General features: G+C 38.0%; 3 protein-coding genes across 5 annotated transcripts; 1 reads left to right on the top strand and 2 right to left on the bottom strand.

Moving 5' to 3' along the window:
* Window positions 1–44,399: 44,399 nt before the first annotated feature.
* igsf9a (immunoglobulin superfamily, member 9a) lies at window positions 44,400–97,589 on the bottom strand. 2 transcript variants are annotated; one of them, XM_031738977.2, is made up of 21 exons: window positions 97,296–97,589; window positions 87,472–87,566; window positions 87,138–87,338; window positions 79,180–79,326; window positions 75,476–75,624; window positions 74,750–74,861; window positions 70,644–70,785; window positions 63,557–63,702; window positions 60,750–60,892; window positions 59,107–59,247; window positions 58,500–58,616; window positions 56,395–56,545; window positions 56,031–56,142; window positions 54,315–54,505; window positions 51,802–52,019; window positions 51,361–51,445; window positions 50,425–50,595; window positions 49,999–50,035; window positions 47,445–49,676; window positions 46,660–46,733; window positions 44,400–45,923 (listed from the first exon to the last, which is right to left on the bottom strand). In XM_031738977.2, exons 2-21 carry the CDS (start codon window positions 87,530–87,532, stop codon window positions 45,760–45,762), a joined length of 4,794 nt encoding a protein of 1,597 aa, XP_031594837.1. In that variant the 5' UTR covers window positions 87,533–87,566; window positions 97,296–97,589; the 3' UTR covers window positions 44,400–45,759. The 2 variants fall into 2 exon arrangements, with proteins under 2 accessions (XP_031594837.1, XP_039471739.1); XM_039615805.1 differs by having other exon boundaries at window positions 97,516–97,584.
* A 1,050-nt stretch (window positions 97,590–98,639) lies between these two features.
* LOC116319639 (transmembrane protein 230-like) lies at window positions 98,640–107,338 on the bottom strand. 2 transcript variants are annotated; one of them, XM_039615380.1, is made up of 4 exons: window positions 107,214–107,338; window positions 105,698–105,812; window positions 104,927–105,058; window positions 98,640–99,421 (listed from the first exon to the last, which is right to left on the bottom strand). In XM_039615380.1, the coding sequence occupies exons 2-4, from the start codon at window positions 105,794–105,796 to the stop codon at window positions 99,272–99,274; spliced, it is 381 nt and encodes a 126-aa protein (XP_039471314.1). In that variant the 5' UTR covers window positions 105,797–105,812; window positions 107,214–107,338; the 3' UTR covers window positions 98,640–99,271. The 2 variants fall into 2 exon arrangements, with proteins under 2 accessions (XP_039471314.1, XP_031594893.1); XM_031739033.2 differs by having other exon boundaries at window positions 104,936–105,058.
* Window positions 107,339–130,759: 23,421 nt separating this feature from the next.
* Window positions 130,760–137,200, top strand: adra1ab (adrenoceptor alpha 1Ab). Its single transcript, XM_031738976.1, has 2 exons — window positions 130,760–131,657; window positions 136,749–137,200. The coding sequence occupies exons 1-2, from the start codon at window positions 130,760–130,762 to the stop codon at window positions 137,198–137,200; spliced, it is 1,350 nt and encodes a 449-aa protein (XP_031594836.1).
* Window positions 137,201–144,179: the final 6,979 nt, after the last annotated feature.

The raw sequence follows: 144,179 nt of genomic DNA, 5'->3' as shown, positions 1-144,179 counted from the left end.
CACTGACCAGTTGCAAACTGTCTTTAAAGTATTTCCATTTTAGCAGAGGTGGCAAATAAACAGACTTTCTTTACTCAGACAACATTTAGGTGGGGAACCCTGACATCTATGTAGTGGCTCAGCATAGAGAAAAGAATCACAATTCACAAGCTCAGCCATACTGAGGTGGACCTGCAGAATCAGTAGGTTATCTTTGTGTAATTAAATTTTAAAATAATGACATCACATGTAAGCTTTAAATCTGCATTTTATCAAGTGTCACTGAGCAATCGTTACATTTAAATCTAGCCTTTCTTCTTCCTCTCCTGTCCTGTCTGGTCTCCCACATCTTTCTCCATCTCTGAGTGAAGCTCTCACTCTTTTCTCTATATACAGCAGCTGGACCTTTAGCTATTGAATTTGAATTTGAAGTTACCTGCCACTTAACAAAACGTCACTGTCTACTTGCTTGCTCATTTTCTGTAGCGCTAGCTAGGTTCTAAAGCACAGCAAACACAACGTACAGACACCAGCACTCCTTCCAGCCCACGAGTATAAACGCTATAAATGATACCGTTGAACCAAGAGTAACAAGTCTGCTTTTAAAGATGTAAGAAGCAAAATATTTGTTTCTATATGTAAGGAGTAAAAGTAAAAAGTTGTCAGAAAATTAAATACAGTTACCTAGAAATTCTACTTCAGTACAGTAGTGTTTGTATTTTGTTACTTCCCACCTCCTCATTTAAGGTATCAGATAAAAATATAGGAAGCTATCATTGAATCAGTGTTGTGATTTCCACATTTTAGTTTTCTGCTCTGCAATAGCAGAGCTTTACAGTCTAAAGGCAGCTCGAGAATTTTCTTAAGTGCACTGATTATTATTACTAGTTCAAAAAGCAGCTAATGAAACATGGGATGTATATCTTGTAAAACTACTGATTGAGTCCACATACCACAGTTTGTCTTTTTTGTTTGTTTGTTTGTTTGTTTTTTGTTTTTTGTTTTTTAAAAAAAGTTGAAGCATAACTTTAGAAAATGCATCACTATCTCTCCTGTACTTTGGCTCTGTGTGAGAGAGCAGGATGTTACAGCTTCTCAAAAAGTAATGAAGCTTGAGTGCATTGTCCTGTCGTGCTTTGATAAATCAGTGCTTTTAAACCTTCATTTGGAATAACTTTGCTCCCTTGTTTATTTCCCTCAAGCATCATCATCAACAACAACAATCACATGTTGACAGAATATACAACTACTTTTGTTTAATGTATGCACCTAATCCCCATACAAAGATTTATCATTCATACTTCCTCTTCTCTCATGCTCCCTGTTGCACTACCTTTTAAATCAAAGCCATAACCATAATCAAGCAGTGAATAGTATATTACAGTTATACAAGTTAGTGTGTCATTAAAAGCTGGTGTCGAGTATTGTACATTTAGGTAATGTCAATACAAAAGGAGAAAACCTTTACAGCAAAACACACTCATTGTATGATTGTTTCTCAGTCTTGATAATAAATGGCAAAGCACAATGAGCCACAGTTCAACAACAACCTGAAGTAAGCCTCCTGATTTGGATTCCTTGAGATTGATATATCTAATTAGGTAACGAGAAAACCCTGTTTTTGATTATGTATTAGTTTTTTCAGTGGGAAGTGGCCTGTTCCATAACATGATACAAGTAATTCAGTTACATACAGCGCTATCAAAAATGCCTCTTTCATAATTTAGTTTTTGCATCTTTGTCAGACTTAACATTTCAGATTATCAATCAACTTTAATATAAAAGACAAAGGACAAAGGTAACCCAAGTAAATACAAAATGCAGTTTTTAAATGATGATTTTGTTTATTAATGAAAAAAAAAAAACATTTAAACATACCTTGGCGGCAGGAACTGCAGTTGTGATAACTGGCCATGAGTCTTTTACATCACTGTGGAGGAATTTTTACCCACTCGTCTTTGCAGAATTGTTTTACGTCAGCGACACTGGAGGGGTGCTAATCATGAATGACCTGTTTAAGGATATGGCAAAACATCTCAACTGGATTTAATGGATTTAAGTCCAGACTTTGACTAGACTGCTTCAAGCCCTTTCCTTTTTTTTTTCTTTTTTTAAAATTTGAGCCATGCTGAGGTGGACTTGCAGATATGTGTCGGATCATTGTCCTGCTACATAACTTAAGTGAGCCTGAGCTTTAGGACATGAAATGATAGCCACACATTCCACTTTGTTTTTTGTTTGTGTGTTTCTTTTCAGAGAGCAGATTTCCAGGTTTTTCTCCAGGTCCTGAAGTACCAAAGTAGCTCCAGACCACCATATTTGTATTGTCAGTCCACAGAATATTTTCCCAAAAATCTCAGGGATCATTAAGATGTTTTTTGTCAAATGTGAGACAAGCATTTATGTTCTTTTTGGTCAGCAGTTGTTTTTGCATTAGAACTCTCTCAGTGTCATTTTTGCTTTATTATTTTTGAATCATAAACACTGAACTTAAACCCCTTTCCAGACTGACAGATGACTTCATTTCACATCTGTTCTTTAGTTTCTTTTGATCGTGGCATCATGTATTGATTTTTAAGATCCTTTAGTCTGCTTCGTATTGTCAGACAGGTTCTATTTAAATGATTTCTTGTTTCACCAGGTCTGGTAGCAATCAGGTCTGGGTGTGGCTCGTGAAATTGTACTCAGCTTTCCAGAAAAATTGAAATCACATAATTCATGATTTAACAGGGGAGGCAATTACTTTTTTTTCAAAAAGGACCAGTGAGGTTTGGACAGCTGTTTTCCCTTAATAAATTAAGTTATCATTTAAAAACTGCATTTTGTATTTACTTGAGATATTGTTGTGTAATATAATTTTTTTATGATCTGAAACATATAAGTGTGATGATAAATATGCAGCAAGAAATGTGTATAAGAAAAAGACCAATACTAATGAGAGAGAGAATCCTGATGACCTGAATATCCCCTATGAACAGCGAGGGGCCACTATCTACTGTGATCGCATTAGGATGTGAGGGAGAAGAAAAAGAAATGAGGTGCACAGAGAGGTAAACAGAATGTAGGGAAAAACAGAAAAGTGTACATAGTGTCGCAATAGTGGCATTAAAAAGGATCACTAGTTTAAATAATCTTTTTAGTGTCTTTTTAGTGTATTTGTTTTTGTTTGCATGAATATCCTAGCTTTTTACATTCAGAGTTTTACATGTCTATACAGTACATACACCTACACGCATACAATGAAAATCAGAATTCTCCGTGGAAAAATAATGCTTACTTTTGTGGGCCACAAAACGCATTGAACTGGTTTCTGGCTGTCATCTCTGATTGGCCAGGAAACAGACAGCAGCCTCCAGGAGTGCTTTGTTCTTTTGGATTTTGTTGCTGTATAAACATTAGGCTTACTAACCTGCACTTCAGAGGGTCCTGCCAGCGCTAGAAACAAAACAAAGGCAAGAGCCTTTTGGCATTCAGGAATCATATCTGTACAAAGCCCACAAATTATAAATATTGCCAGAAAGATAGAGGCACACAACAACATTTGTGATGACACATAGGCAAATACTTCGTCAAAACAAAGCACATGCCCATGCACTTACTGTGTTTTTCTTTTTTCTTTTTTCAGTAAAACTAACAAGGGACAGAGAAACTCCTGGGAGTCTGAAGGAGATGGTGGGCACGGCTTAACACAGTGGATTTCTTGGCTGAGGATGACTGCTTTCTGCCAAAATAGCAGTGTATTTCAAGCTAAGCGACACGGCAGGAAGCATTTCATGTTTTGATCTCTCTTTTTTTGTAACCGGCTTGAAAAGCTGAAGCTGACATGTGTCATAAATAAACCGCTCATTTTAGGATGAATTACACTGGAGCATAATTTTATCCTTGAAGAAAAGATTGCATCAGTCTTTAGGAAAGTTTAAGAGACTTTCCTGTAATGTGTGACTACCTCTGTAGGTCCAGCACTAATGTAATTCAGTGATTAAAGCTCTTCTTATTAACAGCATTTTTGGATGTGGGGAAAACACTGGAACAGACTGGAAACTGATTTAGATTTAGATTTGTGTTCGGTTCATTTAAAAATAGTAATTGTGTAGATTTACCTGCCAGGTTAGATAAAAGCAATAAACAAGATGCTTTGCTTTGATATTAGAAAAGTTCAAAGACACTAAAAATCCATGCAAAGCTTGTTGAGCAGAGTGTTGTGCACCCTGCTTTAACTTCTGAGTGCAAGACGGGAAAAAAAACATTTTCATTTAAAAAAAAATATTTGTTATAAAGAGCTCTACCATGAACTCTGCCATGAATAGTTCTCCTGATTCTGCATTGTGTATTTTCAGAGTGGCCAGAAGGTTTCTTTTGACTGGTCCTTTAGAAGTCAGAGCACTTCTAGCACCCTGTTGTGAAGTAGTAATAATAAAAACTATTGACCCATAATGAACTGCTTTTGCTTATTATAGAGGTGCTAAATTGAAACACAACCTTCCCGGTGGATAACTAATGTTGTCCTAGGCCAAGTCAGAAAAGCCTACACAAAATAGCTGAACTTGTCATATTCCAGGTGCGCATGTCATAAAGGAGGCATGGCATGTTTGGAGAGCCACTCTACACTGAGAATGTGAAGAAAAAAAACGAAAAAAGAAAACTTTGCTGACATTGGCCTTTGCAAAAATCCCCAATGCTAATGGTAGAGGGGTTAATACAAATGCTAACCCCTCCACCCCTTCCAAAACCCACCTATCATGACCCAGCTCATTTCTCCCATACTTCCAATTACAAATGCACAAATGAAGCAGAAAGCAGTCTCCAGTTCCACTGCCTGTTACCCACGCTGCCTCCCTTCCGTCTCTCTAATTCGACATCTTGCCCTCAGGAGAAGCCTAGCAGATGGAAAAAAAAAAAAAACCTCTGCTCAAGCTCATAAGAACTAAAGTCACAGTGTAATGCCCGGAGGGTCTCTGTCTCTCTACAAGCACTCCTTCATTTGGTATGGACCCATGTCACAACACAACTGCTGTGTGGGTTCCAAGAACAGTTGTATTCTAAAGACAGTCATTAAGACTAACATAGGGGACATTTCTCCTCAAGCTACTTCTCTGCCATCTCAACACTTTACAACTGCATTATTAAACACCAGATTGCTTACAAATAAGATCTTTTTTTATATATAAATTGTGGGAGCCAAAATTAGGTACCCATTTATTTTGTGTGGGAGGTTTGATACTGAGAAGTTGAATCTCTGAAAAAGGAACATGATTTTATGAATATCTTAGTCTGCTTGCCCCGCTTTTTCCTTTAATGACAGCTGCATTTAAGCTGCAAGGACTCCCAAGTTTTGTGGGAAATCAGATAAAACATCTTATACCAGCATGATCTAACAATGTTTCAAAGAGTTTCTTGTGATGTGAAGATATTAAAAAAGACTGTTTTTTATATAGTGCATTTCTTTTCGTACTGTGCAAAGTGCTTTTTAGATGACAGATAGCATTCATCTGTTCACACATATATTTGTACAGCATTACATTGGTACAATGTATACCTTTGTATACTTCTTTTTTAAACCTATCATACGTATCTTCATACCATGAGGCAATTTGGGGTTCAGAATCTTGCCTACGTATACTTCAACATGCAAATTGGAGGTGCCACTGACTTTCCTCCTCTACCTCTTAAGCCACTACAACCTGCAATACGATTGCATTTAATTAGCTCTTAATTGAATGAAATATACTACAGATACAAATGTTGTGGGACACAAACAATATACAATTAAAGAAAAACTATAAAAAGAAAAAATGCAAATTAAACAGTTCAAATCACTGAAACACTTTAACACAATTTTTTAAAAAAATCTGTTTTACATATTATTTTAGGTTTCCACAACTGAAATAACCAGTCAGCCTAAATGTGGTCAGATGTTTACATACACTCATCGTGGTTGTGAATGTCATGGTAATTTAAAATATGTTTGTACTGTACTCACCTACTTACTTGGAGCACAAACATACAATTAAGTGAATGCTGTAACTCTATAAAGGAAAATAAACAGCCTAAATCACTTGAACAATTTTAACAAACTCTAGTTAGCATTTTACTTTAGGTTTTTTATGATTTAAATAACAAACCAACCTAAAGATAAAGATGTGGTCAGAAGTTTACATACTCTCGTCATGGGTGTGCGTCGTGGTCCTGCGTCTGTCACCCAGCGTTTTTGTGTTTGGATTTTGATTATGTGTTTTTTTAATAGAGGTTAAGATTCTGTTCCTCGTTTTGGTTATTTTAGTTGTGATCCCTCTATTTATATTTGTATTCTTAGATCTTATTAGTTCGGTGATCAGGTTTGTAAACTTCGACTGTAGAGGAACACTTCATTTATTACTCAGATAAACACTTTGGTGTTCTTTGAGTTATGAATCCATCTGTAAGATGAATCCACAAAATAAAACTGAGGGTGAACAATGTCACATAGCATGTCAAAAAAAAAAAAAAAAATGGAGTGCCTCTTCATGGTCAGGGAGGAATTGATGTGTCCGGTTCCAATGGCCAAATACCCCAAGGCTTGAATATTTCTCCACTATGTTTCACTGTGAGTTTAATTCACTGCTGTATTAGAGGCTTTATCCTGCCACCCATTGTGAAACACTGCCTTTGTTCTTGTTTATTATCCTGGAAACTGGGCTACTATTTGGTGTAGGAAACTACACCTTCTGCACACTTTTGCCAATTTGAGTCGTGCTTTCTTTAGTAAGCATTTTTAGTAAATCTATTTGCTTTTTTGTTGTTGTTTTTTTTTTTTTTGCCTTTTTTAGTAAACAAAGCTTAATGTGTCGATCTTCTCATGGATCTTGTATTCCTTGTCATGTTTTTGATTGACCCAGTTTTTTCAAAAGCTTAAACTTTCTGATTTATGTGGCCATATGACTTTTCTACCTTGCTGTTAATTGGAAAGATCACAGTTGTTCTTACAATCTGCAGCTGAATCCTACAAAAAGTTCTTGGAAATTACAAAGTTACAATGATGATGTCTTGGACCAGATCTGGAACCACGAGGCCCACATTCAAGAAACTATATTTGTACAGAGACTTCTTAAATAATTACTTTACAGCTTGAATGAATCAATCAAATGAATAAATCAAAGGAGATGAGTTACATAAATATACTAAGTCAGGTTTTAGTGCCTACCAAACTGTCACTTCCAATTTGTTTTACACCCCTGGGCACATTTTGTAGTTGGATGATTTCTGAAAAGGCACTGACAAAAAAAAAAAAAAAAAAAAAAAAAGAAAGAAAGAAAAATCTTTGTACTACTTCATAATCGTTCCTGTTCTGGAAATCATTTATTTGCAGTTCGAGTGTTTCAACTCTTGATATTGATGATTTGGCCCACACCTCCCTGCATATTACAATTATTTTCAGGCTGCACACCATGCTGAAGGTCTACGAACAGATTTTCACTGATGTTCAACGTGCAGAAGTTCTATATCAAACGCATGCAATTTGGAACAAGAATTTGTACAATTTTATTGGAATCCACAGCATTTCTCGTTTTTATCTTCGACTGTAAACAGCTCTTTTATCTGAAATTACAAGCCATATCCAGTTGTTGCTCTGCATATTTCAGCTTTGGAGTATGTGACGAGGTGACTTGTTTCCTTCTGATTATTTTTCCACGTAGACCCTGTTTGTGAAGTAAGTCTGCGTTGGTGACTGGTGCCCCACTAGAACGCTCAGTAGATGTGCTGGGCAGAAACACGGAGCAACAGATGTTTTTATTTCATTAACTGGATCAAATGATTTATCAAATACAGTGTACAATTGTCATTAAGAAATGTATTATTCTAGGTACAGTATAACTTCTGAAAGTCAAAGATTTGTCAAAGCTCATTTTTACTCCTGGGCCATAAATCAAAAAAGAACAGTTCGGCTGCAAAATAGAGAATTCAGGCTTGCAAGAGAGATTATTAGACCCTGATCTGACTTTCAACCTCCAACTACAGAAGCAGGGGCGGATCTAGAGAAAATTTCTTAGGGTGGCATGAGGGTGGCAAAGAAATTAAATGGGGTGGCAAAATCAAAGCCTTTTTTTCCCCCCAAACACACATGCAGGTGGTTACATATGGTTAAAATGATTCAGTTGCAGTAAGTATACACGTTTTTCATATAAACATAGTCTATAACTTAATTATTGTCTGTAGCCCACATAATTACACACTTTAGTTACATAAAACATGTCAGTTTTGATGTTATGTACTGTATAGCCTGTATAATAAATAAATATGTAGCCCAATAAGTATAAAATCCAGAAAGCTACACAACATGGGGCGGTTCATTTACAAACACAAGTCTAACTTAAGTTTCACATTGTTTTTTGTTAGAAAACAATCACACTGTTACAGCTTAAATTACACAAAATGTCAGAAATCTGCACTGTCATGAACAAAAATTTAAACCTAATTTTTCATGATTTGTTGGATTAACCCACTGAGGTCTGAAATACAACCGGCCATTTTGACTCCTTTTGAGTTTACGTTTGTATTTCACCCTCAGATTGTTTCATTTTTTTTTTCCCTCTTGCCTTGTTTGGTATCATTCTTTTCAGCTCAACTGAATTTAGTTGTTTTTTCACTGACATACTGCATTAGTATTACTGATCTGAAATCACACAAAGAACTTAAAATCCTAGTAGTATGTTTTACTGTAAAAAAAAAACCCCACAGACATGTTGACTAAATTTTTATAACTTGAAATGCAAATATAAATTGTACATTTTGTAAACATATACAACTATTTATCTAAAAATGCAGCCAATACACCTGCCACTTTTTTTTTTCATTTTGTACAACCATTTAAAAATATTACTAAAACTAAAATGAGAGAACAAAATCAGGTTTCATAATAAGATGCCCCACAAATGATGTGTGCCAGTAAAAAAAAAAAAGTTGTCCACCAAAAGACAGAGGAGAACAGCACAGGGATAAACCTGCAGGCCTGACAACAGGAGGTGTATCACTCCGCTGGTTTTCTACTTAGTGACAGTGTTTACACTGCAATGTGCCTTAGTGACATTCATTAGTGCCCTCACTGACACACAAAACAAAACGACTACACAACAGAACAACTACACAAGACAACACAACACACTAAGTATACACTCCACACTAAACGTCACAAATCTCCCACATCTAAAAACTCTCTCTCTCTCTCTCTCTCACTCGCTCGCTCTGTCTCGCTGCTGCGTTACCGTCACTCCCAAAACTCTCCCTCTTCCTAAACAACCAAATAACCAAATCCCGTGTTGACTTTTTTTTTTTATAATTGGTCGACATGGTACATTTTTCCACCGATAGGAAAGAGGTGGCTTTTTTTCCCCTTTCTTTACTGTTTTCAGGCTGTCCTTAGAAAACGCTTAAAACACACACACAGACAAAAAAAACGATGACAGTATTTAGAAAAAGCATGGCTTATATATATTATGATAACTCTGGATTTACTGGCCTGTAATTAAAATTTTAAAACTTTGAAGCCCGAACTTTTAATGTGGGCTGAAATAGAGACTCAGCGTGGCTGCAGCTTTTTGCTATGTCAGCTTAAAATAGTCATGTGATTTGGAGGTGCAGCGTGTCCGTGGACCACAGAGGGTTAATAACACTCACCTTCCTTCCATTTCCAGAGTGTAACATCCAACCACCTGTGTAAAATCCGAAATTCCCATGGTGTTGTTCAAAGTGTGCTCTGGCACAATCATAAGCATGGCTTGCTACTGAAAACAAGAAAAAAGCCGCTCCTGCTATGGGCTGAACCATTTGTTAATAGTGGAGGGGGGGGAACACTATGCAATATATTCAGTTTTAGCATTTATATTCACTGTTGACTGTAACTACGCTCAAACTGTTAATGCTATCTTATTTTAACAAACAACACTGTCATATGCAAAACTGGGGTGGCACTTGGGGTGGCAAGGGATCATTTTAGGGTGGCACTTGCCACCCCATGCCACCCTTCTAGATCCGCCCCTGTACAGAAGGTGAACAAAACCGATTTTTATCATCTTAAGTGCAAAGGTGCACCCCCTTTTTATTTCAATATGTCAAGCAAAATTCAAACTTGCTTTTATAACTTTTTGACTTGACTACTGTAAGGCCCTTTTGGTAACCCTTCCTAACACCTTAATTAACATGTTACACATGAACTCAGAACTCTGCTGCTAGACTTTTGAGCTGAAATAAAGAGAGAGCACGTCTGGTTGTGTCTTTTAAAATAAACATTTTGGAATAAGCTTTGTTTTTGTTGGTTTGCAATTATTCAAATTGCTTAAACCTTTAACTCGCGATACTCAAGCAGAAGGTCTTAAGTCCTGAAATATCAAGACCCTCTCTTATGACAATATTGAAGATGCAGCTAGCCTGTGTCTATGTCTGCCTACCAGCAGATATCAAACAGACCACGAGCATTTTTTTGTGCCCTGACTATAAATCATTTATTGAATTAATTTGTAATGAATGGGTCAATTTTTCAAGTCTTTTTAAAGCTATTTGTTGATTAAAATTTCAATGCTTGATTTAGTGTACTGTCTGATTTTAAATTATTTTATGTATTAGTCTTTGTTTTAATCTAAACCAATTTGTAATACATGAACTTTGCTCTTAAGATATTTTTTACTCCCTATACTGTCTACAGTAGTGTATGTTTCTGACATAACATTGTTTTTATGCAAAAAAAAAACCCTCCCAAAGTTGATTACTTTAAGATTAGGCAAATTGAACAATGTTTTCTTAACGAATTTTAAGGTAATTTGTCACCTATTCTTGCATCTGGAGCCACAACGTTGTTCCTATGTGAACTATGACTAAACCCTGTGACATCTGCCTTCCTCAGTTGCAATGTGGTAAACGAAGCCACAGCACAACCCTGTCTCACGGCAAAATGTGTAATTGTCCACTGTGTCCATTTCATGCTTTGCCCCTCCAAATGGACATGCATGCTGAAGTTGCATTACCAACAGGGGGAGATAATACATTTAAATCCAAGAAATCAGTGGGGGAAAAAAAACGTATAAAGTACATTTCAGGGTTCTTAATCATCAGAATCACTCTTTTGTATTTACATAGAAATGTGTTAATAATGTCTTTCCCGTGATTTTTTTTTATGTTGGCTTGAAATAAAGCCAGCATCTCCCTCTGCTGTTACTGCAGATTACTGCAACTTCTGCATGTGTGGCTTTTTCATGCTTTGGAGAGGCAAAGCGTGAATTGGACACGTTGGACTGGTATGGCTATTACACGTTAACACATATAACAATGTCCTTTCCAGTCATCCTGTTATCTCAGCCATGAGTGAATAGCTAATACTGTAGGTGTTAATCAATGCTCATTGAATCAAAATGAGAACACCTATTCTGTTGTTTCTCTGAAGGCAATAGACACATATAAAAATACCTATGAATGGAAACCTGCCATGTGGTTGGTTCATCTCACTGCACAGCTTCTGAGAAAAGGCAGATGCTAAAAAACTGAAGTTGTGGGTGTTTTTTTTGACACATTATTATAAATACATGAAGCTGACATCTAAGGCATCACTGCTTCCACTCTAATAATCAACTACATTTGGTGAATTAGGACAGCATGTCGCCTTTGTACACTAAAATATTTTCAGCTGGTGGCGAGACGCTTCTTGCTAAGTAGGTGCACAGAAGTGCTTCTTCCATTAAAAAAGACTTAGTCGTACTTTATGACAGACCAGTTCAACAAAAACACTATAATAAGACATTTGTGCATTAACTTGTAAAAAATGTTTTCCTATATTATATTATATTCTAATATTTCAGGTATACTGGAAATGAGACAAAAGACAATCAAAGGTCATCAGCTGCAGCTCTGTGTAAACATGTACACAAAGGCTAATATAAAGAGCTAAACAAAGGGATCCATCTTAAAAAAGCATCCAACTGTGAACTGATGTCTGTGTAGGTTCTCAGTCATTGGGATCATGGTAATCTAAGACCGTGGTTCTAAGATGTCCCAAAAGGGGTCTCTCCACTCTTTGGTCTTAGAATTGAAGAGGAGGTGAAACATCTTCAAGAAACCTAAAGAAGTCCAGTCACTTAAGTGACTCAGTGTAAGAGATCCAGTATAATATTTGTATAGAGGTTCTTCTACAGTGCTTTACATCTTTTCAGAAAAAAATTCATATACACATATGCACAGACGATATCTTTTCAGATTAAGCTCTCTGCAAGATTGCTACTGCTTTCCTGAGCTGCCTGTGGTACCTATAATTTTCTCTAAAATAACTGATGCTTTTTGTTGACTGCTCTATCTTGGCCCTCTCAGAATGATGTGCTCTGGAAATATAATTAATATGGACCACTATAACATTATAATACAATGCTATGACCATTTGTTCAGAATCAACAGCATATGAATCATCATAGGACGGAAAAAAATATTTTGAAAAGAAAAGTAAGCGGAAATTTTGAATCTCACAATGGAGGTAGAATCTATCAACAAAATCAATTTCTGTGTCTCTTTCTAATTTCATAATTAGAGTTAAGGTAATGACGGCAGTTATGGATAAAGAAGTCCTTGTTTTGCTATGCTTTGTTAACATCATTTGAATGGAGGTGTTACGGCCCTAGCTGGGCCTCCTGAAACTGCCCTTGTGTGGGCGTGGTGTTTTTCTCCACCTCCTCCTTTCTTGCTCCACCCCTCTGTCTCTCTCTCGCGTCTTCTCTCTCCCCAGGACACAGCTGCTGCTCATTGGCCTCGTTTACCACCTGGGCCCAGTCAGCAATCACCTCTCTGAGGTTATATAAGCTGGGGATGGACTGGATGTGGGAGGGTGGCTTTCTCTGGTGTCTCCGCATTGTGTGTTATGTGTGTGATTGTCCTGCCTACGGTGTGGAGTGGTAGGCGCAGTGGGAGAGGTTTCTGGTGGTTTTCCTCTGTGCTGGTCAGTGTGTGTTTCCAGCCTAGGTGTGGAAAGGCCTGCTGTGTGTGAGTGTGACCAGCCCCACCGTGCGTGGTTCTTTGTGAGTAGCTCAACTGGGCAGTGTTTTTGCTTGAGTGACGGCGGCCTCCATTACTTTGTTTGGCCTGCCTGGTTATCATTAATAGCAGCGTTGCTGTCTTTTTCTGTTGAAGCCTTATAGTTGTTCTGTTTGTTGAAGTGGTCACCATTCTCTTTGTGTTGATCTGTTTGAGTTATCATTAAAGCAGCGGTGCTGTCTCTTTCTGTTGTTACTATTTAAACGATTATTGAGGTATTTGACTATAATAAAGATTTATTTTGTGCTAAATACCTCTGCCTGGCGTTCTTTTCATTTCACCCGGATCCAACTGTTACTGCCCCCCACCCTCATCGCCTAGCTTTCACGGGGGGACGTAACAGGAGGTCTTTGTTACTTAAAGGTCGGCATATGTTGGTTCAGGTTGTAGGCAAAAACAAACAAAGAAAAAAGAGGATTCTTGTTTTTCTTGAGTACACCCTTGATAGTCTTGTACCAATGCCTTACACACACTAGATAGAAGCAACAGCAATAGAATTTCAAGAATAGATTTAACAAAAGAAGATATGAGTCAGGGACACACTTCTAAGTCATCCTAACCTGAAGACAAATCTGGCCAGAAGAGAAGAAAGAATACAATTCACTTTTCATTTTTCTGTTGTAAGATATAATGAACTGCACTTTCTGAGCAGATGCTGTGGGGATGTGAATGTATACATTTACACGTAAAAAGATCAACTCTTAGCTTTGCAAAAATTAAATCTAATTATATTAGAAATGCAATTTTCTTGCAACGCTAAATGTAAAAATTATGCACAACGTGTGGAGTAAGAGGTAAAATAAAAAAAAAAAACAAAACAAGAAAAACATCTGGTACATTGAATCAAACTGCTACATTGTCTGAAATATTTTGAATGGCTCACTACACATAAATAAACCAACCATCCATCCCTCCACCCATTCATCCAGCCATCCATTCTGATTTCAGTTTTGCCGAGTCTCAGTAGTGACACCCACCCTGGCCACCTCCTCCAGGTCATCTGAGGACACTCCAAAGCATTCCCAAGCCAGCAGAGAGGCATAACTCTTCTAGCATGCCCTGGGCCTCCCCCAGGACCTTGTCCCCATGGGACATTCCTGAAATACCTCACCTAAGGAGGCATCCTTTCGATGTGGAGTAGCAGCAGCTGTACTCTGAGTCCGTCCCGAATGACTGAGCTCCTCACCCCATCTCTAACAGACAGCCCAGTCACCCTTTGGGCGTAGCTCATTTCCCTTCACTTGAATTTGAGATCTCATTCTTTCGGTCACTACCCAGGGCTTGTGGCTCATAGATCAACCAATAAAAGCCCCACTATACCAACCGTAATGGTTGCTTAGCTCGCTGCCACAACATCGTCTCATAGTCACTTCTATTTATATATAATTAAGGAGCAGGAAGCAGCTGCAGTATTCTGAATGATAGGAGTCAACACTCAGAAATTACCAGGACAGAAGTACTAATATAAGAGTAGAAGAAGTTACAACCGGAAGCCTGGCTTCACTGTGCTTAGCCTCTTGGTAACTGTCAGCTGCTTCCAGAGTCCCACAACCAACAAACCTCAAACTGACTCATTTTTCAGTGTGATGGCACGAAATTTTGAGTTACAGCCACAACAGACACCAAGGAGGAAATCCGATACATAAAGACACATATACATACATTTGCTATGATCATTATAGTAAGACTAACAAGGCACAAATCCTCTACTGTGTCTACAGAACACTCTTAAAGAGTCATGTTATTTTCATTGAAGGCTTCTTTAAAAAGTCTGCCATAATATGGGTAAAAAAACTACCAATAAAAGGCTACCCAAAACTGCAAAGTTTACATATGCTATGTCTTCCATGTTCTTAATCTTCTGTTAGAATAGAGAAAGACTGAGTTCCCTCCAGTCCTCTGTACCTGAAGAAAACACACACACACACACAAAAGAAGCTGAGCCAACACATCTTGAAGTGGGTGACAGCGAGCTAAGCTCAAGGCTTTGCTTTGACTGCCATTAGCAAAAATCTGTACACTTATTCATGGACTAATGATATGCTGCAAGATATATCTCCATACTCTTGGTTTCAGCAGAGTGAGCTGAGCAGAAAAAAATTAGAATACATTTCACATTTTTACCAAAGTTAATAGTTCATTGTCAACATAGGTGTCATGGCTGTCTGTAAAAGCCTGCATCCCAAGTCAAATGTAATGACTGTGTCATCTTATCTTCCTGAGGTAAAGAAAGGGACTCTAGAGGGCATTTCAAAGACATCAATCTGTGTAGTTGAAGGGCTGGAGCAGAGTTGCAGTTGAGCTATGAATCCCTCTGAGGGAAGCACACAATAATCTCATAGTGATTTCATTGCTTTCCTCACAAAGTGGACATGGTCATATGCAAATGAAACAAGCATTACATAAATGTTTCTATAATTGAAAGCATTTCCCTTAGAAAAAACAATTTTACAGTTTCCCAACAACACAGTGCCTGACAGCTTGCAATAATAAGCTTCGGGAGAATGTGGGAGCTGTTGTTTTAGCTTGTGCTGTCTGAGGGCATACTAATTTAATTTTAATGCATCCATCTGTGCATTAAATGGAAATAATGATGCAAACAAAGGACAAACAAATAAGGTGTGGACAATTGCAGACCTTATTATCACATGTTTATGTAAATGAGTTTGTGAAACTTTAAGACAGTGCACAAAAGCAGTGGAGTAATAGGAGTTTGTATACTGAAATGTATAACCTGAGGTAGGAAAGAAAACAGAAACAAAGCATTTTCCCTACACAGTAATTAGAAATCCTTGCTTTTCCATTCTATTTGATCCAATATGCAGTAAGCACTTTAGTGTGTGAAGTCCTGCTATTTATTCGTCGTACTTTAGAAACACAAAAACAAGGGATTTGTAAAAAGAAAAACACTTTGATAAAAAGCTTGTCAGGCTTGCATGTTTTAAAGGAAACAAACAAGAGAACACGTAGCAGAGTACAGAAAATCACATTAGAAAAGTGACATAAAAGCTGCCAAAAAATAACAGAGGAACAGTGACACCAAATTAAAAGTGAAAAAATGAAAACGTTTTTATCGCAAAGAGGCTTTTTTTGTAATATTCTGAATATTAAATCTGATAAAGATAAAAGTTTTTGTATAGTCTGGGTCATTTAAAAACAGGAAATACCTATTTATCATCTTGTTTTTCAGATTTATTTATTTTTTTTAGAGAACAATTAGAAGACAAGGGACAGCTATTGCTGAATCATTTTTTTCCCACTGCTTTTGATTATATTTCAGTGAACTGTACTATCATTCAAAAACCTCAAAAACAACTCCCTATCATAGTGTGTCAGAGGAGAAAGAACCCAAATGCATAATGCTGAAGATTTATTGCAAAAAAAAGGGAACTTTATTACAAGACAAGACAAGAGATGGAGATAGAATAGAGTCCTCCAAAAAATATGAAAGACTGAACTAAAACACAAAGAAACAAACTGGAGAAAAACACAGGGCATGAGCTAGAAAAACAGTTAGCTAAACCAAGGATTATAACCAGACCATGTGACAGGGACAAAGAGGGAAGTGATTACAAGACAAGGAAAATCTGGGAGCAGAGGGCAGGGGTAGACGTTCAGGGTAGGGATAGGGCAATCACAAAAGAAGGAAAGGCAACCAACACGACATTAAAGAAATCTAACCTTTAAATAAGCAAAACACAACTAAAGGCATTTATACATACCAGACACATAAAATCTGCGCAAATCTTTTGTCCGTTAAAAAGATTTTTCTAACTCACCCGTTCTTCATTCGGCTATTCACATCAACCACTTATTTTGCTGAACGTTTTTCCGTATTTACTTTTTCAGATCAAATTCTATTTATTTGATTTTCACATGCAAATAAGCAGATCTAACCAATGAGACCGGTGGATTTGGCAAAAAGTGCACATGTAGCTCAAAACACCCACTGAATATATGGAAATAGTAAAATTATACTATTTTACACACACAGTTAGACGCTGCTCTGGGTCAGTCGGCTCTCGGAAACGATTTCTTCGCCTCCTCAGATATGGTCCCAACTCTGCCAACAAGAGCTCAAACTGCCCGACTCCCATCGTGTAATATGAGCGAAAGCAGCGTGATACAGTTCCTGGATCAAACCATGACTTGAGAATTGGATGAACCCAGAACTCTGTTTCCTCCATTTTTCTTTAGAAACATCAGGACAAGCTCATCATTGTTTGATACTGACTTCAGTTTAACATGTTTTTGTGTGTGTACAAACTATATAAAGGCGTAACACTTTTGGTTTAAACGTCTTGATCTGAAAAATTTGATGTAAAGGCCTTAACACTTAGAGACAAAATATAATAAAAGAGAGGATACAAACATGTAGCTGGCAGGGAAATGCTGAAGGAATCAAAAGAAGAAAAATTAAAATGGGAACCAAAGGTCACACTTAAACATTGGAGCATTAACTTAATCCAAGCAGGGATGAAAACATCAAAACTTCAATAATAATTAAAAAATAAAAAAAACAGGAGCATGAACAGAAAGAATATAGCAAGTACTGAAACTCAACAAAGATAAGGACACTGATAGCTCCGTGATTAAAATTGTCCGTTAGACAGAACACACTACATTTTAAAGTCATCCAGATGAACTTGTTTGGACATACTAAAGTTTTTCTTTATTTCTTATTTTTTTTAATCAACATCTAGTTTCCAGTGTTTTAATACGTAGCAGTAAACAGATACTGTTTTAAAAAAATATGATTACCATATTCATACTTTCAGCTTTCACAAATATCAAAAAGAAACTGAATGGAAATGGCACTGAACTCAGTAAATGCAAAACAGCTCCACATTCCGTATATGTCTTTATTTGTTTGGAAAAGGAATACTTGGACAAGATGTTATTGATGCTTTTACAATGACGGGTAAGTAAATTTGAAAAAATGTAATTGTAATGACAGTAAATTATTTACAGTGGAAAAGCAGTGTCCTCTATTTTTCAAGCTCAGTATGCCATTTCCACCCTGACAATAACATTTTGTTATTCACACAGTGATACACTCTGCTGTGCCTGGCAGGAAAAAATGAAAAACAAAAGAGAAAAAAAAAAAATGGTGTTATGTCGAGGCAGGAGCATCATGCTCAAAGGGCCATAAACAAAACTGGATCTACCCATCATTGCTCAGATTTTCTTAAATCAACTGCTTGCTTGCCAAGCACAGCTGTTGCCAACTTTGCAACTTTTTCTCCAGATTTGGCAACTTTCTGGGAACCTTTTAGTGACTGAACATCAAACAAGGGCCAAGCAACAAATCTAGTGACAATTTCAGTAGGCATCAGCTACTTTCTCGCACCTACTCAAAGCTCTCCTGATCACATATCATGCCGGCTATGAAGCTGACTGAAACATGAAACGTGAACTGCCTCTGCAAAATCAACTCGTACTGATCTTGAGGAATATTTTGGTGTGTTATCTTTGAGCTCTTTTCATGAGAAATTACACAGAGAAATTACAGCTCAGTACACGGCAAACACAGTGTAAGTAATATACGACACACTCTTACCTTGATGGACACTTGATTACACACTATAGTTCTGCCCTCTGAAAACAGGATTCAATCTAAACACAATCCAAACGTCTTTTAATAACAAAATTTACCTTTTATCTCATGCACATCGATACTGTTTGCAGACTTATCTAGCAATGTAGACATTCTTTTTAATCTTCTATGTAATCCTTTGGGTAATTACCTTATGATAGAGTAAATACTAGAAATCAGCCCCCTCCTACACAGTAGTACTTGTGGTCTTTTTATTGCAGTCTAAAGGACAGTGCATAAATATTTTAAAAACTGATTTTATTTATATTTTATTCATATTGTCACCACTTATGGTTAACAAAATCATGTTGAAATGGCCTTACATGTATCAAAGATTTTCCCTTTTTAGGTGAATTCAACCCAGTTCTAAGCTCAGTGCCTACACGTCAGAGCAGCTAGTAACCATCAGATCAGTGCTTCTGATTAATATTGTACACTTTATGGCATACTTCTAGCAAAACAACAGTTTATCAAAATTTTCTGTTAAGCCTTATTAATACTAAATTGAATAAGTGAGTTATAACAAATACATCAAACAGTGGTTGATGCAGCAGTTAGACTGTCACCTCACAGCAAGAAGGTTCCTAGTTCCTAGTGCTGAGCAGCTGGAGCCTTTCTACAGTTTGGATGTTCCCCATCTAAGGACTCTGGCTTCCTCCCACAGTATGAAGACATGCTTGCTAGATTAATCTAAGGTTAATCAAAACTGGCTATACTGTAAGTGTGAACGATTACCCCCACATGTTACAGTCTTGTGATGAAGTGGCAACTTGTGTATTACCTGACTTTTGTATCATGATGGCTGGGATAGGCTCCAGCCCCTTCTGCAACCCTTAAATGCTTGAGCAGTTAAGAAAATGGAGGGAAAACTCCTACATGATGTATCTTAATTTAGCAAACAATACTGTGTTTTGCATTAAACTGATCCAGAACTTCAGGGATTAGGAAAAAATAGTACAATTTTACACTCTTTCCACTTTTCACCAGGTGAGTAAACTGTGTTACATCAGTAGACTGAAAGAGCTGCATTTGAGCATGAAACCTTATCAGAACTGTCTTAGGATGATGTGATCCTCTGTTGAGCTCTAGAAATCCTTTTATCGCTTGCCCCTCCACGGATGGGTCAGTACTGCCAGAATCTGTTGGAGTTCAGGGACTCTTCAAAGTTTTCATTCTGCCTGTTAATACAAAAAAGTAAATTAAATATGTGGTGACATTCAGTAGTACATTTTTTTTGTTTTTTTTGCTTTTGCCAACCTCGAGGCACTGAGCAGAAGCTGTGAACACAACACTAATATAAACTTTTAAGCTGATATAACAAACCTATTGGCAAAATTTAAACATTGAGCAGATACCAAGCAAATTAACACCCATTTGGAGTGTTTTTGACCATCTGGCAAATATGAATCCAACATTCATTCCCTTTTTAGCTTCAGTTTAGTCTGCAGTGAAGGACATCCTCTGGTCATTAGCTGCTAAATGTTCCGCTGTGCTTGTCAGCTAGTGCCATACCTAACCCATGCTGCTGTATACTTTTCTATTTAAAAAACAGCTAGTGAGAATGGCGAGAAAAAGGTCTTAAAATACATTTTACTTAAAACTATTTATGTCATTGACTTTATGAGAATGCATCTGCTTGTGTTCAGAGGCGCCCAAGTGTAAATTGTGTTTTGAGAGGGCAAAGTTTTTACAAACACAATCTGGAAATTGTGAAATGTTTCAGACACAAAGCCTGGAAAGTTCCACAAATGTAATCAACACTTTGAATTTCTTTTTGCTTTTTTCTTTTATAAGCACAAAGACTTAAACATGCCACCAACAGGTGGTAATTCCTCCGTCTACAAACTATCCTATTGCTCATTTTCTCTCCTAACGCTATTTTTAACCATTCTTTAATCCACACTGATTTGTTCATTTTTCAAACTTCAGTCCCACATAGAGACTTCTTTATGACTGACATATTTCCTTTCCACAGATCCGCATCTAGATTTGGAGATCTGTTTTGAAAAAGCCAAATTGGTAATGGCCAGAAGTTGTGCAGTTGGTGCATACTTTTAGCTTTCCCTAGCTTTAATCATTAAATTATTGAAATGTAACAGTTAAAAAAATGTAACCAGATGTTTTACGCAGCAGATCAAATAGTTCAGTTAGATTTGTTACTTCCTAAACAAGGAGAGGATCAATATAAATGTTGATTTCACATCATTTCAGAACATGCTGCTAACCTTTTTAAATTATTCCCTTAACATCAAACATAAATGGGCACACATGCAAAAAAGGTACAGCTGCTGGGGCATCTTAAAAAATAATCTTCAAAATAACTTTTTGCTTTCCCTCGTTTTAGATTTAATTGGCAGTGGTGCTTTAAGGTGGCAGCTTGATTGGCAGCCATTGGCATGGCATCTTTAGATTTGAAACAGAAAGCAACAGAGTTGGGGGTTTTGATACACTAATTAAGAAAATAAAAAAATAATAGTAGTGTTTTGAGACATAACATCTGCACAGCAAATATCTGTCTACTGTAGATACAACACAAGCATAGGTATAACTTATATTTCTCTTTGACATGCACACTTATGACCAGAAGAGAGAGCCCTTATTAACAAATGAGGGTTGAGTGTCTTGCTCAAAGACACTTTAACAAGGATCTATAGGCAGATTGATTATTGTGTGGATCACACCTGTGACTTGCCAGGAAACAGCTTCTCACCACTAATTGTTTTGGCTACAAGGTAAATTGAGTCTTACGATAACACTTCTATTACTGCTAGTTTCCTGCATAATTAACACTATTGACCCCTACAGTGGAGCTAATTCAAATTCATCTTGCCCTCATTTGTTTTGATGAACACTTTCCTAATGCAGACTGCTGTGTGGATGATGTAACTGCAAGGGAGAGGTGTGATAAAGACAGAAAATTATAGCTGCCAGCATACATTGGATGTCAGCTTGTACATCAAAGTTTGCCTCTCTGCAGTACATAGGCACACACTGCCTGTCAATATACAAGCCTACAGGCGGTATAAAGTCACTGTATACAGTTCATGTAATGACTGGGGAAGATAGTAACATCGGGGACCAAGCCTGGAGAGCAAAATAACTTGGACTTACACAAAAGGATACAAAATATAATTTACACTTTGTTGTTGTGACCTTCCATCTCCAGGGTATATATAGTATTGGTAGCAAGGAAGAAAGAGAGGCAGAAACAGTCTCTAGTTATATAACACTGACTGCACTATAGCTGCAGAACTGTACTGGAAATCGTTCTCCTGGTTCATTTTTGAATTAACCTTAACTATAGTATCAACATAACCTATGAAAAATAATCAGTTTGTTGCAAAAGTCTTGGAAATTTGAATCCTGCAACTAAATTGTATTTATAATGTTTTTTTTTCTTTTATAAAGCAGTAACATAAAACCATTCAGATCTTCTAATTTTATAGGACTCCCTGTAAAAGCATTTTCAAAGTAAGGCAAACCAGGATGTTTTATGGGTAATGCAAAGGCTAATACACCTACTGTTATCTTCCGCTGAAAGCTTTTCTCGCTAAGATTTCCTTGGACTGCAATGTGCTTGGTCTGCATTTTTCTTGATTTAGGCCCAGCTTATCTTAAGCTTATAGAGATGTCAGCAAAACCCCCCTTTAATAGCAGAAGGCTCTTAATTCATTACCAAATGTAAACTTTCCTGCAGAGGAGTGCAGGATGGGCTGGGGGAAAATTAGAGGGTACATTCTACTCAACTAATTACTCCGTAAATTCAAGACCCCCTTGAGAGAATAAAAAAAAAAAAAATCAAAACACCCAGACATTTTTGTCTCCATTTAATAAAATCTATGTACCCAAAGGTAATTTTCACCATGTCTTATTAGTTGCTTATGTTGTTCAATACAGTGACAAATTGGTTCTTTTGTTAAAATAATAACAAAAATATTAACCATCCACGTATAACAGCATTGCTTCTGCATTAAACTTGGTCATAAACCAGCTACGTCAGACAGAAGAAGAGGTTAGTGTGGATAACATTATTCAAGTAGCATTATGAATATGCCTCCAGACATGAGCTATCAAAATATGTTTATTGCTCAAGGGTTTTCTGCTTAATGATGCTGCCAGGGTCACAAAGGGGAAATATCAAGCTACCTGTCTGCGATGACTGTGATGATTAAAACCTTTGATGCAGAGCTGTCACCCTGTCTGGCTAAAGGCTGATGTAGGCGAGGGCACAAATCCCTGCAAACTGGTCATTAAACAGCAGACATCACAGAGCAGAGGATAAGCCAGACCAAGTGCTCCTCTTCTCTGTGGCTCCCATCCACACTCTTATCTTGTCGGAAGAGACAGATTTCAAGGTCAGCCAGTGACCTCTCAAATGTCCAAGCTGTCATGCTGCCCACTTCACACACACACACACACACACATACACAAGTGCACACTCACACATACACTCAGAAACCACCTAAGGACACATTTTGGTCTGTGTCACTGTTTGTTTAAAGGCAGGCTTTTGGGTGGCCTTTAAAGACTGCATGAAATAGAGTTTTTGACCTCCTGAAGTCAGAAAATGTTATAAAGGAAACTCCACTGAAGAATCTATATGTAAGTAACAAACACTCGCCCTTATAGGCTTAAAAACTGCCTCTAAAAAGGTCAGACTGAATTCACACTTGGGTAGAGAGAGGAGTGTTTGATTCCCGGGGCATGGGTTGTGGTGCACTATTCCTTGGTAGTGTCACAAGCAGGCTTGAACATATTACCTGTGATAAAGCTTTAGGGATTGCATGGTTTATTTGTTGGTCAGGCCACTTAATTTGTGTGGGATTGATAGAAATTGGCAGGTATCATATTATTGACAATGGCACTTTTATAAGATATGAAGAGCTTATATGCCCTGACTTTTTTCCACTGTTGAAACCAATAAGTTCTTAATAATGAAATATACTGAATAAACTGTCATAAAGTTGACAAAAAGCAAATACACTGTAACTGCAACATCTTGACTTGATTGTTTAGCACAACAGGTCTTACATTCATCAGAGACAAACCGCCACAGTTTGGAACATTTTAACCTTGATGGATCATTTGCCACAATTCAAAATGCAGAATAAAGAAAAAGGAAAATGTTTTAATTCCATGGGGTTATATATAATTATTACTGCTGTTCATGTGGCAATTAAATATGATAAAAATTAAACATGATTAACAGAGTTACACTCTTCAAAAAACACACACACACACACACACGATATGAGAGCATGAGTGCATGTTATCACCTCACTCTGCTCAGCTGTAGGTTAGAATCATCGCAGGGACCCTGTGGTAATTCTGTGGTATATTTTTGGACTGCTTGCTGTGGGTGGCACGAGGAGCTTTTGCACACTGTATTTTTTCAAATATATAACATACCAGGAAGGTTAAAAAATGAGTACAGCTGTTATAATAGTAATGATAAGAAGAAGAAGGTAGAAAAAAAGGGGGTAGAAAAATAATTTCAAATGTATAAAGCAGTTTAAAAAGATGAGTTTACAAAGAAACAAACAAAATGAAGAAAAACTGGAAGTTAAAAAAAGGAAAACTTATTTTAAGCAATAATGAGAATAATAACAATTAAAAGTGGGGGAGAGAAATAATAAACAAGACAATTGAATGATCATAACCAGACAATAAAAGGCTATAAAAAATACATAAAATTTGACATCAAATATAATGACACCACATTATTGTAAAATCTCTGAATCAAGGGATTTCTGAAGGGAGAAATACACTCATCTTTCATCTGAATCTTGAGCTTTGGAGCTGGAGTGACCATTAGAGTACCACCTGAGTATGCAAGGCTGCATAATGGCAAATGTGGGATCACCATTTCTTGTTTGGGGGTATTTTTAAAGTGATCAGTAGAATCTAAACATCAATACTAAACCACACAGTGAGTCAATGGAAGGAAGCCAGCATCTGGCTTGATGTAATGCCATCTGCAGTAAGTTATAGCATGACGAAGGCTTCCTAATGGATCATCATTGTCAAATCTGTTCAGCTGAAGTCAGTGTATGTTTTCATCAGTGCTCATTTACTGTGGCACAGGTGGTAGAGTGGGTTGTACACTTGTCACAAGGTTGATGAGTCAGTATTTTGCTCCTCCTCTCCAAGTGTCTATGGGTTAGACTGAACCCAAAGTTGTTCCAGATGGCAGGTGAGCACCTTACATGGCAGCGGGCAGGCTATGGTGCAGAATCTAGGAAATCTGTTGTCTGAATAATCAAAAGAGCTCAACTTATGCTCAACTTCACTTGCCTGCAGCTTTGAATGTCCTTTGCAAGATCTTTAACCCCAAATGTCCACCAATGCATGCATCAGCATATGTATGCATTGGATAACTATGGCTTAAATAGAGGAACTTGGCTTTTAGTAAAAAACACAGCAAGAGGTAAAAAATCTAAAACATATTATGTCCATGTTTACTAATGGCTTTGCATGTCAACAGGTTCTGCACATGGATACAATGGATCCTTGAGCTTTTCTAGATATTACATTAGAGTTGAATGAGACCACATTTCATCTCTACCTCCTAGTAGAAGGTTCCAGTGATGTCTGATTATGCAGATGTGAAAACAGTGCAGGCAACTGCCTGGCAAATACAGAGCTAGTGAGTGATCATCTTCTGTCTCGCTTCCTGTACACTGTACTTAGGCAGCATCCTCGCTGTATCACAAAGTATGTTCAGTAGTGAGGAGACAGCTGACTACAGCACTCTTTTGATGTGTTCTCAATGGAAGAAAGGACATCCTGATTCTCTCATTTTCGCCAAGTTAATATGTGAAAAAAAGATTAGAACTACTCGTTATTTTCAGAAAGTATGACTTTCAGGAAGTATTCTGCAGTCCATTACTTTATTGGTCACACTTGGTACACCCAGTAACTATATAAATGAAATGCATTTTACTGTATCATGCAGTTTTCCTTTGGAGGTCAGTGAAATTGTTAATCAGTCTTTGTTCAGTCAACAAGAATTATTTCAGGCTTAAATTAAACAAAAAGAGGTATTAATGAGAATGTAATTGGGCTTTTAGATAATTGACATTTTTGGCCTTGATGTAACGCATTGTCCTAGAAGCACTGTTTAGATGAGAGGGAGGTTTTTGCGTCAGTGATCCACCTGAAATAACACAAAGTGAGAGTTTAATCATGCGGTGGAACTATAAGTAACCTTGATACAATTAGCATGCACAGCCATTAGGATTGGGCTTCTCCCCCTTGAATAATAAAGACCCCAGTGCTTTACCGTGACAGCTTGAGGAATATTTTTAATTGCTTTCCTTGTGGAAATATTTCTAAAAGACTGATGACAGCGAAGAATATACAGTACATGGATGACAAAATACATTATAAATCATGTGTGGTGACAGTGAAGACTTGAAATGAATCCCTGTATGGCTGTGTCCACTTAGAAAGAAGGGAAGTCAGGAGCCCGTTAAAGTTTAAAAGTTATTTTTTCCTCCGGCAACAGTTATGAAGTTTATATGTAAGTACCTCCCATAGAAACTATGATTTTTTTTTTATACTTTTAAACATAAAAATCACTTATTTGACACAATGATTAATCAGTAGATGTATTATTCCTCTGTGAAAAAGCAAGTACAATATTGGCATCAGAAGCTAGTGTTTACCCATCAACAGGGAACAAATAACATCTTATTTTACTTGCATGCAAGTTTCATTTACATCAGTTGAAATTCAATTTCTGAGCTTAACTTTTTATTTCTTTCTAAGATATTTTTTTTATCTAAACCATCATTGGTGGTTGTGTTAATGTGCTTTTATTATCACAGTGCTATAGAAAGGGCCACTTGTGAACTACATGTTGATTGGCAAAGATTTTTTGTGTTCATTTTTGAAAAAAAAAAGGCCTTTGAATTTAGTGAAGAACCTGATACTGTAGTAAAAAAAATAGAGCTGTGTACTAAAAGATGGACTCAGACATCTGGTATAGACATGAATTCAAATAGTCCTGAAAAGTTTTCTAAAGGTTACCTAAAGGACACCGTTTGCACGTGTGATTTGTTTGCATATTTCAGTAAAGATTTAATTCATGAGAAGATACCTGCAAAACAAATCACACTGGCTTCAGCTTTCCATTGGTGTTGTCATCCAAATATTAGCATGATGACATGGTGGACTAAGATCACGGTGATCATAGTAAATACCGCAATTTCCCAGCACTGGCATTTAGCTTGAGAAAAAAAAAATCCTCTGCTACAGGTTTTGTTGGAAAATGTGAGAAAACCTCTGAAAATAAATAAAATAAATTACAAATAAATTACAAAATTGCGGGTATCTAGCTTATTTTAAAAGGTACATTGATCCTTTAAAGAATATGATGTTCCTAAAGACAAGCTAGAAATAAAAGGTTTGATAAGATGGTAATTTGAAAGTTCAAAAGCAAGTTAGTAGAAGGGGAACTGTGGAGGAGAAAGGCTGAGGTAACAACAGAGAAAGAAAAAGGATGAAGGAGAGTGAGAATTGAGCTCTTTTTTTCATCAGAGCATGTCAGTGTGAAAACACATGTTTATTTTCTATTTGCCCTTTTTTCAACTGTTACATTGGCATGAAACCAAAGTCTTGACTTGAATCCATGTGTTCTGTCATCATCTTTATAAAAGTTTGATATAGTGGTAGGGAAGCACACTATTCCTGATGTTGACTTTTAATTACAATCTGCTTGTAAAGTGTAAATAGATGCCTTTATTTGCTGCAGTATTATCACTGAAAGCACCTTGTGCGGTGAGTCATACTGCATGCAGAGCATGTGGAGCTGTTGAAAAGAAGGGAAAGGGAGTGAGAAGAAGGAAGGGTGGGGGGTGAGAAAAAGGAATAAAGAGTTATCTCACTGATGGGAGCAGAGATGCCTTGTCTGGAGCAAATTACCAGCTGCTAGGAGGGGAAGTTGCTTGTGCACACGGGTCTTGTGATGTGAAATCTCTCCAGTGGTTTGTTGCCTGCAGGGAGCCATATGTGGACAGGAGCAAGGCAGTGAGCAATGAGTGGCAAACAAATAGTTCACTGAGTGACACACAGTGTACGCAGCATGGACAACCCAGGCTGGAGGTTAAAACAGCAAGAGCAGTGAACTCTCCAGGGTGGCAGGAAAACCAGCGAGACAGAGAGAAGTGGGAGTGTGTATATGTGACAGGTGTGTGTGTGTGTGTGTGTGTGTGTGTGTGTGTGTGTGTGTGTGTGTGAGAGAGAGAGAGTGTGTGTGTGTGTGTGTTTGTAAAATCTCTTGCAGATTTAATCTCTAATTACATTTGCTATTTCTTCTGATTAGGTATATTTTTTTTATTTGTTAGACTTCTTAGTGTTTATGCAAAATAAGATTAATTATAATTACACATAATTATACATAATCACAGAGAAAAAAAACAATTTGGAGAAATTTAATATTGATTTGAAATTTGTACTGTGGTTGTGTGTGTGCAGTTTGATGGTCTTTAATTTTTTCTACTGTAAAGAAGCAAAACTGTTTGGGCACTCTGCATCAGCAAATGTTTACATATCTAAGATGGTGAACCAGATAAATAGTGTGAACTTTCTTAACATCGCATAACTTTTTAGTTCAAAGTACAGCTGGAGCTCATGGAAGTGTAATTAGTTAAGGTCCTGGGTCTTTGACCAGTGTTTTGAGTTGTTGACAGCTAAATTCATGTTTGTTTAATATTTTGAGTCAGACTTAATAGTTCTAGTTTTTTATTATAGTTTGAGATTTATTGTTTTCCTTATTCCTTTGGATTTCCTTATTCCTTATTGCCTTGTTTTTAGTTTACTTGCTCATGTCTCATTAACAGATTTAGTTTAGCTGTGTGTAGTTCCCAGGTGTCTCCACTCTGCCCCCATCATCTCTTATGTATTTAATCACTTAGACTGCTTGTGATCTTTGTTGTGTCACATTGTTTTGTCAGCCTGTGAGTTTTTCCCCTTGTGTTCATCCTATTTGGATGTATCAAATTGTTGAACATCAGCTAGACAAGATAAAGGTTCATTTTTTTGTTTTTTAAACTCTGCATTTGGGTCCAGAAACTGACACACTCCACACATGACACTTAATAGTGCAATATAAACACCAAAAAGGAACCATCCATGTTTTTAGATTTCAACCTCAAAGGAACAAAACTGTGTACACCAAATGTCATATTTAATCCAACATATATAAGTTGAGACATTTTAGTCAAAGCCAAATGTCAAGCTCACAGTTGCACTACATTTAAAAAGTCCCAGTGATAGCAGTTTCATTTTCTGGCTACTTTAAAAAGAAATTTTGACAGATGCTGACTTGCCTCTAGCATGGCAAAAACATTAAGAAAAATTTAGCAAGGTACTGGACCACCACATGCTGCCAAAACAGCTTTAGTGCACCATTATCATGGATTCGACGACTATATGAATGTAAAGAAGCACCATTCTTCCTAATGAGGCTCATGCGTAAGTTCATTAAGGAAGATCTGTAATCACTCATCTGCCTGCTTTTACGGATGTTCGACTGCTAGCCTCTTCTTTGCATCACGTCCACTTTCCCACACTGTCAAACTCAATACTGACATCATTATAACAGTTCAGTCATCCTCTTGCCTGCCTTCTTTGAGCCAATCAGCCTCCACTCTGTATGCTTTAAATCTCAGTGCTCTTCTGTCATTCTCCCTTTCAGATTCTTATTCATGCAAACCATCTCATCCCCATCTCAGCCTCACCTGAGACACTGAGAGTTCCACCGAAGCCTCCATCTTCATCCCCACCACCATCACCATCTAGACTCTGGGGGGATTCTGTCCTAAATCTTAATACTTCTGCTAAGATGAGTAATTGGAGTCTAATCACTGAGTTGATTAAAAAAAAATTTCTATCCCCGTAAATCATTTTCAGTTCCTCCAAATGATCTCTCCTTATTGACATCATATGCCTTTATTCAACCCAGTATCCAACGCCAGCACACCGTGTTCGTTTCACACTTTGCCTCTCCAAAGCGTGAAAAGGACACACATGCCGAAGTTACAGTAAGATGGTAGAACAGCTGTTCTACTGTGATGCAGAAGCTGTGCTGTTAGATGAATAAAGTCATTGTTAAAATTATTTTTCTCCACCCAACCAGGCCAAAAGACAGGTGAGCAGGAGCCAGCCCATCGAGAAACCACATGACTCTCCACCCAATAAGTCACACTGTGCCTGTTTATGATTTTAGTCGAAAACGGTCCAACCAGAGACACTGCACAAGGAGTAGAGATGGCATTCAAAAAATGCTTAAATCAAGCACCGCTGGTGACTCTATACATGCAATCATTATGTCCCAATGACCAGTGAAATTAAAGCTAATTTAGATAATGCTCCCCAAGTGGGATACTTGATTCTAGTCCTGCAGGCCAGAAAGGTTTCATCAGCGGATTGAAGTGATCACTCACAACAAATTTGCATTGATTTTCAATGATCTAGTGTCAGAAAAATAGCCACTGGATTTCCTCATTTTAGGATAAAACATTTAAGGATTTTTTTTCTTTAATTTATCAACTGTCTAAAAGTCACTTTCTATATTTCAGACATTTCATTTTGAAACAATGTTCTTCTATAAGGCTGCACATTTCTCTGATTATCCATTAAAAACCCTGAAAATCATTTCTCCAACTCAAAAGGTAAATGGAGCAGTTTGTGAGGCAGTTTAGCTCAGCCAGTGTTTGTGTTTAAAAAGGTTCCTTGATGTGAGCTGATCAATGCTGAAAGTAAAAGTGCATTATGTGTGCACCTTTTAACAAATACCTGCCAAACTTCACTCTTTAGGTGTTTTGACATTCAGTTAAACTAAAGAGCTCGAAAGTGAAGTAATGGAGTCACTAGAAATACTGGACTGAAAATCAGGTATTGAAGCAGTGTCAGGGGTCAGAATATAGACAGCTAAATAAAAACACTTAAAGCTAAAAGCTTGACATTTGACCAGCCGATCAGATTTTAAGATCTTTATTCAAAACAGACACAGGCCAATTTTAATACTGGGTGAAAATGGTGTTCTATACAGTTGCATTTAAAGATAGCTAGCACTGGAGGATTTAATGTAACACTGTTTTTTAAGGAAGCAAATTGCAGCTCATTTGCAAGTAATTAAATTGTGAAAAAGACCAATGACTAAAATATAATTATTACTGCAGCTCTTTGTCATCCATGTTATTACCACTGTTTGTTTTTGCTGCTCATGCCTATAGCTGTGACTTAGTGTAGTCTAGTAAAAGTAAAATAAATACTCCCTTTGTCAAATTCTTCTGTGCTAAGTTATCCTTGTTTCTTGCATTTTGAAACAACTCAAATGTGAGACTGAACTCAAATATTCATGTGATGGTTACAAGCTGTCACACAGAGCAAACTAAGCGAGTGCACTTCTGCTCTGCACACTGGATTGAGTGTGCGGTGGGGAGGTGCTGATAGGTGTGATACAAACTAGTTGATGTGAGATGCGGGAATGGTGGCTTTCCTTCCAGCCTAGTTGTCAGATATTTGGAGTTGTTCTTGGAGGGAGTTAATTGGTGGGGGTTTACGGTCCTTCTCTATAGCAGCGTGGGGAAAAGACAGCAAGAAAAAGAAGCGTGAACTGTCACCAAAGGAGTTTTTCTGGATCTGCAAAGTGCACTGTGGTGGTACAAATTTAACTCGGTCTGTCTCTCTTTTAGTAATTCATTTTAACCTAATTTATTGCTTTGAAATGTTTCAGTAGGTGGGCCGTCTATTTTTATCAATGCAAAGTTCAGTAACTACTGAGTGCTCTTGACAATATTTTTTTTCCTTCTTTATTTATATATTTTGTCTCTTTATCATTCAAATCCATACACAGCCACTACCAAGATGCACCCGAAGGCTCAGTTTCCCTTGAAGCAAGGCCTCTAAAACTGTTTTAAGTTTTAAAATCACAATTTATTTTTTTTTAAATTTCACCTTGAAAAGGGAAATTTGGAATTGCACTTCTATCTCTGTATGCACTCGCATGAGACAGATTTGAGGTCAAACTAAAAGTGGCTGAGGTGGATATATTCAAACTTTTCCGTACCAAAAACTCTAAATGCCACAATTTAAATACTGCAACACAGTGCCACTCTTTCAAATTCTTTGCTTCCATCATAGACTGTATTTAAAAGATGGATGTAGCCTCATGACATGAAAAGGGAAGCCAGTATAAAAGGACCTTAACACTAGAACTGCAACATGAGGGTCATTTTGACTCCTTGGCATTTTTACATTAGTGCAACTCTTAAAATAAAAACCATCATGTCATATTTCCTGACATTTGCTGAAATTGATTTATTCCTCATAAAGTGAATTTTGGGGCGACCATTTATAACAAGAAGCCCCAAGGACACCATACTGACCCCATAGAACTGACCGTAAAGTGGTGCGCTCAGCCTTTGGGTCTTGCCTGGTTGCCTAGGAACACATTTTGAAGGCTGCTATCATATGAGCCAGAGCTAGCAAGATCAGTTTGATAGAGTTACATATATAGGGGACAGCAATTGATGAATAATGAAGATGAATAATTACTGCAGACTGAACAGATCATGAAGTGCCGAATGAGTTGCTGGCTTTGCAGGTCAGCAGAGGGATTGTGGCTGACCTGAGCAGAGGGCCCAGAGTGTGGACGAGTAATCTGAGTAAATATAGAGGGAAATCTGGAGCAGAGCAGCCTAATGAGAAGAGTTTTAGATCTGAGGAGCAGAGCTGAGGGGGGCTACAGACTGAAGTGAAGCAGAGTAGACTGAATGAGAAAGGCTGTGAGGCTGGTGAAGCAGATGCAGCTGTGGACAAGATGATAAACGTTCTTTGTTCTACCTTTATAATTAATCTTATGACTACTTTTATTATGATTAATTTATTAAAATGCATTCCTTGTTTTGTTGTAGCCAGCTGTGATGTCAATTTTAAAATGCAGGCAATGCAGGCAGTTCAGTCTGTGTCACAGTGAGCGCTCTGTTTTTTTGTTTTTTCTGGGGTTTTTTTTTTATACCATCTTTTAGTTTAGCTTAACTAATACCACTCATTTTCCACAACGATTTATTATTTTCAAAAGTTCTTCTTCCAGAACAATTAAATTCTAATTAAATTCTAAATCATTTGCAAAACTAAGATAATCCTAAAGTTTAATCACAATGCTACTGTTGCAGGATGGGCTCAAAATGCCCTCCCACCTACCAACTATTACAAAGGTGCTGTCATACAACTTTCAAGGTCAGCTTAAAAGTAACACATAGAGCCTTTTGTTGTTATCTACTCACTGAATGTAGAGGTACTGTGACAAGCCAGTGATTCATAGCATATGCTACTTTTTTTCTTGCACAAGCAAAGGAAAAGAAGTCACCTCTGCACCAAGGAAGGCCACAAGTGTATGAGTGTTCTTGCTGCTACTGCTGCCTTGAAGTATCACTAAAAGCTCCATCTAGGAAAGAAAAAGCAGGACATCAGGACATGCTGCAGCTTGAAATGGATACCTCATTCACTGAAGGTCCCCTGAGCCTAGGCAGTACTATTCAACCTTTCGCACTCTAAAACTATGTTGGCACAGAAGGAAAAAAAATGTCTCAAGAGTCAGCTTAGGCCTGTCATAACCTCAGAGAGCCATCCACAAGCTCTAAAGCGCCTGATTTCTTTACCTCCGGAGATCTGAGTTTAGTGCACTGAGATTTTAAGGATCTCTATGACGTAAATAAGTCTGTCCACTCACAGCTGACAACAGCAGACGTCCCTGTCTTCCTTCTCCGGAGGGCCATCACAAGCCCTCTCAAACACAGCAGCTGTGCCCAAGACCTTCCTGCTGAATAATAACAGTGCCACACAGTAGAAGAACAGGTGTTTATGTTCTGCTTTATATCTCCTTATACTTCTTATAGAAGCCGAAAAATAATAAATACATACATTTTTAAAAATGCTGGCGAAATTCCCAAAGAGGCTCTTGGTACATTGTGCTTGACAGAAATAACTGCATAAAAAAGGAAAGTTATTTCTAGACTTTATTTAATGACTGTGAAGGCTAAAAGGCCAAGTTAGAAACTAAAGGCCAAGTTTTAATGGAGTCAGATCTTGAAGGCTTTTAGCTGGTCCTTGGATGCTTTTATTATGACATGCTAACCAACTTTAAAACAAAATGTTATTTCATAAGAACAAAAAGTATGTTTTGACTTACTACTTATTTGGACCCAGAAATCCAAAATTTTATATATTTACTACATTGAGTAATGTCATAAATCACAAAGTATATGAAGCACTGATATCAAATAACTATGAATAAAAACCACATCAAAACCTCTATGAGATTACATTTATGTCCTGCTGTTTGAATAGGCCTAGTACTGCCAATACTGTGCTGCAATCCCCTGAAATGGAGGGGGTGGGATTTATAACGACATTTATCTTCATCACAAATGACCACAACAAGCCTCTATTAAATTTTAAGCAGCTGAAATGCTCTAGAGGTTCTGCTTAACAGCGTGTCAAAGCTTGTGGTGACACGGGCGCTGCATCTGGGATGCTTGGGACACTTTGGTTCTAGAGTTGCTAAGGTAACACATTACAGTTAATGACACAGTGTAGAGGTGAGGAAAGATGACAGCATCGAAGCATGATGAGTCGTAACAAGAGGATTGTAATTTTATCAGCCACATTAGCATGAGCTGACTTACTTGTCCAATACGAAAGACTTTTTTTTTTTTAGTTTGTTACAGTCTGTACGATATCAAGAAATCAAATATGTGGATGTTTTGGGGTTTTGTTTTGGGTTTTTTAGATTTTACTGTTAACAACAGGGGTGTAAAACAAACTAGAGTTGGTCCACCAGAGGATCCAGTCTGGCTTTGAAGAGTCGAAAAGTCGAAAAGTGACAGAGCAGAAATTTGTGACTTTTCACTGTATTTCACACAAAGAAGAACTGTGCTGGAAGTCTTTAGGATTCATGAGTGGGTGTCTGAACTGTTAATTAGAGCCAAGATATAGGATTGGCCTTTACTGACAGAAAAATGGAGTGGTCTGTTGAGATCAGCTGGATGTGTACAGTATGTGACCCGTGAAAAAAAGACAACCCAACCCTATAATTTTCCACTTTTTTGCATGAAAATTTAAATGAACAAATTGATGATGGCACACTGAATCTAAAAGGAAATTGGAAGGTTGTTGACTTCCTCGTTTCCTGTTACCTGTTATCCAATGTGCCGTATACTTGCAAACTCTCATAAAATGAATGTTGAATTGTTAAGCGTGGCATTGGTCTCTGTTTTACAATACACTGAAAGTTTAAAGGATGTAGAAAGCAGTAATAAAAACATTTAATGTTTCCACAAACTGAGCTTTCCCTCCATCACATCATAATCGTGACTGTGATTGCTCAAGGACATTTTGAAAATAGCCTTGAAGAAGCCTTGTGCTCAATTTCATTAGTGGTTCCTGGTTTAATCCTGTAGCACTGCACCATATGAATTATCTGCCAGTGGTGCCAAATTGCTTTTGTCCCTGTTTCAGCCAGCAGAGCACTGCCAGCTACAGTGCAGATAAGGACAACCATTGGAAACTTTTACTAGAAGAGATTTTACAAACTATGTCATACTGTTGCATCTACATCAGCATTTTTGTTTCCTTACATCACTATAGTTTAATTTTAAAAATTTTCTGATTTGAGAATAAATTGGATACACTCCTATCAACATCTGTCTGATGCCCTTTCTTGGTGGATTGAAGTTATGGAAGGGCAAATGTTAAAAATGATGACATAAATCTTGAAAAAGCCAAAAGGCAAGAAAATAAGAAACACATTCAAACATAAGAAGTTATATAAAGACTTGAAAGGCAAACTCAAACAGCTGGTACGATAAACACCTGGGAACATTATAGGATGTGCAAACCACAGGTGTCAGTTATCATTAAACCACTATGCAATAACACCTAAACAAATGTTAAAGAAGAAACTGGAAAATAAATACAGCAATTTTTTGAAATATGTAAAAATATAAACAGAAATAGAGAATATAAGTCTGTAAAATTAAACTCTCTTAGATGATTTCTTTAAGAATTTCTGTAAACAGTTTCAGGAATAGCTCTCTGTGCTTCTTGGAGGACATTGCAAAGCTCTTTGTCAAGAGGAACACAACATGCTTAAATGACCACCACAGCAGTTTCTCTTTGCATCCCTTTATTAAGAATGGCTTCTTGACAGACAACCTTCTGCCATTTTTGACAAAGCTTCAGTAAATAGTAGATGGATCAACTGAAAGGACAGATTCTTCTCTCAGGTCTTGTGTCAGGTCTTTGCTGGAATATTTCTTTATGATTTTTAAGGACTTGACTTTGTTTGCTTATATACTGGTCAGTGTTAAGTGGTGTAACAAAGAATAAAAATGTTCTTCTGAAAATTAATGACTGGACTGAACATGAGTGAAAAAGCAGTCAAGAAACAAAAACAACAAAAAAAGTGAAAGACCTTCAGAATTCCTGCAGAACTATTGCTCAAGACCAAAAAACAAAGGGGGAAATGTTCCCACCATGTTGTGTCACAATGTTTTTTACTTTTTTTCTTTTTTTTTTTACCAGCATTAAGCATTTAAGAACTGAGGAGGAAAAAAATGGTGGTTTTGAAATCACCATATAAAACTGACAGCCTGACTACATATCAATGCATAGTTCATTAGTGATGATATACGACTGCATAGGTGAGTAGCATGGGTAACATTGCACATTTGTGAAGTCACCATATTTTTGGCATGGCTGTGCTGTGCATTTCACAAAATTGTTCTACACAATATTACATCAGTGATCTTTCATAAGTCCAGTCACTAAACTCATCTACCTGCAGCCCAGAGCTGCCATCCACTGAATTCATTTGCAGCATTAAGAAAGAATAACTTAAAACAAAAACAGGGCCTGAATTGTTGAGCAGCTGAAATCTTATAACAAGCAAGAAAACTCCATTGACCTTAGCATACCAGACTGATTCCATGCACTTTTATCTCATTTGCTTTTTTGGCCAACACATTTGGCCCCACTAACCTGTTTCTAATCAATTAGACTAATGGAATAATCTATTTGTCTGAAACAGTAAACATTCATTGTGTAAGCCTATTGATGGCCTGCATTTAGAGGTGAAAAGAGACCATTCACGGTGTAATCACTGCACTTCATACCTCAAGCCATGGGCTATGCATTAAAAAAAAATAGAAAACGTTTGGTTTTATCACATTCTCATCCTTGACTAGCGATTATGAAGTATGAGGCAACAACCAAGCTGTGCCTTTGTGCATTCCTGCAGGACATTTTGCTTGTCGTCAGTGTATGACAGCTCACACTGACACCAGTGCACTGCTATTTTTCTGTCACATTGGCATCACTTAGTTTGCATCAGGCATTCTAGTCTTTGAAGAGGTTTGTCTGTTGTGCGAAGCTGCTAGCAATCAACAGATTCCATTTCATCATACTGTATACACATCACAGGCAAAGTCAAAAAACATGTCAAGGACAATCTTTTCACTGGTGGTTCCTGTCTGCTATTTGGGACGTTTTGAGGGGATCAAGAAGACAGAACAAATCAACAGGTGCAATATGGAGATTGTGGGGACATGTGATGTGCAGCTGCTCCGATCAAAATGAACAGCTGCAGGCAGCATCCATCTTATTTGATTGAGGGCAAACCATCACGGCAGTGACAAATCATAAAATATCACAGTAACACCTTAAACAGGAAACAGACCTGAGAATTTCTGAAACACTGTGTACTCATATACATGTTTTTTTTTTTCCATTGCACTTTTTTCATTCTTGACAGTCAGAATTGAGAAAGGTTAAATGTCAAAATGCAATGGACAAACGTGTTATGTAGCTGCACTGCCAGAGTGCACACAACAGGAAATATATCACAATTTGCCTCCAACGTTTTTTTCTAAAGTACAGTTATCTACTAGCGTGGGAATCAGTCCGTACGGGGATTCAGGAAGTGTATTTTATCATATCTAGTTTAAATATGCAAAAGAGAGAGAGAGACTAATTAATAACCAATTTTCAGTTCATGGAAAACCATGGTCATCAACAAAATGATTGGGACCATGTGTAATGATCATGTTGCCTTTGAAATGGTTGCTTTGAAAACAGGGAACACTTTACAACAGATTACCATCTTTTATTTATTTTTTTTAACCTTTACCTGTAGAAACCATAAAACATGATAGGGTGGTCTCAGTACAGAGTCATACCAATAAATATAAATGACTGTAGATGAAAATAACAATATTTCTTAAATTATAACTGAAACGAAGTTCAGTCGATAGGTATCTGCAAATTTTATATGTGCTTTATTTATAGATACAGTAAGATATGTATAGGTATTTTGACTTTAGATCATCTTCATTAGTGATCTATGATGATCAAACTCCAGATGAGATGGAAAGAAGCAGATGAAAACATGAGTCATGTCATCTGAGGCTTACAAAACTGAAAGCTCTAAACTTTAAACACACAAATTCCAAAAGTTAAACTGAAAAGCTCAACTTTCTCAACAAGTACTTGCACTTGTTTTATAGTTTGGGAATTTACTTTGGGTTTAATTTCTATGCCAGTCATAGTTCTCCCAGAAAGCCCAACTCTTCAAAGGGTTTGGATCAACAAAGTTCAATTGATTTTGAAAGCATTTATGTATGCAAATCATTCAAAATGAGCAAAAGAGAATGCAAATCAGTTTAAGAATTCACTTTTACTTCCCTGCTGTGGGAGAGTCAATTCAATGTGTGTGAACACCTTTTGTCCAGTAAATGGCAAACAGTGAAATGCAAAGAATGTGTAAAGTGGAAAAATCTAACGATGTACAAGAAAAAAAGATTCAGGATTGTTTGTTAAAATATGACTGATGACGCAAAGACCTCAACATAGTAATCATTTGCACACAAATGGCTATAACATTTAAAAAAAAGTGGACAAACAAAATCACAATATGATAACACATTATTATAATCAAATATTTACACAGAAATCTGAATGTCTGACATAAAATACAACTTTCAAAACTGAGCAAATAACTATAGATCATATTTTTTCATGACAAAATAAACAAGAAATCTCCAACTATTATTTAAACATCAAGATGAACTCTGTTAAGTAGTTACAGTCACTTTTGTAAACATTATTGCAACTTTGACAACATGTTTAATAAGGTTCATGTCACATATCACAAGGTTCATATCAGTCATAATTGTTGAAAAGAAAAGAAATTCAACCATATAAATCTATATAATGTCCTTTTAATGATATAGATGCATATATTTTCCTCATAATAAAAAAATAAGTCTCCATTTTTCGAGTCTTAGCTTCAGACGTCTCGCATACAGTTAATTCAGTTAATGAAAAGAAATCCATTAAATATCAGTCAAATATAACGGTCATATTTCAAAGCCCTAAAAAGTGCTATATCACATCAATAGTGGCTGTGGAAAATTAGGCTTACTTATCTTTATGGTAAATGTTTCTTCTCAAGGACACAATAAACCACCCCATATAATAAGGTCATCAATTCTGGATGAACACGCTTTGTAATCAATGAAAGAATAAGAAACACCCACTGCAAGGTTATTGCCCTTGGGATAACAAGAACACAGATGTTTTTCAAAACCTCTGTCTCTTGGGTAAATGCCTAATTAAAGTGAAATAGGGGTTAAGAAAGATTGTGCTGTACAATAAAAGCAATACAACAGAAGAAAAGTCATTCTCTCCCCTGATGCTATTATTCCACTCTCTGCTGGGAGGCATTCAGAGAGGTAATTAACTTTGCTGACATGTTGTGAATTCTTGCCTCTTAGGCTGAATGCTGGATGTGTAGATAGACTGATTGAAAAAGTCCCATTTAGGTTTCCATCTTTAAATTATCCACGTCCAACCATATTTCCATGGTAATATTGCTGATAATCGCACTAATTTTACACTTGGCAGGAGATAATAGCCACGGCTTATCCTCAACAACAAGCATTAATTGCCATCCTCATTCTTTCTGCCATGCAAAATAAAATACCTGCTGTAGTTTGCTTAAGGATGAAAAAGCACAAAAAAATAATTATGAATGTCTGCACATCTAAAAACCTGGATGTCGTAGCATGAAAATGCCAGAACACTGAAGCTAGAAAGTATTAACCTGCATTTTACGTGGGATGTTTGTTTTATTTTGTAGCTCTATAACATAATATCTAATTATAGTTATCTTCATTACTATTATCTATTAAGTGTTTTGTTTTTTTCCCCAGTGGCATGTTAAATATAGAATACATACACACATGCACAATATATATGGATATTATATATGCTTGTTTTATCCAGCTTGCTTAAGCCCAGATTTACAGCAGTGTAACACTACAAGATAAACACATCAACACTTGAAAAGGAGAAACCAGTCAATTTTTTGGCTTTTCTGCTTGTTAAATGACTTGTTAACTGACAGGAGTCGTGATATAATGAACTTTAATCTCAGGGTGACCCGTTTGTCTATTTTAATTATATATCTAATCATAGTTGTAAACCCATGTTTCATCTAGCCAAAAGTACACACTGTCAACTTTTAATTGAGCCTCCAGGTAAAACAACTGAAGATCACTCTCAGGTCCCTTCAGTAATTGCGCTTTGAGATGGGCATGAGTGAGCAACTTAAGATAATGGAGAAAAAAATAGATTCTACATGAAATTAGTCTTTTTGAAAAGTTGCTGCAATCAAAAACTTTGCAATGAAATTATATTAAGTGAAATGACTGACACCTGTGTGGCAAAGTAAGAGGGGCTACTCATAGCTAGTTGTATTATTTGCTTTATGCGTCTACGTTTCCAAAAATACTGTCATAACAAGGTTAAGATGGCTACGAAATCAGACATGATTTTTCATAAATTCTCGACAGCTGCCACTACTACACAACAAAAGTATTAAACTAGTGAAACTAAATAAAGAATTACCATTATTAAAGGTAGATCTGTTTAAATATTGCAGGGAATAATAAAACAAGAAGGCCAACTACTGCTAAAATAAATCAGAGATTTTGCTAAATCAACATGTTTTGCTGCTTCAATTAGTAGTTGCTACTATGATCCAGCACAGTGGCTGGCCTTGGAATTGTAGTATAATACAACAAGTGCAATACAACACTTGCTGTTATCACCTAAAATGACAGTTACTGCCAAAATCAACCAGGAAATTCTGTTTCTAATCAAGTCAGAAGTCAATTTAAGAATAGAGAACTCTGTAATGATACTATAGGGTTATTAATTAAAAGATAATTAATAGCTTGTGTTAATTACAAGGACCTGTAACTAATCAGCCCAACAGAGGAGGTTAATTTATACAAAAAATTTTAAGTTATGACGCACATTTAGTATTCAATCAATAGGCCAGTTTTTACATTGTCAAACAATTCGTTTCTTACCTAAAGTCAGAGACTGTGCAAATGATTAATTCACACCACTCTGGCAAAATGATGTCAAGTTTTTGTCATTTGAATGCTACACGTGTTTTCTTTTAGAAGAAGTTGTTGAACTACCTGTGCACAGTCTGCACTTGTACGCACTCATTAATGCTTTCAGTGTTTGCTCTTTGCATTGTGAAATCTTTTTTCCACAGCCAGAGACAAGAAATACGTGTTTGTCCAACCCCATAATCTCTGATGTCAAAGCGATATAAAAGTCTAAATAAATGGAATTGCCGAGGATTAAAAAAGATGACTGTGACATTACCTCAGATCGTTTCCTCAGGATGGAGGTTGTCTGGTGCTGCGGTACTAATACCATTAGTATAATTGAAAGCTGGTTCATATGTAATACAAGTACTTTATCAGTCAGTGAAGTCAGTTGCCCACTCAGTGTCAAACGAGCAGAATGGAACTCAATATTTGTACGCCATCACAGATTGCTTCTGCAGTTTACATTGTGCAAATGAAGTGGAGTGAGAAGACAGTTTTACTCCTTAGTCTCTGTGAAAAGCAATTTATATACAAAAATTTAAGGTGTACTTAGTATAGCTGATTTATGCTGTTGTCCAGTAACAAAATCCATCATCATTATCATAACTGATTATGCTAATGATAAAGGTAAGATATTATGTTGTCAGCTTGCCTGGTAGTTTTTAACCAACCTTAAGGCAGGGACCTTAGAAGGGATTAACTTTACCATGGCAAGAAAGGGCAACAGTGAACACTTCACATATACTCACAAATGCATGTAAAAAATTTAGTAACAGAATTGGAAATCATTATGTTGATTTTCTCAGGAAAATTAAAACTGCAAACTAGATCAGATATCCTTTTTCCATCTAAGGACTTGGTTCATAGATTTATGAAGAGGGGTTTTGGGGGGGCTTGCCGGTGGTATGCAGTCTCACATGGCTTTTGCTATTCAGTCTTATTCTTTTTATAGAAAAATATCTAGGATTTGATGCCACATTTTCAGGGGCTATGTAAAACCTGAAGCATTGATTAATTCAGAGTTTTTGCAAACTTTTTTCTTCTTTAAGAGTTTGAGGTGTTTCTGATCATTAGAAGGACACTGGTTCATAATCAGGAGCTTATTTGCATTTTCTCTCCATTTTTATCTGGGCTTTGCATAATGTATATTTTAAGCTGTCAGTGCTGTACAAAAGACTATTTTCTACGACTTGTTACAGCAAAAAAGATGACAAATGTGTTTTGGCAAACTTGAATCTAAATGGAACTCCATTAAACATGTGAAAATGTTACGACAATATCCCTTAAAGCCATAAATATATGTAGTGTTTCTTAGACTACAAGCCAAAATGCAATACTCGCTGAACTTAACTCATTTTTCTACAAATCTTTGCCATTTCAGTATTCATTCATTGTATAATCACACAGTTGCTTTAAATGCAGAGCATCCCATGATGGAAAGTTTAACTTTGATATTCAATAAACAAAGTCTCCAGTTACTTTCTAGTTATCTCAAGCTTAAAACTTTACAGAGGTAATGTAAGCACCTTTTTCTGGTTTGTGTATGACAACTCCTTTCAGTGAGACCTTGATTAGTTTCTAGCTTGGAGAGTCACTTCCTGGAAATAATTCATTCAGTTCTTAATGGCCATAATAAACGAGAGCTCGCATTGAAGCTAATCCTCCTAAGTACACACAATAACTGAAAAAGGTAGCAGTATAACAATCAGCTTTATGAGCCTTTGCTATTATCCACAACTCTTTGTGAACAGGTTTCTTTAAAAGTGTATTATTATGCTTCATTACCACTTTTCAGTGTTGTGTTTTCCATTTTCGTGTGTGTGTGTGTGTGTGTGTGTGTGTGTGTGTGTGTGTGTGTGTGTGTGTGTGTGTGTGTGTGTATATATATATATATATATATATATATATCTATATAGATATATATATACCTACATATATATATATATATATATATATATATCTATATCTATAGAGATATATATACCTATATATATATATATATATATATATATATATATATATATATATATATATATATATATATATATATATATATATATATATATATATATATATATATATATATATATATATTACATATTACCACCTATTTTGCACTAGTTATGCTTGTAAAGGTAGGGCAAAAAAACCCAAACAAACAGACAAACCTGGTGCTGAATACAAATTGTCTGCAGAGCACTTGGGATTTTGTCATTTCCCGACTTGAGGTACAATACGCACACCAGAAAATGAAAATGTTCTACAGAAGTGAAACATTGATTTGCGGTAAATGTAGCTGTTATGAGTGAATTTCAATTATAGGATGGATACCCCACAATGCTTTGGTACACTGCAGAGTTCTGAGTTAATTATTTGCTTGACTAATGTGCAGGCCTTAAGATAGAGGTTCAGCAACCAAAACCATTTTTTTCTTTTCCTTTCCTCCATTGTTCGTGAAGAAAAGAGCGTGAGGCATGGGTGCATTTCTTTTTCTCAGTAGGTTTAGGGAAACAGTGAAACATTTGTGCTTGGTTTGATCCTCCAGGAAAAAAATAATCTGCAGTAGGAAAAGGAGGTTGGAAAAAAATCTGTTTTTACAATTTGATATGGGAATTATTCCACACATTAATTAAAACTGATGTTTTATGTTATGAATTTGTTCCACTATTATGCATTAAAACAAAGCAAACTCTTCAAACATCTTAGTACCTAATCACACCAGCAGGTCGAAAGTTGTACTGGGATTGCTTCTTTTTCGGCAAAACAGGGTTCCATTGAAAGGCATATTAAAAGATAAAAGCAAACATTAACCTTGCATTGCTCACAACCACTGGCTTTCATAACATTTTGTTATTTTTGTTAATCAAAATAATATCTGTTAGTCATGTTACTGAAGCCTGGTACAAGTCTGTCATTCTTCCTGGGCTAAATAAATGACTACCATAGAAGTCATCGATATAAAAGTGCACATCAGTCCTTAGTTGAGTGTCCTTCTACAGATTCAGCCTGCAAATTTATTTCAGTATCAGGATTTCAGTGTTGTTCTTTTTCTCCATGCTCTGCAGCATCCTTTAGCTTACCCACCATATGGCTAAAAATGTCTCTGGGCACAATGGTCACCAGTGGTGCAAATGTGTGAGTCAGTGTAGAAGAGAGTCTAAACTTAAACAAAATGCAACATGCAGTGGGAACAGGGAAAAGACCTTCATACAACAGAATTTGCAGTCCTACAGCTCAGACAGAAGTATGAACAGTGTCCACTGATAATTGCACAGTATCCAAAAAGAGTTTGGCTTAAATAATAAAACTTTGGCTTGAATAAAACTTTATGTGTTTTAGTGCTTTTCAGACTCACATTACACCAGTCTGATTTCTTGCAGCTTTTTAGAAAAATACAACTTTCTCACGAGTTTCTACTCTTAATTGAACCTTCTTTTCTTACTTATTAAAAACTACAATCACTGTTTAATAACAATGTCATAAAGCACTGCACAATTTTAGTTTCCCCCTCTAAAGGTAACTTATAATGATCTCTGAGTTTTTGTTTTGGATTTTGGTTTTTCGACATTGAAAACATATTCATAGAAGTGCGTTTTGCACCATGGTATTAATATATTATTTGACTGGATGTGTGAAAATACACTCTGACAAGTAAAGCATTTAACTGGTGCCACTTTTCAGCAGCACTCTTATCTCCCAAGTGTTTTTTACGCACGTGTTGCTGGGAGGAAAAAAATCATTGATTAGTCAGAGCTGACCCTTGCCAAATTAGGCAACACAATTTAATAAGGCTAATTTTCCTTTATGACCATAAAAAAATAAACAAGAAGAAATATGATCTTAGCTAACATGACCCTCTTCAATTACTGAACATAATTAATGGTCTTGCTGCACTGAACAAGGAGACAGCATGGTGAGGAAGCCTTTCATTACACTGAGTAGATGTTGGGATTCTAAAAAAAATGTTTTCCTTTTTTTTGTTTTTACAGCAAAAAAGTAGATAACAATCTCTGCTGGGAAATTATACTTCTAGAAAGATGGTTACACAAATTGTGCAACAGTGCAGCTGAATAACCTTCTGTATTTTAGTAATCTTCATTACTGGATGACATTTCATTAACATATCTGCTGTTAAACTCAAAGGTGATAGATAATATCGAAAGCTCCATCCCAGCATAGACCAGTAAGTTGATAATGACTGTGATTATTTTGTCTTTTGTTTGGCTACTGTGTCATCCCTGGATGATGAATGCATATCAAAGTGCACAAGAAATAACCGTGACCAGATTTGATATTGGCAGATTGGCAGACAGTCTCAAAAGAAAATGTCGAAAGGATGATAGTTATGGGTCACAAAGGGAAACAAAGTTTAAAAGCATTGCATAAAGATAGCGATGGTTTTATGCCTCTACTACTTTTATTGAGACCTACATGTGTTGAAAATGATTATTTTCACTTGAGCTTAGCGAAGAGAATAGTCTAGTAAAAAAGGCAGTTCTGTACTGGCCTCTCTCTTTTTTTTTTCTTCTTCTTTTTTTTGATTGAAAGGGGGATTAAAATTGATCACACAAAGGCTCATATTCTGCCACATGCACTTTTTTGTCGACATTGATGCGAGTCAGTAAGTGAAAGGACACACCAGGTGAGACGAGCCAAAGGCTGGCACTGTCAGAACAGCACAGTGTCTGGTTCTGGCTCAGCAGAGCAGCTGCTTTGATGCCCTGGGAGCCGAGAAACCTGACTGCAATTTTTCAGTGCCTTAGTGGAGCGCTGCATGCTGGGTAGGCTGCGGTACGGATCAGGCTTCAGCAGATTCAACGAAGGAAACAGGCCTGTAGGTAAAAAGAAACTTGTGAAATTGTGGTATCTGTGAGTTTCCTGATATTTTACCACAGATTTCACTTCATTAAACTTGTGCACCCTGTAGGCTTTTGTCCCTTATATCTTAAACACCCAGAGATGTGAAAACCTCATAGGCTACAGGCTGGAAATTAAATATTGGCTTCTGACAGCAGGTTAACTTTCAAGTCAATTCACTGGAGCTAAATAGTGAAAACATCTGAAGTTTCTCTTAATTTGTGCTTGCAATATATAGTCACAAACATCCCCAGATCAAATACGAGTTTGCGAAGTATTCCATAAAAAGAAGTAATTAATTTAAGCTAAAATACATGCATCTTGTTAGCATCCTGAACCTGCATGTGCTGGATCAGAGATATATGCACATTCAAGAGTCATTAGAACAAGTGATTGTCATTTGTTTTTAGTTCAGTTATACAACTCACAGTCTGAAATGCTGGAGAGCTAATGTTCTATTGTCGTTACACATTTAAACAGAAACAATTTGCATAATGTCTCTGCCCTTATTGAGTGTCCCCATCCATCCAGGAGTATTACATTCCCACAGGTTAAATGGTGTGGATTTTTCTATTGATTTGAGGATCATAAACCACACAACAATCACATAAATTGCTCAGTGATTTTCAACAGATTTATACAGTTTTCCACCTTGTCTGTACTCAAACATGAGCCATATAAGAATATAACAAGAAATGCAAAAATGCATACCGTGTTGGTCAGCAGGTTGTGAGCAGAAATCAGTAGCATCCCACTCATAGTTCTCATCAACAGAGACCTTTCTCCTAGAGAGGCCATAAAACAAGGCATGTTTAATGCATGCTCACACACACTCATGACTGTCTACAAATGGAAAAGTACTATGAGCCACACTTCGAGTTCTCCCAGCAAAGAATAAACTGTTTTGCTTCACAGTTTGTCAGACGGAGCAGAATGCTGAAGGTGTGCTTGCAAATATTCAGAAATCTTTAATATTATAATCTTTTTTTAAACAGCTATTAAACGCTTTCCTGTAGAACAAAGAAACTCTATAATCCCCTTCTCACTCTCAGTTATGAAATATATGTTGCTTTATGCAATATATCAGTGTTTGATGTTGATTTTGATTCAAATGGATTAAATTATTTTGATGTTGTTCACACTGTATTCCAAAAAATAACACACAAACATAATCAGATGCTCTTGAACCTTGATAGAGTTTATACAAAAATACAGGATTAAATTACTTTTTTTTAAACTTCTTTTTAACTTTTTGATATGTTTTAAAGAATAACCTTGCTCTAAAGTTTGGTTTTCTAAAAGTGGGTACACAGCATATTACTGTAATCTGAAAACACAATGTACAATGTTTCTTTCTATAAATTACATTAAATTGTATATTAGGCTAACCTTGAAAGCCTTGTATTTACCACACAGGGTTTATTCAAGTTGCAAATGTAATCCGGCACATTTTGTTTTATACAACATAATGTCCTTTATTCATTATGGCTTAATACCTTTGGCTTGGTTCCATTTTGTTATTTTGTATGTCCTCTGTGTTCCCCTGGGTGTCCTCTATAGTCTCAGGTGAGCTTATGAGTGTTGGAGAAAGGTGACACATGGAAAGGCGCCCATTACTGGGCTCCATGCTTCCTAGGCCACTGCTGGCATAACTGCTGTAGCTGCTGCCAGACTCTGGCACTCCATCGTAGCCTCCTGCCTCCAATTCCAGTACCTCTTGAGCATCAGTGTTGGGCAGTAAGCATACATCGTCTCCTTTCACGGCCTCCAAATAACCTCCCTCCTGTTCCATGGCCTCCTGGTAGTCCCCTGGCATTGTGGCAGCACTGGGTACAAGACAGGCCTCTCTTCTTGGTTCGTAATGATAAGGCACATTAGGATTTGTTGTGGGCCTTTCTGGACGGCTCACTGAAAATAGAGGGTCAGCAGCAGCAGAAGTTAAATAGGTGGCATATTTGGTATCTGCATGATCATTTGGAGGAGATCTGGAAATCTTCCTAGGAGGAGCACTTTGAGGTTTGCAGAACAGCGAGTCTGGAGGACAAGATGATGGAGCAGAGCAGTTTTCTTGGCTAAGAGAGTCTATCCATGCATCAGGAGTCAGGAAATTGCTTTCCTTCCGTCTTCTCAAGTCTAGACTCTGACTTCGCTGCTTAGAGAGTGATATTTTAGAGCCTTGGCTCGCAGCTTTCCACATGTGTGGTTCTAAAGGTTGCGAAGAATGTGGGACCCTGAATATATCATCCACAGAAACAGGGCCACGGCAGTTCAAGCTTGTGCTCCTCCTCATATCATGATGCCGGCCTCTGCGGGTCAGTGTGTGCGCTTGTACATGAGATGCAATTCGTTGGTGCAGCATTGGCTTTGTAGGCTGCACACCACACATCTCAAACTGTGGCTCATCTACACTCATCTCAACACACAAATCTTCATCAGTGGGCTTGGGGAGCACTACCTCCACATTTGAAGAGCCTGGCAACGCATCAAGAGCTGAATTAGATCTTTCAGTGTATTTATTGCTGTAGAAAGACAATGTTGAAAGGCTGCCATGACTAAGATTGTTCTGTCTCTGTGCCTCAGAACATGAATCATTTGTTTGCATATCTAGGCCTGTGGATTGTGGTGAATCATTATAGCTTTCTGGTGCTGCCCCTGCTCTTTCATGTCTCTGGTGCTCTAGGGAAAGATGTGGGAGAGTTAATCTGGCTTTCGAAAAATTGCTTGCCTCCTCAGATTGAAAGGAAGTCTGTTTGGGCAAAAACGGAGAAGAATGACGATTGCCGGACTTTAAATATGAGGGAGCTGCAGCTGATGATGCGTTGAGATGGGTCCTGGATTGGATCAGAGTGGGTGGAGAAACAAGAGGTTGCGTTTCCCAGTAGGAAGAAGATGATGATGATAAAAAGCTTGGTGAGAAACAACGGTTCTCCTTGCTGGCTAGGGAGTATCTGTGTGGCAAGGTGCTGCTCTTGTATTCCCATACAAGCTCATTGCCACCATCCTCCCTCCTCTTTAGGTCTGACTGCTCGTGCTTTGTGGAGTTTCTTTCTAGCGTGTACCACTGCAGCTCCCTCTCTAGTTCCTCCCTCTCCTGAGCCAGCTTCAGGCAGCGGTGCAGGTTCCCCCTTTCCCTCTCATGTTCCATTTGGAGCACCAGAGCGCTTGCAGTTGTAGATGGCTGACCAAGGCCAGCTCGGATATGTGGAAGCACTGGAAATACGGGAGTTATTTCTCTGTTGTGATGATGAATAGTGGCCAAACTACTGTCAGAGCACAAGCTGCTGAGTTCAGGAAAGCCATCATAACTTGACTTTTTGCAAGGCGGGAGATCAACAGAAAGCACAAATGGCAGCTCTTTCCTGTCTTCCTTCTCCGAGTGCAGTGACACAGACCTTCGAACTTTAGCGTGTTGGTCATACCTTACACTTTTCTTGCTGTGAACACTCAGAGTCTCAGTGTCATACGGTGGGAGTGTGAATCGCCCATCTGGACCTCTAGAGATCATCTCAATTGAAGGAGAAATTAGAGATGTTGTTTTAGTGAGGCTGTCTCTGCTGTACTTGGACATAAGATGCTTCCTCCGATTATTATTCTCGGTGCTAAATGAGGAACAGTCTGTCTGCAAAGAGGAGGAGGTGGTGGTAGAGGAAGATGTGGGATAGTGGGAGCTGGCTGGAAGTAGGCTTTTCTTCAGCACACTGTCTGGAGTGCCGGTGCCTGAAGTCTTTCTGTGAGGGAGAGAGAGGAAAAGAGGGGGAGGGAGGGGTGACAGAAGAAAATTGTAAGAAAAACTGGAGGTGTGAGGGGAAGAGAAATAGAGGCTGAGAAAATAAGACTGAGCGAAAGTGAAAGAGGGGGCGGGAGAAATATAGAGAGAGAGACCAAAACAGCAGCAGCAGCAGCAGCAGCAGCAATGGATGAGGATGAGGAAGGAAACAAAGATATGCAATAGAAAATAACTGAAGTGCTGGCATTTTCAGCACACTTAAAGGAAGGCAGAGGGAAAGGTCAATGGGAGGTATTATAATGAAATGATAAAGGGGTACTTACATTGATGGGGAGCATTTATAGATGGCAGTTGGGGGCTCTGAAAGGAAGGGAGAGGGGCAAGATGGTATCTGACTCAGTAGGATACAACCACACTGACCAAGAAGTAAAAACATAATCAACCGTAATAAGAGCCCATTATAGGTCCCGAGGCACCCAGGCTTGTCCAAAAAGTTAATTACACTTACATTTATCAGCCACTAATGAGAAATTACCCTAATTAGCAAGTAATGTAAATGACATCAATAACTTTTACAAGTGAATGGACGAAGGGGGTGGACAAGAGGAGCGCCAAATCCATGCAGTGGGCCATGATTTATATAATGGATTGAAAGTGCTTTCAATATTTTATTGAATAAATGATGATATTCATGATGCAGTTCATCAAAGTGAGTGTCTGCTGAGTCTCTGGAGTGAGGAGCATTTTACCATCTCTCTTCTTTTCGCGGCGCTGGTTCCTCTTGCGGTTGATGATGCAGGCGGACCCCAGCAGCAAGACCAGGGCCAACAACATGAAGCCGACCCCACCCAGGACACCGGCCAGTAACGACTCTGGGACGAACTCCAGGAGCCGGGATGTGGACGGGTAGATCTCCATACCTGTGACATGATTTCAACAGTAGTACATGTTGCTAAACAAAGGCTGGTCTGGTCATAACTATTTCAAAAAAAATAAAAAGGAACATAACATTTTAAGTATATATATAAACATATATTTAGAGAGAGAGAGGGGGAGGGATAGATGGATAGAACTACAGGATAACATAAATATATAGTTGATTAAAGGGGAAAGCACAAACTTGAGAACAGCAGCAACAACAGAATAATACTAAAACAATGAATTTACATTCTACATGATTAAATGTTTTTAGGTAGATTTAATCTCCAGTCTACATCCCTGATAATAATGTTCATCAAATCAGCAACTTAATTATTTGGCATAACTTAATCTGTCAGATGTAAAACTGAGATTATCAGCAGAGCTGTGTTAATCAGCAGGATATTTTTTTGGTCCTGATGGTCCTACACCATTAGAGGTTGCAGATCTCTCTGTTTAATGTCTCTGTACTCTAGCTAATGTAACATTCATGCCATATTCACATAATAATAAGAAAAGTGCAAATTCAATCACTAACTCTTTTGAGAAGTTATTAGTGGAGCCATTTCAATCATTCAGGCTTCTAATGGACAGCTTTCCCTGAGGCCTGCTCTAAATTTAGTCTAACGCTGGGAACAGAGGGATGGGATAAGAAATATAGAAAGAGGGGGGAAAGAGTTAGGACAAGGAGACTGAGGAAGTAGAATGGGTTCAAACACAAGGTAGGGAAGCAATGTGAAGCAAGCAAGGTTGCTCACAAAACCTACCTGCAGTGGAGACATTGACTGATGGACTGGGCTCGCTCAGCAAGTCCCCACGTCGAGATAGCAGTCGCAGCTCGTACACACAGTCCTGAGACCAGCATCCGCACACACACAAACACACACACAGTGGGGAGGACAGAGGATGAAACCACACTTTGTCAACACCGGATTGTGCTTGCAATGCTAATGACGTTCATTTGAATTCATGTAGGCCTATACAGGAGAGAAAGAGGAAGGATGAAACAGACTGGATGAAAAAAAAAAAAAGGCAACGCATGCAGATTGAAATATGACAGAAAAGTGATGACTGCCATGAAGTGTGCATAATTGAGAGTCTGAAAAAGTAAAACCACGGAAGGAAAGCTTAGATAAAAATCTCAAAGGCATTCAACAGGCAGCATGGACTGATTAGTCTCGCAGGGAGCAGCGCGTCTGGCTTGTTACCTTGTGCAGACCCGGAACCACTATCTCGCTACTGTTGGCACCGATGTCCTCGTCCAAATTAAACCACTCCCCTTGCTCGGTGCGGGATTGGAGAACAAAGCCAGTGACGGCAGGGTGCTGAGCTTCAGGAAGGGACCATTGCAGAACAACACCTGCTGAACCCCGATTAGCTGACAGCGATGCAGGGGGCTTTAGTTTATTTTTCCTTGGTGGAGGATCTGATGCAGAGAGAATAATAAAGAGCTTCAGTCGATCAGCTTGATATGTTCTGGCGGAAAAATTAAATTACACCAGAGGAAATTGCTACAGCCACTGATGCTCAATCTTCAGAATGTGAGGGGAATAAGAGAGAGGTTGACATTAGTCTTTTGCAGCGTACCAAACAAGAAATACATACTCATCTTTATGTAGTTTGGTAAATTCAAGACTTTTTGATAAAACATATCCACTCATTCAATTTTATCTATCCAGTTCCTAACTGAAACCACTGATATAGCATGTTTACGCCTTATTTTCAAGATTATCATATTATTATAATTAACTCCTGCCATGAATGTTCAACAAAGACAAACTGACATGATCAGGTTGTTTGTTTCCCCTGAGTCCAGCCTTTATTTTTTTTGGCTCCCAACATAAATATCTTAAAAAATAAAAATCTAAATGTTATTTTTTTTACTTCTTATCCAATGGATTTCACCTTCAAAGGAATTTCCATGATCTCTCAGATGTCTCACAGATATATTTTCTCTGACTGGAATGAAAAAAATGTTTCTAGCAAGGAAAAAAAAAAAATCTGCATTTAACAGCATTTCTACAGACTGCAACATCCACTACCCCGGCCATTACGAATCTAAGGCAGAGGACTAAACGGATTTTAATGTACTATCCATTCATCTATGACGAAAAGAGTAGTGCCATTGGGTGTATAAACATGGCATTTTAATGTTGGTTTTTGCCCTAAGCTAAATTTTGATAATTTTTTGATGACACCGGAGAGCTGTAAATCGCACAAAATACCTTTGAACATACGGGCCCAATGCTGGAAAAAAAAAAAAGGTTAAACATGACAAAGAGTGACAGGCATGCTGGCAGCTCTTTCTATTTAGACACAGCAGTGCTTTGCGATGAATACTAACATGCTCTGACAGTGCATACATGATAAGCTTTATATAATATGCTTTTACCTCCATTTAGTGTCTTACCATTAGTTAGCACCAGGTAATGGGGATATTGCTAGTTTAAAGTAAAAAAAGAAAGAAGAAAAAACAGCACAGTGCTGTGAAAAATAGTATCTACCCCCTTTCTGATTTCTTAGTTTTGTGCATATTTGTCACACTTACATGTTTTAGATCATCAGACAACACTTAATATTAGACAAAGATCACTTGACTGAATAAAAAATGTAATTAAAAAAAAAAAAAAGCTATCCAAACCTATGTGAAAAGGTAACCTATGAACAATGATCTGAAACACACCAGCAAGTCCACCTCTGAATTGTTCAAACAGACAAAACAAAGTTGAGCTAGTCAAAGTTTGGAATTAAATTCAAATGAGATGCTTTGGCATGACCTAAATCGGGCCTTTAATGGTTGAAAACACTCTAACGTGACTGAATTAAAACAATTCTACAAAGAAGAGTGGGCCAGAATTGCTCCCCAGCGATAAGAAGGTTATTAGATTTAGGGCCAACTTTTTTTTTTTCCCACACACAGGCACAGGTAGGTTTGCTTTTTTTCCCCCTTAATAAATTATACCATCATTTAAAAACTGCATATATTATTCATTTAGGTGGCCTTGTCTAACATTAAAATTTGTTTCATTTGAAACGTGTAGCAAATATGCAAAAGAAAAATAAGAAATCGTGAAAAGAGGAAATCCTGTTTCACTGCACTGTATTTTGTTTCCAGTTTGTGTCACTACAGGACTGCTTAAATGGGATCAAAGAATGCTATAAGAGTTGCAATGAGTGTGCAAACCTTTTGTTTTATGTGTTTATTTGGCATTTTAAGTCTGTATTTAAAAGTAGCAATAGTGAGATAAGAAACAACACATGTATGCAAACCGGTTAATCAATTTTTGGACCGAGCCTGAAATGTGAAAGATGTGAAAGATGAGATGAACCCATTAGGTTTCATCTTCTAGGGATTGAAAATCATGACTGAAAATGATGTTTAGGTTTGTGCTGGGGATTAGACCAACTGATGGAATAACTTACAGACTCCTTCAATCACAAAGTTAGTTGTACTGCAAGAACATTATTATTGTCACTGAGAGCTGATTCGCATATTTATCACACAACAGCTAAAGTTTGCTTTTGGCCTTTGGGCAGAATTAACCTTAATTAGCTGCAGCTGAGAGTGAGGAGAAATACAAACATCTGATAATAGATTTGTTAGCTTTGGAGCTTTGGAGTGAATCAGACAGCAAATCTCCATTTTGTGCCAAAATAAGATCATCCTTTGAAATTGCAGCTCCGTAGACAGATTTAGATAAAACCAGGGGATGATACTGACCCAAAGTCCGTGCAGTGGCGATGTCACTGAATGGGCCAGTTCCCATTTTATTCTGAGACAGGATACTGAACTGGTAGTCAGTGGAAGGAGACAGGCCTGTCACCTGCAGCCTAGGGCCAGAGGAGGGGGGCACAGGCACAGAGAACCAGTCCTGCTTCCCGTCATCATCACTTGCTGAAATCTTTTTCACCCTGCAGAGGCGGCGAGACAGAGAGAAAAGGAGTGAGAACAAAAGAGGAGCAGGGAATTCTGGGAGTCTGATTTTATGAAACATGACAGAAAAGTAGGTTTCATTAAACATTCATATTCGTCATCAGCTCCAGAATGTGTGGCAGAGACGGCACTGATGTATCCTGTGCTATTGCACAGAGAGCTTGCAACTCCAATTATAGTGATTTTCGTGTTTCTACCTAGCTGAGGTTCTACACGTCTTTTCTCTACAGAGAAAATTACCTGACCCTAAGGCTAAAAAATACCCTATTCACCTATTCAAAAACAGCAGAAGAAATATTAATACCAGTCTCAGAAAAGGAGTTTCTTTTTTGAAGATGATGACTTGGACTCCAGTGAAGTGGCATCAGTGCTACTGGTAACATTAACATGGTTATGCTGACTTTCTCTTTTGATATTCAAGTGCACAAAGAATTCAGCACAGATACCTTATTTTACTGTGTTCTGCAATAAGCAAATCACTTTTATTAGGCAAATTACAAGAGCAGAGACTTGTTTCATTTTCAAGAGGAATAAAAAGCTGCCCAAAGAGCTATAACACATATGCATGATTTTTAAAATTTCATCTGCTGGACGCGACAAAGTGCAAACAAGAACATGTTTTTTTTAAATGGTGATTAAAGTTACCATACGTTTCAATAGGTATAACTTTCACACTATACCCAAATATCCTTATATGCTGAACTTCTTAAAGTAAGACGATCATCCTCTTGCTTTTCTCACTGTAGCGTTTTCATTTAACCTGTGGTCACGGCAACACATGCTGTGACCACAGGCTGTCAAAGGAAGCTGCAGCCAAGACTCGGGAGGTTGTTTACCCTTGATGGCTGATCTATTTTTGTATTTTTGAAGTCGTTTAGATTTATTTATGTGCTCCTTACTGTAGCACTGACCCAGTTCCCTCTCAAGGATTAAGACAGCTCATCTCATGTTCATCTGATGTAGCACTCTCAGGTTACAGTGTGGTCTTTGAAGAACTTTTGTGTATATCTTTACTAGTATCCTCTGACATAAAAAATACATGGTGATCTAAATACAGTTTATTATTTATTTCTTGGAGTTTATTAGAAAATATACACTTCGTGTTCGTGCTAAACTTTTTTTTTTTTAACAGTGAGCTCATAATTCTGGTTGTTTTTGACCAAGTTCCACCAATTTAAGGTTCCTTTTATTCTCTCCATCACACCACAAGCATATCTAAAACAAAATCCATTCATCTATGATTCATCAGAACAAAAGTGCTGATTCACAGGAAAAGAAAGTAGGCAGATTATCCTCTCTTTTGTCAGTAACCTTGTATTGTAGCTAGCATGGCCACTGCATTATAAAGTTATGCTCTGTAGCAGCGTTTTTTTTATTGAAGCTGCCAACAAGTGATAACAGATAAATGAACTCCTCATTCGGGAGATCAATAGAGTGATACCACTGCTGTCGATGGCTGCCATGGTTACTGCCCGAAAAGAAAGTGGGTGGCTTTACACCCACCAAACTGAAAATGTCTGTGCTGATCCTCCATCAAAGCCTGCCTCCCAGGATATGTTGGCCTGCTTCACCCCTGGAGACACGGACAGAGAGGTAGCCGCATGGGGACTGGTTCCTGTAATGGAGGGAATGGAGAGGTGTTGATGGAAATCGGCCAGCACTTCAACTACCTGGAGTTTAGAGGCCATCTCTCTCTGTACCACATTTATCCATCGGAGGCGGAGTGGAGGCACAGGCATCTGGCCTGTGCTGAGTGTAATAAAGGTTTACACAGGTATACAGAAAATAATTTGGGAAAGTAAAAACTAAAAATGTGCACAGCTCATGTAATCACTGTGTGGTTATGGTATTGTTAGACAGGACTCACCCAGAACAAATACATGTGTACTGGTCTTTACTGAGGCTACACGATTAGAAGCGCTGCACTCCCACACCCCCTGGTGGTCCTTGGTCAGAGGCTGCAGCAGCAAAGAACCGTCGGGTTCTACGGAGTAGGAAACGCTACGAGCCAGGCCAACCTATCAAAAACACCAAAACCATTCACACGTGGAAGAAAACTCTCTGCGTTGGTATAATCAGATGTACATATAGCATGAATGAAACATCTTATAACTTTCACAAATAGCTGGGACATATTAGGACAAACAAATTACAAATCACAAGTCAAGGAATTAATTTAACTTATGCACTTCATAAGCAATTTAATATGCATTGCTGACCAGATATATTGGGACATATATTTGTTGATAAGCTTATTGATTGATTGATTGATTGATTGATTGATTGATTGATTTTGTTTGGGCTCCATTAAAAAATTGAATGTAGTCCTCTAGGTTTGAAAAGCTAATGCAGAGCTGCCCTAAACCTGCAATTCCTCTAATAGCCACTGGGGGCCCTGTTTGTGAAAAGAGGTCTGATTGTACACCAATGACTGTAGAAACATCACATGATTCATTTATGATACTCTTGTTGTGTCCATTGAAGAGGTATTGGAGAGCCTTCAAACCCTGCAAACATGTTGCACCCCAACTCAACATGGACGATGCTGTGCATGCTGATTGTTTGATAAGTGGGCTAGAATAGGAAACAGAGCCACAACAGAGACCAGGAATGGAATGAACCCCCCCCACCCACCCCAAAAAACCAAACAGCTGCCCTCGGACTGCCAACAATCTACCGCTGCTGGACAGTCATTTCCCAAAAAGCAGATGATAATACAGGGTATGATGTAGGGCATTGCTATACTTTTTAACTGATTAGCATATAAGCACGCATTATCCACTGAGATTAATGTCCAATTCACAGTGTCTGGTTTTCAAAAATGATGGCAGTAGCCAAAATGGTTAAGTGAAAACTTCAAATATCTGCTGGGTGAGTGTACTAAGGTTATACCCACATTATATACAGTCTACTGTCCATACTCCAAGTGACTGGATTTGAGAAGTAATAACAAAGGAGGTTAAACAGCAGATTTCTGCTAAATTTGAGTCGTAAAGTTTACAGCATGCATAGCAATTTTGTTATACAACCATCCGATTTTTGTCCTTATTTCTGTGAGTGTGGATATGAAGTCCTTTTTTTTTTTATTTAAGAAGTAGGCAATTTCATAATAAAAAGTGGTGATAAAGTTGCTCTTTCAAGTGCTGACTGGTCTCAATCTCTCACAAGGAAAAACACTGATGCGCTGATTTTGCTTCTGGCTGCACTCATCATCATTTGGTCTAGTTACTTCTTAGACTAGTCAAATGGCAGCAAGAGCATCTCTTATTTCTGTAATGCGACTTATTTTTAAGTGAACTGGAAAATCTGCGTAGGATATTATTATACAAGAGATGAGCTCAAATCCTTTAGATAACTAAGAAGATGGCATGTTAAGTGCCTACAGCGCAACACACCATAGAGCTGTACAGGACTGTTTGCATTCATCCACACCTCCTTTATCCATGTTCTTAGATGAGGAGGAGGAGGATCAACTAGAAATGAATAAATTAGACCTCTGTCCTTTGGAAGCCTAAACAAAATTTTTGCCAACTGCAATCAAAACACAAGCCTCCTACATGATACAGCTCCACCAGCTACTACTACCCACAAGCTAAGGTCAAGTGCAGATTTATACGATGGGAGGGGTTAGGCAGTCACCCCTCAACGTTTTTTACTGGATAAATTTATGTATACATCCCTAAGTGCAAGATGAGTCATCATGAGTCAAATGGATGCAGGGTGGAAGAGTGAAAAATATTGTCTTTACTCATTTAGAAAAGTACATCAGGAAAACAATAACTGGAAATGTATCTGTTTATATACACCCAGACTGCATCATATGTACTCTATGTCCTGTGCAAGCACTGACTCATGTGTCTGATTCTGATTTCTGAGTAAACAATATAAATTGAGGTTCCGTGTAAGCATTTGCACTGACATGAATAAAACAGGACAGCTCGCTTTTTAAATAAACCACAGTGGGTAATTTACCTTGCTCCAGGTCACTTTAATTGTTGGGTCCACATTTCCTTGACAGGGGATAAGCAGGGTTCTACCAGCCTCCACTTTATACTGTTTCTCCGGAGTGATGCTGAATGAAGGGGGGTCCTGCGAATTGCCAAAACAATATAGCTGAATTAAGGAGACCGCAGCAATCCCAACAATGGATTTTAAGACTGGATTACTGCCGCTTTGGACAAGATTATCTTAATAACAAAAGGATTAGCCACACAATTAACTCCCCAATAGTGCCACCATTGTAGTTACTCTGAGTTGACTTCTATTAATGTCAGAGGGCTCACGTCAGAGTAAAAAGGTCAATAAAATGTCGTTTCTCTTAAAGTTTTTAATTCGCTGTGACAGATGCAGTTGTGGTTAATTAAAATTATCTCACAGTACTGCAATTGACAGCTCAGTCATAAGAAAAGGACAGATTTGGAGGCAGATTCAATGAGCTTTTAGGTCACATCTAAACCACAAAGCCGGTATTTGTGGTGCGTGAAATGTAATCTGTCTTATGTACATCATTACAGTGGCTTCATGGGATACATGGTATCCCTGTGGTGAGAGACCCAGGTGGCCTGGACTGCACACTAACCTGTAGAATTACACTAGTTGGTCCAGATGTGCCCATAGTGCCATAGCTGTTGTACGGAGTACACCTGTACATGCCCGCTGCATCATCGTTGACAGTCGCCATGAACAAAGAACCATCTGGTGCCATGGTCCATCCAGGATACTGAGAGAAATGCACACATTTACACACCTCTCACAGTAAGAGATTAAAAGGAACTAGCACACACATTCTTGAATAATACATAACATAAATGTTAAAAAAAAACAACATATTTTAAACAAGAAGTAGGCAGAATGCTCAAAGAGCTGAATGGCAGGAAATCTGTAACCAAGCAAAATATGTGCCTGTCAGATATGTATGAATGATTCACTGTAAAGTAAGTGAAGTTTTTGATATTTGTAGTCCCTGCTACACAGATTGCATCCAAATGGCACAGTTTTTGCAAGAAGATATTTACAATAAATGTGAAAAGATAGGGTGATGATCAGTTTGTCTGATTAGAAAAGATTATTTCTTTTTTATTTTTCTCTGTCAGGTCAGTCCAAACACACATAAAAGAAATGGCCTGCAAAGCTTTCAAGCATTTGCTTTTAAAGCGGTAAATTTTCAGTCATTTTTTGTTCCATTAAGTCACAGTTGGAAGGCTTGTGTTTAGCTTTGACTGTGCAAAAGGTTGCCACTCAGTCTAATGAAGTCAAAATTGCTATCATGCCCCCCCTCCCAGAATGAGGCAGTAAGAAAGTATTACTGCGGGTATGAGAGCTTGTGACATCCATGGTAGAATTGGAATAATTGGCAGAATAACAGCCTGACTCTAGCGCCTGTGTCCCACACTGCAGGAATCTATCGCATGTCCTGTGGTGCATCTCATCTGCTGACATGTCCACAGCTCAGACATAAAGCACTGAGGAGGGGGTCAGCTCAATGTGTGAAGATGAGGGGAAAGGAAGTGTGTGGCTCTTTTGCATGCAAAACTAAGGGAATGATTTAATTTTAAAAGCTGCTTCCCAAGGTCTTACATTATAAAAAAAAAAAAAAAAAATACATAAATATATAGATATAGATAGATATAGACATATATCTATATATATGTGCAACTATGATTTTTTTTTTTAAAGAAAGGACAAAGGTTTAGAAAAAAAATGCTACTCCCCTCCCCATCTATAATGGTTCCTACACCCATTTATCCAATGAGATGAGATGAGCAGTAGATTGAAGTGAAAGTAGAAAAAAATAGAAAAAGATGGGAGCACATGGGGCAGTAAGGAATGCCTTAAGGATGGCTTTCAAAGCTTTTAAGACTGAAAAAATTATGCCACTCTATTAAAATGTATGTAATTGAATGGCCTTAGACCTAAGAAATAGAGCATATTTTGATGAGTCAGCACAGGAAGTGTGCTTTTATAATGTTTAAATAACTACATAAATAGTAAATAAATATAGTAAATGCTCACAGCTATTGATTCATAAAGCTCACAGCAGTGTTGGACAAATTGTGCATTCTGTACTAATAGAAAACAGCCAGTGATTCCTTGTGAGTATCACAAATCAATAGTCTAGTGTTGGGTGCACAGAACAGGGGATAGAATTTTTTTTTAAGGACACAGCAAAGGCTGATTATTAAGGAAAATGTATGGTTATGTGGAAATTATTATTCTTATTACCAAAGACAGGTCGACTGGTTCTCCGTCCTTCATCCAATCCACACGGAGCAGCGGGGGCTGAGCTATCACTGGGCAGGAAACCACACCATCCATACCTGTGGGGAGGTAGGTTTCCTGGGGCATTTTTAGTGCCTGGGCAGGGTCTGAGAATAGTTAAATAGATAACTATTACAAAAATAAATAACATTTTAGGCACTCAAATACTTTACTGTGTCAACACAGAGGAAAACCGCACATACCACTGCAGAGGAACTGTGCCATGATCCATAACTTATTTTGAAAAACAATTGTTTTGTTGTATTGCATTTTCTGCAAGTCTGTGTATTCAGTATAGGAAGTTGCAGACTGTTATTTGCAGTTGACTGAGTACCTGACAGAATAATATATTTCACAGGCAAGAGCAAAATGTTAATAGAGAACTGTTTACAAAACCTTAAAGAAGCCTCACCAATAAAAAATACAAGAAGTGGAAGAAACAAGACAAAAATTTAAAGGTTTAAAGGGAATGTATGGTCTAGTTTTTTACATCAGTTCTAGAAACTGTGCATCTTTTCATTACAGTTTAGTTCAGAACCAATTCTACTGCTGACAGCAGAGCAATAAAACACTGTATCTAATGTGTCCGTAATCTTATTTTCATCTTTTTGATTTAATTTATATAGATTTCCTTAATAAACACTGGTTATCAGTCTCATCCAGGAACTTTGTTATTTCCACTGTACCTCTGCTGAAAGAAGGTATGGATATCCTTTGCCTCTTTGCATTAAAGGTATCAGTTGCTTTCACTTTCCCACTGTCTGTTATGTTATTTTCTGATATCACTGTTTCAATATATAAAATATGACTGGGGCTTTCCTATTGGTAATTAAACTAATCAGGACATGTTTTTTATGACTTGGTTAAAATGAAGCTCAAAAATAATGTTTGTGACTTTTCATCACAGTGTTTGTCTACAATCTGTCTAAAGTGAAGACTCCTACTCCACATGAAAGAAATATATGGAACATATGAAAGAAAGCTCAGACTAATTGACCCTTTGTCATCAGCAACCCACAGTAAGCAAAACATGTCAAATATGTAGTAAATCCTAACTGGTATTGGCAGATAAATGCATCATATTACAGCCCAAAAATACCTACTCACACTAATCATGTTATGGTTTCCTAAATATTTTATTCTCTAGTTTAGTTATGATTTTGTTTTTATCTTTGTCAGAGACCATGGACTAAACATCTCTTGCCCCTGGGCAAGTAAAACCTAATTTCAATACATATTTGTATTTTAAAGCCTATCAAACATACTAGATACAAATAGAAATATGTTTTCAAAAATACATACATCATCTCCACTCCCCCCAACAGAAATATACACACTGTAAAACCTCTATATGTACATGTACCCATCATTCAATAAGGAGACCACCCCTTCAATATATAAGCAATATAAAATATATGACACAGGCTGGTTTCTTAGAATCCACTTTCTTTTTGCCTCTAAAGAAAAAAGAATAATCTAGACATTTTCAAGCCATAGGGGAGCTTGTTCCTTGCCTTAATGGACTTAGATGAAAAGGAGGATTGTGCAAAGGCTGCGTTTCTTTACTCTATATTCACACAGCACAGTTGATCCTAAAGCTTTGGTTATCTGTGCCGAGGAAAGTTGTTCAGAAGTTATCAGTGCTGAAAGCGCAGCATAGTGAACTAAAACAAGATGAACAAGTCAAAGTTTATTTGTACTGTGATGCAAATGGACTCTGTTTCTTTCTGGATGACCAAGCTACTCAATGCCTGACTTACATGCAGGTGTGTCAGCTTCCCCTACTATCTGTGTTAGCCTCCTGCCATCTGTGATGCCAACGCTTGATCGATTTCTATCAGCACCATCCACTGAAACACTATCTAATGTTTCATGCTCAGACCCCACAGAAGTACATCTTTGATAATATTTCTTGCATCTTTGTGTGTTTTAATGGTTTGAGGGTTACTGGGAATGACTAGATTATTCTAGGTGACAAAGGTTTTAAAATCCAGAAATGTTACACAGGCAGTCCTTCTATGTGTACTCTTACCTTGCCATTGAAGCAGTTTCTAAAAATAATTAACGCCAAATTACTGCCAAATTTCACAAGTTTTCAAGGAAATTTAGGCCCTCAAAAGGGCAATTAATTTGTCGAAATAATATTAAACTGAGCAGATACAATGGGGCCTTTACACTGTGAGTGCTCAGGCCTTAATGATAATAATATTCATAATAATAGAGGCAATAATGAAAAGAAATGAAATTTGAAGGAAATTACAAATAGTCTTTTAAGGACTCATACTGGCTCTGTGATTGGATGAAAACTGGACAACCTTTATTCTGTACTGCAGAGGTTACTAAGCAAACATTGAAGCGCTTTCTCTAACAGACTGATTCAGCTCCACTGCCACAAGGACAGACATGGAAAATTGTTCCATACTTGATACAATATCTCTATAATGCAACACATCTGTCTAGCAGACAGTTGTACCCTGATGTTTAACAGTTAATTTCAGCTTACTTAAAACAGACACTTCTGAGCCAATTAATGCTTTACTATTAACTGCTTTACTACTTTTGTAGCCATTTGAAATGTTGTTTCTGCTTTTGTTACTGAAATATTGTACTTGCTATATAGTACATTAATTAGTGTATGTTTAACTTATTTAAGATGTTGTGTGTTGTAGTTTAAAAAGAATTGACCAATCTGGGATAAATGAAGTACACAGTAAATATTTCTTCTTATGACATCTTATTATATATTAGCCACAGAGCACACACAAACGTACGCATCACTGTGAGGATGGCAGAGGCAGTTGGCGGCATCAGCAGGCCATTGGTTGGCACACAGGTGTAGTTGCCAGAGTCCTCTGGGATGAGCCTGGAGATAAGTAGAGTCCCATCTACCATGATCTTCACTCGTGACTTTAGAGACCTTGAGAAAAACATCAGTATGAGAGCAAACCAGCTATTATAGAATAAGAGAGAAATATTCTCTAGCACATTGTCAGAACATCAAAAGTGTAGGAGGTTTTTTTATTTTTATTATTTTTATTATTGTTATTCACTGCTGTGTGCAGATGGAGGTTAAGGACATTTCATTTTATTTCAGTTAGAGTGAGAGGCAGCGTGCCCACTCATTTTATACATCCTTACTTTTTAAGAGAAAGAAAAAAAGATGATTAAAAACAAACAAACAAACAAACAAACAAATCCATCTAACAGGCTCTGTGACTTTGGTGTTATGTTTAGGGGACCACCTTCAGCCACATTCACATTCATGTACTATAAGAAACTTGGATATTTCTTAGCACTACTGTTTTCCTCTTGCATTTAAGAAAAATAGGCTGTGCCACTGAATATTTTAGTTGTTTCAGTTTCATGTTAACAGAGTATCAAATGAAAAATGTGATATAGGTCACTCTCAGGCCTACAGAGCTTTTCAGGCTCTTTTAACTCAATTATGAGGCTTTACGGCACATTTACTGTGTCAGTCAGTCGCAGCAGCGGCCAGCTTCTTTAGCAAACAAATCTCCATCAAACCCTCGGTATGTTACCTGCCTCAGGAACAAATGGCAGACACACAGAGGACAACCTGCAGATTAAAACTGGAGATGGTAAGAAGTTGTTTTTTACCATCTTACAGGACAAAATAAAACAAGAGGTCAAAGGGCGATTATTGGACGTACTTTTCTTTATCCTCAATTTTATTCAGCAGCACTAGTGTCATGAGTGTGTTGTGATGTCATGTCAAAACTAAAATATGTCATCAACTATGGAATGAATTGCTATGGAAAATAGACATATAGAGAATGTAGCCACATATTTACATTTCCTTACATACTTTTTTCCCCCAGGTTAAAAGTGTCAGCTTTAGTTTATCCAGTACATTATAATTAAATACCTGTAATCACCTAATAAAATTACCATTTGCTTCAGCTCTACTTTTTTAAGCAGTAATTAGCAACTAATTGCAAGCTAACATGCTGAACTAATAAGGCAACCATAATACCTGCAACAGCATGTTGGCATTATTGGTGTAGACACAAAGCCATGCATGTGTTAGGGTATAGCACAAAAGTGCTACTGTGCCCAAGGCTTCAGCACTAAACGGCCTTCTCACTGTTTAGGTGAAAAATGTAATATGCAGATCATATTTGTATTTGTATCATATTTCGCTAGCATGGGTATCATTTTTCAGGGAGTTACTGATTCCCCTTGTGGTAAAATAAATAAATAAATAAAAAAATAGGAAAAAAGAAAAAAAGAAAAGGTTTTCTTAAGGTGATTTACTTATGATAAATGATAGATGTACACGGCTCATTCAAAAAAATAAATTGTTTGCTTTTTGTTTGTTTGTTTTTTCATACATGGAATAATTAGCATTTTTAATTAGCAGTTTCTATTCTAATAACTCAGCAAAAACACTTAATATTCACGTTACTCTTGCTCTCTGAAGCTAATACTGCCCTGTTTGGCATCGATAACTTGTAGGTATTTTTGCACAATTATCCACCAGGCTGTTGTAAAATGTTCTACCACTCCTCCATGTAGAGTTCAGTCAACTGTATTATGATAGAGGGCTTTTTTTCATGTACAGCCCATTTAAGTCCTCCTACAACATTCCTCACTAGGACTTTCCATAACTCTTCATCACTCCTCTTGCAGCCATTCTTTGGCTGATTTGCTAATTTGATGAGAATCATTATACCATCAAAGGGGACCCTTCAGGTTCAACTATTTATTTAATAAATTCATAATATCTTACACAGCAAAGATAATAACTGCTCATGACTGGGACTCAGAGACTGCCAGCTAACCAGTCTACAGTCATGACACTACACATAAAGCATGTCAAAAATGTGACGGTCACAGCATTTGTGACTCCACAAATCGACATTTGAGTTATCAGTCTGGAACACAGCAACCCAAAAAGCCAGGCATATAGAGTCTTTAGTTTTGGCCTAATGTTACTTTTAGGCAGCCAAGTCTTTTCCTTGCACATCTCATCTGCAGGTCAGCACATGTACTTTGAGACCAACAGTAGCAAGAGTTTCCTGTAGGTCCTGGAATAAACTCTAGGAGGTTCTTGGAGACTTCTTTTTCCATCAAACACTTTACTCTTGGGCTAAATTTGCTGGGGCAGCCATTCTTGTACAAAATCTTTTTAAGTCCCTTGCCAGACACATAGGCACCCAAAACTTTTTTTTTTTTGAATCCCTTACAGAGTTCTTTAGATCTTGACATGAGAGGACACACTTCAATAGCAAAGAAAACACCAGACTCTTGATGTCATACTTTTTAAATAAGACAGGTTCCAGCTCTCACTTCTAAAGAGTGTCCAATCATTGGCACCCAATCTGGAACACCTGATCCGAAATTTATGGATCTGAAGGTGTTACAACTGTAGGACTTTACTTACTGTTTCCACATGAATGACTTTACTTTTTGTAATTAATGCTGTGAACATGAAATAATTAGTTTGAGAATAGTGTCTTTCTTAAAGGTACAAAGGTCAAAATACATTGAAAATATGACAAATTCAAAGGGATGTGTTGATTCTTTTTTTTTTTTTTTTTTTTTTTGCCATGATTGCATCTTCAACCCAAACAACAGCATGAAATCGAAGTGTAAATGGAGAAATGAATACAGGAAATCTATTTTGGCACTGTCAAAGAGCACCTCACTATTTTTAACAAAGAAATTAAAAAAAGGCTTATTTCCCAGCATTAGTCATAGATAATCAGAATAATCCTCATATGCTCTACTCAGCTGTTAACAGCAATATATATCAGGTCCAAAAAGCCTCTCTGAATCCCCCCCCCCCCCCATCGAAATCCGGTTGAGTATTAACCCGAGTATAATGAACAGTAATACCTGTGATAGAGAAATGCTCAAGGGGAGAAGTAATGCAAATTAAGCCCCCAACCTGCTCAACTGACCCTATCCCAGCCACTGTTTTTTAAGAGACCGTTCAATTGTCTGGTGCATGATACGCTGGCAATCATGAACCATTCCCTGCTCACTCCATCTTCTCTCTGGCACAAAACAGAGCTTTTATGAAACCTCTCATACAGAAAAGCTCATTCGGTGCTTTACAGTTTTCAGGGCAATATCTTTTTTCTTCTTTTAAAGTGACATGACTGATGCTTCTGCAACATCAGCGTTTCTTCTCTTTTTTATTTTTATTTTATTTCTGTATTTTTCTTTGTGTTTGGAGACTACAATATAATGTTATCTTTTATTGCCCTTTACGTAATTTGGGGGTAAAAAAATAAGTTAAAAACCATGAGATAAATGAAGTATTTTGGCCTGTTTATTGTCTTATAACATTGTGGTGAAACTGCACATTTACAAATCCAAGAGACACAAAATAGATGCTGTCTCCAGTATTTACAAACTAATAACCTTCTTCATCTAACACCTGCCGAGATACATTTCTGATTCCTCTGTTTCATTATCTATCAGTGAACTTTTGACTTGATACCTTTTGACCAGCTGATACTAGAGTATCTAGAGTATAGAGTATTGCAGTGCAATATATGTTTTTTCCCTATTTTTAATCACTGTGCTCATTAATATTTAATTTCCCGTATATTTGCTGAATGAGCCAAGCCCAGTGCATATGAGGCATTAATTCATAAGAAAATAGACACTGATTTAGAAAACTGCAATGTGATACAATGTTGTTTTTCATATCAGCTAATGGGTGTTACCCTGTTGTTTACACCTGGACAAACAGAGACGAGCCACACTAGTTAAGAACAACTGCAGGTAAAATATGAAAACAGAGGCTTGTCTGTGACTTAAAATCCTTAGCACAAAATGTCAAGCCCCAAACAAGTAATCTCAGTGTTTGTGTGTGTGTGTTTCTTTTTTTCCTTATTTAAATTTCACATCTGAAGTAGCAAAAAAAAAAATTCACCTTCTATCATCTCAGGAATATTTCTGGTGTACAGCTCACCCTCTCTCCTAGGCATATACCGAAGGAATAAAGCATTCTTTCATCACTAGCAGACTTGATTACTGCGAAGCGCTTTCAATTCTGGGCCAGCAAAGAAACCTTTTAGTTGTGAGTTCTTTAACGTGGCCCTTAGATCACCACTGGACTGTAAAAACAGTTTGTGCAGTCAATGTTACCTCAGAGTGAAAAGAAATCACTCTGTGCTCATTTTCGTTAATTCAGGTCTGTCTAGATCAGGGGTGTCAAACTCAAATACACAGTGGGCCAACATTCAAAACTGGAACAAGGTCGCGGGCTAACATTAATATTTATTGAAAAAAAATTCTTCCTCCAGATTTAAGAATGAATCTCTTCTTATGGACTCAAACAAGTTTTGCTGAAAAACTGAATATGGAACAAGCAAAGCTTAATACTAAACAATATATATATTAGCTGTATAATAGCAGTAGGCCAGCTCTAATAATAATTTGGTATGGCTTCGCGGGCCAAATGTAATTAGGCTGCGGGCCAAATTTGGCCCACGGGCCAGAGTTTGACACCTATGGTCTAGATGTTTTACTTGTATATAGAAAACAACAAGTCAAGTCAGGTGCTTATATACTTATTCAACAGTATGCGGGGACATGTGTGTTTGGTCCATGATGAATTCTGAAGCATGACAACAACTGCAAATGCATAGCCTGAAAGACTATCGCCAGGTCCAAGTAACATGACAAATAAAAGCAATTCATGGTGTTATTTTTAAAAGCATTTCTTATTTTTGGCACTAAAAGGCTTGAGCACAGTGATGTGCATATTCTGGCAGACAAACCACAGATCACCTTAGACACTCCCATGGGACACTAAACACTCAGTTTTTATGAATAACAAAAAACATACAGCCTGCATTGGGTGTATTTTTCCTTGGTACTGTTGCAGTTTTATAACAATTTTACATTTGCCTGGTACGTTTGTTGCTATTTTAGTGCATGCAAACATTAGCTATTAAACTCAAAGAAACCATACTATGCATTGCATTTACCATGCATTATATGCAGCATCAATGAGGGTTTCATAATAAAGTGATCTTTGCATGAATGTATCCATGTTTCCAGATCAACAGAACGTATGGATCCACGTTTACCTGACATTTTTGAATGTGAGTGACAGGGGGTTTGAGTGCCTTATAAATAATTGAATGATAAAACATATAAAATTGATGACTTCTGGCTCAAATTGCTGTAAATTTCATGAGTACATTTTGTGATCTCATGTATCCCTTTATTTAATGCAGAGTAGGCTCTGAAGACTCGCCCTCATTCACCAAAACGTAATCAAAACCAAACCAAAACGTAATCAGTATATACCAACATGTCTGTGCAAAGAGGACCAGTACCTCCTCTTTGACTCCCATCACCCTCTGGAACACAAACTTGGAGTAATTAGGACCCTACACCACCGGGCAGAACATGTTCCCTCTAAGCCTGAAGGGAAAAAGAAGGAACACACACATGTAAAGGAAGCACTTAAAACATGTGGTTATCCTAATTGGGCGTTTATAAAGTCAGCAAAGATGCACAGAAAAGAAGATCAGACACCAGCGAGGGAGGATAAGAAAGACAGACGCAACAACGTTGTCATCCCCTATGTAGCCGGTGTATCAGAGAAACTCAGGAGAGTTTTCTCCAAGCACGACATCCCAGTGTACTTCAGACCCAGCAACACACTCAGACAGAAACTGGTTCACCCGAAAGACAAAACGCCTAAACGCAAACTTAACAACGTGGTGTATGCTGTACAGTCCAGCGAGGAATGCCCAGACCTCTACATTGGAGAGACCAAACAGCCACTTCACAAGCACATGGCACAACATAGAAGAGCCACCTCCACAGGACAAGACTCAGCAGTTCATCTGCATCTAAAGGACAAAGGTCACTCTTTCGAGGATGCCAATGTTCACATTTTGGACAGAGAGGACAGATGGTTTGAAAGAGGAGTGAAAGAGGCCATCTATGTCCACTGTGAGCGACCATCTTTGAACAGAGGCGGTGGTTTACGACACCAACTGTCTGCCATCTATAATCCAGTTTTGAGTTCCCTTCCCAGACGCCTTAACGCCCACTCACATCCTGGGCCACCTGACCTCAGGAAATCACATGATAGGGTGGGGCCAGGTTTCACAATGAGCTCACCCGAAACCCTGGCTGATTAGGACCCCCACCCGCTTTCACACCTTGGCTCATGTGATTAGGTAGAGGATCATCAGGGGGTCCTTTGTCCCTCTTTGGGGGAGAAACTCCCACTGGGTTTAAATCTGGGACTCACCACCAATTGACCCTAGAACTGAAGTAGCTTCTCGGATGAGAGGTGAAACGTCTTCAAGCAACTCAAAGAAGTCCAGACGCTTTTCTTTCCAAGCTCCTTAGACAGTATATACCAACACGTACAAGATCTGCGCCTGTTTAATAAAGACACTGTGCAGGCTGCATGTTAGTTATTGTCATGAAAGTATTCAATGAACTGACACAAGTACATGTCAGACAGACTTTTAAGGAATGTTCTGGATTTGTTAAACCCACTGAATTGGGCTTTTGGGTGCTATAATGCTAGGCACTAAGACATACTGTAGGAGGAGGTGAGGTTATGCTTCTGGTAAATTTTCAATACAGTCACTATAAAGTAAATCTCATCACTTGTACAGCCTGCCCAACATGTTGGGTTCTTTTTTTTTTAATTTAAATTGAAGAGTTAATGTGACAAATCTCAGTAATTGTCCACTTTTTGTGATTTTCCTTTTTTTATGATACAAAAGATAATGAAGGCAATCTTGAACAAAAAGCACAAAATTAGATTTATGTAACAACCACTAAGCTTTTAAAACATTCCCGGAAAAAAAAAAAAAAAGATAATAATCAAAATGGCAGTTCACTCACTCTATGTGATAGACATTTTCTCCACCTTTTTCCCACACGTATGTCATGTTGGGGGGATCTGCCACTGCCTGGCACTGGAGACGTGCATCTTGGGACATGTTCAGAGAGGTGTTTTTGGGAGGTATGACAATGACAGGTGGACCTGGAGATGCAGGATACAAAAAGGCTGAGTGCAGGGTTTAATAATAAAGATTTCCTTTTTTTTGTCTCTATAGTTATTAAATAAATAACCTAAAAATCTAAGAAACTGTTTCAGTTTGGCAGAGGACACAAAAAATTAATAAATAAGTACAATTCCTTTGTATCTAGATGAATAAATTCACCTCATACAAATAACAGTTTTAACAGATTTCTCTTTCTCAATATTCACCCTCACAATATGTCCCTTATCTACACTAGGTGTCGTATTCTCCTTTAACTTTAATGACTGTTTTGCCAAAAAGAAAACTGAATTGGAAGGACCTCTTAGGAAAGAGCTGTAATTTAATCAAATAATGATAAAAGACTCTCAAATAGATGTTGCATCTATTCTAGTATATTGCATTCTCTTTTAATTAAATTATACTTACTGTAACCTTCACTATCTTACACCTTTTTTATGATGCAACCAAAGACAGTATATTGCTCAAGTATTAAAAAAATACTTAAGCGTGATATAAAAGATGCCTTATATGTTTCAGTACAACATAAATACATCAGTAGCTCGGTATTATTCTTTAACATTACGTTGGACTACAGTGTTCCTCTTGTAGAGGAGTATAGTATGTTGTCTTCCTTTTGTTTTGGCTGGTCTCAGAGGAAACCTGTTTTACCCTCCATGAGAAATCTACTAATTTCTTACATTCCCTTAAAAATCTTATTATTCATAGGAGAGAAAAAAATGAAATCATCTGTGATACAAAATATCCATCTAATAAATATCAGAATGAATTATTCATGAAATGCATGGTAGCGAAAGACACAACCACAGATAAAGTGGGAAACAACTGGATATTTAATGGTAGGTTAAATAGGCTGTAGATTGGTGAAACGTAATAACAACAAAAATAAATGCTAAAACCTAATAAAAGAAACAAAATACAACACAACAAAAGTTGAATTATAAGAAGTAGATGTTTACTGAGAAATGAAAATAAAATCCCACTTAATACCCCATTGGCTTTTCAAACATTTCTTTTAACCCTAACATTAAATAATCAAAACATTGTGCCATGTTGCAGCGGTCCCCATCACGTCTTTGCTTGACCAGACACGTCACATACACTGTATTTTTACATCTTTTACATTCTTTATGAGCAGCCCTTTGTCCCTCTCCAAGGTCTGCTGGGTCCTTGTTCAGAAACCAAAGTATGTACTTACTTAAAAATTAATATTCTCAATATGTGCCGTACAGGTGTTAAGCTGGAGCATAGACTTCTCCTGTTATTAGTAACTGATTTGTCAAGACACTATTTTGTAGAAATCGTAAACACAGCTCAGATTGTGCGTATGTGAGGCCGGTGCTTAAACATTTTTAGTGAAGTAAAAAATTATTAACATATCTGACAAAAATCCATACATATATATACAGTATATAGAGTACAAGGTTGCTCTATAGATGTACAAATGCCCTAAACTAAGAGTATAGGCAATTACTGGAATATTTTCTTTGATGGTTAATGTATCAGTATGCATAAGCACTTTATATTTTAGCATTAAAAATATCATTTTAATTAATTACTGTTGTTATCTCTTAATTTTCAAATTTACTGTTTTACAAAAAAAGCAGAAAAAATTGTTAATGACATTATTTTTTTGATTAAGATGGCAAACTACAAATATTTACTTGCATTCCTGAACAGATAAATTAGTTTTAGTGGTTGAATGATATCCTTGTCAGAGAAGTCCAGTGTGCTGACTCAAATTTGGGTTTAAGAACATGATTTAATTGGTTTGTTATTTGTATAGTAAATGAGCTTTTTACAGCTTTCTGAAACATTTGCATTTTTTTTGTTTTTAATGATAGGTAGTGTTAGTCACTGTATGTAAGTGCAGTACATTAAAATTTAACTGACAAAAGACAATTAAGGTATCATTGCTTTACTATTTAGAAATGAATCAGAGCCGCTCTACTAGACAAACTATGTAAAAACATCTTTGCAGAGTTACCCCAAGCATCTTTTAATGTATATGTAATATGTTTTTTTCCGTTTTCATGCCATTGCACACTGGAAACTATACACAAAGTTTCTGGTTCTGAAAAGTGAAGCCAATGCATAATTGCCTTAAACAGTGTTCTTTCTAAGGAGGAAGTGACTCCTCTGTCTGGAGAAAGAATTTATATATAGGATGTCATATATATCTCATATGCAATTCATATATGACAAAATTAGCCAACATTTGACTAAATCTGTAACTTCACTGCTGAGTGAATGGTGTTTATTATATAAAGTATGGTTCCACTTGTGGTAAAAGAAAGATAAGATTTGGTATACTTTAGAGCAGGTTTATGTTTTGATTGACAAGTATGAGCATAGAGTGCCCTCAGTTTGTCAGTCACATCTACCCATGAGATCTGTTTTCAAAAATCTGAGCTGTCTTATGTCTTAAATGTTTAACTCTTGGCTTCAAAAGTGACTTTCCAAACTAATGGGAGATCTCACAGAGGCTGCATTCATCACTTATCTATAGTCTATGACCTGACACCATATACACCAATAAATCAGTCAGTCTCTAGCTTCCTAAGGTTATAATGGTTGACTGAATCTTTTAACACATGAGAGTTTCTACAATGACTCTTTTGAAGCCTTTAGTCGTGGTGACAAATGTGCTAATACAAACCAAGCCAAAAGTCAAAGAGAAAAACAGTGTGTGAATACACCAAAGCAACTGAAAGGAATTTGTCAAACGCAGCTATTTTAGAGTGCCATTACAATGTCACATTTATCTCTTCCCTGACCCACTCCAAACTTGTATTAACATGTGTGCTCTTTGCAGAGAGCTAATAAAAGAGATCTAACACCACACGTCTTATATACATATATAAACAAGATCGTAATCGTTACAGCGCTCATTACTGAACAAGTTTATAATCATAAATGCATGACATATATATGCAAGAGTGAGTGTTTAGAGGTTACTTAAGGCTTTTAGTTTGATTCCATCCAGATCAGCCATTAGTCAGTAATCCATCTATGTGGCAGTGCTTCAGAGAAATGCAGCCAAAGCTCAGATAATGTGACTTAGAGTCGTACGTGCTCATGATTATTATTTCAAATGTGGCCACTGCATCTGTGAGATTCCAAAATTAAGTGAAGCCTCAACAAGACTTTGTGCCAAAACAAAAATTATTTCCCTATACACCATGCTACAGATGAATCCTGGTCCTCCAGAGGAAAATCAGCAGTAGGAGTTGGAGTAGGAGTACAGAAGAAGTCAGAAATATATCCCACAGTGTATTACGCAGTGGTGTGTTGGTGTAATCCAATGATATACAGTAACCTATTTGCATATTTTACATGCATTTCTCCCTAAACTGGACTGTAGATCTATAATTGGAAAACATCTGTGTAATTTTCACATGTGTGTGAACACCTGCATGTATTGAAAGCAATTAGAAACAATTATTATCAAAAGAAAAGCTTATTTTTCAAAATAAGAACCAATTATGTGTTTTATTCATCAAAGAAAGAAATTAAAATACATATTTCTCTTTTGATAATATTTATATTCTTCATTAATGTACTAACAATTTCAGAAAAAAAATTATATATCTATATTCATGACCACAGACAATACACTTTTCACTAAGTTACATCAACTTCTCTAAAATGAAGCCTTCACACTGAGCAAAACACAAAGCTTTATCACGATAAAGCAACATCGGCAAGTCCCAGATGATATCTTGTCTCATATCATGATATTGACTCGTATTTAGTCAATGCGTGGCTAAATACCAGTCAAGTTCAGTTTGAACTTCTTTTACCGCTCTGTTGCATGATGCAAGGGCAAGAAACAGAAATGTAAATTATGGTGGCTTCAAGCCAGTTGGGCACATAGACATCGCAGAAACTGAAGGAATTGGCAGGCAGAAAGAAAGACAGACACACTGTTAGGCAACAACTGACCTTTGATCTTCACTTTTGTCACGCAAGTCACGTTTCCCTCAGAGTTGGAGGCGTGGCAAGTGTACTGTCCTGCTGATTGTATACTCACTGCTCGCAGAGATAAAACTCCATCCTGAGAAATATGACATAGTAGACAAACTGAGAGGTGGCTGAATGCAACAGGCAGGTAAACACACAGAAAGTACAACAGGTAGCAGCAATTGTAGCCTGTGCAAAAGCATTGGCACCCTACAGTATAATGTCAGCATTGTATGACAGCATTGTACTGTATGACATTTGCATCCAGCTGATAGCAGAATAGCAATATAGTAGAATCTTCACTTCCTACGTGCATACTTCACATGTATCTACACAATGTTTCCTGTGCCACAATATTTCAACAGGTAGGAGGGTGTTTATCCCCTCTTCTTAATGATAGATTTGGTGCTTGTGTCCAAAGCGCCTTTGTTTTCCTTCCAAGGACTCTTCTAGAACCTATTTGTGTGCCACTTTTGCATCAACACTGCTGTGCCAACTTGGATGGATGGATGGATGGATGGATGGATGGATGGATGGATGGATGGATGGATGGATGGATGGATGGATGGGCATTTGAACTAAGGTTGATTTTAAATCGTCTTGTATTATTTTTGAGGAAAATATTGTTTATTTATTTCATCCCATGTATGTAACAACTATAGCTCTATACTTGTATTGCAGGTTTAAAACCCCTTAAAAAATACATACCTTAGAAATATTTTTTTGAATGGCAATGCCATCTTTAAACCAAGTGATGGCTGGAGTAGGGTTGCCATTAGCCATGCAGGAAAGAGAAATGTGACTTCCAACAAAAGCCTCGAGGACAGGAGGTGGGGGTTCAGTGAAGGTGGGTGGGGCTATAGATAGAAAAAACAGCTTTAAAAAGATGCTCATAAACCATCTAAATTTTAAAAACTTAAAAACAGATTCCTCCATTTGTGGAAAAACAAATTTTGATTGAGTACTTATTCACACCATCCATAAACAAATATACATTTCATACATTCTGATGGTATAGTTTGTGTCCCCTGAGTGGAAAGTGTAACAAATTAATATAAAGTTTTTCAGAGCAACTTTTTCATATGATAAAATATTTCTTTACTGATGGAAATGGTCTCCATGGGGATAAAGGTGCCACTGATTGGTTTGATAAGTTTTGAAATGATGTGAATCACATGTCATGCTCCAACAGCTGAACACCTGTGGGAGATTTTGGAACGATGTGTTAGACAGCAATCTCCAATATCACTATCAAAACACCAAATGTGGGAATATCATTTGGAAGAATGGCATTTCATCCACCCAGTACATTTCAACAGACTTGGTGAGTCAATGGTAAGGAGCATTAAAGCTGTTCGAGCTGTTTACCCTTCTGTAAAAAGCAAGAAAAGCTCTGTCTTCAAAGCAGAAGTATTAAGGGAAAAAATACAAAAGAGGAAAAACTGGATTAGCAGACAATACATTTATATACAACATGACAGCAGCACAGCCTGCTTTGTTAAACGGCAGCAGGCTGAAAGACATGTTATTATTTCACATACCTAACTGAAAATGTCAGTTGCAAATGCAGCCTTTTAAATATGCCTTTAGAACATCTTGCTGACACTTTAAATCTCAGATCTTATCAAAGGACAATCAGGCCTTCCTTTTTGTCTGCAAACACTTCAGAGTTAAAAAGCCACCATAACTTATATCCTTACTGTAGCTCTATATGAAGAATATTTAAGGTTTTTTTTACTTACTCTCTGAAAATAAGCTTTAGTATATTATTGACTAATCAAACAGAAAAAGAAGCATGTGTACCTCTGACTTCTTTTATCTCTGCAATTCAAACCCGTGACAGTCGCACAGATTATTATTGAAGGGGAGTGCAAACAATAGGTAAAGCCCATACTTGCAGGGCACGCCAGCAAAGTAACATCCAAGCTCTCAAGTACATAGTCATCATCTATTACTATTCTCACCTCTATCCTGATGCTCACACAGACCAGTTTGGTGAAACTGTCTCTGCCGCTTTGATCTGAGGCGCACTCCTACTTTGTTCTGTATGTTTGTGTGTGGAATCATAGCAAAGGTTTTCGAAAATATAGATAAACTTCAAAGGGCAAAAATAATGATGCATATTTCATATTACGATTTATTATTTACACCTATCAAGAAGTATGACGCCAACTCTAGTCAGTGACTATTCTTTCCAAAATCCAGGTAAAAGAAGTCAGAAGTTATCCAAATTACCTGATCTGTTTAAAAAGTTTAGACACTTTTTAAAAAACTTCTTTTAACATCATGTTCGTTTTCTTTCAGTTTTAAGAAGTGATTTTTATGTAGTATATACAGCAGTTACCTGATGTGTGGAAGTTCATACGGTAGACTGTAAGCTAAAAGATCACATTTGAATAATATAAACTTCTTTATATTATTATATATTATATAGAATGTAGCCTAAAAAAATAAAGGAATTAAGTCATGTTTTCTATGTTTCTTCCTTTGGAAACCAATAACTCATAATCTTCACTTTAAAATTCAAAACATATCAGCAAGTTTTGTAAATGGAAAACATGTCGATAATTAACATTTACATGATCTAGCACTTTTTCTTGGTTGTTTTCATAAATGGTCAGAACTCTGGGACAGAATGACCTTTTTCTCTTTTCCTTGAGGATGGTCGTGTGGATCCTGGGCTAAAGGTGGCAATAAAGGAAGCACTGAAGCACTTTTCCTTAGTATGTGGAGAACGCAAAAAAGCTCTTATCATGGCTGCCGCACAGATACTCCCAGCTTACTTCGCTTAGTTGGGAACCTTCCCAAGCAAATTTGACTATTCAACCACACCCCAGGTCTTGCTTTCCATTCTGACTGCACCGCCTTTCCTCCCGCCTTCTCCCATCACTGAATGTAATACTGCCTAAATCCCGAGCTACAGGAATGCAGAGTGAGCAGTCTGCATTAGTGCATTATAGTTTCATTTGCTGCTAGCATGAGGGGTTAGCTGTTGCCTGGTAATTGCTTTAAAATTGAATGTAGATAAAAAAGCTGTATGACACACATCTATCTGCTTGCTCATTTTTGGTTCCATTTCTAGTCATTTCCATTTTTATGCTTGAGGCACTCAAAAAATGTTCAGTTTAAAACACACATTTAGTCATGTGAAAAAGAAAGTCTTCCTTCACTTGTGTGTAGACAAAATGCCACAATGTTCAAAGGAGTGGACATTCTAGCTAATTAACCCAAAGGTCAGATCGTGTATTCCTCAGAGAAATTACCCAAAAAACCCAAGAGGTTAAACTCTACAGGCCTCAATTAGATTTGTATTTTTATTTTAGCATTGTTAGTACATAATATTGCTTCATTTAGTATTTTTTTTTTTGCTCATTTGCTTAAAATGAGTTTTTCTTACCAATTTATCTTTTTAAATTTACTCTAATAACTGTGTGGTGTGGTCGATGTTGCTGCACTTCAGGACTGAGTACTTTGTTTTACGTTTTAACAGCGTGGTCATTTGCTAACATCACAACTGAGCCTATAATAGAGGCATATAGCTAATGCTACATTCTGTTTCTTCATTTGTATAATATGTAAATGCATGTGAATGATATAAAAAGGGGTCTTAAAAGTAAAGCCATAAGGAAAATGTGCTTCAAAACTGCATTCCTTCAAATCTCAGAAAGGGGCAACTCCACTGACTGCAAACATAAGACAGGATAAAACAAATTTAAAGAGATGTTCTTTTATTTAATAGAACTTGGTAATTTTGTGAATTAAGGTCCTATTTAAAGTAAAATAAATGAAAAAAAAGGGCAGGATTTGGACCAGGATTATTAAGTCAAATATATGCATCAGCAGTGTCCTTTTGTCTTTTTAGTCAAATCAGCCCCTCAGTAAACAAGGAAGAACAAAAAAAACCCACCAAGACTACTGTTGAAGAAACAAACAGACATAAAACAACAAATCGATGGCTGAGTGGCTGACGTTATGTCCATCTTTTATATACAGTATATGTGGTAAATACACCATTGAGCTGCTAACAAATCTAAAGTTGTTGGTATAACATGACCAAAATATAACTTCTGAGCTGGATGTGTGCTTCTGTTGTAATGACAGCAATAAATCAACCTGATCAAATAAATTGCAAACAAGACATAAGAGCTAAAGAAACATTTCAGCTAGTAACAAAAGAGTACCAAGGCCTCAGGCAGGCTTTCCTTTGCTGTAGTAAAAGTTAGCTTTTCTCATTTTCAGTGGTTTGAGTGACAAACTGGTCCAGGGGGCTCAGATGCAAATTATTGTTCAAACCGGATTCAATCCTGTCCTTTGTTTACATTTTGATCTCTGGCTTACTATAAAAAAAGCCAACTAAATGCCTCTTTGAGAGCAGCCATAATGACACACACAAGCTGCTCCATGAACCTCACCAGTAACAGAAAGTACAGTCCAGGTGCCATTTTGCAGCTCATCTGTTGGCTTATCCAGTGAGAGGATTCGACACTCATACAAGCCCTGGTCAGCGAGCAGCAGGCCCTCCAGCCTCAGGGTGGTGATTCGTACCAGAGATACTCGCCCTGCGGAAACAGAGTGCAGGAAAAAAGTGAGAGGGTAGGTGCATGGAACGTGACAGAGGAATAGTGCAGGCAATTGTGGCTTCACTTGTCAGGTCTCAGGTGTGTGCATCTGTTGGCCTGTGATGCTTTGTCACACAGGAAATGAATAGTGTCCTCAAATGGTACCTTAAAACGACCACACAGCAACATATGCACAAGCAAACACGCAAACCGCAGCACACATGCGCGCACAAACTTAGAAATCTGATCTCCCTGTTGCCAGGTGACGGCTCCCTGGAGCCAGTGTAGCTTGCAACATCAAGCCTTTATCTTTTCCAGTCTGCAGCCCACATCTTTCCATGTCCATCTAGTTTTTCACACTTTAACAGACACGCAATTGTCCGGTGACCCAATAGCATGGGAAAGCATGGCCGAAGAGAAACTGTCAATGAACGCACTGTGTTAGAACACACAGCCTCTCACTGCACCATCTCAAAAATAAAGACATGTAAACAGAAAGCACACTGCCCTGTGGAAGCCTGAGACCCACTGGGATCCCTGTGCTGTGACGGTAATTATTAACAGAGGCTCTGATTTCTGTTTACTATGACAGGGAGGGACAGCCCTGACAGTCAAAAAGAACCAGGAAGTTGGAGTTAGGTATGCTGACACTGATAACACAGTGTATTTACTTTTCCAAGCCGCCAAAGGGGACAAAATCCACAGGGGAAAAGTGAGGTGGGGGTTAAGGTAGAGTAAAGTACACATGAGCATACACTCAGGGGATTAACACTTTCAAAATCCCACCCTTTGACCTCTGGCACCTTTTTTACTGGTTGCCTGTTTACGAGATCAGTTTGATATGGGTCACTATTGCACCTTAGAGGAAGGGTTGTGCTGAGGCAGGGATGTTGAGGAAACATGACTGGGAGTGATGAGCTAAAAGGGAAGAGAGGGGTGGAGGGGAAGCAAGAGCATGGCCTACTGCCATCACTGCTGCTGTTTGAAAAATGCATGATAGCAAGGGATTTGAATGCAAGGTAAATTAAGTGTGAGGCCACAGAAACAATACAACACAGAGGCAGAGACAGAGGAAATTTAGACTTTAGACAGTGCGCACGGCTCAGACCGTCAGACATAGATTATGTGTGCTGAGAGGCACTGTGAAAATGTGTGCATGCATGAGAACGCATGAGAATCAAGCTTTAACGAAAGGTAAAGTGTGCCAACAAATCAGGAGTGTAGTAAAATGAAGGGAGTCTGGCTTTGCATTGTTGATGTAAATATAACAACAGCATTTCCATTTTTGTCTTTCAGCCAAACTCACTCCTGCCCATCAAAAATAACACCAACTATTAAATATAGGGCATTAATCAGTCGGAATAATTTATGATACTATATTGTTAAATAAAAAGTGGTTATCTAATGGAATAATTTATACCCATAAACTGTTAAATACGAGGTGAGATCAAAAGGGTCTGCTAATCGGCCTATAAAAAGCAGAAACCGTACCTGATTTAAATTTGGCCGCTATCTCATTGAAGGTTGTTTACTTGTAAAGTGCTGCAGTGCTCTCATCCCTGCTGGGATGCTGATGTTTGGGTAGAGAGCAAATATCAACTTCAGTGTCAAACTGGCATGTTGAGGATCAACCCTGGTGATGAGAGCTGGGTCTCCTATGACCCATAAACTAAACAGCAGTCTTTAGTGACTGGATTGTGTACTATGAAAATCATCCAAATTGTGCAAATACAGAGATACACTGTAACATCCTTCAGTGTTTGAGGAACAAATCAGGTGCAAACAACCTGAACTGTATGAGGATCTGCTTGAACCATTGAAAATGAAGGAATCTTGCAATCATTACTTACCACCTGTGCTACTATCTCTCTGCAATCCTGCCCCCCTTCCATCCCCCCTTCCGCAAAATTAAATAAGAAAAATCCAAACTGATGGTCGGCTGATTTCACACAGGAGAAGAGATCCACATATTGCAAATGCACATGTAAAACTGGTCAGAACAGGACCAGACAGGAGCCAAATGTAGCAGCAGTGCTGGAAGTAATGCAGAGTTTCATAAGGAGGCAACTTCAAAGAGGATATCATCCAGATTTAAAACAGATATTGTGTATCTGCTTTTAATGCAAAATTGTAGTCATATAGAATAATTGAGATTTAAACAGATTTTTCATTTGTTTTGCAGATTCTGGTGCTCAGACTATGCTGACGACTATATTGCAGGCAGTGAATTTTAATTTCTCCTCTTTTGCTTGCTTTCATATTCCACTTTCAAATGCAACAGTCTCCAATAATGTGTGGCTGCATAGCAGCAGATCTTTACAGGTACCTTGGAAAAACTGTTGAAAGCTTGCTCTGAAAAACTTGCTTCAAAACAGTGTTCACCGGGAAAAAATGTGACAATGAACCTAAATTGAAAAACAGAAACCCAGCCTGCACCAACAAGACTCACTACTTTTCCTTGTCATGTTCACTGCTCCACACACTGAAAACATTATAAATTAGCCAAAGAGCAGCTTTGCAGGTCTGAGACTCATTCAGCTATCCTCCTTTCAGTTCAATTCAACATACTCCACACACACAAACATGGCTGAATATAGTGTCTCCAAGTGAAGCCGCCTAAAGGCATTATTCCCGAATACATTCTCAGGTGACAGGGAAACACGAAACCATTCAGTGCTGTGAAGAAATACAACTCTCTACAAATGAAGGAATTAAGTCTGAAATGAAAAGTCTACTAGAATACATTATTAAAAGTGATGGTCATCATCTTTCTTAAGACGGTAACTTTAGGAGGGGAAAAGGAGCCTCTTTTCCTTCAGCAGAGATAATTAAAAGGCATCGTTTTATTTCAGATGGACTAAGACGAAGTAAGATCTTTTACAAAAATCACATCAGCTCAAGACTATTTTTTTTTTATATTGAACCTTAAAGAGTTTATGCCTCATCATTACTATGTTTTAGCCACGGTACCACCTAAATTTGTATTTCATTTGAGATGCTTTTTCCAGCTTTTTTTTTTATTTTTTTTTTTTTTTATACATTTTATGTTTTGTAAAAAAAAGGAAAATCAGGTTACGGATCACAGTACCAAAATGTTTTAAAATTCCAAACAAAACCACCTACTCTTATGAAAAGAGCACAGGTTTGAGGTCCTTAATAGAGCTCAATAAAAAGCAGGCACTTTACTGACAAAAGGGACATTTGGAGGACTGCGGAGTGTGCTTTTTATTTTTACCAGTTTTATTCAGAGTGAAGGATGCACCAGAGATATTGATTTTCTTTCTTCCAAAATGGATATGTAACATTTTGGAGATGACGTTTTCAAATTCTAAAGAAAGGCTTCGGTTGGGTGGGACGTATCTCAGGGGGAAAGTGTCTTGTTTTCTGTGACAGGGGCTTGTATGAAAAATTATTTAAATTCAATACCATTTTGCGCAGCCCAGACATTTATGACCCTGAGAATGTGATACTCACGGGCAGCAAGCCCACATCATCTCTATAAGATGTCGTCAGCCCTTGGCAAGCTTCGCAGAGGCACTCGGGTTTCGGTTAGAGAAAAGAAAACGATAAGGTTTCACTCCTCGTTTTTGTTTTTTTTCTGGGGGGGGGGGGTTGTGTGTTAAGCTCTTCTGTGTCATGGTTTTAAATTTGGTATTGAAGATCTCTGTCCCTGTCAGAGGCTGAGGTCTACTCACTGCTGTAACGAACATGAGTAATCCCAATGATGGCTCGCATGTTTTTCCATGTGAAAAAAGGAAGTGTATTAGCCATTTCAGCTGTGTGTAATGTGCACACAGGATGATTATGATGGGATTTGCATAGGAAGAGCTTGCGAACAGTGCATTTATACAGCTGTATTTACTTTTTTATAGTCAGCAGCTGTATGGGTGTTGAGGGACTTTCTGTCCTTTCCACAGAGAAGATGCTAATCCTTTGATCTTTACAGCTCTATTACACAAATTTATTTAAGCCCTTTTTAGCCCTTAACCCTCTCAGGGGAGCAATCAGATGAAAATCTAAAGTAACTCACACTTTGCAAAGCTACAAACACGGCCAAAAGACAAGGAATGTTGATGGGAGAGGTGGACTGCATGTAGAGAAGTTTAATCAGTTTAAGGTGATGAAAAGGGAGGAATGGTGGAAAGAAAAAAAATGAGCCTCAGCAGAGTGAATCACTTGGATAACTTCCATTAGAATCACAACAGCTAAACAACAGTTGGAGACTGAGTCCTGAAGCCAAACTATTGAGACACCCGAGAACATTCATGGCCCGAGGGGGTGAAATACACACCAGTCGTTCCATCTCTAAAGCGTTGGTTTCCCATGCTGCACCTGTTACTCCCACACCGGCTGGTACCTGTGAGAAAGCTTTGCCTCAGATGGGACAAAGCATCTTTTTCAAACCTGTATAGAACTGCAGATTTTTGTTTGTCACCTGAGAGGCATGTCATTAGCAAACCCGTCTATTAAAGCTGCCGCTTTTCCTTGAAGAAAGCTTTATAGTTGAGTCAAGAGTACAAATAGTGTAATTTATGGGTTGAAGGGCGGGCATATTTTTATTGGGGTTTTTACTAGAAGCCTTCTTCTGAAAACTAACATGCAGTGTAATGAGTTGCACGTTGACGGATTGTCTTGAGAGTAAGTGACAAAAGGCTACTGCTTTTTATGAGCCGGGGCTGGAATTAAAGTCTGCCCCACTCCCACTTACGATAATTCATCAGCTAACGTTTGCCCCGACTTTATTACTATGTAAATGTCTGTGTCATATTTCCTGCCTGGGTTGGGCAAGGGAGTGGCATCCAACTCGGATGACAAAGGCCTTAACTCAGCTGAAAGTAGGTTCTGATCCTTTGACAAACAAACACGTAATGCCGTAGTTCGCAGCTCATTACTGTATGTTAGAGCAATCAATAGATATAATACCAAAGAGATTGGTACACTGTACACGGAAAGTGACTTCAAGAATGAAGCTGGAATTATTCTACATTAAAAAATGAATAATCCGACACCAACATTGAATTTATATAACTGCCTGTTACTGTTTATTCAGCCAAAAGCTGGTTTATCTCATTCCTCTGGGTGATAGAGTTTCATTGTTCGACCGTGTATTTGCATTGCACTGGGTGGCCTTTTGTTCTGATCACGAGCCCTGCATTTTATTTTGAGTAAATTCTTAATGCATTACAGCATCCCTGGTGCTGTAAGTGCAAACACAGCACACAATGTGTAATCCACAGGTGAAAATAGTCCTAAACAAATCACCATTTACTCCTGGCAAGGTGCTATAGTGTCCAGCAACTTTTCTAAAGTATTGATTTAGTGAGTTTGGCAACAAATTGCTGTTTTTAATCTTTTATGGGATTTGTAGGCAATAATCATTTAGCAATCAGCAATTATCCAATAGCATTACTGAGTTTGTGACTAACAAACAGCCCCGTTTTAATCCATTGATTTCTTTAACTGCCCTGAGCTCAAGCAAGAAATCTAAACTGACAGACTGACATGAATGAAAAGGCCTTAAGGAGCAGGAATTGTAGATGCATTTTAACATCTATAATTCTGTGACAACCAGGCAAGCTTTTACCTATGTATGATATCACATATTGAAAATGACACAAAAAGAAACGTAAAATGATCAGTAATTAAGTTTCAGTGATAGTGATCTATATTTTCACATACTTCATTTAGTTCTGATTCCACTTCTTCTTTTAGTTCCTCGCATGCACCTTTAAAGTCAGTGCAATATTTGAAACTCCACCGGATCAAAACAGTCTACATTTTTTGTTCCTCATCTTTAATACACATTTCCTCACAAAAAAATCTGATATATCTGGTGTCTTTGGAAGCTCTGCCAGAATTTTAAAATGATTTGTGTGGGTATGAACAGTTTTTAGTCACATCGAATGAGTTTATAGAGACTGATGCAACAGTGGGTAAGAAGGGTTTTGAAGAATATTGAAGAAGAGGATTGCTATAGCAGTAATTATACAAATGAAATGTTGATTGCTGCTATCTACCCCCTATTGGTATTCTCCTCACTGAAAATAAATGACAAGGTAACAACTCAGTGCTAGTTAGCTGTCTGCTTTGTGCTACAAGCTGAACTGTTTAAATTAATTTTACTCTTTGAAGTGGGGTCATCATGCCTCCTTTGGCATTCTTCTTTCTATGACTGCACTTTAGTCAAAAAGTCTACATTGTTCTCAAGCAGAAATTCAAAAACACCAAAGAGGTCCATAGGTTGAACTTTTCTTCAGGCAGCACAGTAGAAAAGAAAAAAATGCCCCTGACAAAAGAAAGATCTGACTAACCCAGACGTGCCTTCTTTTTCTCCACATTTGTTCCATTGTTTGCGACTTTAAAGGATAACAGGAGCCACACAAAGGTATCCTTGGACTATAGAGGCTCTTTCCCCCTGTAGACTCTTTGTTCTCTGTGCTGTGGGCAGAGTGCGCACAATAGGCGATGATGCAATATTTCACCTCCTTTAACAGTAGCTCCAAATATAAGGTTGGTCTGAAAAGGACATCAAGGTGTGGTACTGAGTGTATTCTGGGAACCAGATATTGGTTACATTCTTTCAGTTAAAAGAAACTTGGACCAAGCCATGTCATATTCAAGCATCATTCTAATATTTTCAACTTAAATTCACTGAGTGTCTTTTGTACTGACAACGGCAACAAATGAGAATCCTTCACTGTTTGCAGTTCCTTACTAAAGCATATTCACATACAAAAATAACAATAACACCTGTAAAAAATAAGAGCAGTACCAGCATGCAGGGGATCGTCTAAGGCTACATTCACACTGCAGGCGAAAGCGCATCAAATCCAATTTTTCTGACCCTATGCGACCCATATCCGATCATGGTATGACAGTTTGAACAGCACAAATCCAATATTTTCAAATCCGATCTGGGTCACTTTCGTATGTGGTACTGAATCCAAAACACATCTGATGTTTTAGAAAGCGACTGCTGTTTGAATGGTTATGTCACATTAAATCCGTCTTTTACGCCACTGACACGAGACAGACGCCAATTATCAGCGCCGGAGAAGTACCCGAGAAGACATCGTGAACGCTTCCTGGCCATCAAGTGTAGATGTTAGTGAAACTGTTGGGAAGACAACGTTGGAGAAACTTGAACATTTTATTTGTACTGTATAATCTGCAGATTCTGACAGAAATCTGCAACTATCCTTTGAAGCACCGCTCCTCTCTAAAACAGCAATAAGGATAATTATTAGGCCATATGTAAATAACTTTATAACTTAAAGCAAAATTGGGAAACATAAAGTCCGAAACAAGTCTTTATATTAATGGCCATCAGTCAAACAATACTGTTTGGTCTGGGTCTAAACAGAGCGCGTTGTGTGTGACGTCTTCTTTTGCGCATGCGGGCCGCTTTGAGGGCCGTGAACGGTTCACACTAGAGCGTGTTTGCTGTCACATTTTATTTGTAATGTGAACAACCAGACAAAAAAAATTGGATTTGATCAAAAAATCGGAATTGAGCATTAAGATCTGCAGTGTGAACGTAGCCAAATTTAGTAGCATCATTAACAGGAGAAACAAACTTTCTCTACGTGATTTACTCGCAGTCTGTCCAATAGCTTAGCTGAATTAGCTTCTTAAGCTAATTCAGCTAAGCTAATACTCTTACAATACAATATACAGAGTAAATCCTAAAATAAAAATGCAATAATTATACTTTACATCAGTAGAATGCATGTACAGTATGAAGATAAGCTACTTGACACAATGGCATCAACTATAGCAAACAGTGTATGCATGTAGTAACAGATGCTTACCCTCATACTGTGGATGTACCCGAGGTGCATAAGATCCAAATTTAATCAGAACAGGAATGTCAAATCCCTGTCGAATCCATTCAACCACATGCTGGGATGCAGAGGACACAACTGCTGGGTCTGATGACGGAAGTCTGCACTCCAGCTCCACGGAGCTTCCAGCCTTTGCCTGTACCTCAGAGGTCAAACCTTCAGTGGTTACTGTTGGGTTTGTTGTAAGCAAAATCAGAGAATATGCTTCAGTTAGTTCACAAAGCAAAGGATAACAGTGAGCAAATGGAGAAAGTACACTGGAATGCAAAATGATATTTGAAAAAACTATGGAGATACTTACGGAATTGGCAAATAACCACCGCCACAGTGAAAGTCTGCAAATAAGATCTTGCCGACCCCATATCTGTCACTCATACAACCTGCAGCATGTTCAATCTGTAGGCAAAAGAGACACAATTGTCACAATCACATTACTTCCTTGGCTGCACACAAGAAGACAGCCATCTGTGACAGATTTCCAAACTAAAAAGTCTATACCAGAGCTGCCACTTCTGTCATAATTTTACAGACACGAGGAAAGGAGCATTCAGATTTTTATACAGCTTTCCAATAACTGGAATTCATCCCATATCATTACACAAATGGGCAGAGCAGCCTCTGCAGCCAGAAAGCTCCCTGGCCTTATATCGTTTTCTGAAAGTAAATGTCATAAATGTCAAATAAATCTTTTGCGAGTCACGTGCAAAGTGACATCTAAGTGTTTTATTTAGAGCACATCAATGAAGACATTTGGCTGAAGCAGCCAGGAGACTCAGCACTCAAGGACAGAGATGAGCTGAGCTGATGGAGCGCAGGCTACAGTTAAGCATTACGGAGTGCAACTTAATGCCAAAAGGCAGCAGCTGATTCAATCCAGTCAAAGTAATCCCTGCTCAGATGTGATCAAATATGTACACAAGAGTGAGGAAATCAAGATGATGGGTCATTTTCAGGTCAGTTCACTTTTAACCCCCCATCATGGAAGCTGTTCAGTGAAAACTGCCTAAATTATTCAACAGCACACTACTGACTAGGGAATTGGAACTGACCCAATTCAGATCTAAGATTCAGGTTAAAATTTCCAATCAGTTGGAATTGCTTGCTGCCAAGCTTTTCAGTTCCTTTGAATTCATTTGTTGCAGACTGCAAAACAATGACATCAACTGATGAAAGACGAAGCTCTGAACTCCTGTGTCACGTCCAAGCCTTTTCTCTACTCTGCTTCTACATATAGTGTCGCCAACTGACCTCGTTTACTTTCCATGAACTCTCTTGGGTTTCGTTTGCAGTATGCTTCAGGTGATTATCCATCATCTTGTGAAGCTCCATCTAATCATTTTTGAAGTTCTGCAGCATTTGGCTGAATCTGAGCAGAGAGTACAACCCTGTACATTTCAGAATTCATCCTCATACTTCATCCATAACACCAGTGACCCAAGTCCATTGGCAGTCATCCATGCCCATGCCACAGCATTGTTTCCAGCATTCTTCATACTTTTTTCCTCTTCCTATGATCATCTGTTAGTGATAGAATGTTTTAGGAAGAATGTCCTTCCTGTTTTTGAGTATAACCAGTAGTTTAGAACTTCTTGCAAACTATCATGAAGGTGTCTCTTAATTGTAGACTGACAATGATACACCTACAGTCTTTAGAGTGTTCTTGACCTGGCTGGATGTTGTGAAAGGGCTTTCCCTAACCAAAGAAAGAATTCTGCTATCATCAACTTGACTTATCTTCTCTGGTATGGTGAAGATAAAGTGTTGCTGAGCCAGCCAGTGAATTTTTCTTTTTTAAGAACATACACAGTACATGAATGTTGAGTTGGCCGCCTTTAAAGTTGTCGCTATTTCTTTGATAGATCTATTTTTGTTTTTTTAGCCTGATGATGACCTCCTTTGCTTACATCAAAATCTCTTTGGATCGTATACTGAGAGTTTCAGTGAAAACCTGCAAAACAAAAAGTTCAACACTTTGGAATGAACTTCAGATATTTATCTGCTTTATTTATTATCCAATGCTTTTGTTAAACCCCTTGAACTAAAACCAAAATTTTGCACTTCAATCACTTCTTGATTGTTTGATTGTGGTTCGATTGTTGTGGTGTACAAAGAGAAAACTAAAATAATGAATCAAAGTATCTAATTATAACACCAGTAAATGGCTAAATTTAAACTCGTGTCCCTTGCTCAGATGTTAAATAAAAGTGATAAATGTTTAAAAAAAAACAATAATGTCCTTTCTCTCATAAGGTCACAGTCGATACAGGGAGTGCAGAATTATTAGGCAAATGAGTATTTTGTCCACATCATCCTCTTCATGCATGTTGTCTTACTCCAAGCTGTATAGGCTCGAAAGCCTACTACCAATTAAGCATATTAGGTGATGTGCATCTCTGTAATGAGAAGGGGTGTGGTCTAATGACATCAACACCCTATATCAGGTGTGCATAATTATTAGGCAACTTCCTTTCCTTTGGCAAAATGGGTCAAAAGATGGACTTGACAGGCTCAGAAAAGTCAAAAATAGTGAGATATCTTGCAGAGGGATGCAGCAGTCTTAAAATTGCAAAGCTTCTGAAGCGTGATCATCGAACAATCAAGTGTTTCATTCAAAATAGTCAACAGGGTCGCAAGAAGCGTGTGGAAAAACCAAGGCGCAAAATAACTGCCCATGAACTGAGAAAAGTCAAGCGTGCAGCTGCCAAGATGCCACTTGCTACCAGTTTGGCCATATTTCAGAGCAGCAACATCACTGGAGTGCCCAAAAGCACAAGGTGTGCAATACTCAGAGACATGGCCAAGGTAAGAAAGGCTGAAAGACGACCACCACTGAACAAGACACACAAGCTGAAACGTCAAGACTGGGCCAAGAAATATCTCAAGACTGATTTTTCTAAGGTTTTATGGACTGATGAAATGAGAGTGAGTCTTGATGGGCCAGATGGATGGGCCCGTGGCTGGACTGGTAAAGGGCAGAGAGCTCCAGTCCGACTCAGACGCCAGCAAGGTGGAGGTGGAGTACTGGTTTGGGCTGGTATCATCAAAGATGAGCTTGTGGGGCCTTTTCGGGTTGAGGATGGAGTCAAGCTCAACTCCCAGTCCTACTGCCAGTTTCTGGAAGACACCTTCTTCAAGCAGTGGTACAGGAAGAAGTCTGCATCCTTCAAGAAAAACATGATTTTCATGCAGGACAATGCTCCATCACACGCGTCCAAGTACTCCACAGCGTGGCTGGCAAGAAAGGGTTTAAAAGAAGAAAAACTAATGACATGGCCTCCTTGTTCACCTGATCTGAACCCCATTGAGAACCTGTGGTCCATCATCAAATGTGAGATTTACAAGGAGGGAAAACAGTACACCTCTCTGAACAGTGTCTGGGAGGCTGTGGTTGCTGCTGCACGCAATGTTGATGGTGAACAGATCAAAACACTGACAGAATCCATGGATGGCAGACTTTTGAGTGTCCTTGCAAAGAAAGGTGGCTATATTGGTCGCTGATTTGTTTTGTTTTGTTTTGAATGTCAGAAATGTATATTTGTGAATGTGGAGATGTTATATTGGTTTCACTGGTAAAAATAAATAATTGAAATGGGTATATATTTGTTTTTGTTAAGTTGCCTAATAATTATGCACAGTAATAGTCACCTGCACACACAGATATCCCCTAAAATAGCTAAAACTAAAACAAACTAAAACTACTTCCAAAAACATTCAGCTTTGATATTAATGAGTTTTTTGGGTTCATTGAGAACATGGTTGTTGTTCAATAATAAAATTCCTCAAAAATACAACTTGCCTAATAATTCTGCACTCCCTGTATATGAAATAGCATGAAATGGAAATCAAAATATATCTTAAACCTGTTCTTTCTTGAAATTCTTGATTTCAAATTTATTACCATTTCTTTGACAGTTTTCAGACTGTATTTCTTCTTGCCGATATCCAGTAATGACCCAAATTCTGCTTAGCACAAGTCCACTGACAAGAAACTGCCGCCCTGTAATGGAAATCTGTTTTTCACATTTCAAGAGTTTTAAAAATTGTAGGTATCAACAATAAATGATCAGTATAGAACCACATCACCTGAATATTATCAAATATATACGGAAACTTTGTTGTTTCTAATGTATAATGACTACGTACTTTGTACAAACTGGGTATAAGCACAGTGTTGACTTTAAAAGGTAACAGATTCATGAAGATGATTTCATCTTGAGTGATCTCTGTACTTCCTGAAAATTAGCAGTGCTATTATCCTTGACCCAGCAGCTGGAGCAGCAAAGGTCTTATCAGCTCTCTATAACCATAAGGCTTTTATTGGCTTGTTCATTTCACGACCAGGACAAAGTCTGAACTCAAGAAAAACAATTACCCAGGCTGTCAACAGCTGCTGTGCTTGTTCCAACATATTCACATACTTCAGCAAACAGAACAACACACACAGATTTTCCACAAAATCAAAGGGAAAGTCAGGTGAGTTTTTTTTTTTTTGCAACACGTCCACTGATCGCAATGTGTTTGACAGTGAACACTCCCCTGCTCCTGCCCTTCATCCACGTGGCTTCATGCAAAGCAACACAACAGAGTCTATCCTGAACTTATGCTGGATTTAGGCCTTGCATGTTTGCTGAGACTGAGTATGACAAGCCAAGGTAAAGCTTCAACATTATGAATCTGTTGCTTCTCTCCCTCACACAGTGTGAGAACATGCACACACATACAAATAAAGACTCCCTGTTGCCATGACTAAGCTTCCCCATTTGGCTCTTAATGAACAGATGCTCAGCATCATCTACTTATTATTTATCACCCTTATTTGCCTCTTGTTAACTAATAAGAATGGAGATGATAAGGATTCAACACAAAGTAATCATTAAGTCGCTGATTAAAGAATTATAACCAGACCTCTGCCCCGCATCTGGCAAATACGTGCAAGCTTCAGCCGAATAAAAATGTTTATAGTTTTACTGCTTGACAAGGTAAGGCTTATTTATGTGAATGGTGAAATAGCAAGGCAATAAAGTGGATCCACATGAGTTAAAAGAAAGATTATTTTTGAAAGAGAGGGAAAAGAAAGGGAGGCTACAGCAAGAAGAGAGAGAGGGGGGCAAAAAAAATCAACTGCAGGACATTTTCCATCATTAAATTTGAACCAAAAATTCAGAGAGATGCCAAACAAAGCGGCCCGCACAGGTGAAGCTCTCAGCCATGGTAACACAGATGGTCTCTAGACATTTGCCACAGATGTATTATCCCTTCCTCTGACACTGAGAGGACGCGCATAAACACGAGCATGGTGACAGCACAGCACTCTGGAAAATGTATAAAGCTATACTAAATGAGCCAGTAGCTCACAAAAGAAAGCGCCCTGTCTCGCATAGATTTATCAGCTGGCAGAAATAGAAAAGTCAGTGACAGGCATGCTGCTGCTGAAATTCTGCGTTGTTGCCATTTTAATCTACATAAGGAAAGAAATAGGGAGCAGCTGATTAATCATCACAGAGGGCACAGTCACAGATTTATCAGCAGCCAGCTCTCCTTTTACCTACCACAATTAAAACTTAAAGATAAAGGAGCTCCTCTTGCCTAAATGTTTTCTGATGAAATTCTGTTTCTCATCCATGCATTTTGCTGTGATCCCTGCTTGTTTGGGCCCATTTTCAAAATATGTCTGTTACAATAGCACCGGTATCGATTTGGAAAACAACAGGTGCTGCATCCGTTAGAGAATATGAAACCAAGGGTATTTGTTTTGTGGGTTAGAACTGTTCAAGGCTGTTTGTATCTGCCAGCGAGCTACAGTAAATTGGACATTAGCCTCTGACCAGAGTGCAAGTAGAAAGGGGAAAGAAATCAAATTGCTCATTTGCTGTGACCTAAAGAGGTAAACAACTGCGTTTAACAGAAAATGGTGCTTCAGCTTAGGACAAACAAAATCATTAATCCAAAGGCATGACTATAAATATTAAAGTCCTATAGCACTGCAGAACTCAAACTTCAGGCATGGCCCCGAATCAGACTAAAAGGCCTCCATACGGTTGGATTTGGATTTAAACAGATTATAGTGCAACTGTGAGGGAAACACAGTGAAGACAGTAATCCAAAGCAATGCTTGCTTTGTGAATCACATTGTGATACACGTCCATCAACACTTTAAAGCTCAGGGCACCGAACAGCCTCCAACTGAGATGAATACAACACATACTTTAACATCAGGTATTCATCACATATTTGAAGAGTTTTCAGAGTGTGCTCACACAGCGTGACACGCAGAGAATTTCCAAGGTTGCTGTTATGGTAGAGTGCATGTGGATTTAAATCTGAGCAAGCCCAAGAATGTGTAGTGATCGTAATACTAACAGTTAGGTACAGCTTTTCATTAATTAATAATAGCATGATAGCATAGTCTCACAATGGCAAAGCTATCATACATATACATATACATATATATATATATACATACATACATACACACACACACACACACACACACACACACACACACACACGCCATCCTTTATACCAAAGTACTGGGTCATGATAAACTGATGGTGGCAGAACAGGAAAAGTCATACTTTGCCAAAGTTGTTACAATTCATCAATTCAATAGCAGCTTAGCTATTTATAACTAAAAGGCCAAAAATGTCAACCGATGGTCCTGCCTTGTAGTGGACTACTATAAAACCAGATTTTTACTTCCCTCCTTAAAGACTTGTGAGCTGAAATAAGGAACGCTGACTCGAAATTTTCCAACTATTTAGAGTATTTCTTTTTTAGAACTTTGCGTTGTTTGGTCTCAAACTAGTTGAAAAAAATATATCGTATTCACACAATGTTTAAAAAGGCTATATAACTTTAATTATTCCCAAAAGAATTCGGATTTACGTTAAAAGTACTTTTTAGTCCCACAGTTCTGGCTTCCTACTGAGTTTGCATATACACAAATCAGTCACAACATTAAAATGACATCATCTTGTTACAGTGCAATATTCTGCAGTGGTATTCCTATGCACTGGCATTCACATGGATACTTCTTTGACACGTAGCATGCACCAAAACATTAATGCAAGCCAACCACACACCCTTGTCCCCGCAGCTTCCCAGGTAGCAGTGCCCTCCACTAGCCCCAAAGGTCCCATGGCTTAAGCACAGATGTGGCCAGACAACAAAAGCCCTAGGGAACTCCTGCCAATCCACTGGTGCCAGACACCACAGGAAGCTCCCATGACTCGTGGACCCATCCCAAGACCATGTGCTGATGGGTCAGAGCTGTTTTGGCAGCATAACAGGGGACTTCACAGTGTTAAGGAGGTGTTTTTGATGTGACGCTGAGTAAAATTATTTCAATTTAAGACTCCAGTTCTTCTTTGGCAATCTCATTACTGACAATTTTGCAAATGTGAGCTGTCATGTCATGAGTGCTGACTGTCAGCTCCCTCTCAGAGCTCATAAATACTGCGCATTGGCAATCAACCTGCTCTAACCCACCCTGTAAGTCTACATTGTATTTTTTTTCATGGCTTGCATATGGGTTAGAAAAAGCCCATTTTCAAAGTCAAACACACACTTTCCATCACAATAGGAACCCCTCTGTGTAGCTTGGTTTGATGTGCACTTAAGAGAAAATAGGGCATTCGAAATGAGAGAGAAAACTGGAAAAATAAAGAGGGTTTTTTTTTTTTTTTTGCAGTGTGGGTATTGCATGTCTCTGCTCAGTAGCCTTTCTGTGAATCCAGGTGAATGCCACAATCTTTACTTCATTTAATCCATCATCTAAAGGTTACAGAGCTGAGTCCCAAATCAAGAGCTGCAAGTTCCAGGTTAAGCTGAAGTCATAAATGTTGTCTTTCAAGCCATAAATAAATTGTTATAAATCCAAATTTACTGTCAACTACCATCTATATTAACAATGCTACCAAAAATTTCAGATAATGCAGTTCTCTGTAAACTAATGGTCCAATTTTGAACGAGTATTTGTCATTTCTCTGCTGTTATGCATGCTACTGTCTGTGTTTTGTTGACAACAACAGAGTCTTGACTTCTGAATCAAATAACACAAGGTATCATCTGCTGTCTGTCTGCTGCTCTGCACTGTCAAATGCACCTTTCTCCAAAGCTCGTGCAACGTGACTGGCCACTGCTGAAATCATTCAAAGCACTGTGGTTGTTAGGGAAAAGATTTTATGACAAAGTGTTTAATCTTTGGGCTTGGAGAGGCTGTTGTCATTCCAAATGAAAGGGATAAACTCTGCATGAAAGTCTGAATCATTGGTGTCAAGTTAAGGTCTTCATGTCTAAAAAAAAAAGAGACATGAAAGCATTGCTTTCATTCAACTCAAGGTTTAAAATCAGATGAAATTCAAACATTAGGACAGTGTTTGCTCATAATATACAAGGCCAAATGTTTCAAATGAGGTGAGCATATGTACAAATGTTTGTGAGTCCAAATCTAAGGATTCAGACTGCTCTAAATGCTCCTGTTCAAAATCTACTGTTTGCAAACAGAAGCTAATCAGATGAATTTTGGCTTAAAGGGAGGGTGGCCTTAAAGGGAGTGGAACTGAAACTGCTTGTTTCCCACAGTGAATTAGTACTTTGAAGCAAGAACTGTGCAAAGAAACTCAGCAGAGTCAAGAATAAAAATATCAAGCTGGAAATGATCACAAGAGCTCTGCTTTAAAGATCCCGAAACACTTTTTATTCTTTTTAAATTCCGCTTTATCCTAAACATTGTACACAATTTTCATCCAAAGTTACACACGTTTTGGGTATTTCACCATAGTAGGGCCTTGTACATTTCCTTTCTTTCTGTCTGCCTTTGCTCTTCTCTGTGGTTTAAAGTGGGAGGGGCTGAGTTTGTTAACAGGTGACAATAAGGGACCAATCATGACTTGGCAACATTTGAATCATAACACTATTGTATTTACAAAATTTAAATGCATAAACACATGGTAGATTAGATTTTTGTTCATGTAGTCTCAGCTGTCTGTGTTGTAAAGGGATACATTAATACATTACGTTTTCCTTTTAAAAGGGCCATTGTATTATGGTGCATTGCACTTTTAACTATAATTTCAAACACTGAGCAGTTGATGGTTTCCATAGGTGTATTACACTGAAGAAACCACCTTGCATAGATGTTTTGTAAGTTATTCAACCGAAAGAATTACCCTTTTTTTTTTATTGACACTGTTGTCAGTTTTTCTCCAGTAACAGTACTGGGCTCACTGGAACGCAGAAGCTAAAAAAAAAAACAACAAAAAAAAACACTGGGAATTTAATAGTTTTGTAGATAATGATCTACTTCAACCCACTTTAGGTGTCAGATCTGAAGTGTTTATTGCATATGTACTATTCAGGTGCCACCAGGTCCTGCTGAATTAATTGCCACTCTGCTCCCTCTGATGATGTAAACTTTATGGAAAATAATATATAACGGGAAACTGCACCCATCTGGCACATCAGCAACCTCAATTCAAAAATAGCATTTCAAACCTTGTCTCGGAAAGTTATGAGACTATTTCTCCCATAAGTGGTGAAATAAAGATAGACGGTGGGTTCAATACGAAGACAATAGCAGAAAAATATGAGATCTTATATGCTGGTTCTGGCTCTACATATTGCACGGCTGCTTGTGAAAGTTGTATCCATATGCGGCATAAAATCCCCTCCTTGTGAATGTACCGTGTTTGTCTACTCACGCTCTAACGGCCAATATCTTAACCCTGTTTTTCTCTAATAACGTGACTCCAAATTCTTTAATAATCTAAAGGTTGTCATTCTCAATTAAAGCAACAGCCATAAAGGAAAAACAACATACAAATAAATAATGTAAACAATAGAAAACAGACTTAAGTTTGCATTGGGACGTTTAAATTACTCATGGCAAATGGCTGTTCCTGAGTTTCTGTCAGTTTCATATTGCGCATTAGAATGAAAATCCCCCCCATAGAAACTTCATTACTGACGTTTAAATGCATGCCACAGTTCAGAGGATTGAGAGGAAACTTGGCACTCCACAGTTTGAGCTCCGAGCATTAATTTCTCATCCTTTTAAAGCTGCTGGAAGTCAGACACACTTTCAAAATCATTAACAGCTTCTATTTTTTTTCTTACTTATCTTACCTGTAGCTCCGTTTCTTTTTTGAAAGCCGCTGGCAGATTTAGCTTTTAAAAACACATCCTTCTCGAGTGTTAGTCCAACTTGTGCCCGAGTTTGTAGACACCAGGTCAGTGGTTGAAAAACTAAAAGCGGGCCTTATTCCTTTGTAGCGTTGCAAACTACCTGAAATTTGAGCGTTTTCCTTTTAAAAGCCCACCGGCAACAGGTGTTCATTTCACTTACAGGTGACAGCGAAGGATCGACGTACTGTGCTCTTCCTGCCCGAGTCCAACCTCCCCCCTCCCTTCTTTCCTTCCTCCCTCCGCTGCTTGCTCCCGTTTCCTTGTTATGTTCAAATGGCTCAAAGCAAAACAAAGTAAACTGACAGACCACAGTCCTATAAGCCCCTGGATGTTTGAGCCAATGCTGATTTAATAACTGTGTTTGTTTGTGCAGGCAGAGGATGAAAGGAGATTTTTTTAGCCCTTAATCCCCTGATGGCATCCAGCTTAGCGGTAACCACAAGAGGGTGTCCTTTACCTGATGTTGGTGGCCAAACGGGGAGAACAGATATACTTGTTAGAAGGACAGATGTTTGGTTTTTTTTAAACTTAGTGAAAGTTTTTCCTAAAATTGCTTTTTTGATCCCTGTCTTTCGCTTTTTGATATAGACACATGTTAACACAGATTATTATTGTTAACACACTCAAGTTTTGATTCATGCATAGTCTGACATCAAAAGCATATCTCAAAAAGACTTTGCAGAGGATGTAATCCAGCTGTACCCAACAATCACAAAGGATAAAAAAAAAAAAACATCAAACTTTACTTTTGATTTGTAGTCTCATTTTTATTGTTATTAATATTTTTTTAACTCCAGCAAGTGTATGCAAAATAACATTTTGGTAAATATTCAAAACCAAGCAGATGTACACAAAAGGCAATACTTTATAAGGGAAGTGATACTTTTTTGTTAAAAAATACACTTTACATCATTAAAGTAATAAATCTTGATAGCAATGCAAATACAATCTTTAGGAGACATGCAAGTTCCCATCGTCTTTTACGATGTAACACATCATCCATCCGCTTCCGCTTATCCTTTTCAGGGTCACGGGGGGCGCTGGAGCCTATCCCAGCTGTCATAGGGCGAGAGGCGGGGTACGCCCTGGACAGGTCGCCAGTCTGTCGCAGGGCCAACACACACGGACAGACAACCATTCACACTCACATTCACTCGCACATTCACACCTAGTGACAATTTGGATTATCCAATTAACCTATCCCCACAAGCTGCATGTCTTTGGACGGTGGGAAGAAGCCGGAGTACCCGGAGGGAACCCACGCAAACACGGGGAGAACATGCAAACTCCACACAGAAAGACCCCGGCCTGATGGTGGAATTGAACTCAGGACCTTCTTGCTGTGCGGCAACAGTGCTAACCACCGTGCCACCGTGCTGCATCATGAAACCACAAATTTAAAATACAAGATGTCTATTTGTACATCATTAAAGTACTATACAAAAATCACACAGATTCTCGTGCACTCTAGAAGTAGTAAATTAGAGGCATCTGTCAAAATCTCTATTCACTGATCATTTCTTACTGTATGTAGTGAGGTGCGTAACAGCGAACACACTGATGTGCTGTTTCAGGTAAGCAGATGGACTGATATCCACCAGTCACTGAGTGTTTTAATGTTAATAAAGCTGCATATATATGTAAAGTCTCTAACTTCTGTAGAGCTTTGGCAGATATGTGAACACACAAGCCACATTTTAGGAAAAAAGTCAGGAGAAAAAAACAAACAAACAAACAAACACAAACACACACACACACACACACCATAAATCTTTCAGTAAGCCCACCCAGATAAATACAGGTATCTATCCTAAAATTATATGGTTTTACTTTTTGATACATACATTCAGACAGAAAACAGCAGGCACCAAGATACACAGTGAGGAAAAATAGGGGATGATTGGATGGTATTTGGTTCAGTCGCCAAAGTCTGGGATGTCATCATAGGAGTAACCCCGGTAACCCTTTGCAGCATAGTAGGCGATTCTCAAATGGTAAAATCCCGGAAGAAAAACGAGTATCCCTATGATGATGATGGGAATAGCTCCTACAGTGCTGTCGGAATGCTAAAAACATGAAGAAAAAAATAAAGAAAATCTGGGAATCAGAAGGAATTTACACGCTATGATTTCAGTTAGTTACCTAAATAATCCTCCTCGTTAATGCTCACATTATTACATTCTGTAACCAAGTTTAGATAGACTTCATACATAGTGAATACCAAATACTGCATTTAGTAATGGAATGCCAGAGGAAGTCATTAAAGACTAATGTACTCCATCACGCTTTAACATACTTACCTCAACACTGCCTGTCAGCACTACATAGACACACTCTACACAGATGAGGCATGCAGCCATGATGACTTCATAGTCTGAGATCTGATTTCATGTAAATGATAAGTCATTACATATGCATGGCATCTAACAACCAGGAGGCAAAGACAGACTCCATCAACACCAAAGAGATGTGTTTAATTTGTTTAATTTTACCACCAGATGGCAGTCTTGTGCTCAGAGTCACTGTAACCCTCAACCAGTTTTTTTCTTTTTTTTTTAAAGACCGGGAGCTGCACTGGGCTGCGGTAATGTCGATCATTTGTCTCTATTAAGCTTCTGAAATGTTCTATTTATCTGTGTCTTGTAAAGTGTCCACTTACAGCACCTTTTCTGATGGATGTCAGCAGGCGACTTCTCCTCCGCTGCCAAACGAGATGGCTCAGTTGGCATGACAGTGGCCCTATATTTAGGCCACATGATAACTGAGCCACCACCATGAGAAGTGAGCAAGCTCCATTCATTAAGGAAGAACAGGCAAAGAATACAAAAGTCCCAGAAGATCAGGAAGTGAAAAAAGATCTTTCATTTCAGTCTCTTTGCATTAATTTGGGTGAACAGACCCTTGACTCTTCAAAAATAAATAAATAAATAAATAGGACTTTAATGCCTAAATTGGCTGCGTTCATTCAACCTCTTTCCCCTTGGTTAATTTCTTTGTTTTTGCCACTGCAATGGTTGACTAGGCTGAGTCAAAGGTTCCCAACACAATGTTCACTGAAGCCCTTGACATGGTTCCAGTTGTAAAACAACTGTTATCTAATACACACACACACACACACACACACACAGAGAAAAAGATTAAACATTATTTTAGCCCCAAACCCATACAGCCTCTTGCAAACAAACCTGTCTGGTTTCTATTGCTGTAGTATCTATCGCTTGAACCTTGGATAATCTCCTAGTATTAGATATGCTATTTTAACTTGTGTGGGATAACTGGCAAGTACAACAGACTCATATACTCTGATGCTGCCTTCACGTCAGATCAAATTTTCTGCAAATACCATCTGCAGAGTAGTTTAAAAAATATTCACATTACCCTCCTACTGATACTGCGAATATGTGCAGGCTCAGTTATCTCCTGTGCGGTGTCATGAATTTAGGAAGCAAAAACCCCAAAGCAGGGGTTCCACTGAAGTTTAAACTCCAAGCTATAAAATATCAAAATCATTAGTTATATTCAGAAACACATAAAAGCACTGAGACCAGTAAAAGCAAGAGCATAGCACAAATCTGACAGCAGGACTATAAAATCTCAGGACAGCTGTTCAATTACAGCTATTTAAGAACAAGAGTAACAGCAGCGGGGGTGGTTTAATTGCTGCTCAGGATGAAACTTTGGATTTTTTTGTTGGCTCTCCAACTGTGTGTCAAAAGTAGGGCCGGGTAATACCAACAGTGCTTTATTAGTGCAGACAGACGTGTCTCTATAGTACCAAAAACGGTCATGTAGAACAAGAATATCTGGACAGATTGACCGTCTTGTTTACTTATTCTTGTCAGCAAATCAGGCCTTTATGCCTTCAGAACTGTCTTATCTATTTTTGGCATGGATTCATCAAGGTACAGGAGTCTCTAGTCTAGTCTCTAGAACACTTCTAGAGGTTTTGGTCCATACTGACAATGACAGCATCACACAGTTGCTGCAAATTTATCAGCTGATGCTCACTAGATATTCTCTCTTTTTTGGACCATTGTCTAAGTTGAAGGCTAAGTGCACTGAGTTGCTTTAGATATACTGAGTTGATTAGATATTTGAGATATTTCTGTTAACAATTAGTCAGACAGACAACATCTAACTCAAGGAATGAAGCAGTTTTCTGGCTACACATAACAGGCAACTTAGCCAACAACCAGTCAAACTGTATCTTTAGGCCCTTTGTTACTAGCACCTAGCAACTTACTTCATAGGAGTCTACAAAAAATATCAAAGATAACACATTTTTAAAGACGTATAATAGTATTTTATATTATTCCCAAGAGCTAGCCAATAACTTGGGGGTATCTCCACATGTTATGCAGTGTGTCCTTAAAAGCTTTTAAAGAAACTAGACAAGAAGGAGGACAAAAGAAGCACAGGCCTGAAAAAAATATTTTAAAAAAACACATCTACAACAGATGATCAGTCTCTGAACGTTATGTCCTTAAGAAATACGGGGGTCCAGCAAAGACCTGGCACATGGCCAGAGAGATGCATCTGGCCTCTCAGTTGATCCATCACCTGTTCACCAAAGCTTCATCAGAAATGGTCTCTGTACAAGGGTAGCTGTCAAGAAGCCATTCTTAAGGAAGGGAAACAGGAAGAAAAGGCTGAAGCAGAAAAACACATAATGTAACACTGAAAGTCATCGACTGGCCTCCCTAAAGCCTGCACCTCAACATTATTGAAGCAGTGTGGGATCATCTTGACAGAGAATGGAACAAAAGGCAGCCAGCATCCAAAGAAGCGCTCTGAATGTCCTTAAAGAACTGTTCCTGAAGACTACTTAAAGAAATTGCCTCAGAGGGTTCGGGCTGTGCTGAAGAATAAAGGTGGTCATACCAAACAGTGACTTACAAGCTCAATACAATTCTACCAACTGTTTCTGCCCTATATACTGTACGTTTCCATAAATCGCTATACTCATTTCCCATTTTGCCCTCAAAACACAAAGAAATGAGGAGCGGTTCAAGACTATTTGTTCTCTTTTGTCAGAGTTACATCTTTAGAATAATATCACACAAATGGCTGTATACTAAGCATATAAATACAGACGGTAGCTATAAAAATCAAGGCAAATAGTAATTCTTGCTCTGTCCAAAGACAACATAGAAACAGACAGAAATACTGTGGCATATGAGTCCCAATTAAATCCTAACTTGTCATTTTAGGTTTTGATTCATTTCAGTTTTTGTGTGGATTTAAGATGCTCATTAATGAGTTTCATATCCTGGCAAGCACACTCTGTTATCTTTCAACTAAGCAGGTAAACAAAGCTAACCAGCTGGTGACTCCACCTTCAAATGAGAATGGTGTAGCTCTGTTTTTCAACTGTCAATAAGAAAGGAAACACGTATTTCCAAAACTGCTACAAACTATTCTTCAAACACCAAAATGCATTATAGATGATGCCCTTCAAATGATGTAGAAAACACTTTCTGGATACATAAATCTTAGGGAAGCTGCAGAAGAAACACGAACATAAAGTAACATGCAGAAAGAGGTGATGATTTGACCCTTATAGCGAGGGCATGCGGTTGCATTTTTCTAGCATTTCCACGCAAAGGATCGATACAAAGCTGTTCTGAGTAATCATGGTTATTCTTTGAAGAAACATTTCTATCCTGCTCTCATCTTTAAGTATAACAAAGCCCCCATCCACAGGGCACAAGGGGTCGATTCATGGTTTAATGAATTCCTCTGAGAAACTGTGAACTTGTGTTAGACAGAGGTGCCCACCACACTAATCAAAGTCCCAAAAAGGACAATATCTGTTTGACTGGCATTCCATCTTGGGGTGGGCAACATAGTCTTAAAATTACATCACAATATATCACAATGGAAATTATGCAATAATGACATTTTTGATGATATAGAAGAAATACTGAACATTGTATCTGTGATTGCAGCTCACAGGCAGCAAAATTTATTAGTGAACACAAAGTAAAGGGAATATTCCACCCCTCTTTTCCAATGATTTCCGGTCAATGTTGACAGATTGCCTAATTTGAAGTGTGAATCTTTTGCCACAAGGTGCCAGCAGGAGCAGCAGCATTATTTTGCAGCAATAGTGACACAGCATGAATCAAATGTAATCACAAAAGTAGCTTTGGCAGAGTTTTCCCTGGAAATTTGAGGTAAAAGTATAACATAACTGCCTAACATGTTGCCAATAACTAAAGTTCCTTAACTCTGTAAGGAACTGTATATTGTTGTCACATATAAAATATCTTTCAGTTTTATTATCTGTCGTGTTGTATTTTGATTACTCTTCCAGTCATATGAGTGCAGTTAAATGCTCCAGTGATGCTCAGGTGAGTCATTTGTTTAATTTTGGATTGCACATCACCTCCTCACGTGCTTTCATAGCCTTGGTTGCACTCGACGGCATTTTTTCCTGAAATGGTGAAACAATCTTGTTGTTTCCACATTTAGCAGGAACAGTTTTCTTGCATATTTTGTAAAGTATTGTGCTTATCTGAAGGTCTGATCTCTTATAGCCAATACTACTGAAGTATTACCCTTTTATCACAGGCCGACACAATGCTCGCGTTCTCACAAATGTTTGGCTTGTGTCTTTGTTGTACATGCTAAATAAGGCATAGCGTTGTTATATCAGTGATAACATGACAGCACACTGAAGCTGCTCTGGCAGCATGTGGCAGTGAAAAACCTAACTTTCAGCCTGCTTCATAATCATTTGGAGCATAGTCCTAGACTAAAAGAACATTTAATCACAATCCCCATTAGAAATAGTTAGTCCAGTATGAGGCATAATCCAAGTCTTGGAAACTAAACATTTACCTTTGTTTTTCCCTTTGATTTGTCACCCATCTGTAGCTCTAAATAGGTTTTAAACATAAGAAGACAGGACCGGCTCAGAGAGAAGGAGTTCCTTCACAAATGAATTTCTGGGGACTTGTATTCCTGACACAAGCCTTACCATTGGATTTCAGAAAAGAGGAACAAAAGAAAATGACTTTGTAAACACTAAGCGTTTTTTGGCAGCAGACAAGGAAATTGTTTTTCAAGCTAAAGGCTGTAGACATGTTTCACTGAAAACTCAAAATTACTCTTCACTTAAGGCAAAACATATAAAGTCAAACATATGTGTCAAACATATGGCCCATGGGCCAGGAAAAGCCCACCAGAGGGTCCAATCTGGCCCACGGGAAAGCTTTGGAAATTGCGGAAATTTTAAAGGCTTAAACTTTGAAACTGTATTTTCATAAGTTTTAGTCTTCTTAATAACAAATATATAACCTATGGCATTTCACCAGAGCAAGTAACAAATACACTTTTATTTTTCAATTTTTAGTATTTGATATAATAACAGAAAAGTTCCTTCCTATTCACTATTTTCTATTAAACGTTTCTTTTTTTCACAAAGTGCATAATATGACATTTTCTGTGAATTCACACATAATTTCTGTTTCAGGACAAAGTCCTTCATTTCTTTACAGTAAAATTATTTTTGGTGTAAAGACTCCATCAATGTAAATTTTTTTTGAACAGATATTAAACACACTAACCAAACTCACCGCAACCGGTATGATTTTTGCCAAAAGAAGGGCCCCCAAGATAATTAGTAAGGAGCCAATCAGAAACAGGAATATTGCCAGTGCAATCGCCTTGTATGGGATCTTTGGAGGGGGTTTCTTGAACTGTGAACAGTGAAATTGTGGAAAAATATAGTTAGTTTTCAATTTTGTACATCAGAATATATTGATATCGTATGATTTCATGAGGCAGCTACTCAATCTAATCTACTTTAATGCAATTAGAATTTCCCCATCTCCAGATCAGCTTGCTTCCATGTTTAGCAACAAGAAATATCTCTTGCCCCATGACAGTTGGAAAGCTGTTCTGTATAGTACTAATCTCAAAATCAAGAATTCAGCCTGAGATTACATGGAAAGATGCTGGGATTGCCTAAATCCAAAGTACATTTTCCAAGATACTTGGAACAACCTACCTGGCAAGTAATTTAGAAATGATGCCAATATAACAAAGAGAACTGGCACTCTTTTAAATGCAAACAGTGACCACACTACCCAGTAATTTGATTATTTTTCTTCCATGTTTACTCCACTTTGTTTGGAAGTTAACTATGTACGACCTACTCATGATATTACTGTTGAAAGCAGCTTCATTTGTTATGCCTAAAACTTTTGCAAAGTCGTTTTAATTACAGAGGGCCTCAGCTTTTACACAGAATCATTACTTAACGATTCATAACAAATCACTGCTGGTGGTGGAGAAATGTTTTTAACATTCTGTCATCAATCCACAAAGTCTCTCACCTGTAAGTCTATGTAACCATCATCATCAGCAGCCAGCCGTGAGTATTTGACCTTATTGTTAGATATTCCAGCAGTGAGCATGTTGCTTCTAGTTGTCATCACTATGGCATAGAAGCTGTTTGGAGAGAGAAGTACAGACAGGTAATCATCCAAGATGGCTACATTTATCTCGTTCGGTGTCGTGAGCTGAAGGAGAGCCGTCTATTTTTGATCTATCCAGAGAAAAACAACCTGACAACTAAAGCTCAACATTGATGGGGGAAAAAAAAAAAAAAAAAACTGAATCAAAAGGATTCTGCTCACTGATTTATAAAACTGCCCAAAGCATTTAGAAATAGAAAAGATTATTCAACATCCATCACAGTCGTCAAACTTATACATGCTCTCAACACAGATAAGTTTTATAGGAACCATGAAATGCCGCTGAAATAGCAATCTCAGTAAAAAGACTGAGAGGTCAGTGACCGGGATACACTCATCTGCTCTTTTCATTTTCACTTCTGCTTGAACATGTAAACAGTGAACAGATAACTTCCTCAGATAAACCGGTTTACATTCAAATAAGGCAAGGTCATGGAATAGCTTGATTTAAAGTATTTATTATAGAAGAGAGATTTTGTGAAAAGGAATATGGGGGAACTCCCCCGCCCCCATCTTTTCAGTAACAAATCCTTACAGATTATAACTCATCTCAAGAGAGTTTGTGAGGGACACTGCTTCTATTCCACACACAGCTTCTCGTTTGCATCGCGCATAAGCAAGTCAGTGTCGATGAAAACAGTTTAACCGATTATTCTGCTTCACTTGTCGCAGCATCCATTCAAGAAAATAAAGAAATATAAAAAACAAAATAAATACAGCAACACTGACCTACCCCAGAGAAACCCAGAGAAATGTGACTACTCATGTGATCTGATCTCTCTTAAAGCCCGTGTTGTGTTTAATTTGGATCCCAAAAAAATTGTGGACGCTATATCAACACAGTATACAGGAGCATTCAGAAACATCTTGTTATTTTGCTGACAGCTGTCACATCAAGTCGACACAGAGCCATTTGTGATCAGGAAAGCTCCGGGTTATGTCAATAATGTCGTAGTGAATCATACAAGATTATTTTCAGAGGGACTTGTCTTGATGACTTTTGAAGAAAATGAAGGAAAATTAACTTTTTTAATTTGGGGAATGATTTGAAAAACCACTGTGAGAAATTAAAGGAAATATAATATACTCATATGTAACTAATAAGACGGTAGGGCTGCGTGCAATATTGGCTTCCCTTATTCACTGAACTACGATAATACGACATAAAGCAGAGTTACTAGCACCATTTAAATTCACAAACCCTGACTTACCATTACAAATCACCATTATTTTACTGTGTACTAGTGCGCATTACTGCTAGCGAACTTTGGTTACCTAATTAGCTAGAACATTAGCCATTTAGAAGTTATCTATCAAAAGCTAGCAAACATTAACAGACAGTCGCGAACACATAAAGCTCGTTTCCTTATCTCACCGTTATCTAAAGTGTGTGCAAACAGCACAAATGTGTCCATGTAGCTCGGAATACTCTCAGCGGCGCCACATCTGCATTGTTTACACCTGATAAAAACTACATCAACTTCCTTATTTTTGGTTTCGTCATGGCGCATGCGCACACAAATGTCTCGTTTTAACTTTCTAAACAATTAATTTAAACAACACGCAAACTATTACATAATGAACATGGTGAGAAATATGAAAAGAAGTGAGAAAAGAAAGGAACAGAAAAAGAAAACAAAAAATAGCTCTAAAAGCATATGAGCAAAGAGCAATGTCAGCATGACATTAAACATAACCTAAAACAAAATACCTTTAATAAGGCAGAATGAATACATATCTAAGAAATACAAAGCAAAACAAATATATCAATAAAGTGGAAAAAATAAAATGCAAGAAGGAAATGAGCTCAATTAATCACATAAAATAAAATTACAAAAAATGAAGGTGGCCCAAATGCAAAATTCTTAATAAAATCCAACAGAATGTTATGTTAAAAGCTAATTAAAGGTGCTCAATATGTAAAAATATAAATGAAAATAATAAAATACAATGCATCAGTATTTAAAAAAAAAACTATTTTAAAAGCTGGCTTCATAAATTCACTCAGTGTATTCCTAGTGATGGTTATTTTTGTTGAGAGTGACCAGGATGGACAGGATTAGAAATGACCATATCAGAGAGATACCTTAGGTGATATTTAGAGACAAAGTTAGACAGATGAGGCTCAGATGGTTTGGACATGTGCAGAGGAGGGATAGTGGATATATTGGGCAAACAATATGAAATATGAAGCTGCCAGGCAGAAGAGAAAGAGAAGATATAGTGAAGGAGGATATACAGAACTTGGTGTGACAGAAAAGGCTGTTAAAGATAGGGTAAAATGGAGGCAGATGATCTGTGATGACCCCCAAAGGGATCAACCAAAAGAAGGAGAAAGTGGATTTATTAAGTAAAATAGCCAAAATTCACAATAAAACTGAGCAAAAATGATTTACTAAATACAGTAAAAAATAAATAAATGAGCAGCAGATATCAGATGGCCAGAAAGTGTCTCAGTATAACAGAGTGTAAAATGTAGTGGACAGTACAATACACTGGCTCTGCGTAAACAGTTAACATGCGAGACAATGATTGTCTGCTAGATAGACATGTTGCATTGCAGGCTGCCAGTACGCACAGACAGACTACAATTACCACTTAAATCCAAACCTACAGACAATTTCGAATCACCCTAATATGGATGTCTTTGGACTGTGGGAGGAAATCAGTGAAAGCCCACTCAGGCACAGAGAGAACATGTAAACTCCACACAGAAAGTGCACCAGCACTTAGAAAGTCCTTCATTCGATATTCCACCTCCATAAAAGTAAAGAGCCTTCTCAGCTAAAGTGTTAAACTAGCTATTATGTTGGTGCCTTATAATTATTGAAATATTGTTGTAAAAAGAGAACACGTTATTATATAAGTAGCAATTTAAAAGGTGACGCAAGTCAAGGTGTTTTTTATGATCTGTACAAAAAACACAAGATTAAAATGACTAAAAGATAAAGGGTATTAACTTTAGGCACCTTGTTAGTGTACAATGTTTTGCTTGGAAACCTTGGTTCCTGGTATTCATGCCACCCACATCAAGACTGCAGAAGATCATATGGACATAGCATGTAACATGGACTGGCTCATATACCGCTTTTCTACACTGTTTGAGCAGTCAGCACTTACTGATGTTAGCTGTCACTCCCCACCACGCAACACAACAAAACATGCTCAGCAGTGCATCGGGGAACGCAACTCAAAGACCTTGAAGCCTTCGATTCTACCTGAAAACTTCCCCAGAGCTCAATTTTCTAGATGAATCAGTCATCAGAACAAGCCTGACCTATGGAGACCCCATCATGAAACACAAAGGTTACTAAAAATCTGAGAACCAGATACCCTGCCCATACCCTGACGAGTCAGAGCTAAAATGTTTTTCTCCAAACTGTAGTGTAAGTAAAAATATGGTTATAATGGGCATACCTTTGCAAATGATTCCAATGTAAATCCGTGAATTAGCTACATGCAAACTACAAAAGTAATGCATAAATAGCCCTTTCCTTTAAGCAATCACTGTAATGTAAATGGATTGGTACTTACAGTGGTGTGAAAAAGTGTTTCCCCATTCCTGATTTCCTATTTTTTTTTATATATGTTTGTCCCACATAGTTGTTAAACATCATCAAACAAATTTAAATATTAGAAGAAAATAACACAACTTAAACAAAATCCAGTTTGTAAATGAAGGTGTTTATTTTAAGGGTGTGAAAAAGTGATTGGAACATCATACTAACAGTAAAATATGGTGGTGGTAGTGTGATGGTCTGGGGCTGTTTTGCTGCCTCAGGACCTGGAAGCATCAATTTTCCACAATTTACCAGAATGTTTGGTAATCTGTTCATGACCTCAAGCTGACGCGGGTTTGGGTTCTACCACAGGACAATGATCCAAAACCCACTAGGAAACCCACCTCTGAATGGTGTAAGAAAAAAAAAAAGGAAGACTTTGGAGTGGCTTAGTCAAAGTCCTGACCTAAATCCGGTTGAGATGCTGTGGCATTACCTTAAAAAGGCGGTTCAAGCTAGAAAAACCCTATTCTGCAAAGATGAGAGGGCCAAAATTCCTCCACAGGGCTGCAACAGTAACACAGCAAAAGCAACACCTGTTTGCAGTTGTTGCTGTTAAGTATGGCCCAACCAGTTATTATGTTAATGGGGGCAATAATTTTTTCATGCAGGGCCGTGTAGGTTTGAATTATCTTCCCTCTTAATAATAAATGCTTTCACTTAGAAACTGCATTTTGTGTTGACTTGTGTTATTTTGTCTAATATTGAAATTTGTCACATTTAACCATGACAAAAATACAAAACAAAAATGGAATCAGGAAGAGAGCAGATACGATATACAGTGATGTGAAAAAGTACTACAACCCTCATTCACCCATTCGTACATTTTTAATCTAACACTCACAAGGATGCATAGGGGACAGATCAGGGTTTGTCATCCAGCCCACAAATTCTTCGACATGCAGGTTGGAGGAGCAAGGGATCAAACCTAACCTTTAGATTAGCTGACAACCTGCTCTAGCTCCTTAGCCATAGCATGGGTATGCCCCCATGTGTCCCCCATAAATCTTTGGACCAATCTCCAAAGATTTCTTTGGACCTATATCTAAAGATTTGAGTTGCATAACATTTCTTTTTATACATTTACTTTGGCAACAGTCCTCTCCTTGGTCCTTTACTCCTTTTCCTGAGTTATACTACAGCTTTTTCATAATACCCTATCTAGAAACAATCGATTGTGAACTATCTTTTTATGATTCTATTTTTTTTTTTTTTTTGCTGTTAAGATTTATGTAAGCATATAAATACGGACTATCTGAAGAAAGGGTAACTGTTGGTATCTTCCCCTTCCTCTCAAAATTTCAGGCATGCAGTCCTCAGAAAGACATCATGCTTGAGTTTCTCTCTGCTATTTCTCTTTTTGTTACATTTCTATGTCACTGTATTTGTGATTTATACTCACACTTTCACAGTAAACTCAATTTCACCCACCGCTCTGGAATCCTGACTTTTTTTGGCTCTCCAGTTGTTTGGTTAAGCTGAAAGTAAATGTCACTCTGCTTAAGGATAAGATCCTTCTTGAGCTGCATACAAAACAAAGTCCCTACCATTACAGTCAGTGACACAATCAGTGTTAAACTGATGTGGATTTTTGAAGAAATTGAGTTTTTAGCTATGATGTGGTTGAACCAACTGAAATGTAATGAAATGAAAAGAAACTGTGAAACTTTCTGCAATAAGTAGTTTGTCACTGAGCAAGCAGGCTTATAAGCAGGTGCACAGGGCAGAAGATTAAGACCCATATTTCCCCAAGTTTTCACAAAACAACAGCCGTCACTTGCTTGTTAGTGTGTCATCTGTATTGCTAGATATAGAGATTTAGATACAACCATGCTCATAAATATTTATCAGTGTAGTCTGAAGAAATGCAGCCTACTTTCTACTACTGAAATATATCACTAATGATGACTTCACTGCTAAACTAATCCTAACTGCCCTTGCTGACTATCAATAGCATCAGCCACCTTCCTCCAGGCAGCATTTCTTCACTCAGTGGGAGTCAGAATCAGATAACAAGCGGAAGAGAGTTCACACAGTTTGGGATTTCCTCATGCAATTATATACAATTTATCTTTTAAAGGCAAGATATTAAACTCCAGCACAGCTAACAAGCTGGGAAGCTCCAGCTTCAGCATCTTAGCTACACTCATATATTGGGTACTTGTGTATTATACAAGATGAAGATGCCTTTATATATGGCCTTAGAGCAAAGATGAGACTTTGCATGCAGACTTTAGTTTAAAAAAAACTGGGTCAAAACTATACACTCTATTGTTATGCTTGTCCATGAATGTCTTTGCTGAATTTTGTACTAATCCATCCAATAGATACTGGGTCTGTCCATGGAAAATCAGTGTGTGCCTCCCAACAACCCCCTAAGAATGTATTTATTTATTTATATATTTGTACAATAATGTCTGCATATCAATTGAAGTGATAGAAAATTTTACCTTTAGACTATGAAAATGGACTAAGGGCGAGGTGCTCAAAGCACATAAGGGTAGTTTGAAATTTGATCCCTCATAAGTTCTTCAGTAGGAGCTAGGCACATGAATCATGACTAGAAGATGAGCCTGGGATTAAATTTTAGATCAATAGGAGACCTTTCATATACACTAACTAGTTTCAAACAGTCACCTGATCACACATGGGCATAAAAAATCTTTTCCCAAAAGTCTTTTTAGACAGTTTTCATCGCTTGAAGGTCATTTTTTTGCATGGCTTTATAAACCACATTCAAAGATTTCAGTGTATGCCACTGAAACATTTATTTTATACATTTACTTTGCCAAGTGAGAACTCTTCTCATGTTTAGCTGATTTTATATGGAATAATCTGATTTCCTTGCATAGGTGAAATCTTCGACCAACTGACAGTTAATGGAAATTAATTGGGTTCATCCACTGGAAACCATGAATGCCTATCCATATTCATTAGAATTTAGCTTTTGCTGGCCATGAGCATTTCTATGGAATTTCATGGCAATGGCAATAGTTTGATGGAGAGTCTGGACCAACTCGTGGATCAACTGGTTGACAGAAAGACTCTTCTTTTCTACCAACCTATTCCATATATTACCACAAAAAAAATGCTGATGCCAGTACCAAAAGCTACCATCAGCACATCAGAACAAAATTACAGTGCTGAAAGCTGGAACTATTAATGCCAGGGGCTTATGAGGAGTCACCAAAAGGAAAATTAACTGATGATTGCAGATGTAGCCCACAGATTGCATCCATTCCATTTTCCTTCCCACAAAATTTACCTCAAATGTGCTAAGTAACACTGTGGATTGTTCCCTTCCTCATACCTGTGCTGGTTTCTCAAATGGCACCAAGACAGAGATGATTCCCCACCTGCAATGGCAGCAGCACCACATAGGTGAAAAAGAGGTAGAGGCTGCCATCCATTTATAATTTAAAAAGAATAAAGTGACAGATACTTTTAATATCCTTTTAATACCTGTATCCTTTGAAAATAATAATGAAATTCTGCATGTACGTCATCCCGCTTCGCAAAAATCCACAAGACAGCAACAGGTCAGTGCAGACAATGAATTCAGCTAAATTTTAACATCATTCATTTACATGAAAAACTCCAAATGCCACTTTAAAAGACGACAGCAACACCATTTGGGGAAGCTGCAGGCAGTATTCAGAGAACCTGGATATAACTGGAGGGAACAAACTGTGTGAGCCTGAAGTCAGCTGCCTTTTTCTACTGATGGCAGGAAACCAGGGACCTTCACTGAGAACTTATTGTGCTCAAGCATGAACTCCCTACTATCATAAATAAGATACTACTGTTAAGAATACACCACTTCAATCGTTGTGAGAACTACAAAAAGAACTTGGCATGTCAAGGAAAGAAACAATGGAGAAAGTGTTATACATTTTATTGCCATCATCTAAGCAATTACTATATGACATACTATAGACTCGAAAGGGCATATCAGCAGCATTCCTTTCTTACTGCGTTAAATCAAAAGGCACACCAGACCCCTGCAGTACTGAGTAATTTACGAACAGTATTAAAGTCTGAGCTAAAGCTAAATTCAGGGACAACACTTCTCTTTGGGCTTGTGCTTCTAGACAATTTAGGGAAGTCACAAACTTTTTTGTGTCCATTATTTATTAACCAGAGTGTTTCATTTAATCGAATAGATAGGATCAAATGAGAAATAGTCTGGAGGTACACAGTGCTTGTGCAGTACTCTGTTTAGCAAAGACCTTGGGGCACTTTAATTGCGCAAACACTTGTTTGGTTGCTGCTGAAAATTACTATTGAAGCCAAAGTGAGCCTGCTACCATGGAAAATATTACATGCCTTGTAGCATGATGTTGACGCCTGCTGCTGCTACAGGGGTCATAAAGAAAAACACAGTGTCTCGCCTGCTGTGGTGCTGCTGGCAGGACGCCTTGTTCACATGGGAAAGCCCATAATGCACCAACTGTGCACTACCCTACTCCTCATTTGTCCTGCCTCTGTGAGCTTGTTTTGTACATTTACCATAAAAGGCAAGGACTGCTTATGAAATAGTCAGACTATGGGAAATATCCTACGTTTTTGTAATAGTATGCTTTTTTAACCATGACATTTGGGCACATTTTTTCCAGTATTATGCTTATATAGTGTTACAGTCCATAACTTTAGAGATGATGTTTGATCCCCTGACTTTAGTGTTTTATTTTTCCCCTTCTAGCAAGGCTAGAAAGAGAAGTAAAGACATGCATATAGTTGTGCAATCCACCCTATTTATAGCAAACATAGCAGATTAAATAGTAAAAACTAATCTCAGCATAATACAAATGAAGTTTCTAAACTGACTGAAGAATTTTTATCATCACGTGTCTAAAGAGCAAAAACCTAAAGGCATTGTTGCATGGCTGTTATATTAGATAGCAGTTTCAGCTAAACTGTGTGGTTATATTGTATATCAGTGTGTCCACAGCTATGCGCACTGTGTGTATATATAGAGTCATGTGTATCTTTATTCATTGCTCTGCTCATATAAAAATGCAGGTCACATTATTACTCACAACATAAATAATCTATGTGTACTGTTTCAGTTGGTGAATTTATGCATGCATGTGTGTACACACTGTATATTGGTTTCTGTCCCAGCATGCACATGTAAAATCACAGTTTATTACTTGGCTATAACCTGATTATGACAGGAATCAAGTGAATATAATGAATGCAGAAATAATCTCCCTCTTTTGTCACATTTGTAGGCTATAGGTTGTTAACAACATAAGAGCTCCAAAGCCACAAAGAGAACCATGTACCACATACAGGAATAATTATTTGATGATTCAACAAAGACATTTACAAATTGAAAGAACCAGTTAACTGCTTGCTTATTCAAAAATATATAGCAATCACTGGATTTACAGCAATCAAAAGAGGAATCATAAAACTGCCTCTCATTAATTGCATGCCTTGAGCATTCTTTCTGTTTCATTTTCATTCAACATTTTTTTTCCTTCTTTTGCCACAAATGTTGATATAGACATTCTGTTCTATTGTCGGCCCCAGAGGCTTTGCACATTAATGAAACAAAAGTGCTCATTTCAAATTCCATTTGCCCATCTCTAAGCACATTCCACGATTAACTCAAGTCACTATATATTTTCTCCCAACAAGTCCCCTGGTGTTGTAAAAATCCACTAGCATCTCTGCTGAGCTCTGCCCAGCACCGGAAATGCAATTAGTTTTCACATCATTTCTTTGAAACGTACCTTGCTATCTATGTCTCATACTGCTGGCTTTAAGCATACTATTATTCTAAATAAATAAATAAATGTATGAGAAGACTTCCTTCTGCAACTTTCATTGCTCTCAGCCTCTGTTGCATGTAGCAAGTCAGAACACTAAGCAGGCTGCTGCTGTGAAAATGATGATGATGTCAGGTCTACAGTGTGGAATTTTTGTATGTCAGACCATTTATGAAAAACTGCATATGTTCATAAAAAGCTTTTTGCAGTTCAATACATGAAATATTATAACTGCATTGAGTTTTGCTCACAAGGGGGCACTCTCCTTTGGTTTGTACCAAGCGCTGAGAGATATGTCTACAGTTCTGTGAAGTATTTTCTTTGTTTTTCTCACAGTCACCACACCTATGTTTCAAATTAAATTTTGATATTAGACAAAGATAACCCAAATTAATTCAAATACAGTTTTTAAATGTGCCATTATTTATGAATAAAAGGATATCTAAACCTACCTGAAATAGTAATTGCACCTCCTCATTAAATCCATCTAAAAAGCTGTGTTCAATTTCACTAGCCACACACAGGCTGGATTACTGCCAGACCTGTTAAATCAAGAATATCATCTGAAATCAAAAATCATTTGAATAAAACCTGTCAGACTAAATAAAGTGGACTAAAAGATTTCAGAAAGCAAGAAAGCAACACTTTATACCAAAGGAAGAGAAACAAAGTCTCTGACATCTATCAGTTTGGAAAGGTTTACAAAGTCCTTTCTAAGGCTTTGGGACTCCAGCCAAACATGCTGAGATCCACACATGGAGAGAACTCTGAACAATAGTGAAACTTCCCAGGAGTAGCCAACCAGACAAAAATTCATCAGATAGTGCATCAATGACTCATTCAGGTATTGTGGACCTAAATGCAAGACTCTTTAGACAAAAATAAACTTTAAACAATGTTTTAATATTTCTTGGATCAAGAAAATTGCATGTCCAAAATCCAAAAGATAACAGGAAACCAAGTCAAGAAATGCAGAGAAAGCAGAGCAAGCCAAACACACAGCAATATGGCTGATGTGATGGGGACAAAGGACACTGAGACAATATAGATAGGGTTAAGAGGTAAAGAGGGAAGAGGGAACAAGTGGGGAACATGCTGAAGATAATCAGCATAATAAGAAAGGAGAGAAGTTACACTCAACATAATACATAAGGAACAGTCAAATAAATAAATCAAGGAGCAGGATAGAGCTGAACAAATGAAGAAGACTAACTTGACACAGGGGGACACTGAAAGAAAAAAACACAACACAGAAACAAGACTGATGGAAGGAACAGAGAGTATGGGATGGAAATACAAAAAGGGAAACTACTGTAATTATAATTCTAAAGTCATTCCTGGGTCCAAGACCCAGGGACCATGACAGTCACAAAAGAACCCAGAGCAACATTTAAAGAACTGCAGGCCTCACTTGCTTCAGTTAAGATCAGAGTTCATGATTCAACAATAAGGCAATAAGAAATAGACGGCAAAAATGGCATCCACGGGAGAGTTCAAAGGATAAAACCATTGTTGACCAAAAAGAACATAAAAAGCTCTTCCACCTCTGAAAAAAGAAAAAAAGAAAAGAAAAATGAGGTGTTCGTGTGGTCTCATCAAAGTCCAGACTTAAATCCGAATGGCATGCTTTGGCATGACTTTAAACAGGTCATTTTCACTCGAAAACCCTCCAATGTGCAGCTGTTCAATTTTGCAAAGGAGATTTGGCCAGAGCTCCTCCACAGTAATGTGAAAGACGCTTGAATACATTTCATGTTGCGAAAGATAGCACAACCACATAGGGTCGGGCAGGTCTGGACAGTTTTTTTTCCTAACAAAAATGAAATCATAATTTAAAAATTCTATTTTGTACTTATTTCAGTTATGTTTGTCTAGTATAAAAATGTGTTTGATGATCTGAAACATGTCAATGTAATAAATGTGCAAAAAAACTGAGAAATCAGGAAGGGGGCAAATACTTTTTCATAGCACTGTAGCTGTTTAGCTGCCAGTTGTTCCACTCTGTTATCACAGTTAATTGCTAACTTTGTCTGCCTGATGTTTGGATCTGAGGAAGTAAAAAATAGTGTTCTTGGCCCGCTTGTTAAAAACAGTTGCTGAACCAAACAGTACATGTCTTAAAGACAGAAGCAAATAACTTAAAGAAGTTGAAAAGTAGTTTTTTTCTTCTCTTTTTGAATGAATGAGGCTCCTGTGAGCAGTATTTAAATTACCCATGAACTCATTATTTCCACTACTTCAAACTTTTCAGGGAAGACCTATATAGAAAACTAATTCTAATATGAATAAGCATGTGAGGGCTTTACATCAGTTGCAGCCAGTTTTGTATTCATAAAACAACCTTAACTTTGTCAGTGTGATTTTTGGGGGCAAATAAAGACAGCTGACTTTAATATTTTCCGCCCTGGTTGTGCAGATCTGGATCCTGGAAATCACAGTGGGAGGCTCGCCATCAATTGGAATCATTGGCCTTTCCTCATGGAGCTCAAAGCTCAATAAAAGACCTGACCGAGACACGTGGAACACCATTAACTTAGCCACCACCTCTGCTGATTGCGGCAGCTCTGCCTAACATTCATCTCACTTCTCAGATATTAGCCAATAATTTCTGAAACACTTTTTAACAACTTTTACGAAGCCGTCAGTAACTGAGGCAGTTTCTGCTGCTAATCAAGACAGCTCTGGGTAAGTGGTAACAACACGCCATGTTAAAGCACAACTTCCTGTGGATCTTCAATAGGTAGATAGATAGATAGATAGATAGATAGATAGATAGATAGATAGATAGATAGATAGATAGATAGACAGACAGACAGACAGACAGACAGACAGACAGTATGAGCAGTATAAATAATGCAGATTTTTGACACTAAAGAAGAAACCAGATTCTCATCTGATGTGTGGTTTCACGTCTGGGAAAGTTTCATTAGTAACTGAACAGATCTCATTAGAATTTAAAACAATTCATTTAAATTTTCTCTACATTTCTTAAATGTCATTAAAGTGCCATTAGGGTGAACATACTCTGTGATTTTGTCTTTGTAAAATGCTCTCAAAACTAAATATTATCCACCTTTTCCAAACTTAATATATAATTTCCTTTTAATTTTCACATCCTGCAAACTTGTATATACCCATTATTGCTTTGCTGGTTATATTAAAAGTTTGAGAGGTTCTGTAAATAGTTACTGACTGCCATGTCTTTTTCTCATTACAAAAAAAAAAAAAAAAGATTCATCCAGGATGCTGATGTTCAGCCAGCGTCGCTGCCGCATTCAAGCTGCAAACTGGATGAACAATTAGGCCCACTAATCTCATGAGGGCAAGCCTTTACCTTCCTATGAATAATTTAGCATTTAACCAACTGAAACTGATAACAACAAAATGTATTTCTCTCTGCCAAGCAGAGGCTGGCGCCGTGTGTGTTTGCATTCCCCAGGCAGTTAAAGGAGTGAGTTTTTTCCTACAAATGCAATCACTTTAAATGTCTAAAGGCGGCGAATATGGGAGAACATCAGCTGTGAGAGGGTGCTATGAGCACTATGGTGCAGAAATGGCTCTCCAAGATGTCTGTCTGCTTGAAGATGAGGAACCTGACCTTTAAAGTAAAGGAGTTCAGTATTTTTTCCTTAGCAAGCATTCTCCAGACAGGAGCTGAATACAACAAATGTCCAGCTCGTGGCAAAAACGACTGAGCAGGAAAAAAGAAATTTTATATCTGTGACAGGGCAACAAATAATCTTTATTTTTTAAACAAGCTTGAGATTCCTTTTCCAGCAGAAAAAAAACATACCAGTTTGTAGACTAGCTAAACTTCAACAATTGCAGAGATAAAAAAAAAAAAAAAAAACAACAACAAAAAAACCCCCAAAAAAAGGAAATATGAAACAACAAGAACAAGAAGAAACACTTTTCTGATTGATGTCTAAAGAGTGTCTGGAGCTCTTGAGTCATTCTAAACTTTAAAAAAAAACCTTCAAGTTGTCATTTCATGGCAGGAACACAGGGTTTGTCAACACAAGTCATAGTCAACATCTGATAGACCTGCATGACATATAAAATAAGTAGTCAGATTCAGAAAGAGAGCTTAAGAAAAACTTTTCTTCCCCAAAAAACTGCCTTGGGCCTTTCATTGTTTACACTTTTCAGATCTTCACACAAAGCACCTTGACACTTTAAAGACATGCAGCCTAAGATCAAGTGTGTTTTCATATATAGTAGCACCTGTGCAGTCAGTAGATATCGCTTGAGCAAATGCAGTTGTTAATATCTTGTCTTAAAAGTAGCAAGAACGAGCCTATCAAAGGGTCCAGTTTGGCCCCACTCTACAAATTGTTTGAACTACAGTCAAATATTTTCAACTTGTCAGTAAAAGTTCAAAGTACAGAGCTGTTCCTGGTAAGATGATGCCAGAATTAGTATGCAGGAGTGAAAAAGTACGAGATGCTTTTCTAGATTAAAGATATATAGATATATATAAGAGTGAAATAGTCAAATTGTCAGAGTCGCCACTGAAAGCATGAGGCAATACCTGGACCCTACAGACAGGTAGGGCAGTCCAACTCCTCCAGGATGGCACATCAATACATACTATTGCCAGAAGGTTTGCTGTGTTTCCCCACACAGTCTCAAGAGCTTACAGCAGACATGCAGCTATAGGAGAGCTGGACAGTGCCATAGATGGTTCTTAACCCATCAGCAGGACTAGTATCTGCTCCTTTGTGCAAGGAGAAACAGGATGAGCACTGGCGGGACACTAGTGTGAATGTTTCTGACCAAATAATCAGACACAGACTTGCCTCAGACTGAAACTGAGGGTCCCGATGTCCACTAGTGGGTCCTGTGTTTACTGCTCGGCACCATAGAATACCACGATTGGTAGGTCCACCACTGGTGCCCTGTGCTTTTAACAAATGAGAGCACGTTTACCCTGAGCACATGTGACAGATATGAATGGGTCTCGGGAAGCTGTGAAGAATATTATACTGCCTGTAGCATTGTTCAGCATGACCAGTTTGGTGTTGGTTTAGTGACGGTCTGGGGAGGCATATCTATGGAGGATCACACAGACCTCTGTAGGCTAGACAACGGCACCCTGACTACCATTAGATATCAGGATAAAAATTGTTGGATCCACTGTCACAGCCTATGCTGCTGCAGGGGGCCCTGGGTTCCTCCTGCTCCATAACAAAGCTTGGCCTCCTGTGTTGAGAGTATGCAGGCAGTTCTTGGAGAATGAAGAAACTGATACCATTAACTGGGCCCCATGCTCATCTGATCTAATTCCACCTCTGGGACATTATGATTCAGTCCAACCAAGCATCAGGCTGAACCATATACTGTCCAGAAGCTCAGCGGTGGCCTGGTACAGATCTGGGAGGAGATCCCCTTGTCCTGTTAGGAGCATGCCTCAACACTGTCAGGTAGGTGGGGGCTATACAAACTGCTGAGCCTCATTTTGAGTTGCTACAGTGAAAATTGGACTAGCAAAATGGACTAGCTTGCCCCGTCAGTTGTTCACTTTGATTTTCAGTGTTTTTGTATTCAGCCCCTGTAGGTTGGTCATTTTGATCTCTGTCTAATAATGTGGCATCCGTTAGCAGTGTTGGTCAAGTTACTTGAAAAAAGTAATTAGTTACTAATTACTGATTACTTCTCCAAGAAAGTTACTTTTTAAAAACATGACACACAACCTGAATACGTTATAAAGCAATAGACCTTTCAGCCCAATTCTACTTTTTCTGCATAATCCATCATATAAAATGTAATCAAATGAAAAAGTCTCTTTTTAAAAATTGTTTTATTAGTTTTAATCTTTTAACTTTATGCACATTGCATCAAGCAAAAATTAAATCATATGCAACAGTCTTTAAATGGAAAAAATTTGTTTAACATTTAAACCTATTTTCTGCATATTCCAGCATATAAAATAAAATATTTTTTTGTGTTTACACTCACTCTTTAAAAAAGATGCAAGTAAAACACAGCAAAAATAAATAAAATCAAAGATTCAGCGGCACTGAGTCCTGTCGTTCTTAAATCTATTTTCACCTGTTTAGCAGGAGTGGGGTGGGTGGAGGTTAGGGTCCCACGGACGTCGCACGCTTGTACGTCATTGTCATGAGACACTCTCAAAAACAAAATCACGGTTTAGTAACACAGTAACGCCGTAACGCTGCGTGCTTACAGGAAAGTAACAGTAATCTAATTACTTTTTTGCAATAGTAATCCCTTACTTTACTTGTTACTTGAAAAAAGTAATCAGATAACAGTAATGCGTTACAAGTAACACGTTACTGCCCATATCTGTCCGTTAGTTCCTAACATATTACCCAGTCCATATCAGGATAAATATCTGGCATGTTTATTTGGGGTTTTTTTTCCAGATTTGTTTTCAAAGTGTTCCTTTATCTTTTTTTGAGCAGTGTATATGATCCACAAACCAAACTGAGTTTGACAATCCTGGTTTAGAAGCGTTAAGAAGGTTTTTCAGGAGGGGCTCATGTGTTTGTTGCTTGCTTTTTTTCACTCAGTCATTCAGCCAACATTTTCCAAACACTGTCTGAAACTTTGTCAGAAGTTACATGATTATTTATTTATATGCTGTACCGGGAATATTATTTTGCTTTGGTTGAGTCCTTCATTGATTCCCTTATTGATTGTTGATTCATTTCCTGTATGAAAAAGCTGGAACAAGTTTTCAGCTTTAAAGCAGCTGTTTTATTGTGTTTGTGCCTGAACATAATGTAGAAACAGAGCATTAAAATGCTTTCATGTGGCTCAGGTGTGCAAAAGCTACACAAGTTTGATGTAACTGTTATCCACTGAGCAGCTAGAAGGATGGACTGGCCAGGTCTCAGCTGGAACCTTTTCTCCGTTTGCATCGCATTATTACAGACAGGTACACACAGCAAATACTTCAGTTTAATTCAACAGTCTCTACACAGAGAATGAGGTAAAGTGATACTGAAGGTCCTTATGGTGCCAGCCTTTCTCTTCATCTCTCCCCTGTCTGTGTGAATGTATGTGTCAATGAAAACTTATCAGACTCTTTCAGGGGTGGGTGCTGTCTAACCCAGGGCAGGCACACTTGTCTTCCATCTCCAATCAAGGCAGTATTTATACTCAGTCTACATTTGCTTTGTACGTACCTGTCTGTCTCCTCCAAGGAAACCTGTTGAAGAGCCTGCAGAAAATACTTTCTTGCTAACCTCCCTGACCCACTCTCATCCTGCCCACAATAACAACTTGCCTGCTCGGAGCATTGGTGCTTAGACTGGCAGAAAGAGAGGAGAAGCTCTGTTTCTCCTCCCAAAGAAAGTTATCTGAATATAGCCCCCTGCCCCGGAGACAGAGACAAGCTGTTTGGACTGCTAAAGTTGCCTACCCTAGTACGGCTCCTGCCTGTGAATGGAATAAGAGACTAATCCAAAAATACTTGCCTGATCAAAATTTCTGTTACCTGCCTGTGATGTTCACTGCTGTGTAAGCAATGTAAAAATAAAAATGCCCAAAGCTGTTGCAATATTATATAAAATAAACATATCTTAAATCAAAAATGTAAATTTCATTTATAATCATGCATTAAGATTATGGATCCTATATTGTTCCTTAATAGTTCAAATGAGACATGATTATCATTGTTTACATTCTTTTATTGTTGTTGTTCTTTTGTAAAATAACATTTCAATACTTAATAATGGCCTGCTCTGTTTTCCTGAAGATTCTGTTTATTAAAACTGCTTTTCGACTGTGTCCTGCATTTTGCGTACTTCAGTGAAATCTTGACATCGAACTGTTCTGTATTATACTGAGAGATGCTTGTACCAGAAGAGGCTTTATAGCTGGACTCTTGAATGACAGATCAATGTCCATGCATTTCATCTGGGTTTGTGTAGGTGAAAAAGCCTTTCCATTTTCAGTGTTGTTTAGCTGATTCTTTATTCACTCCATTAAAGCACATAATTTGTGTCAGCAATGATCTTTTGAAAGGAAAATTCACTTCTAGTCATATTTTTACATAACTTTTGCACAGGAAAATCTGCCTCTAACCACGTCTATCTATCTATCTCTAATATTTTAGATGGGTTTTGTATTCCTAAAGACACTCTTTTAACATTTATATATTAAACCCACAGATGACATCAACACCTCTGTGGAGTGAAACTAATTTTTGAGTTATTTGCAGATTTGAAATAACTCCAAGCGTAGTTTCATTAACGAAACATGTTGTACTGTGCTCAGCAAATGTGAAGCTCATTTTAAGCCTGTGCAGAGCCCTGATTTAGTAAAACGAAGTTTGTCATCACACAACCATTAAATAGCTTTATGGTCAATCAAAGTTTTTTAACAGCAGGTTGCAATATTCATCTACTGATTGTTAGGTTTCACATGCAACACAATCCCACAGCAGTACGTGAATACTCACAAAATTGAATCTATTATTCATTTCCCTCGATACAACCCCTAACTCTTTTTCTTTCTTTCTTTTTTTACAGGAATATGAGTTATTTATCAGCATGGCCTCTGCTGATCTGTTGCACTGTGTCCTTCAACACAGAAGTTTCGAGGATGGAAAAAGTCCACGTTTGGATACTGAAGGAATGGCAGAGGCCAAAGTCATTGTTTAAGCCCTACAACAGAACCATTACTTTTACACTTGAGTTTTGTTTCAAGTCCATTTTCTTCATTTTAATTCGATGCTTGGTTATATTTAGGCACCTAAACTAATCAGACTGAAGTAAAATGGGTTCCACTTTGTTCAAAACTCTGTTTTCTTGGTTAGCTGGGTCTGCACTCGGTGAGCACTCGAAAATATACAGTAACAGGAGCATGAAATATTCTCCCGATTTCTCCTGTAGAATGATGGTCAACTTTGTGTACACAATAAAAGAGACTGAATTTTTGGGACTAATTGACCAGCACTTACGGCATGAGACCAGGTTACAATGTAAATGTTGAGGTGTCCTTTGAAAAAGAGATTTTAAATCTTTTGCTTGGACAAACAGTGTAAATAACTGCAGAGCCAAAGAACAGTTAAATCTCTGGAGCTCAACACATTGTAGCTGCTAAAACCACACTCTCTGTTTTTAATTTGGATAACACTGAAACGACTGATAATAGAAGAAGTTCTCGTTTTTAAGGCTTTCAGCTGCTCTTGTTTTTGGAGCTCAATCAGCACAGACCCCACTAATTCCAAACAACAAATCACTTGTTGTCATTGGGCAGGGAACAAGCCATGGAGGTCAGTCTAAGGAGAGTGTAAAAAAAACAAAAAACAAAAACAAATGTGTGCTGAAAGTTGCAACGAGCCCATACGCAAGAAAAATCTATACACTAGATCAATACACACAGTGGCAGCAGACATATGAGACAACTCTGTCATGTGAAGATGAATGCATCATCCCACCATTCAGGACAGGATTGTGAAAAAAAAATAAAAAATCTCTAAGTGAACAGAGCTGCCTATGCCCTCAACAACATCTGAGACACCTGCGGTCAAGCTGCTCAGCCATTGGAGAATCCATAAATAACTCAACCCGAAACAATAATCCGAGAGAAGAAATAGCCTATTTGTCATCCTTGAGGTATTATTGATGTACTGGACCTCTCCTGCCCCCACTAAGGATTCTGCCTCACTACATCTGGTATATCTTTGCAAAGCAAAAGACAAGCACCACCAGGATCAAGCCGGTCCCTTCGGTCTCTGGAGAACCAGAAATCCATCATCTTCTCACTGGCAAAAGTCCTTCACAAATGTTTCAGGCAGCTATAAGAAAAACAAAGTATGTGGACACCTTTATCAAACTTTTTAAGCTTTTGGCCTGGAGCTTTTTTTTTCATGGTTTAAGCTTCTTTGCTCCACAGAATTGAAAACTTAATTTTACAGCATGCAGTGGTGTTTTTGTTTCAACCCTCTTAGCAACCATCAACATCAGAAATGCACCGAGCACAAATCCTAGTTTATATTGAAACAGTTCTTATAACTTTGTTTAAAGTTAAAATGTAGTTTGCTTTGAGAATTGTGCAGGAGTGTGGTTAATGCCTTTAGGAGCATGTCTACCTATGTTATTGAAATCGACCCATTAAAATATGAATTATCTGGGATGGAAATATTATTGCAATGGCTGTCAGTTATGTAACCACCCCACTGCTGTAGAGGTAAATGTCTGGATCAGTTGCAACACTAGAAAGAAAAGTAGGGGAAAACAAAAACTAGTGAGACTAAACAGATACAAGACATTCGAAAATTATGAATTAATTAATTTAATTACTGATATAGCCAACATTCAGTAAAGTGAATGAAAATGAGTTGCTTATAGAGGATTCTTATGTTGTCTGTGATAGTTATAGTAATGTGGTAGTAACAGTCAACGAGTTAGGGGAAAGTAAAACACACAAGTCAGTAAAACACCATCTTTACTGAGAAAAGCTCATACCTCTAGGGTTTGATTTAAAGAAACCAAATACATTTAAATCAAAGCAGCACTCTACTTTTAAAAAAGCTTCCAGGAGAAAATGTTTTGGAGAACTTATCCAGTACAAATTTAAAGCTGTACAGCAGCAAGCCAGTGTATGTGTAAGCTTTGTATATTAAAACATAGAGTCTCTGTAATATGCAGCACTGTCCAAAAATTCTTGAGCCACCCCTCAGTTCTTCATGTTTTGCTAAAATGGGGAAATGGAAATGTCATGATTGTATTATGTGTTTTTCTATCCAGGTATGCTTTTACTGCATTGGCAGTGTGTTTGGGATGACTGTCATGCCGAAAAATGAAGTTGGCAATCTGATACTTTCTATATAGTATTGCATAATGGAACAAAAACTGACAGCGCTTTTGTGCATTCACAATTCCATCAGTTTTACAAGAGCCCAAACACCACAGGCTGAAATGCAGCACCAAACCATGACAGAGCCTCCATCTCTCTCCGCTTCGCCTCTCGGTATAAATTAATGCCGATTTAAACAAAAAAATTCAAATCTGGACTCATCACTACATGAGACCTGTTGCCACTGATGTTCAGTGCAGCCCTTGTGTAATTTGGTATACCTCATCCTTTTCTCCCTGTTTTATATCCCGGGATATAAAATATAAAATGCAAGTTTTGGCTCTCTGGTAATCACCAGAGAAAGACTATCTTATGCCTGTTAAATTCTCTTTTCTTTAGCATTTTTCTTAGATCCAGTGAAAGAAATGCAAACTGAAACATTTTTTGTGACAGGTTGCTTGCGACAAAGTGACTAACGATACAATTTAATGATAAATAAATGAATGAATATTTAAAAAGCTCAAGACTTTTGCACAGCACTGTAGCGTTTGTACAGCAGCATAGCTATTAAGCACAGAGGAATAAGACATCCATACACTGTCCTTGTTAGGATCACTTTACTTGTTAACAGTAGAAAAATGCAGTAAAAAATAACAGAGTTATAAATCTTGCTTTCTGAAGCCTAATGAACCTTTTGAAACGACGTGTAATTAGTTTTACAGTTCAGTTAGCTCGCTTTTACCGGGCCACACGCACGTGAACGCGGTAACCTGAATAAGCGTTTAATTTAAATTGAACGGCAATTAAAAGGCGTGAGCCGCTCGGTGAGGGGGCGGGGTCTGGGAGGATCAGGTGGGGTGGTCCACTGTGACTTTATTTTTCACCAGAGAGAGCAGGAGGACAGCAGGAGGGAGAGAAGCACTTGACTTTGCTTTCCGTTGCTGTCTGCGGCTGACACTGTGACAAATGACTGCTTTCAGAGAAAATTAGCTGAATTCCGGTGAGATGTGCGCACATAGATGAAGGTAAGACTTTCCCCCCTCCCTTCTTTTTTCTTGTCCATACTCCTGCTTACTGTACTTCACAAACTGAGTTGCTTCCAGTCATCAGAATGGATCATTGTGTTTGTTTGTGATTATTTTTAACCATGTGGAGGAGGCGGTTATTGTCTGGCAGGCCACATATAAGCACACTGAGAAAACTGCTTTATTTCCGTTTATTAATGATAATCCAGGCAACCTTTTAGAGAGTTTATGTTTTCTGTGCATTTAAAATATGTAACAGAAGGTTTATTATAAGAAATGAACGCAAATAAAAGGCATGCACAGGCCATATTCATTCAGAATATGTGGAATATTGAAGGGAATATTAATAATGCAAAGAAAATAATGAATGGTTGTAGCTGCATAAGGTGATGAAACATGTGCTTTAAAGCTCAGGAGAATTCAAAGCTTTGGTCCTCAGGGATGTATCTTCCATTAAATGATGATAAACACTAACAAAAATCACCTCTTCAGGTGGATGAAAAGGAGACGCACTCACATTGTCCGCCCTGAAAGGCTGTGTATGTTCAAGGCTAGTGGAATGTAATGATCAGTGTCATGGGGACTGAATTAGGAACTTCAAGAATTGACTCTTACCCCACCCCCCAAGAGAATAAATAGCAATTTCGAAACTGACTTCAAATGTGCAGTGATTCATCACGGTAGTGCTCTCTCCTTCAGAGACCTGACACAAGCTGTTATGTTACAGTGTTTGCAGAAACAAATGATATATGAACTCTACCACGGCATTCACTGGCATCTGAATCTGAAAGTCATAAATTCCATTTGTTTTGATGTGATGTGGTGACCTGAAGGAAACCTGTTCAAAATAAACATTTAACATCCTTGATTTTTCTTTTCTCCCTTTTCTCAGAGCTGATGTTCTGGAGAAATATTATATTTGTTTGTTTGTTTGTTAGACATAAAACAGATCTAAAGTAATTAGATCTTTGTGCAAATGTGAGCATTTTCTCACTTCACTGTCATCATAAGTGATTTTTTTCATGTGTCCTTGTGGGAGCTTGTGGTAACAAATTTTCCAAATTAAGTTCATTGAATACACTCTCATCTCATCGCACCGAAAAGCAATAAATTAGTTACAGGCAAGCAGGTTGGGGTGAAAAAAAGTGCATCCTTGATGATTAGTGCCTAACAAAATCTAATAAGTCTGTAGGATTGTGTTTGACATGATGCAGAGATGTTTGCACTTTACAAAGTGTAGCAAACTCAATTGCTTTCACAGGACTTCATGACCTGCTGCATTCACAAAACAATATCAGGACAGTTAATAGTAAGTTGATATTGTCTGTGTTACCCTTGTGATAATGATACCATCCCATGCTATGAACTGCTGTTCTGATTTAATATACCCATGGTCAGGCTACATTAAGTCAGTTAATATGCTCACTAATATCCTATCTGTTTAAAAAATAAAACCCTAATTATAATTCCAATTCTAGGTTTAATTGGCTGACTTGTTTCCATTCGGCAAAGGCCGCCCAGCTGGAGGAGGGAAAAAAAAGTTTCTTCAAGGACAACGTACAATCTTTCCAGGAGCTCTGCTAATGCAATAACCTGAGTGAGCCATCCTTGGATTCAGATGTAAATTAGATTGTAATGATGTTCACTGATAGCTTTTAATCAAATCTTATCTGCAGAGAATGATGGACGTGTGCAGTCTCAGTCTTTGTTTTTGCTTGCTGCTGGACAACTGAAGGAAAATGCCTTTGGGGGCTGAGGCTGTGGTTATCGTTGTCTATTAATCTCTACAATATTTTCGTGGTTTATTAAATGGAAAAAGGATATTCGGCTGGCAATAATATAAAATAGAGAGATGCAGAAAGTCCTTTTACTAGATATAATCAAATGAATATGAATGCTCCCAAAACAGTGATTATAGTATTCTTTTTCTCATTATTATTATTGATACATGCTTTACATTTTATCACAGTTTATCAGCCGCCCCTCTAGTTTTTATTTGTTGTTAAAACAACTGTGTGGCCTTGAGGCACACAACACATTGTGTGTGGTTGTAGGAGTACTGCATCACATTGTAGATATTGGTAATCTTGTTTCACCTATGCAGAATTGCATCTGCTGCCTCAGGTCAATGTAAATATATTCCCTGTTTGACATCCTTCCACAGTAACAGTGGTCCTCGAACACTGGTGGGCTGAGGAAAACAAAACAAAAAAAAGCAATCTCTCCGTGCAGGCGCGACACCATACTGAGAAATCTTATTACAACCAAAAATGTTAAGATATGACCAAGATATGTTTTCACCACCTATATCAATTCCCCCTCCGGCCACTGATGTGGAAATCCCAGCATCAAGTGTTTATTTGGGTGAATTTCGTTCCGCCTGGCAGTGGGACGTGCGACGAGTGAAATCCTTTGAAGCCGCACGAACATGTGACAAGCATGACTCTTCTCTCCGAAGGCTTTATCACGGCCGCTTTTTTTTCATACTATGCTTTGCTGGTGCTTATCGCGCTCGGTGACATCCCTGATCTAAAACACGCTCACTACGAGTGGGACTGAGTGGGACTGTCGATGGCTGAAGCCTTCACTGGGGTAATATAATGCCCTCCTCAAGGTTCAATTCTTGGCTTGTCATCTGGTAGATGAGTTAAAACCCTGATTATAGACACAAGACCTCTGAGGGAGCATCACAACCTCTGGCTTTAAAAAATGATCTCTGCCTTCATTTATCTTTAAGCTCTCTGAATGGTTGGCTGGATTTCTCATGATGCCACAAATGATTCCCACCCCCCAAGGATAATGTTCCTGCTGTGTTGTCCTTGTGTTTGCCTCTTTTTTAATGGATGATATGTCGTTTCTTTATATTTTCTTTTCTATTATAATCCTTACCACAATTACTTTTCAAGAACACTGCCTGTGTAAAGAGATGTTTAGCTTTAATCAATCTGACAGCTTAAATAAAGGTTAAACAAATATCAGGTATAAATAATGGGATGTTTTAATCTTACCAGTGTTTTCTTGCAGAGCCAACAAAACAAGAAAACCGCACTGGGTTTTTTTTGTTTTGTTTTTTTGAATGAAAAAGAAAACTGTGAATGCTGTGCTCAGGAGCATACTCTGTTTTTTCTACTGCAGCTGTAATAAAGGGAGAAGAATTTGCACACAAAGAGGCTGAAAGAGGCCGTTAAATGATGTTTTTACCCTTTAATCATGGCCGGGTGATTATACTTCACAATTTTACATTTAATGTGCTCTGTCTTGCATCCTCTGTTTTGATTTGCTCCTATGCTGCCAGAGAAAGAATAGCACTTAAAGGAGTAATGAGCTCGTTTTGGATATTTATAAAAGCCTAGGATTATGAATGTGTTGATAAATTTACTTTATCTCTTTTCTTGTTTTAACAGGTAAAGCCTTTTCGCTATGGCAAGACATGACACCCCAAATCCATCTGTGACTGCCACTTGAACATTTGTCATTTTTATTAAGCTTTTCCAGACTAAATATGGCAAACTGTGGCAGTGTTACTCTTCCAGCATAAGACGTTCTGCCAAGCAACCCTGGCCACATGATCACTGGAGTGCTGGCAAGAGCCACTGCACCTACAAATTAACTGGAAGAGCAGTTTATGCAGCTGTAAAAGCTTTTATCCTCTGCGCTGGGAGGAGCAGAAGACGGCAGAGGGTTGGAGCTGAAGTAATTAAAGAACAGATGTGGCATGAGTGTCATCAATTTGCAAGACACTTCACATCTTAATGCAACCAGCAGATTACAATGTTTCCAGCAGAGAACATGAGTGTTTATTCTGCAGCAGGTCTTTGTCCAAACTGCAGCTCCTCCGCCCACCCAGAGGTGGATGTAGCCAAGGCAGTCGTCCTGGGGATGGTGCTGGTGGTCTTTGTAGTGTTTGGGGTCCTCGGAAACATCTTGGTCATCCTGTCTGTGCTGTTCCACCACCACTGGCGCTCTGTGACACATTACTTCATTGCCAACCTGGCAGCAGCAGACCTGCTGCTCAGCTCTGCTGTCCTGCCCTTCTCCGCCACCTCAGAGGCTCTAGGCAGGTGGGTGTTTGGCCGGTCCTTCTGCAGCGTGTGGGCTGCCCTGGATGTCCTCTGCTGCACCGCCTCTATCCTCAGCCTGTGCGTGATTTCTATTGACCGCTACCTGGCTGTCAGCTACCCCTTGCGTTACCCCGCTATAGCTACCGGACGGCGAGGCCTGACCGCGGTGGCTGCTCTCTGGGGACTCTCAGCAGCTATATCTGTTGGCCCTCTGTTCGGCTGGAAAGAGCCCGACCCAGAGGACGAGACAGTGTGCCGAATTACAGAGGAGCCTGGCTACGCCTTGTTCTCAGCCTTAGGATCTTTCTATATACCACTGGTCATCATCCTGGCCATGTACTGTCGTGTATATACTGTGGCGAAGAGAGAGACCAAAACCCTGAGGAAAGGGAGGAAGGGAAAAGGGGTAGAGATGGAGGGGGTGATGCTGAGGATACACAGAGGGAACGCTGCTCAGACGGGGAAGCAGGAGGGTGACGAGGGGACCGCAATGCATAAACGCTCCTCCTTTTCCCTGCCAAGGCTGCTGAAGTTCTCAAGAGAAGAAAAAGCAGCCAAGACTCTTGGCATTGTCGTTGGATGCTTCATTATGTGCTGGCTGCCTTTTTTCCTGGTTTTGCCCATCGGTAGGTACCTTCTTACCTCCTCTGCACTGAAGCTGACAAAGCCTCACTTTGTTACACTTGTGTTCTTTTTTAGGTTCAAGGCACAAACCTAAGCATCTGCTATTCTCAAAGAGAAATTCATCTTTTGCTGCATAATGAAGGACATTTACTGCTGTTTTAGCTACTAAAAAATGTTCTGTCTAGCATCAAAAAATTGGATAGAAGCAAATATGTATTTATCAATATATTTATACACAAGAGAAAATGTGGTATTTTGAAATGGAAAAAATACACAAATATTTGTATAATATTATCAGGGCATTTTTAACCTCACTGGAGGTTAAAAATGCCCTGATAATATTATACAAATATTTGTGTAGATGAGTTGAAATTTTCTTTGTAAAGCAAGTTTTGCATGGATGTACCTGTCTCAGATGTCTGGGTGGTGAAAACACAGAGAAAGAGCCTTGAAAATGTTCAACAGTCTGAGTTCTTTTTCTTTGCTGCTAAAGGTTTAGTACAACAAAGAAAAAAGAAATCAGACTAAAGATAAAATAATCAAACTGGAGAAGAAGGACTGAGAAAACCTCATTACAGCAGTGGTTATGCTAAATGGGGATGCACACCATTTAGTATTTGGGTGCAACCACTGCAGCATGCAGCTTCATAACCCCTCCCACTTCAATAAATAACACTTTAGCAGTATACACCTATTACCCAACGGATAGTTAACCCTAGAATAGACTAGTAAATGTAGCAATAGAATGAAACCTACTCCTATATGCCACACTCGTAACGTTGGTTTAAGGCAGGTTTAAACCAGTGGAAGGTCAAGAAGAGGAAAAATATAGTAAAACTTTTTTTGGAGAATCTAAAGTCTGCTTATCATTAATTATTTTTGGAATTAATTTGCTTGTAATAGAGTTACACCTCAGTTCCCTTAGTCTGACAGTAAGTGCATTGCTTTTGTGTTTGATTGGCAGGTTTCTTGGAATATTTTGATTACAAAGATAATGAAAAACTTGACATTTCCAAGCAGGAGACTTAATATGATTCATCCAACGTTGATTTTTTTTTTCCTTTTAGAAGACTATAACTGTAATGTTAGCATTTTCACAGAAGCCCCATTGAACGGAAAAGATCTGTCGAGCATGAATTATTCTGCTGGTGTCCATCTGTAGATATGGGCTGAGGATAATGTGAAGAAGCTCAATAAAAGGTGAATGTCCACTCAGTCAGATAACCTCAGCTTTATGTGTAATAAATTTTTGCTACATTTTGTCAGACCTCGTCAATGATGGTGACAGCGGTGATGCTATCACAGACGTAAGAGAGGACAGAAACCAACCGTTGTGAGGCTCTATCTAGAAATCTTAATTGCTTCTGAAATAACTCTTACAGCTTAACTGAGATAAGTGATCGTTGGAGTGGACCGGCATGTTTTTAAGAATAGCAGTCAGTCAGTATTTACCTCCCAGGTCACAGATGGTGAGATTCACGCTGAAAAATCTATTTGGTTACACAAATACTAATCTTATTGAAGGCGGAACCCAGCTACGATAAGAGACGTAGGAGACGTGGATGAAACACATCATCTGGACAAATAATATACGTGTTATCGTTTTCAGTTTTTTCTTTGCAGTGTGTACTTTCATAACTATCCATATAACAGACACAAGGTATAATCCAAATGCAAACAAAAGGCCTTTTATTCTAAAGACTAGATGTTCATGTCTCGGTTTAGTCAACAATCAAGTCTTTTTATACTGGGATTACCACATCACAATAACTGTACCCCAGTTATCATAATATGACAAAACAATACCAAGCCAAGGTCAACTACCGTAGTTCGTTTTCCCATGTTGATAGAGATGATATCAAAGATTTACTATTTTCACTGCCCTTATTTTCCAACTTTTATGATAATTTCCATGTCATTGTTGTTTAAAATTAATGCTGAAACATTTAGTCAGTAGGCCTTTTCTCACAAAAGAGCTTTTGGTATGTTGCTGTGGTGTAAACAAATGATTAATAATAAATAATGATGGCTGAGTTCCATTCAGCTGTTTTCTTTCCAGGCGCTTGCTATTATGGCTTACTGGTGTTCGAAAATAGAGCTATTATTGTTAGTATGAACACGTGTGTTCCTGCAGTGACAGGTCAAAATGTTGGGAAATAACACCTATTAATGAATCATTTGTTTCTTAAAGCTAATAAACTGTGACAGATTTTTGCATAGTGCTATTGCCCATCTGCTTATAATAGGGGAACATAACATTAAAGGGCTCTGCACTATTGGATTAAACAAAAAAAGACCATAAAACTGTGATGGGCAGCTTTAACAGCTGCAACTGATGTTGTTTTTATCTTCTGCAAGTGCATGCATGCATGCCATCATGGCAAAATGTGATCCCCGTGACACTTGCTGCAGTGGGAACTACCACAAATACTTTGGCAGGTGTTAAAATCTCTTTGGAGTTTGTCTGTGTGGTAGTGTGGCAACCCGGCAAGGTGTCAATTCAGGACCACTGAAGTTATGACAGTCATTTTCAGGGGGACAGTAATTTTCATGGTGGCTCTTTCACATTTGCCAGTATATTACCTTTAGATACAATAACAACAGTCTTTTGGGAACGGCAATCTGTGCATCACAGTCCCACTCCAATGCAGTAATTAAGTCTGCATAAAAAGCAGCTGAATCATCATATTATAATGATCACATCATATGTATATTTATCTCATCCTTGAAGGGAAATCTTGCAAATCTTAACAAAAAATCTTAACAAAACTTTGCACATCATCAAACATACAGTGATTATTAATATCTATACTGAATGTTTTTCAAAAACATTTATTACAGCTCTTTTGATTTTCATATATATTATGTTCATTTCATGTTATGTTTTATATTTACGTTTGTGTCGCGTTTATTGTACACGGTCCCCAAAATTTGTATCCAGGATGGAATTTTGTTCAAGTCACTGCTAAATACAGCGTGAAAAAATGTAAAAGTACTCATAGTTTGCATAATATTGGTTGATGTTTTGGTCTATGAAAACAACATCAAGCAAGCTCTTTCTCCTTCTCTACTCTGCCTTGATTCTACTGGCCAAGTTTCTTTGAAGGAACATCAAGAAATTCAATTATAAGCAACCACACAGAACAAATAAAGCACCATATTGGAGCAGAAAAGGCTTCAGCTGTGAGTTGAAATGGAAAGAAGCAAACTACTACTCCCTCCCCAATGAAAGCTATTATAGATAATAACTAGCATGAGGCTTAATGGGCTGTAATGCCAGGAGGCTACCTCAGTCACCCTGTACCCACCTGAGGCAGCCAGTCACAGGAGGATAGTTATGCATTTCAATTGAGACGGACCTTCACGGCTCACGGCACAGTGTTCATTCAAGCTCTGAGATTCACAGACTGAGGGTTTGAAAAACCACAAGTATATTTTTTATTTATTTTGAATTATCCTGAGCCCTTCAGATCAAATGCTTGTTTTTTTGCTAAACCACTTGGTCACCAGCCTTTCACAGCAGCTGCTTCAATAGCAACTATAAGGGCACTCGGGGAGCATTCACCTTTGCTAAGGCCAATAGTCGGATTTTTTGTAATACAAACATACATCATACAAACACAAAGGTCAGAGTGATACAACACCACAGGGGCAACATCAAATGTGAACTTGCACGTTCACATTATGACAGCTGCTTTCCTTTTTCCAGCCCAGTCTGTGTAACAGGTACATTAGAATTTTTACAATTAAAGCTGAAAAATTACATGACGGTAGTGAACACTGAGAGAAACCAAGATCTTTTCCAAACCTTAACAGATTAGTTTTGGTTTCTAAACCTGAATGATGCCTGATTGCAACCAAAAGTAATGTCAATGTCAAGTAAATTAGATTTGGCCACATTCCATAAAATTTAACTATTTAAAATGTATTTCTCTAATAAAATTACGTGTTAAATTAACATGTAATTAAAATGCTCAAAGTCAGTGTTCTGGGCATAAATATTTACTCTTTGGCCAGAGGTTTCTAGAACACTTGGTTTCAAAGCTACATCTATAAAAAACTGTGGACCCAAAGCACACAAATCACAGATGCCTAGTTACTGCTAAGTTAATAACTGGAATTTAACACAACAAAACTCAAGCAAAAACTTTGTGGACAGGGTGTACCACACAGCAAACCGTAGTATTTGTCAGATAAATTCATTTAAAAAATGCTCCAAAAGGCACCAGCAGTACAAATAGGGTCAAGGTTTAATGATTCAGCTACATGAGGTAAGGCCTAACATCCACACGCCTAAATTAAGGTATTAACAAAATCCAATCATAGAGTAATGTGCTGTTTTTAAAATGGGATTCTGTGGGGATTGATTTGCTCTTGGAGCCAGCCTCAAGTGGCCACTGCAATTTTTGGTAAATTGGCATTGGCTTCATTTTTGAGCTCCAGAACTTGGCCTAAATATAACTGGGAGAAAAACATAGTACCACACAACAAATCAAAATGAAACTAAAAAGCAAACTTAAAATAAGATAAATAAATGATATAATGAATGTAAGCCTTAAAAGAGCAGGTAAAGAATGAATCTACTCTGCAGGATTACAGGATTACACCGCTGTAATGTATGCTCCCCTCATGCATGCTAATTTTTTCAGTCACCCAATGTTGGCAAATGCCAGTATAAAAGAATAGGGCAAAAAACCTAACCATTTCACAGATTTACTGCCTTTTTAGTGCCAGTACAGTTATTACACTTGCCCTTTTTCTTCCAAGATGCCATTTTAAATTATTCATTATTTGTTTTTTTTTGTTAAGGGACGAGTCAAGATCATCCACTTGGGAAATGTTTTATTTATAAAGCTGGAAATGTGCAGGGACGTTGTCATGCTGACAAATAAAAATATCTGTTTCCAGAAAGTTGTAATTATACAAAAACATGAATAAAATGAAACCACATGAAATTAGAGAATTGTTTAACCTTGTCAGATCCATGGGCTTTCAATATCTGTCTTTATCTAGGACCTTGAGGTATTATTGCTCTCATCGGTGTGTTTTTGTATTCATTTTCTGATTTGAGGTTCTTTCTGCATCTTTGCTAGGATCCATCTTCCCATCCTGTAAGCCTCCTGAAACCATCTTTAAAATAACCTTCTGGCTGGGTTACCTCAACAGCTGCATTAACCCCATTATCTACCCGTGCTTTAGCCAGGAGTTCAAGAAAGCCTTCCACAGCGTGCTGCGTGGCCAGTGCCTGAGAACTGCTGTGCCGACTACTTCTCAAACCCAAGGACACATCACCACCCACTCCTCCGATCCAGACCCAGTGCAAGAACCTGTCGCCCTTTCTTCATGGACTTGCTGTAGAGTGCTCTCGACCTCATCCTCATCTGTTGATGGTGTAGACCAATCTCAGAGTGCACAAGTCCAGAGTAAGAGTCTTCTGAAGGCATGGTGTTTCTCAGCAAGTCAAACTCCAGTACCAGAGAAGGCCTCCAACAGATCTGCTAAGGTCTTACACCTTTCCCTCGGCATTACAGGAGAGGCTGTTTGACAGCTTTCACTTCTACATCTATGTAAAACTTTGACATATAATTATATTTCACAGAGATATTAGAGTGCAGGTCTAGCCAATAATGGCTTGAGCTGTTGATGGTGCCTCGTCGCATGACACGTCATTTGGAGAGCTAGTAAGTAATACTTGTATTCTCACAACAGCCACTACTGAGCTTCACTTGAACGGGGCATTAAATGTCAAAATTTTCGAGAGCAGCTTTTCAGCTGCCAGCAAGTAGGAGCCTGTGACTGTCCAGCAAGTGAATTTTGGAACAGATGCAAAGCTCTTTTGGTTTGAGAATGCAAGTTAAAAGCCCTTTTGGCAAGTTTCTAGGATAGAAAGTATAACCATCCCTGCATGCCAAGGAATAAACGAGATAACAGAAACTTATAGAAACGCTATTGTAAGAGAACTCTGGAGACATGATATTTTTTAAATATTAGTGGTATTTCTTCAGATTGCACAAAAACCCTTAAGGGTGAGATACTCAAAAGTCATGGAAATAATTAGTATTCAGTGAAAGCTTTGAGAAAGCGGAAGATGGAGGAGGGTGTGTGTTGCATGTGTGACCTTTGCTTTAAAGAGATGAAACAATTTCCTAAAAGAAAAAGTTTAAAATTGCGTTCCTTGGTGAGTACTGGGTGGGTAAAAAAAAAAAAAAGGACATTTTTACAGCACAGCACAGTTTACAGATTTAAAGTGGAAGAGTTTTGCTTTGCTGTTTGTTTGGATTCTTTGGAAATTGTGTTAAAAATCAGCTTTCAGTGTTTTACAGCATTGCTTGTGTGAATACTGGCTTCCTGCTGGTGTACTACTTGTGCTTTATTCTGGTTATTTAAAACTGATGCACGCGCATTCAAAACTGCAATGGTTCTTCTCATCTGTAAGATGCATCCATAAGGTTTTTTGTGCAGAAGGACTCTAAAATGAGCTGACAAAACCTCAGGCTTGATGTGCATTATTACCTCATTAAAAAGAAGCTGTGGCTAACATAAGAAGACATTTCTCTGCTTACACATCCAGCAGAGCAACATTACCATCCTCTAAAAATGTGTTTTACTGTCCACCTGATGAGTGAAGGTCTAACAGTAACTCTCATTTTAGCTGCATTTCGCTGTCTAACAAATCCTAATTAAAATGCCTGTTTAATAGATACCATCAGCCTGGCCTTTGGTGCAGGGCCAGAACAAAAGCAATGAGCCAAAAGAAGACTGGGATGTGAATCTTTGTGAGCCAATTACATTCCAGTTCCTAGTGCAACAATTAAGTGAAATCAATTTTCTTCAACTCAGATGTAATTTGAGACATAAGTGGCAGTTACGTTACCAGTTGTGATTAAGTTAGCTGTGTGACAGAGTATGAAAATACAAAGAAAAAGTGTGTGGGAGAACACAGCTGTGAAATGTGCTTTAACAATGTGCCTGGAATCATTTGGACATATTGGAGAGTTTACTCCTTGTGTAAAAAAAATAAAAATCAAATCAAATGAATGTGCTATTTACTGATCAAATTACTAATTACCTATGTTATATCTTCAGCAGTGGAGGAAAGCTGTTATCATTAAATCCAAAATGACCCTCTTATAGATGCACTGTTTGCCAGTGACACTGCCATAATGGTTTCACGTTTTAATTAATCGACTTACAAAATTCTAAATTCGTAATGTCAGAGGACAGGAATCCAGATCTCTATGTGAATTAACCCCACCACTAAAAATACCCTGTGGGAGTTGTTGGTATTCACTACTATAACTTAAAAAATAATGTTTGTGACAGAAAAATCTTATGACTGAGGCTGGACATGAATTTCCATTTGTTTGACTCAGGACTGTCAATATTCACTTTACCTGGAATGACCCCCCCCCCGTAAGCAGTAAGTTTCATGATCTTCTCTTTTTAAACAACTATGCATAATTAATTGTGCCCCTGTTGCATGGCACATTTTACCTTAAGAAATAGAAACACGCCCATTATATTTATATAACAAAACAAATGTCAAGTACTTACATAATTTTCTGGCTTATTTATACAGTTGTGGTCAGAGGTTTAAATATACTCATCGTGGGCATGAATACCATGGTAATTTGAGTTGTTTTTAATTCTTTCTTTAAGCTGTTCTCTTTCCAGGGAAAATGATGGTACAACACACATCTTTAAAGACTTTCAAAAACAAGAATCGGTTGCACAAGTTTGAATCTGTTTGGGATTTTCTCTAATCCACACAGGCTCAAAACTATGCATCCATGCCTGCTAATATTTAGTTAATTGTCCCTTAGCAAGTTGCACCTCTGCCAGACACATTTGGTAGCCATCAACAAATGTCTGGGATAATTTGTGCTGGATATTTGATCTTCTTGGCAGAGTTGGTAGAGGTTATTTAAAGTGGAAACTGATGGGGTTCTTGAGCCTTGGTGCTTCCTGGGTTGGTTCTAAGAGTGACAGTTAAAGTCATCTTCCAGACCTCAGATGTTGGTGACACAACAAAATAACTCATACGTGTTCTGATTATTGATAAATCCAATGAGTGCTGTCAAAAAAGAGCATTTCAGAAATTATTACAAATAAAAATACCATGGCACTGATGTCTATGACATGTGTATGTAAACCTCTGAACTGTAAATTCAGCAGCTAACAGGACATCAACCCTTTTCCTCTCTTTCTCTCATCTCTTTCATTTCTCTTGTAACAGCTTTGATCCTTTGCTCATACTGAGGCTTTTGGTTTACGGCGGGCTCTGAGCACTGTATGGCTTTAACTTTTTCCACTTTGCCTCTCTCGGCTTTTTCAGACTGTCCATTTTAAGTTCAGCTCAGTGAAGGTGATTTAAGTGATTGGGTGACCCTGGCCAAATGATCGGTGCATCTCTAGTGTTTACTTTAATCACTTCTGCAATTAAATGTTTTTTTTTTAATATTGTAAGTTTATGAAATGCCAACATTATCCTGTCATCAGTACTTGAAACTGTTAATGAATTATTTTGTATCAGGTCAATAACTGAAAAATTTACAGCGGTACTGCAGTTTAATTAAATTGCATTGCATGAAAGTAAAAAGCAGCAGAAAAAAAATACAGAAATAAAAAACAGTCTAAAAAAAATGAATGCTCTGAAATGAGCGTTCTGTGTCTATATTGAAATTGAGTTTAATTCTGTTCATTAACTAAAAACCAGTGTATAAACAAACAAAATGCATTCCTGTGTCAAGATAAGCAGAATTCTTCATTCAAAAAAACAAAGCAAAAAAGTACATGTTGTGAACATTGATTCATACCTTTAAAATGTGCTTTGGGTGTCTTATCTTCTCTAAAAAGTTGTTATGTTTTTGTTTTGTTTTTTAAACTATAAATCCTTTGCTTCCTTGAGTTATAAGTTGTTTTTCTTCACAGCACTCGGATTAAAAGGCGTTCTTCTACCCTACAGACATCGTAGCAGTGATGAATACCTGAGATGAGCTTATCTGCAAAACGCAGACTGTAGAAAGAATTCCCAGAAGACAAGCGATTTGTCATTTAACAATAACCTAAGGTCTGTAAGAGGAGTTTCTCTCATCCTGCCTCGCTCTCAAGGATTTCTGCTGTAACATCTCTTGTTTATTGTCCAGTAGCTCTAATTTTCAATAGCAGCATAAATATAGAACACTTATTCTTATCTCCATGGCTTCACTCTTGTTTCATTGTGAAATCAAACTACAGAGTCCATCCTCGCATTTCTCTGTTTTGTTTAAATTCACATCTTTGAACTGCGAGCACAGCCTTATATTGAAAAAGAAGAACAGAAGCCGCAAAAACTAATGACTCATAACACAATATCACTGCAAGACAGGGCACTTGGAGAGGGAGAATCATCACACCGCTCCTTTCTGGGTGAACGCACATCCATGCCCAAGTGATTTGTGTCCATCCATGTGTGTGTCTACCAGTTTTTATGCGTACTGTGGGGATTTTTCTGTGCGTGTGTGTGTGTGTGTGAAGAGCAGCTGAGTGGTGTTCCGTCTGCTTCCGTCGGTTCCGATGTTATTTATGGAAATAAATGCATCAGATTCCTATTAAGCATTCACCTCTCGTTTTCAAAAAAGGAGCAAAGGATTCAAAGAGTGTTGCAGCAGCTGTCATATTTAAGCAAACAGTGTTGTGATAAATGGATCCAGGCTTCCACTGGGGAAAAGACAAGCTTTAACCTAATCAGTTGACTTAGCAAAGTGATGTTTCATTACACCGTGTGATCATGATTAATAATGTTGAGCAGTGAAGCACAGCAGATGACTAGAATTGTAACTTCAGGAAGTCAAAGAAGCCTCAATTCAATGAGGAAAGTGTCGTTTGTGTTAGAAGACTTTGCAAAAACTTCTTCTGAAAGGCAACTGTTCACGAGCTGGGGTTCCGCCAAGTCACCAAGCATAAATGTGTAATTTTCATTAGACTCTCAAAAGCATTCCCATTGAATACATAGCATATAAAGCATGAGGTAAAAGTATGGAAAAGTTTGCACAACTCCAAATCCAAGTAAATGGAAACTCTCATATTCAAAATATACTCAGGTGTGAGACTGATGTTTCTGCAAGCGGGCGGAAATGAGTAGCTTAGTTGAAAAATGCAATCACTGGCACAAGTTTTGCTGTTATAGTTGCCAAAATTCCCCACTGTGTTGTTTAGTTAAATCATTTTCTGTCTCATTGAACGCTTAGATGATACTCTGCAACACGAGAGGTGACGAATTCTGCCTGCCAGCAGAAATTAAATTGGACAAAGTTGTTTTATTTTATGGCTCCCTGAATTATATGTTACAAGTTGTTATTAGGTTTTGGCCAAAAGTCAAATCTTTTGCTAAATTTTCTTCCTGTAGCAGATGCTAATGTTTTTCTTGGAGTTGGAGGATTGCATAGCAGCTGCCCAGATAATTGAACGAGAACTGCTCTGCAGCTTTATTTGTTGTGCCATAAGGAATGTAATGTCCTTCCATCCTATCCAATTTCCGAGAGACTTTTTCTGGTTCAAGTATTAAAATTAAGATCTATAAGAGCATGAAAAATATTAATCAAAGTGGATGTGAGAGAAACTTGACACATGAGCCCAGACGATGTCACCAGCTGTACATTATACATTCATCAGGTAAACACATGCGTAACTCCAAATAAATGCTAATATCTCCTTGTCTCCATGTATGAGTGAGTTTGTTTTGGAGTTTCTCTATTAGTCCAAACTCAATAATTGCAGTGTAAAAAGTAACTAGATGTGTCAGTGAGTGTTTTCATCATTTATCTAGCATTGCAGTAGAAGTGGAAACTTGCACACACTGCAAAAGGAACAGACCCTGAGAGCTACTGATGAAAGCCAGTTGACCATTAGCACATATATTGCAACCCCTGTTGTCAAAAGCAAAATCACAACTATGATTGGTCCCAAGCCCAGATAAATGGGGAGGGTTGCATCAGGAAGGACATTGATGTGCAGAGCTATAGCAACTAGAGGGATAAAGCTGATGAGCCATACCATGAAGCTCTGGGAAAGAGCTGGTGAAGCTAGGTTAGAAGGGAGGTGACGATCAGTGAGCAGCAGCATGGCTTCATGCTGAGAAAGAGCACTGCAGATGCAATGTTTGCTTTGAGAGTGTTGATTTAGAAGTACAAAGAAGTTCAGAAGGAGCTGCATTGTGTCTTTGTGGATCTAGAGAAAGTATATGATTGTGGTACTGCATGAGGAAGTCAGGAGTGTGTGTGTGTGTGTGTGTGTGTTGGAGCAGGACATGTATAAGGATGATAGGAAAGGCAGATGGATTCAGGGTGGCTGTGGGATTACATCGGGGATTGACTCTGAGCCCCTTCTTGTTTGCAGTGGTACACAGATGAGGTCAGTCACAAGTCTCCATGGACTGTTTGCTATTATATGTTTGCAAGATGACAGTGTGATCTGTAGTGAGAGTAGGGAGCAGGTGGAAGAGAGCCTGGAGAGATGGAGGTATGCTCTGGGGAGGAAAAAACTGAAAGTCAGTGGAAGCAAGATGGAATACATGTGTATGAATGAGAGGGAGACAGGTGTAACAGTGAAGAAAGAAGTAGAAGTAATGAAAGTGGATGAGTTTAAATATCTGAAGTCAGCCATCAAAACCAACAGACAGTGCACAAGAGGGTGGAGCGGGTGGAGATAAGTGTCAGGGGTGATTTGAGACAGGAGGATACTAGCAAGAATGAAAAGGAAGGTTTAAAAGATCGGAATGAGACCTGCTATCTTGTATGTTTTGGATACTTGGCGGTGGCAAAAAGACAGCAGGCAGAGTTGAAGATGATGAGATTTTCACAGGGAGTGATTAGAAGTGAGCACATCAGAGGGACCCTAACCCTATTAACAGTGTTACCAACGTATATGCAGAGAGAACATCAACAAGCAACACATAGCTGAAAATCCAAATGCAAACGCTGGAGCAAATGAAATATCAAGTTTTAAGTTGCCTGTATGTGAGGTGGGCTCTCACTCTCCTTCTTTTAGAGTAAAGAAAGGTAGCATAAGGGTTATTATAGATATATTAAAAATCTTCATGATCCTAAACTCTCCTTTTAAACATAAAAGAAGTATTTCAACTTGTCTGTGCTTGCACCAACCTTCAAACTTAATCCAAACAGAAACACCTCTAATCTTCATACATGACTTCTTTTTAACTGATTTTAACTAATTTTGTTGTGCCAAAGTAGGAACAAACATGAACTTCTGTGTTAAACTGATCAAAGCCACATGTCAAGGATCACCACCACAGTACACAAGCCTGAAAATAGTCCATAAAGTCAGGAGTGTGACCAAGTGCATGCTCATCATTTGCTGACATTCAAACATGCACCAGAAATCGGCAGAAAAAGAAAAGATGCCAAAGCATTGAAGCATTGCCATTGTTCTATTGTTTAGTTGCTCATAGCACACATTTTTGGTCACACCAAGTAAAATATTCGCTTTCCACATGCTCTGCTTGCTAAATTTAGCTCTCAGTGACT

The sequence above is a fragment of the Oreochromis aureus genome, linkage group 7 (assembly GCF_013358895.1).
Source record: "Oreochromis aureus strain Israel breed Guangdong linkage group 7, ZZ_aureus, whole genome shotgun sequence".
NCBI classification, from domain to species: Eukaryota; Metazoa; Chordata; class Actinopteri; order Cichliformes; family Cichlidae; genus Oreochromis; species Oreochromis aureus.
The sequence above is the reverse complement of the archived record's forward strand: the minus strand, read 5'-3'. Positions and strand labels throughout refer to the sequence as shown.

What these genes read in the sequence shown, in the direction of transcription:
- igsf9a (XM_031738977.2), bottom strand. Translation starts at nt 87,532, where the DNA reads ATGGGGTCGGCAAGATCTTATTTGCAGACTTTCACTGTGGCGGTGGTT. An exon ending in GGTACATCCACAGTATGAGG is followed by an intron (nt 79,327 to 87,137) that starts GTAAGCATCTGT and finishes CTGTTTCCGCAG; the next exon opens with GGCGAGTATCTCTGGTACGA. An exon ending in CAACTAGTGTAATTCTACAG is followed by an intron (nt 58,617 to 59,106) that starts GTTAGTGTGCAG and finishes GGCAATTCGCAG; the next exon opens with GACCCCCCTTCATTCAGCAT.
- LOC116319639 (XM_039615380.1), bottom strand. Translation starts at nt 105,796, where the DNA reads ATGACAACTAGAAGCAACATGCTCACTGCTGGAATATCTAACAATAAG. An exon ending in ATGGTTACATAGACTTACAG is followed by an intron (nt 105,059 to 105,697) that starts GTGAGAGACTTT and finishes CACTGTTCACAG; the next exon opens with TTCAAGAAACCCCCTCCAAA. An exon ending in TACCGGTTGCGGTGAGTTTG is followed by an intron (nt 99,422 to 104,926) that starts GTTAGTGTGTTT and finishes TCATGTTTTTAG; the next exon opens with CATTCCGACAGCACTGTAGG.
- adra1ab (XM_031738976.1), top strand. Translation starts at nt 130,760, where the DNA reads ATGAGTGTTTATTCTGCAGCAGGTCTTTGTCCAAACTGCAGCTCCTCC. An exon ending in TTTCCTGGTTTTGCCCATCG is followed by an intron (nt 131,658 to 136,748) that starts GTAGGTACCTTC and finishes CATCTTTGCTAG; the next exon opens with GATCCATCTTCCCATCCTGT.